Here is a 144179-nt window from a genome sequence, read left to right as displayed (position 1 = left end):
CTCCAATCGCCCCCGATGGAGAATTCTTTGACAGTCGTGAGATGACGACTGCGACTCCTTGTTGCACCGTCCTCAGCCGATGAGTCACCAGGCGGCATATTCAAAATGGCGTCGCATCGCAACGTGTTCAAGATGGCGGCCTCTCGCCGCGGAGAGCGCAAGATGGCGGCTTCCCGCCGTTCTTCTCCTGTCACGCCCAAGATGGCGTCTTCTTGCCGCGTGGCCAATGGCGCCGACAGCGGAGGCAAGGCAGCGACCTGCGGACCTCCATCGGCTCTCCCCAACGCCGTCCTCGGCGTGACGAGCTCGTACAATAGCGCAAGCACGATTTTCAGTGTCTCCAGCTGCGCCGCCATCTGCGTCCATCGCCAATCCGCGTCCTCTGGTGCAGACGGGTCCACCGACGCGGCGACATCTTGGACTCCCGGACCCGCACTTGTTCCCGCACGGATCTCCTCCTCCATCGCAGGCAGGTCGACCGCCCGAGGAAGGTCGTCGTCGTCGGATGACGTAGCAGATGATGGCGCAGGAATATTCTTTCTTCTGAGCTGTTTTGACATGCCGTTTCACTTCTGACACCAGTGTAATAAAGGACTCGATCCTGGGTCTGTCTCCGTTGTCCTTTATTCGGGTTCTTACACTTTTCCCACACGGCCCTCGCTCAGAGCTCTCCCCTTGGCAGCTCCATAGCTGCCCTTGCTCCCGTAGCCTCCACACTTCTGCAGCTCCGCTGCAGATCCCCTGTGCAGTCCTCCGGCTGCCCTCACTGCAGCTCCACCGCTGCCCTCACTGCAGCTCCACCGCTGCCCGTCGTTCCTCCGTGCTTGGTCACCGCTGGCCGACGGTGCCAAGTCTTACTCTCCGTGTGTGTGGCGATCTCGCCACTCCTCGACCTCCGCCCTGCGTGGCCTCACTCTAACTCTATCTCCCACACTCTCCCGTCTCTTCCGGTATCTCTCCCTTAAGACCTCACCCCTCTCTTACACGTGACCTAACTCCTCCCCCCCATGACGTCATATCCGCGAAGCCGTTTACGCCCGCATTACAAATGGATAAAGTCTCGAACAGGGGGGATGTCCCACGATTTCAATATTAAAAAATCAGGCCGTGCATTTATATTTATATAAAAAGTTTTCGATGGTAAATATCAATACAATTTACATTTTCAGGGTCTCATGGGGGGTGCAGGGCGACCCTCCACATCACCAGCCCCCTTTCCCCACCCCCAACCACTGCACACGGAGTACATGAAGGGCACATATTTAGTGCCATTAAAATTGATCTACAGTGCTATGTGGAAGGTGTTCCGGATGAAGATTTGCTTCTGGGATATGCCTGTGAAAATTACACTTTTTTTGTACACGTTCATGTGGCCAGGAGATGGCAAGTGCTGATTGTCACCCTTTCACGTGAGTGGGTTGTCACCGGGTACTCTGGTCGCAATACACGTATCAATCAATCAATCAATCGTTGACGTACTCGCCAAACCATCCTCTTGAAGGGTCCTCGTGGAAACGAGTCTTGCCACTGCGGCACGCCACTCCAGTGTGTTCAATAGTTGTATGCATTACTGTACTAAACTAAAAATGTGCATAAACTTCCTCATAAATTGCATTGTCTCAAAAGGTGTTATACATGTGTATTGTCTGAGCATAAGTAACACAACACAGTGACAAAACACATGTTGTCACTGTGTAATGAAACACAAACGAAACTGAAATGTCAAGTTTAAATTCAAATAGGCTTACTCTGATATGAAGGTAAATATAGAATAAAATGTGTTTTTGTAGAAGATCTCATGACTGTTCTTTTTTCCTTTCCATTTTTTATAATCTGTTGTCATCATGCCATGAGGTGATTCCCACAGAGAAGTGCAACTCCCCAAGTTAGAGAATGGTTCATGGAAGGGTATATCACAGAAGTAAAGTACAGTTCAGTACTTCTACAATCCCTTCAAATGATGTCTAATTCATATATCAGGGGGCAACAATTTACCATCCACCCTGCTGTGGAACAATGTTTGTCACAATTCTCAGGGCTGAAATTTTACTCGGTGTGAATAATGACGATGTCATTTTCTTTTAATTTTTTAAACCACGCCGAGACCATCAACTCACGACACTTGAGACTCCAGTTTAACCACGGGTGGCTGCCTGGATTCGAGCTGAAGGTATCAGCCGTACCAGCACCATGCCCTGACATCTATTAAACTAACAAAACATGTTTCATTGTATTTTTCCAGGAAAGGCCCGCTCAGTAATATTGCTGTTTTTCGCAAGTGACCTGGCCAGAAATTATAACTCAATGAAGTGGCTTATGTGGAAATGCATATCTGCTAAATATTCTAAACACTTATTCATAACTAGCGGTGAGTACCCGGCGTTGCCCGGGCGAAAAAGGCAGACACACATGTAGTTACACACACAAATCGACTGACACACACACGTAGAGTTACACACACATATCGACTCACACATACATACATAGACTGAACAACAACAACCGCCATTCGCCAATAAGTGGCGGTAACATCACCACAACGCTTGTACCAGGCTATGTGCACCTTGAGGCCACGTAAAGTGTCGAACGCCCGCTGGCAGGATTGTAGAGGAAACTCGGAGAAAAAATCACGCGACCACGGGGAGAACATGCAACCTAAAAAAACACGTGCGTTAGGTTCGGGATTGAACCCACGACCTCCCGTATACCTGGCGAGGTAGTTAACATCTCGCGACCGTGAGCCAGCCAGCCACCTCTTTCATGGCAATTTTTAAGCATATATAGTAGATTATTGCGTAATATAGGGCTGATTGTTATTTCATCTTCTTGGTTCTTTCGGTAAAGTCACGTAGAAGGGAAATAATGAAATAATAAAAATGAAACATAATAAAATAAGTCTTCCCGACAGACCTGTTTCTTCACCTGAGGACGGCTGCTTGCGTTGTGGCCGAAACATCGTGAGAATTATTTTATTATGTTTACATTTTATTATTTTATTATTTCCCTTCTACGTGACTTTACCGAAAGAAACAAGAAGATGAATCCCTGCAGTCACGAAAGCTTTAAATCGAAATGTTATTTAATTGTTAAATAGTTGGTTCAGGTGTTCCTTCCCGTATGCTAAAATGTACGCTTGTTAAATAGGTTAAAGGTAAAGGAGCAGAACTGCAATTTCAAATGCCACTGCTCGTGGAAGGATCTCCAACAGAAGTAGTTCGAAAGAGTTCCTCTAAACGGCTTTTTGATTTCCTTTCCCACGCTGGCCAGACATAGCGAAGAAGGTGTTAGTTCCCACACTTTACCCCACTACATAAACCTGCCAATCTACTCACTGTGGTGCACCCATTTAGACTTCTAGGTGGACAGAGCCAGGGGGATTTGAGAAAGTGTCCCTTGTTTCAACTGCTGTGCCAGGGGATTGAACCGATGACCTTTGGATGGAAAAAACAGTGTGCTAACCATTACAGCATGACAGCAATTGGTGAACATTGATCTTTAAAGCAGGTTACCTTGCACAATTCGACGGTACACAGCTGGTCCTTTTGACAGAAAATTCCAAAGACCAAAATTGAAAATACTGTAACTGATAAATTAGAGGAATAGAAATTGCTGTAATCGTGTTACAATTTTTTTTTTAAAAAGCTTATCATATTCCTCCAGTATAAATAAATATTCAGATATCCTGATTCTGTTACATGACACACCTGGTACATGACATTTCTTTGGTAAACATTTTCCAAAAACTTAAAAATGCAAAAATATAACACTTTGCAATTCTCATTAAATTCCATCCCTGTGGGGTTAATGCTTTTATATTTAAATGTATTTTCAAAGGGCAGTTGGCTATATGATATGGTATTGATAACATGGAGGAAAATTCTGTTTGCTACATTTTTAATGAGACACCTTAGTGAAAAGAGGGAAATGTGCAAGGTTAAAGAATATCAAGTAGGACTGAATACAAATTATCTTTTATTTTAAACTGCAAACCATAATTACGACAAAATGTAAGCCTATTATCCTTAGCTGGCTATTATTGCTAATGAGGTGAGGAGGAGATGTTGTTGTTATCGGTGTTGTCTATCAACAGCTCCAATAGACATTAGCCAATGGTTCTATTTTAAATTAGCTTGCTTGAATCATTATTTTCTAAATGTGAATGTTTTGGGCTGAAATAAAAACCAATTAAGCAGAATTGTTACAAGGGTCAGATCACTCTGGGCCATGCTTTCTCACTTTCCAGGTCAGACGTTGGTTAAATTCGTATTGAGGGAAAAAAACGAATGGCTTTAAACAAAGGAAATTCTCACTGTGGGTTCTCAAAATGACATCGAGTTAAAGGGGCACTTAAATGCAGTGCCAAATGAAAATTATTCAGAGATTATATTGACATGCTAAGAGTGTGTGGAATTTTAAAAAGCTTATTAGATAATAATAAAAAATGGGACAAATGAGATAAGGGTTCAAGAGTCATAGAAGCAACATATTAAATTGAAGGCCACCTTAGTCACAGAGGTGTTATATTCATTCAACAATTATTTTCGCCATAAACCTCCATCTATCAGTATATATGATATATAAATATATTGATTTTGTTTTCATATTAAAATGAATGACTACTGGCTAAAATCAATTCATGTATTTGAGCAAAGTAGTTTTTAACATGGCATATATGAAATAGTTTAAATTATTTTTGCAGGTTTACAGAAGACATTTTAACAAAGTCCTGAAGAATGTAATGGTGCACTGACTAATTCTCATTGGAAAGCATGGGTTAGTTGAGGAGGGGGGACGGGGTGAAATATCCACACATTGCCCCAACAAACTACAGTTACAGTATTCTTGCGATATTCACGAGGGATGCGTTCCGGAGATGCTGGTGAATAGCAAATTTCGCGGAAAATGAATTACCTTAAATCTTTGAATACATTGAATTACATTAATACAGACATACGCTAATAAATGCACGAGCATTAGCATAACACAACAATATATATTATTTTAAATAATAATCATAAAAAAATAATAGTTTGTAAATTAATTTACCTTAAATTATGATGCGTGCATCATCACTTTATCTCATCATTTTCTCGCATCACATTCTCTTTCATCACGTGTTTTCTCTCTCTCGATGCAGTCATGAAGAGTTCCAGATGAGATTCGCAAAAAGCACAAATCGCAGATAACCAAAATAGCAGATAGCTAGTATGTAAATAACGAGTAAATATGCTTTTCTGCGCTATACCCGTTGATCAAAGCCAGATTAAACCCATAGGGCTCGTTCCGTCCTGCAGTGAGCAAATGCTCAAGAAATGCTTGTCTCTGGCCAGTTTGAGCGTTAGTTTTCTCTGAATATTCACGTTTTTTGTAGAAGAGAGTGTATCTTTTTGACAGCTAAGCCACTGACAATTACAGCCTGGAGATACTGCCAGCACATGGAGCGAAATATCGGACAACACGTCACACAACATGTGGTGCAGTTGAGCACGAAAACACATCGAAGAAATGTATCCTTGGCACTGCAGACAACCGAGCACTGTCGTTTTTACTGGTGACAGAAAAGATACAATTTTAGAATTAAAACTCTTTTCCAAGATGTTGCCGGCTTGGTTTAAGAAATGTAGTCAATATCCATGGATTTTGAGGCTCATGTTGTAGTTGTACCGTATTGCTGCCACGTACAGTGAACCAACATATTATCGTGCGTCTACACCGAGGGTAGGAAGCCCTTTCCTCACTGAGCACCGAATAGGACTTAAAAAATAATTTGGGCACGACACATGAATACACACACCTCAACCACTTCGGTGACTGCAATAGGCCTTTGCAACGGCGGATTGAATATATCCCCCCTAGTTCACGATTATCGCGGCTAATATGCTTGCAAATAGGGATACATATAATTTGTCGTCTATTTAGAAGTGGTAGTCCTCATGTGTCCTCAGGCCATATGGAATACGGTCACGGAACGTATCCAACCCATGGGCCCTATCCCTGCTCTATACACTACTTTATTCAGGCATATGTTATCAACAGGCATGTAATAAATTAATTATCACTAGTTTTGATTACGATTAAACCGTTGATATATTTGTTCCAATTTGAACTGCCCGTGCCTTCTGCAGAGTTTGTCTTGCTTACTGTATCTAAAATGTGCTGTGTCTGTATCATTGATTCCGTCTTGTTTGTTCTGTCTGGTTTGTCGTCTTGGTCATTTGTTATGCATCACTAATCGCATTAGCATAAACGTGCATGCATAATAATGTGTCAGTTTAATTGATGAATGTATTGTTACATGTCTTTGTTCATGGACATGTGGGTACATGAAAGAATACACGGTGGTGAAAGTATTTGCATGCAAAAGTACGCAAGCACTGTACTGCAATTGAACCTAAAATATCCAAATGTTTTTACACGTCGATGACAATATCCGATGTAAAAATGTGAATGGAAAATAACAGGAGAGGTAAAACATTTATTTTTTACTGGAATGACATTTAACACACAGGGCATGACATTTCAAGTGTTGAATTTGTAAATGATTACAACGTGTAATTGGATAATACTAATGGCCTGTAATTTAGATAATTGTATTATTATAGGATGCAGACGTAACATACCACGTATGTGAATAATGAGTTCAAGATTTTCTTCCGCTGACATTTGTACAATTTAATAATCTGCTAAGCATTTTGAGTGTTAAATGAAGTATATATATAAATATAGAGTGTAATTTTGTTTTAAATAGTTTACAGTCGTGATTAATAATTTAAGTATTAATGGCTGCATCTCCAGAGAAATCTGCGCCAATCTGTTGGAACACACACACACACGTGTCAAATTAACGGTTTAAACCACCATTGGAAAACTTTGTGAAATGTAAGTAATAACTCAAGTTCAGGGATGTGTGGGACATTTTTTTCGTGCAAAAGCAATATGGATGTTTTGGCAGAATATGTAATTGATAACAAATCTAATGGCATTAAGTATGATAAATTCAATACATATATTTAAATACGTAAAAATAACTAACATTTCTACGGTGCCACCATTTATATTCTCGGGTTGAATTACTTTACAGTGAGCGTAATATTGTCTCAATAAAACAACTATACATTATTTATAAGCTGCTGCGCATGGCGAGATACTGTCTTGTACGTTTTACTGTACTTGAGTCCAGTATGGCAATGTTCCAATGCCTGTAAAACGATATATATTCATAATGTCGGGACAAAAGCATAACATTTCAAACATTCACCTGGGCCTCAAATGTAACAATGTTATATTCATAAATATAGTATTATCATGAATTAGAATGCTTGCATTCGGCTTAACAGTAGAGGATAGCTGCTGTTGTTTAATCATTAATAAGTCCACTGTGGAACAATGCAACATTGCAATTTCACCTTGGTAATTGTGGAATATGATCTTGCAACAACGAGGCAGAAGGAGCTTGCCCAACCAACTCTAGATGCTGCCCTTGCTCTGTTCATGTGCACAGCAGTCACTTGCGTCAGCATTCTCGCGTGTTAGCTTTATCCGCTGCCAGCTCAGCAATTAGGCATCTCTGCCCTAATCACTCACAGCGCATCTTCTTACTTTGTGATTCCGCTCACAGCCAGGCTTCCAGGTCTAAGAGAATCAGGAGGGAATGCCCGGGGAATCGATCATCGAATTGTTTAATTCGATTCAATTGCACAGTATAAACACTATAAATTATTCATTCTGAAGGTTGAACCCTGTTATATAAGACAATGCAGGTAATTTATGTCAAGAAGGTTGTGTCATTGCTATATTATTATAAAAGGGAATACAGTAATACAAACACTATAATAATGGACTATATGTAACTGTGCATGCCCTTTTTAAAGTGCGAATTTCCATACACTTTAAGGCAATACAATTGCATTTTATTAACCTTTATAGGGGGTTGTTTATTTTTTAATAAGCAATTTCGCTTAGGTCTGTTTTTATTTTTTTATGAAGCAACTAAATTCTAAATCAGTCATATATATTACAAGAATGCTGAGATGCAGCTTATATGTATTCCACTTTTAATATTTGTTCATAGAGGCCTGTAGTGATTTTCTACCATATTAAAATATCTCAATTAACTTTGTAATTATGCTTACTTTCCACAAGACTGTAAGCTTTTCGGCGAGGCTTTGCAATTTAAATACAGCTGTTATTTAATTATTTAAAATATAATTATTCTAGTGGCCTAAAATAAGTCCTGTAGAAATGAATATGGTGTAATATCATTCTGTGCAAATATTAGCAGCACTGTACCATAATACCGTATAAAGATGGAGAATATTATTTGTGCTGTCAATAGGAATTATGAGTTAAGCAGCTTTGTCAGGGGAAAAAATTATCTGTACCAAATCTATAAAAAAAAATGTTCCACAGCTTTCTATGAGATTTTAGTAAATGGGTGAATTCAAAATCTGGTGTTGGAAGTATAAATGAGCTTTTTTATATATATTGGTTACTGTAATGTATATTATTTTGGTTTCATGGTATAAAACCCTGTACATTCACACAACTATATTCAGCTGCAAAATATTTTTTTTGCATACGTATTAATATATTTAAGAATACCTTTGGTATTAACCATTGCAGATATTGGACCATGCAAACATTTCATGTAGAAATGTGACAGTTGAAAGTTTGAATGATAATGTTTCTACACTAAAACATTTACGAAGAGGGAATCAAACCATTAAGGTTGATAAAGAAAGCAACTAAATACACATCAAAAGAGGAAATTGGTTTGCCAAAAAATTGTAGAAACAAAGGCATGAATATAAATGGAGAAAAGATGAACTCGTGCATCTTAGATTTGCTGACAACATCGTCATCATTATATCGGCCAATGGGAACAAGCTGCACGAAATGTTTGAAAATCTCTGTTTAAGGATTGCTACAAAGTTGGACTCAAGGTAAATCTAAACGAAACAAAAGTCAGGCACAACAAGTTAGCGAAACAAAACACTGCAAATTTATTGTTGGACGAACACAACTTGAAAAGACAACAGAATATATATGTACCCAGCACAATTGTTTAGGTTGGGTCAGGATCATATTGATGAAGCAAAGAGGTAATCAAGAGCAGTATTATATTGTTTTTCCATTCCATTGGTCAGTGCTCATGTTTCTGATCCCAATGTCTTTCTTCGTCAGGTACAATGTGTACAATGTGCCTGACGAGGAAAGTTTAAATCATTGCATATTATCCGTGGAAACATAGTGATCAGAAATATCAACACTAACAAATGAAATAGAACATAAGCTGAAAAGTACGTGAAGCATGGAGAGATCCATAATCGTAATGACACTGCGAGACATACAGAGGAACACACGGGCCAGGGAACCAATTCAAATTAGAGACATCACGTTGACTGTTCAGAAAAATAAATGGGTTTGAGCGCAGGGCCATTTTGTAAGAAGGAGCCATGGCCGATGGATGAGGCTAGTAATGGAGTGACAGCCAATGTGAAGAAAGAACCTGATAGAATGACCACCGTTGAGATGGAACGATGAGATCGGGTCATAGGCAGAAATGAGAGGGATTGTGGTATTGCGTGCCTATGGCTCTTTGTGAGGCCTTCATCCAGAAGTGGATAGATAATGGCTGATGATTATATTTTGCAATGTAAATACTGTGGTGACACAGTGATTTCCACAATGTGCTATGAACCCGGTGACCTCAGTTTTATTCTTGACCACAGCAAGCATCAGTGACGAGTAATATCTGGACTGGTCCTGGCCCTGGCCTTCACCAACCCGCACTGACCAGCATGGTGAAGTATGGTCAATAACTCCCCATGACGTACACTGCATTGGGAAGCTTTCATCCAGCAGTGGATGGATAAAGAGCTGTAATGTTTTAAAATAAGTTTTAGAAAATCGCACACTATACACATATACATGTTTTTAATCAATAAAAGTAGTAGCCCTTTTATTGACTAACGTGCACCCGGAGATAATATACCTCAGAGAAGCTAGATCACAGAAAACAAGCTATGTGCATCGCATTGACTGTAACATGCACCATCATGTCCTCCAACGCATTTATACACGAGTAATTAAATTATAATCGCCATTGAAGAAAAACAAAATCCTCGGTTGCGAATAGCGAACGCAAATTAGACTCGGCTCAAAAATATTTGAGCTGTGCTTGCTTCCTATTAGATATTAAATTTATGACAGCTTCCCAGAGCCATCTGCTGAGTATGGCAAAAAAGGATTCTCCTTGTGACCCCTACACAGCCAAGGGAGGGGTGACTGGGCTATGTCAAATCCAAGCTTAGCAAGCATGTCTGCAGGCGAGCGGATAATGACATCTCAGGGTTCCATGGGTAAGTAAAAAAAAGCCACCAGAAAAAAATGTGTTGGTCAGCGGCGGTCGTCGAAGCTGTGGGGTGTGGACGAGAAGAGGTAGAGGGTGTGGAGGTGAGTGCCTCTATACACACGGGATGCCCTTGTCAGGATTGACAAGATGGGGCCGAATCGTTGTCAGGACTCATCCCGGCCCATGTGGGGACCCCCCCTATCAGTACAGTATGTCTACAAGCCTCCACCCCCCCCCTACCCCGAGTGTAACGGATGGCTGGCGCTTTTTTGTTGTTGCGGAGACACATTCCTTTAATGGATTTCGCTTTGACAATACTATTGACAAGTTGTGGATTGATGAATCTGGTGAAGCATTGGTTCCAGGCACTAATGTCAAGTGTTGACTTTGCCAAGATTTGCTGGAACATGCTGTTGAATTAGGTGGTAGAACACTGCATCAAACACACACGCACACACATTAGACGCAAGTCGTTTTTTTCTGCCACACAGTTGGTGATATCTTGATAGCTGCGCATTCTTGTTCGTTCCCATTTCAGAACGATTTGTTCGTATTTTTTTTACGTCGTGCAGTGTTACGATACAGCGATGGTAACAAGAAGCATGGAAATTATTTACTTTGAGTGAAATTACTATTTTTGTGCTGGTTAACTTCCTAACCTCCGTGTACATTATTTTGTCTTGTGTTATGTCAGTCACGAGTGATAGAAAAACATTTTTTCGTAGAAATTTGCGATTTGTATTAGTAAATAAAATAAATGTATTTTAATATGTATTCATAGTATATTGTTTTCATATAGCTGGGAAGGTTAAATTTACGTTACAAACATTAGCATGACGAGTTCTCGTACAAATATCAGTCAATTTTTTTTCACTGTTTTTAAACATAAAACCAACAATTCAATACTTTGTTCTGCTAGACCGACACCTTGTGGCACTGTGTACATGAATTCTCAATGCATATATCTCACGTGGAAGCAATGCCGACATTATTGACATCCATTTAAAAGCGTTTCCATTAATTTTCTCATCATAGATTTCTTGCCGTAACTGTATCGGTGTATAATCAGTCTATCACGAGACCTTATAGACTCTTGTGATAACATCTCTAAAACATCTAGCATCGTACATCAGATTAAATATTGTACAGTGTTGCCTATAATTCAACACTTTGCATTCTTCTGAGATTGGACATGTCCCTGTCCCCCCTTGTGCAAATGGGAGACTGAAAAACGCATGTTTAAGAGTGTCTACACGACTTGAATTGCTTTGTAAATTTCACTAACGTGCTGCCACTGTCATAATTAACCTTATTAACGACCGTCTGGAACGTTCTTCCTTCCGATATTAAGAAGTCACTGGAGCTATGCACGTTTAAATCTAAATTGAAAACTCATTTCTTTGGAACTGCTTTTTGTGTTTAGTTTCTTGCCCTTGCCCCGCACCTCCAGTCAGCACGATTGGCTACGTACCGTCCGAGAAAAGTTGAACATACATACACACCTATCTCCGGATAAAGAGAAGGGAAACATCTTCTTGGTTCTTTCGGTAAAGTCAAGTAGAAGGGAAGTAATAAAATAATAAAAATAAAACATAATAAAATTATTCTCACGACGTTTCGGCCACAACGCAAGCAGCCGTCCTCAGGTGAAAACCAGGTCAGTCGAGGCGACAGAGTCTGAATGACTCTGTCGCCTCGACGGACTCTGTCGCCTCGACGGACCTGGTTTTCACCTGAGGACGGCTGCTTGCGTTGTGGCCGAAACGTCGTGAGTATAATTTTATTATGTTTTCTTTTTATTATTTTATTACTTCCCTTCTACGTGACTTTACCGAAAGAACCAAGAAGATGAATCCCTGCAGTCACGAAAGCTTTAAATCAGAAGGGAAACATTTCTTCCATTTGGATAGGTGGGACCACAACTGTTTCTGGACATGAATATGTCATTGAAAGTACTTTTACCTGATATTGTAATAAAAAGTTATTCTAAGCAGTTTTATAGCAATGACATCATAAAGTAAAATTGTTACATTTTTGAATATTTAATTATTTGGATTTATTTTGTAAACTTAGGTCTTAAATGAAGACTATGCAGTTTGGGCCATTCATATATATTTTACTCTGTATATATTCATATTTAATGGAATGTTTATATGTAATTTCCCTTTGAGGAATTAGAAATTTAAGATGCTGCATTCATTATATGTTACGGGAAAAATACATAATTAATTAACAAATATCCTATGCCATAATATTATTACAGTATAATTAAATCACAAATACCCCAGTACTGCCTACATAATGCTAACAACATCTTTCACCGACCACTATACTGTGATATATGGTTCATAAACTTGGTCGTTAACAAGAAAAAAAACCCATAACAAATACTGAATGCATGATTGAAATTACACTGAGGGACATGACAAGGAATGCATGGACTTGAGAACATACCTGTGGTTAATTACAACATTCAAACTGTGAAGAAAAGTGAGCGGGCTTAGGCATAACACGTCTCCACGAGGCACGATGGTCAAGAATAATAACGGAGTGCAGCCAAGGAATGGAACGTGGCCGAGAGGATGACTGCAGCGGAGATGGAGCAATGGAATCAACTCGTATGTAGGTGTTACGTGGATTACTACATTGCAGGATCATGAGAGGTGATGGAAGCTTGGGGAAGCTTTAATACAGATTATGGATGCTGCTGCTAATGATGATATTTGACCCAGCTGAATTGTCCAAATATTTGTTTCAATATTCGCCTCATGTTATGACTACGACTCAAGCTCACCATGTGGGAGTTCATGTCCAGGGCAGAAACCTTGGGCTGCATGTCTCCTATGCACTGTTTTACAAAGGTGACCTACTAAGTCGAGTCATTAAACAGAATCTGGAGTTCAAGGCAGGCCAGACAGTTGCTAGATTAATGGAAGAACAGCTTTTTACGTCACGAAAACCCAACAGGACCACCGGTTAAGAAGTTATATAATTGTAATTCCAGCTTATAACAAAATGTAAAACATGTAATTTTTTCCTTGTCAAATATTTTAGACCTTTGTTGTGCATGTGATCTGTCCTCTATTCACATTCCGTTGGGTTTGTGACACCCTGAATGGTAGCACTGATAAACACACTATCATTGCAGCATTTGAACCGTGCACTGTGTTCCTACTAAACATAATATCACGAAGGGGCTTTACAGCTCATTTGTGGAATGTTTGAGCCGAGGGGATTGGCAAGGGAGTAATGAAAATTGCAGGGGTATGACATGCTATAATTTGGCAGGTTAAAAGGTATGCACGCTTCTGAAGGAGGTTTCCACTAGCCAGCTCTTAGGATAACATGAGAAATCAAAGCACATACACAATTGTGAGGGCATTTCCTAAGCAAAAGGCAGGAGGCCAAAGGGCAGACAGTGACCCTATCCACATGGTAACCCTGTCAAAATCACATTCTTGATATAGCAAGGTCAGTCTTCTAGAATGATATACACCAAGCTTGCATCGTTATTATATGCTCCTTAACAAAGTACATGCCACCGTTCACGTGCCAGTTCCATGCATACATGAGAGATTCCCTCAATACACACTTCACTGGTACGTATGTGTGTCGAACTTATTTCACGCCGTACATAGACAACCATGCTAATCAGAGGTGCTGGGGAAGGGCAAAAAAACACACAAAAAGCAGTTCTTCAGAAATTCGTTTTCAATCTCGATTTTAAAGTGCATAGCTGCAGTAGCTTCCTAATATCCGAAGGAAGAGCGTTCCAGACGGCCGCAGAAGCACATGTGAAGGCGTGCGATGCAATGACCGTCTTTGTTCGATGTACTCTGTCCCCTATGGACCATACTCCGACCACTGTAGATCTCTCACTGGAGGCCAAGGGGATTTAATAGCCCCAATGACCCAGCTGAGTCAACATGCATCCATTCATATGTAAAGCATTTGGCCTGCAACACGAGTTGTAAATATATTTGGATGTTGTTTAGATCTCAACATACGATGTTCATTAATACCCGGTAGTTATGTAGAAGCTGTCTGGAACTACTTTGCAGAGCGTGGTATTTTATTTTGGGCTGAGTTGGCATTATTTGCGTGCATAAACAGTTTGAAATGCCGCACTGCATATGCATTCTTATTTTAAGGATAAACATTTTTTTTTTCAAACTTGGAAAAAATTGTTCAGCGACACAGGCATTAAAGTCGAATCGAAGGTCACGCATTGAGCACTCTGCTTCCAAGGCCATATTTTACTAGGGCTACTGTAAAGTCTATCATTACCAAGAGACAGCATCGGTTTGGCCACTGCACTATCCGGAAGTATATTCCTGAAGTTGTTCTCTATTATTGAGATGCATTAGCCATTATGTCCTAAAATGCACAATGTCAAGATTGATAACCTTGGATTAACAAAAAAACACATCCATTAAAATGTTCTGCTGGTACATAGGGCGTATTATGGTGGTGTCTTACCGAAGAGTGGGTGCATCATACAGGCAACGTTGAGGTAAATTGCCATGGGAAAGAAGAGTTGCCAGACGCCCTTAAGCAATTCACTCAGACTTGAACCTTTACGGGGTTTTACATCACATGTTTCAGTCATATGCTAATTTGCACAGCGCATTAAATTTGCATATGACAACATTCAGCTTTATATTTTCAACGAGAGGGTGTATAATTTAAGACACGACTCGAAGAATAATCAGCACTTTTAATTATTACAAAAACACGAACAAAATTATTTGTAGAATCTACCAGGAACGGATAACAGTGGATAAAAAGCATCATTACGTATCATCGAATCACCAGTTTCAGACCATAAATATAAGCTTTTTAATAATGAAGTTGTTAAGCTGCAGACTGTTAAAAAAAAACAGACTCCAGTCATTGCAAAAGGTTACACCTAACAATACCTGCATGCACAAACATAGTTATATTACAATCCAATGTGAACTTACAAAATCGAGAGGTGCAGCCCTACAAATACTTGTTCATATCACTGCTGGCAAAAGGGTTCCACTCGATGGATAATTATACAGCTCCTCGAGTGGGCATTGGGCCTACTCTTCCACGCTGGTCAAACATCTTGTAAGAGGCAGGAGTAACCCACCTCGTCAGGCGTGAACTGATGATCTCCTGCGTGTGGTGTATCCGTATTTACTGCTGGTTGGATAGAGGTAGGAGGATTTAAGAAACGTGTCCTTTGCTTCAAGGTGGCATTGGTGAATGTATGTATAGTGCCTAAATCTCAATACAAACCCCCGTGGTGGTAATTTGTGTAATTAGAGACGAAGATTCCGATCATCTTGACTTTGCTCCAAATGTTTGATATCATTTGAGAACAAAAACGTGTTATTTTTTTAAATAACCAATATGAATTATTATACAGTTCCATTAATGATACAATTAGTTTGCGTTATAAAATATTCAACAAGAAAAGTAAATAATCGTGATGTAATCACTATAGTGATGCAATTCTGTAAAATGCATGTGCCACTGTTTTCAGACCGTGACTCCCTCAATTTCAGCCAAACAGACCTAATTATGAATGTGTGCAATTTTGTGAGATCATTGCCCCCAGCCTTACAACATATGGATACACACAATTCATTTATAAATTATACTTTCAATTACATGAACAATATACAGGGTGGCCCACATATGGTTATTGAATTCATTTTAACACTGGCATAGAAAAATGTAAATTATTTCTTTCTCTCGTTAACATTCTTTCGTATCATTAATATAAAAATATTATTTTTGTGGGGTCACTCGACCAAATACGCTTAATGAATTGAGACAAAACATAATTGATACGTAATTAAATATTACTATAGTGATCTTTCAAATAAGTCCTAAATTAATTTCAAAAGATAGTTCATATATATGCATTAATGTTAATGAGAGTCAGTTTGAAAATTTGTTAAAATTAATTAAATCACCCTATCCGGATTTGTTATAATAAATATAATAACCTAATGTGTCCTGATTTTTGGGCCATCCTGTATAGCTGATTTAAAATGCCCATTGCTGTTGATGAGGAAGAACATATCACGAAGAAATGTGCATTTCAACATCTTTCGTTACAATTTTGTATCATCGTGTCTCATTATTTTAAACTTGCTGAACAGCGCAGGAAGGTGCACACCACGGCGTGAGGACGCAGTGTGAAGCCACATTGTATTAAAATATAACTCACCACCTCTATAGGAGGTAAAAACCAATCCAATATTTTAAACCCACTTCCGTACTTTGCAACTCAGCCTGCAAAGCAGAAAATACAAAGGGAGAGCAGGCTTTTCCCAATTAGTTTAAGCAACACGAAATGAGGAATCAAATAGGTGAACCGAAAAATGATATCCTGAAGTTGCACCCAAAGCTGACATTATAACCTCAATGCCACTAGGTCATTTGCTTCCTAAGCCATTGCTCAAATAATGGGCAGTAGGCACGGACAAATTATGCAGACTTCTACTTAACTGCAGTAACATGATTATATGTTGGAGACAAGCTGCTGATGCAGGGGTCACATGGGAGAGCTTTGGCATTTGATTATTTTTAAAATCTATATGACAGCAGGGGACTGGTATTTTCGTCCTTGTTTCTTTTTTCATATTAATATGTTACACTGTATACAGTGTGCATACAATACACACAATACTGTACTCTGTGGATAAAAAATGGAAAAAAGTCATAATTCAGTTATATATTTTTACATTCTTGCTATATTAATGATATATTTGCAGTGAGTTAAAGTAAGACAACTACGATATACGAATGTGTGATTATTTCATTTAATTGTGGATTTTTCGCAAATTCGTTTCATAACACAAGTACTATTATATGAGTAGAGGAGACATTATAGGTGAACAAGTATAAGCTGTTGCCGAATAGAAATTGCACCACACACGTGAAATATCAATTGCAATGGCTTATGAATGCAGCGTTTTGTATGGAATTGTATATTAAACAGATTTATGTCGTATATCCAAACATGAAATTCTCCATACGACCGTTCAATAACATAACTATATCCTCATGATTAAGCACAGCAATCCGGACCAAGCAGTACTTTCAAAATTGTGTTTCAGAAATTACTATCCTTTGCATTTTGTTATTAGGCATAAATAAACACGTGTCTTGTTCAAAATACTTTTAAACACACACACACACACGTATTAATGTTTTAAACAACAGTCTGCTGCATTGATAGCATGCCAACACATGTTTGAACCGGCTAAATTAGAAATAAATCACAGACATCGGTTTTCACTTTACTTTCCTCTGGCAAATCAGTCTCCATTAAACATACATTTAATGAAAATGTCGTGCATTAGTTTCATGTTTGTTATCTCTGGTATACGTATATACATACGACTAAGGAAAGGAAGAAAATGAAAATGGGAGAGGTATTTTCCCAGCAGTGGAAAGTTACAGACTGAAAACAACAACATAAAATGTAATTGCAATGTGTACGTAACATGTCAACGAAACATGATGTTGTGTTATGAAGTGCATCAAAACTAAGAGAAAATAAATATTAAGATATATGTCCCACATATGGCATTGGTAGAATTAAGACACACTGTTGCGGTTTCAAATGCCCCTGTGGGATTATCAATTGCGGAAGCCACAGATTGGGTTTATTGATCAGGCGGACGGCTCCAAAAGCACTTGACAGAAAATGACCGCTGTCGTGATCTTTGGAAATGTTTTGTCAAAAACCATCTACACGCATGAGCATATATATAGTCGCATTATGCACAGTAATTGGTGACTATGTAAGAATCGCACTCTGTATAAGCCTACTCACTTGCATAAGATTTCAACAACCGTTTCTGAACATGGCAAAGAAGATGTAAATTTCACGTGAAGTTTTAATGTGGGTGTATATAAAATGTGTGCACTAAAATGAACCCATTTGCGTCATTAGCCGGTAATGAAAAAAAATCATCGTAGGCACGACCGACCCGTTTGGGTCGGTGACAAAGTCCTTTGGTGGACCTTGCACACAGCACTGATGAGCACATTCGTTACGGCAATTGGGCGCAGTGCAGTAATAAACAGTAGTGATGACTTAAAACATTAACTGTTATCGATTAACTGCCGATTGCAGGGTTCCGTTAATCAATAGCAATGACGAAACGCTACCCCATTAAACCCCATAAACACTTGATCAAAAAACAGAGTAAATAAAATAAAATAAAACACAGGGGAGAGTAAAACTGCGTGTCATCGCCAGAATTGTGACCCTTCCATAATGATTTCAGTGCCAGTAAGCAGAGCTTAAGCGTTCATGACAGGTGACAGCCACATCTAAATTAAACGTTGCATTAAATTAAGATAAATTTTCGAAGGCTAACATAGCTCTGTACGTGATGGTACATAAATGAACGGCAAAAAAATAATTATGTAGGCATATCGTTCAACCAAGAGTCACATTACGTCCTGCATAACAACCACTTACTCGTATTTGGTCCGACAGATACAAGTCTACATTAAATATTGTCTATGATGGCGGGTTATATCCAATTTATATACACGTGAATTTTCTTTCAGCAGGAAACTAAGGAACACACGCCAATACACATGTTGCTTAAACAAGGAAGAACAGTCATGCGTATGCATACATTCTGTAACATTTTCCAATATGGCTTGTCCTGGGAGATGCCTGCTATTACTTGTGGATTAGATAAGTGGACATTAACAAGAAAATTGAAACTTTGCAAGGAAAGGAACATTTTTCACGGAAGCATCATGGAGAGATGCACACTTGGAATTGTAGTAAATTGAGAGGCAGAAAGAAGAGCACGTGTATCCGTGAACATCCACAGGTTAAAAGCATCATTTAACTGTTACGAACAGTGATGAGGCTTGGGGAGGACGGTATGATGGCCGGTGGTTAAGACTAATGAAGGAGTGACAGCCAAGGAATGGAATACGTCCGTGAGTACCCCAACGGATGACATGGAGCGATTAATTTAACTCGAGCGCAGACGCTCAGTGGATTAGTATCATCGCAGGAACGCGAGAGATGGCGGCGACGTAGGGATGCTCATCAAGCAGTGGATTTATGGTTGATGATGAATGACGTTCGTGTTGGAGCTGAATAACGAGATGGCATCACGCGGCACGTCACGTCACTGAACGGACTCTGTGTGCTGTGCTCGCATATGGCGTCATCGGAACAGGAAAACAGCTAAGCTTTTACAATTTATCGCTGAGTGTTTGGTAAACGTTTGACTAAGGTGCTAGGTTGTCCGTTAAGTGCCGAATAGCAGCCCAACTTTACAACACAATTTAATTAAAATCCCGCATGTTAATCTATGCATTTTAACGAATTATAATGTTCATTTATAGACGGACAGACGGACACACAGACGGACAGAGTTAATGCCTTAACGCTTTCAACCTTGGCTGTAAAGCGTCAAACATCATCGCAGAGGCGACCATGTCCGTGAGTTTACTGACTTTCCCTCCCATTGCCGTCCCATTCGAACACCCCTCCCCCTACGCCCAGCACAGCGGCTGAAATGCTGGACAGCGCCCACCGCTCCGAATGGAAACTCCTCTCAGTTGACAGCAGCCCTGCGCTCCAGACTCGTCCACCAAGCCACGGCTGAGCCGATAGACAAGCGCAGTGAACGGAGATGTTGCGAATGCAGTTGAGTGCAAAAGATTATCGCCTAACCGTAAGAGTGCCTTGCTTTGTCTAGCGCCCTCCGGGAGCGCTAACCTGAGAGCGAATATACAAAAGGTCCGTGATCCATTAGACGCGGTCCCGAGGCGCGTGTTTCTGTTGCTCTTTTGCTCGAACGCTTCGCACTTTCATTAACACCGCGAGCGGAGAGCCCACGGCTTCGGCGAGTAACGCGGAGGACGCTGCTACCCTCCGGGCTATTCTTCATCTACATGCATTGAAGAAGCACAAGAAAAGTTGTTGCGGGTAAGATGCACGCATACAGCGCACGGCATGGGTGTGTGCAATAACAGGTAGTTCGATCTAACACGACTAGCATGTGGCTCTATTTCGTTCGTAAAACACAAGTTTCCCTCTTTATGGCGGTAGCGACAAGAGAGGCACACGGAAAAACACTCACGGCGCAGAGCAACCGGGCTCAGAGAGATATAAGCAACGCGGAGCTCCGCGCGCTCATTGTATACAGTACAGTACACAAATGCAGTCCACGGCATTCACTGCGGGCCGGCATCCGTGTGTCACGATGTCGCGATCAGCCGAACGCGTTGCACTCACGCTGCGATGCAACTGAAGGCATTCGTGAAGCATTCATTTTCAACTCTTATCATTCGGACACGAATCAAATCCCCACTTAACTCGCTCAGTTGTGCGTAATCTAACAGAAGCAACGCTGCCTCATTGTATCCCCCCCTCCTCCTCCTCGCCCCTTATTGCAACGAAACGCGCACCGGCCACGTGTGTGTTTGAACAGCGCTCACGGCCGAACCGCATCGCTGACACCACAACGCGAGGTAGCGCAGTTGCCAACTTTTCACCCCTTTCGTCTGCAGTGGTGGAGTGGCTGCGACCCTACTACTACTACAACCTCCTCCTCCTCCTCAATGCGACGCAATCAAAGCTCCCGCCCCATCCGCACCTATTATAACTTGAGCGCTTGCTGCTGGGGAGCCCCTCTGGAGGACCGAGAGCCGCGCCGGTGGGAGCAGTCTGGCCAGCAGCTGGCGAGGGTTAATACACTCAAACGTGGCGGCGTCTACATCTCCTTTTTGCCATTTTAATCTACATTAAACTGCCTGCGTGGTCGGTGCTCTAAATTTAGGTTGATGGCGTCCGTCCACAATGTTGTGACGACACACACATCAATAAAATAATAATCCTCTGGACGATATATATCCTGCCCATCAGTCCCATCCATTCATTCTGATGAGATTGTCCCTCAAGCAGGCTTTGCGGCAAATAGGATTGCGCCGGTTTAATCTCCATTGGAGATCGCGCCGAACGAAGTGTCCCGTTTTTTTTTAAGTTGTGTGGCTCCACGAGTCCCCCTAGACTCGTGTTGAGGGGTGGTGGGGTGGGGTGGGGGGAGGAAAATGGGGGGTGCTCGCTAACAAGAGGTGATGCGTGTTCATCAAGGGCAACACCTTTTTTTGTGGCAGTGTTGCGTTTTATTTTTGATTGTCAGATCACGTTGAAGTGACTCGGTTCGCCTTTAACCATGGGGGAATGGACCATACTGGAGAGGCTGTTGGAGGCTGCTGTCCAGCAGCATTCTACCATGATCGGCAGGTAAGTTAATGTTATGTAACGCGTCTGCTTACGCATTGTAACGACGGGCACACGCACTGCTCATGTATTCATTATTGAATACAGCAGACAAAAAGTAAAGTTCATTATCCTACGGTTTATCCCGGCTTAATGCGCTGCTTTGTATCATTTCTAAGTTGTGTGTATTTGGCCTGCAGAATACCGTGCAGTTAACAAGCAAGAGTGTATAATCCCAACACTGCGTGTTGTTTCCAACAGGATTCTGCTCACGGTCGTGGTCATCTTCAGAATTCTGATCGTTGCAATAGTCGGGGAGACCGTGTACGAGGACGAACAGAGCATGTTCGTGTGCAATACCCTTCAGCCTGGCTGCGTCCAGGCGTGCTACGACAAGGCATTTCCCATCTCCCACATCAGATACTGGGTGTTCCAGATCATCATGGTGTGCACGCCGAGCCTCTGCTTCATCACGTACTCCGTGCACCAGTCGGCGAAACAACGCGAGCGGCGCTGCTCCGTTCTGCAGCTCCTCCTGGACAAGGAAATCGTGGATTCGCCCACGAGGGACGACTCCTCGAAGAAGAAGAGCGCGATGGTGAACGGCATTTTGCTACAAAACAACGAGAATTCGTCAAAGGAGCCCGACGGAATGGAGCTGAAAGAACTTCAGCCACCTCTGTACAGGACTGGGAAGTCCAAAGCCAAGCGCCAGGAAGGGATATCTCGATTTTACATCATTCAGGTCGTGTTCAGGAACGCCTTGGAGATAGGCTTTCTCGTGGGCCAATACTTTCTCTACGGGTTCACCGTGACGCCTACGTTCGAGTGCGACAGATACCCCTGCGTCAAAGAAGTCGAGTGCTACGTGTCCAGGCCAACGGAAAAGACCGTCTTCCTTGTGTTCATGTTTGCCGTCAGTGGACTATGCGTTGCCCTGAACCTGGCCGAACTCAATCACCTCGGCTGGAGAAAGATCAAGCTTGCAGTCCGAGGCGTTCAGGCAAGACGGAAGTCTATCATTGAGATCAGGTCTCATGGAAGTTCTGTGCCAAACTTTGGTCGTACCCACTCAAGCGAGTCAGCCTACGTGTGAAAAAATATAAACTCTGCAAAAAAAAATCGAATCACGTTTTGTTACCGAACAATTACAATTGAAATGTTTTGTTAACTGAATTATGAACAATTACATGCATTGCATTTTTTTCTGTTCTTGCTAGATGATTATCATGCTTCTTTTAAAAGCTTGAGCTTCAAAATTGGTTGCTTACTATGATACAAAGTGACCACATCCTGTATGCATCTGAATGGCATTAACTGTGTACCATATTGAATCGTTAAGCTGGTAAGGAATGGAATATTTTTGTTTCGGAAATGGATTAATTGCTTGTGTCCATATGTGCATTTAGTGACGTGGCTGAGTTGTATAAGAAAAGCCGACACCGTCTATAGCGCTAACTGCCAAATCCATATGCGTGTTCAGCACAGAAGCACACATTGTTAAAATGTACGGCTTGTTAAATGTTGCTAACACAATAATTATATAAGGAGAGCAAACTCAATACTTTAAGTAACGTATAATGCAGCACATTTAAGCAAGTATCATCACACTAGAAATCGGAGATAAAATTTAATGCAATAAATATTTTAGGACGTAACAAAACCAGCTACGTCACTGTAAACGATGGTTTACTTTCGTTTTTGCAAGATGTGTGTGTGTACAATGTGAGCATTTCCAAATTGAGTTCTCTTTTTACTTGACTTACAGCTAGACATGCAAAAATTCCTTTGTGATGCCCCATTTGTATAACTTAATAAAACAGTTTTTAAAAGCATGCTTAAAGCAGTAGTGCTATTTTACATTGAGCAGAAAAAACATATATATATAACCACGAGCTATCGCCGTGAGACGGTTTCTTGAACCTTGCATATACTGGAAATATCCAGCAGGAAAATCTATGGGGTCAAAGTGACCTTCGAAGATTTATGTCCGTCGTTCAGTGCCACCACGGAACATAAAATACTCGGGAGTTAAACCGATTAATACGATAGCAGCCTTCCTGACCCAAGGAAAGTGTCGTGGAGATGCTTGTGGACTTCTGCTGACCTCAGTTGGTCCTCAGCCAGTGGCACAAGGGCACGCCAGGGGGATGATTGAGGGAGGTGTGTGGTTCCATAATCTGACACGGTGCGTGCGAGCATCAGCACAGAGAATGCTCCCGTTAAAAAAACTAAGGTCTCATCCTTCAACGCGACGTTTATCCCCCGTCTTAAAAGAGCAGAAAACAACGTTTGAAATTGTTCTCTCTGCATGGAAAGTTGAAATTGTTTCTCTATTTGCATAATTGTTTTTCTTTGTCACAATCAGTTCATGTCTAGATATGCTCCTTTGTTTGAGCCAATGGGTGCACCAATGTACAGCTGTCGTGAAGCAAACATCGCATTTCAGCGCGAGGAGGCCCAGTGCAGCAGCAGTAGCAATGCTGGCCGTGTGGTTTTACACTAATTTCTTGTTAAAACAAAACATCTGCTCAATTCACCAAGTTACAGGCACTAGTTAATTAGTCTAATTATCACCATAGGCATGGATGGTTGTAAAGGGTCTTAATATTCATATAGAGTTGTGTGACGATGTCATTAATGAGATGGTGCTATTACGTTTGATTAATTCCATTCGCAGCATGTCCAATTAGTTCGGGTAGTGTATTAATGTGTGCGACGCCACGCAGGTGATGGTTATGCCCACGTAAAGGTTTATTCTCACCACCAAACCAGGTTTCATTTTTGCCTTAACGAGGGACAATGTCTTTTATTTTTAAGTCAACTGTAATGGATACAAATTGTGCATGCTCTGTTTGGTGCACGCATTACAATGCACAGTAATTCGGTGAGCTTTTGCAACATCAGTTACAAGGAGGAATGCATCTAAGAAAAATGCGTATTACAGTCATGACTTAATGGTGTCTTGATTACAGCAAATATCTGTGCAGGGCATCACAGTCAGGTGCTACGTTCTTCTCTACCGGTTTAAATTGTATTTTTTTTTTACCAGACCGGTTAGAACTACCATACGTGTACATTTAAGTACCAGAATCAAATGAATGCTATAATGGCTCGTTCACTTATTGCGATTCAACTGCAAGGTGATTTTTTACAGTCTTAATGACGTTACAAATGTAAAAAAAAGTGTTCACACTAAAGCAAGAATAAAGTTAGTATTCAGGACAAAGTTAGGGTTCTCTTCTCTGAATACACCACCTCGCTTTGACGGGTTACGCACGCGCGCCCGCACACACACACGTCAATGTGTGTGCGTGTGTGTTTGACACAAATTTCAAAATAAGAGAGCAATGTTTTCAATACAGAAAGTATTTTCAATACCATCGAAATATAACAATAAATTAAAGTGTATATAAATGCAAACTAGCAGATTCGGTAATTGAAAGAGCCACGCATTTGTGATATTTATGTAAACTATTGTATACATGGTCGTTGAAACAAACACAATTTGTATTTTGTTTATGTACATATGCATCTATGTATATCATTGAATATCACAAGAGTCGTGGTCAAAGGGTATAAAACATTGTATAGTACACCAATCCACTGTTAAAGACAGAACATGAATGTTCACGCGACATTTAAACAAGCCATACCGCAGAATTTGTGTAATGATGGTAGGGTGGGGGCAGTAAGGCAACACATCACATTATGAATGGAAAATAAAGTGATACATGCGAGTTTGTGTACGTTTACAATTCAATTATCATGACCTTTTGACCACCTTCTTGTGCATATCATTTTATTCAGCACGTACATACACACGCACTCTTACACACAAGCACATGTCAATCACTTTAAATGCTTACCCCGAGCTCTCATACTCTGATGGTGCATTGTCTTTGAGTTGTGCGCCTTTTGGCGTCATCTGGTCCAACCCATGTGAGACTAGGCTCTAAGGAAAGCTGTCTCGGGTGTGGACCAATCAATTTCAAGGACAGTGCACATTATCAGAGTTATGTTTTTTGTTTGCATTATGACTGCAGGTATTGTGGTCTATGTAAACATGGCCCCTTGTAAAAAAGGTGTCAGTTTTGTTGCCAGATAGAAGGGTAAAAAAACAATTATCATGTCAATCACTTGTAAAGGTCTAATAAAAAGCAGACGCTTCCATTAGAAATGCTTCTTACTGCCCTGTGCTTTACCCTGCATGACACATCATGCAGAGCAAAAAAACGCCGATGAGTTTCACAGTCGTCGGCACACCACCAATCCCAGCCAACCGCTTCAAATGCTAGAGAAAGTTCCCCTCCCCTATCATTTGCACTATCGGCTTATCCTTCCATCTTCTCAAATTCTGCGGTAAAAATGCCCTCTGCAGTAAAATAATAGGCGTTGCCAGAGCGTTTTTGGCCTGGTGTGCGTAATCTGAAATCGCATCCTTGCAAAGTCCGTGCCCCTTGTGGGAGCCCTCTCTCCATGCAGGTGGCGCCTGTGTGGATGTCTCTGGCTGTTGGGAACGTATGATGAATTATCCGGGTCAGCGAGCATGTCACTGTTGCGTAAATAGTGCGAGGCTACATATCGACCCATCTAAAACGCCAGGCTTGACTAATGCCACCACAAGAGTCATTTTAGATCATAATTCACCCTTATTTATGCAGTGGCGGGGGAGAGGGTGGGGGAGGAAAGAAGTGTAACATTGACCCTGTGCTAAACGGTCTCTGATTCAGTGCGGTGCTTTGATGCGCAACTGTGTGTTTGCTGCAGCGGCCGCGGGGCAATGCTAATGCATTTGCCGGCGATGATTCAAATGCAGAGCAACTCATTGTGATTTAGATTTTTTTTTATCTCTTAAGCAGGGAAAACAGCCTGTGCATTAATTGGGCCATTAGTGCCGTTCAATCAATCAAGGCGGGATTTAGAATGAGTTGCGCGCTCTGGGCGAATGATGCACACGCTGATTCCGTTTGGACCTTCCCTGGCACGAGGCCGCTGAGGAGAAGCAGCCTTCGTGGTGCATAATTCACAACTCGGGGCGGACACGTTCAACTCACACATGAATGCACCTGGCGGACCGTGCCTGTCAAAAGGTATAAGCGTATCTTTATTTCCCACGCGAGGGTAAGAGCCTCACTGCGCCGCCCCGATGTTTGGTCGTGTGCAACAAGCCAAATCACTGATCTGCTTTTACTGCCACCTTGCCCGAAGCAATTTGGTTAAGCTTTGCATTAGCACCTGGCTGTGGAGATCTACACGGAATTAATCACGCGCTTAGCGACGCTTGTCTACACATGTATAAAGGGCGCCGTGAGCTGTCAGCATTGTCAATAGGCGTCGTCGACAGAGTGTATGAACTTTCAGGGAATATTTTTGAATGGGAAGTCTACGGTTCATTCATAAATGTATCTAAGCTATTTCATGCTCCCAGAATATCCTTAGGCTACAGTATACACACCAAACGTTTAAAGATTTAGAGAACTGAATGGAAAGGTTTCGGAGCTTTGACTGTAACATTCCTCAAAAGTAGTCCGTTTAAATAATTCGCGAGGACATCCACTGAGGAGGTGGAGCGATTAAATCAGCTGGTGTGCAGGTGCTGGGTGGATTGTTCGATCAACGGATCACGGAAGATGGTGGTGGCATGAGGAGGCCTTTATCTAACAATGGATTGACCATGGCTGATGATGATGATGATGACCAATTTGTTGACAAGCAAAATTCCACACTTATTCTCACGAGACAACACATTTGGAACAACTGAAAATATGTTAACAATGCAAACGAATATGTTCAACGAATCGTTTGTATAAATAGCATTTGAATTTGGGTATTTCGAGTCTGACAGGTTACAACGTTTGGTTAACAATAGAACTTGCAGGGGTGCTCCCACGAGAGACGGTTCTTCTGATCCAGACCTGGCACCGAGTGGCAGGACTGACGCCGTAATAACCCGCACCCAACTCTCGCGTGTGCAGAACATTTCAATCAGCAGCTCGTCAACAGAAATCGACTTAGAATTTGCTGCAAAGGCTGCACACGCAGCAAGAAGAGCCCCCCCCGTTGCAACTGTGAATCCTTTCCTTCATTTTTTTAATGCAATTAACATACAAGTGCAAAGACGTTCGAATTTGAGCACGTTGAACCGATAGCAGAGATGCTATGCTTTAGGTTGTTGGTGTTCTTTCGGTAAAGTCACGTAGAAGGGAAACAATAAAATAATATTTATATATTTTTATTATTTAAATGTTTCCCTTCTACGTGACTTTACCGAAAGAACCAAGAATATGAATCCCTGCAGTCACGAAAGCTTGAAATCAAAATTTAGTTGTTGATGTTGTTTGCTATCAGTTCCCAATCCGACTAAGCTACGACGTTGTTGACAAAAAGTATATATATATACCAAAGCATAAATACATCTTGTGCAATACAGCAACAGCAGGAATGTTGTGGGTGTAAACATGTCTGACCCGATTCTCAAGGACTAACCAGATGAGGCTCACACCTCTCTCCCGATTGGGCCGCATGTCACTGATCTGCCGATTAAAAACATTTCAACACTGTCAGAAAGTATCTGTCATGTTCAGGATAGACAACTTCGTTTCGACCAGCTCCTGATGGATGGAAGTCCACATCAAGATTATCATACACAGCACTGCTGCCCTTTCAGGGAGCACAATACATCACATTAGATCATTTATTGGCAACTTTTTTTAAAGATATAATAACGCGTACGGTACTATACTCACATTGGGAAGAAAGTAGAGTATACACGACCCCAGATATACATTGCGTAAGCAATCAAGTTTACCTGAACAGAACAATCGCATCATATTTATATATATATGTAATCGATGTTCACTGTTTAAAAAAATGCAATCGCAGGAGGTATAAATGTTGCAATTTCACTCTTAACCTCTGTTATCTAATGTGACAGGCACACAAGCAATATATCACACAAGCTGCAAGCAATCTTCACTGTGTGCATCAGGGTCACTGGACCTTTACGTCAGTTACTACAATTAATCAGACGACTCTTGAAGGAAGAGTGAACCAAGAGCAGTTGGAGAGAGAACATATTTTCAATCATCGCCACCGTGATGTAGGATTATGTGCGTGTTTTTTTTTTAGCGTTGCAATATCTTAAAGTACATATGTATTTATACCAAGCGCGCAAAATATGTGTATTCTTCAACGTGTTATTATTAATATGATTATTATATCTAATAAACACATCGGGTACGTTGATCGTTATCTCTGAAAGGATGCAATAATGAGATGTCATTCCTTTAAACTGAAGGCAGGACTGTGTGCTGAAATTTTCGTCTCATCTTCAAAGTCACTTCCTGATTCAACTTTCACACCTGCCCAGATGTCATGGCGAGGTAATCTCAAAAGGCAAATTGAGTTTGTTAACCTAAAAAAATGCGATCTACTGATTCATAATCGGATAGAGATAGTTTTGCGAATGTACAGCTTTTAGGATAACGGCCAATTTGATCAAAAACTAGTCTGGACCAGCATTATCAAATATATTTTTGAGGTTAGGTTATACGAAATTGTTCAATTACAAGCACAGGTTTAAAATATTACACAATATTTTATTCTGTGCCAAAAAAACATTGATTTGTTCATATGTATTTGTATTAACATTCTTACTAATTATCATTGCATTTATAAACATAAACTGGGTAAGTATTTTTCAATATTCGAGATATAGCTGATGATATGTGTGGCCCTGTGTCAGCATTGTCTGTGCTATTTAACAGCATTGAAAGAAGTGACTATTAATGGCTTTTACAAGAAGTATATCCGTTTATTATACATGAATATCAAGAATATCATCAAGATACAGATATCCCTCAATTTACGAAGGGGATGCGTTCATCAAACAACACAACGAAATTTCGTAACTTGGAACGACCTTTCGACATTAACGTAATACCAAAACCAGTCATTGCAACTCTGCTCCTAACCTAAAAATATCAACCTATGTCGGTTTTCACAACACAAAACATCATAATTAAAAACATCAACAATAAATCGATTGAATAATTCTTATTTTTAAACAAAATAATTCACCTTTTTGGTGAACTCACCAAACAGATCTGCTGCACGTGGGAATAGCTGCAGAGGTGACGTGGAGGTGCTACGGTTGCCCTGCAGCCTCCTGGGTGCCCCTTGCTTGATCTCACTGCGCGTGCCGTGTGTGGAATTTCGTGAATGCGGAAATTATATTTCGGAAATCAAAAAGTGTCCATAATTTGTCAATTGCGTTCATGCAACATTAGGGGCCGTCCATAAATGACGTCACGCGATTTCGGACGATTTTTGACCCCCCCCCGCACCTCGTCACACGGCGTCACAAAAAGTCGGCCCCTTACTTAAATCGAACGTCCGTAAAATCGAGGGATACCTGCATCGGCATTAATAAGAATGCTAATGGCATCGGTTCCTAAAGGACTGTGAAACATATTTCCATGCAGCTAATGAAGCTTTTTGTGTGTTTCAGTTTCTCTTCACGAGTTTACCAAGCAACACTCTTGTCCAACATATGCATCTCCTTGTTGTTCATGCCAGGAGTAGAATGTTGGCAGACGAATTCAATCCACGTGCACACGCACACAAATTTGCTTGCGAGTTGTTGGGTGTGAGTTGCAATGTCGATTACTAAATGGCAAAACATTTGCTGCGCGAAAGTCTTGGTCCACCAGCTGAATAAACATTGCGAATCGATCCTTTCCATGAAGGGCCATGGGCGAACCCATTGTGTAATTTCTCAGTTCAAAGTGACCTGAGTGCTGGTGGTGGTGGTGGAGTCCAACGTCAATAACTGCGGCAAAAATATAGTGTAGTTGCTTTAACAATGCATTTATATATTTGTTGACTTTAAAACCCGAAAATGCTATATGATGAATGTAAAATAAAACCTAAATAAACGTTATGAAATTCATCGACAATTTCTTATAAAAAAAAATTTGCTTCACGATAACATCATTGCTACATTTGGTTGTTAGGACGGTCATCATTTTCTGCTTTTTTCACGTGTTTATCAGGAATGGTTCAGTGCGCATTTATTGCACGTGTTGTTTTACAAAACGCAGCTCGAGATTTGTCCCATCGAGTGGTAAAACGTTTCTTTCGATTCTCACATGCATGCACGCATGCAACCACAAACACGCGGGTAATGCTCTATTGCACGTAACACTTTTCGTCATGAAAGATGTACCAAGCAGATTACGTTATGCATCGCTGAATATGCATGTGCGGCAATACGTTCCTGAAAGACGCGACGAATATCGAAATGACAAGAATCAAAGGGGGTTACAAGGCGGTAGGTAGAGGCGAAGGCTGAGAGGCGATGGTTACGAGAAAGAACAGACAATGCTGTCAGCGACGTAAGTGTGGGTTGAGGCGACCCAACTCAGGCAGTGGTGTGAATACAGTGACGACGTATTTGTGAAATAACGTCAAAGGGGGAGACGTAAATCGGGGTATTACTGTATTAAAAAAAAAATCCTCACGTTGGATTTCACACCAGTGATGCACAAACAGCTTAGTTTAAGGAAGGCAACAGAAGATGAACTCTTGCTCACAGTGTGACATGAAGCAGAAATTAAATACGATGGCTGCCTGCGTCTGGATTTACAGATTAGGCACTCACTAATAAGACTGAGGATTGCTTGCGGCACAGCCACGCGGCACAGAGCAGAGAGGACGGCCAAAATCCGCGGAGCCGCAGTCAAAGATTCCACGGAACATAATTTTCATACAAGCAATCCATATTTCATTTCCGCTTTCTATTTTAAAATCGGAGGTCAAAAATACAGAGCTTAATACCAGTGATTTGTCGTAGTTCATATAAACCTCTTATGAGTTTCTGTCCCGGTCAAAAGCCTACATATTTTCTTCTGCTTAATTTTCCATGGGCCTTCACTTGAGACGTACAATCTAATATTACTCCGCTGGCAGTTTAATGGATTTAACCACAGGCCCCCCCCCTCCCTGTGATAATAGTTGATGAAAAAAATAAGTACAGTATAGCAGCTCGTGCTTGTTAGTGTACCTTAAGCACCAGAGCTGGACTCGACGGCTTTAAGTGCAAAGGTACAATTCTGATGTGTGTGTGTGTGTTGCATTCATTGGCGGACAGGATAAGACCATCATCATCGGCCATGATCGATCCACTGCTGGATGAAGGCCTCCCCAAGCCGTTGTCAACTCTTTATCTCCATTGGAACCTCATTTGCCAGTAAAAAATATGATAATTGGTTTTTTACCCTTCTATCTGGCAACAAAACTGACACCTTTTTTACAAGGAATCATGTTTGCATAAACCACAATACCTGCAGCCATAATGCAAAAAAAACATAACTCTGATAATATATGCACTGTCCTTGAAGTTGATTGGTCCACACCCGAGACAGCTTTCCTTAGAGCCTAGTCTCATATGGATTGGACCAGATGACGCCGAAAGGCGTGCAATGCAATGATATTATGTCGCACCCACCCCCCTCACCTGCTCTGATGAGTATAATGTGCCTGATACCATCGATGCAACTGGTAATCCATAATATAGGTTATTTTGGGTTAGATCGCATAAATATAAATGTGTCGTTGAACCTGCCAACACGCGACACAGCCAATTAATAAGGTTTGTCATGTAAACAGAACATGCCAATGCTTTATTAGTACGGCACACCGGTGTGTTGGAGAGCAAATCCACAAAATGTACAATCTGAGTACGACGTTTCGCCAGTGATTACAACTAGCTTCAGCAGACGACCGCCAGATTTGTGGCTGTGTTGGGTGGTGGCGGGTTATGACGACACATTTATATATTTACGCGATCTAACCCCGAAAAAACGTCATTATGGATAAATGCACATCCCTATAAATTACTTAATGAAGAGTTTAAAACATTCCCTACATTGTGGTTTGAAAAAAAAGCTAAAGTAGTCAATACACATTTCAATGAACGTGCCGTCTTTGTGCAATATTGAGCCTACCTCGAGCCTAAATTTCGATTTAAAGCTTTCGTGACTGCAGGGATTCATCTTCTTGGTTCTTTCGGTAAAGTCACGTAGAAGGGAAGTAATAAAATAATAAAAACAAAACATAATAAAATAATTCTCACGACGTTTCGGCCACAACGCAAGCAGCCGTCCTCAGGTGACGGCTGCTTGCGTTGTGGCCGAAACGTCGTGATAATTATTTTATTATGTTTTGTTTTTATTATTTTATTACTTCCCTTCTACGTGACTTTACCTCGAGCCTCTTAAATCCTGCTGTTCCCTTCCACGTGTGCACCATCTCCAGCAGCCAAGAGCTTCTGTCAAAACACTCGATCCCTGATTCTAGATTTGAAGCTTTCGTGACTGCAAGGATTCATACTCTTAGTTCTTTCGGTAAAGTCAGGTAGGTAAAAAAATGAAATTAAAATTAATAAAAATTAAATAATAAAATCACGACGTTTCGGAGGCAACACAAGTCTCTGGCAGCAAATCTGCTAAAATCGGAGGTCACTCCTTTCTCTACTGCTACCCTTGTCGTCTGGAAATACCCTGTCACTGGCCAGCGGTCGAGGCTAACAATGGAGTGGCAGCCAAAGGAGGGTAACAAACCCGAGAGGGTCTCCACTGCAGGAGTGGAAGGATACATTCGTCTAGCTTACAACTGCTTGATAAACCGTAGCATCGCTAACATTCACGAGGGATGACCACAGCTTGGGGAGGCCTTCATTTAGCAGTGGATAGATAATGGCTTATGATGATCATAGCTGTACGCACTTTCACATTTCTTCCCCCTTTAAATCGAGGCTCAATCCACTTCTCCTCTGCCTATCACTGTCCCCATTAATTATGCTCATTGGCACCCTGCCACGCAATTATCTCTCGTCTATCTCTACCCGATCGCCTTCCACCCAGTAGCCCCCTAATCCTCTATCCCTCACTCCCTCCACGACCCAATATTTGAACAGCATCTTGCGATACGGTCACGTAAAGATGCTTAATAAATCACAATGTGAATACACCGAATACTAGCTTTCCTGTAGAGCTGATGTGACGTCACATCAATGTGACGTCACATTCCTATGATTTTTTACGAAACAAATATTCAACATTCAACTGTACAGAGTGAATTCGATGCTGCCATGCTGTAATGGTCAGCAAACTGGACGTGCAATCCAGTCACCGGTACAATGTCCCTGCACAGCGGTTGAAACAATAGGCTAGTTGATTAAATCCTCCCACCTCCGTCCACCCAGTATTATAAATGGGATCCACCGCAGTTAGTCAACCGGCAAGTCACATGTGATGGGGCAATGTGTGGATAGTCCCATCGCTTTCAAAACGTGCGGGCAGTATGGAACGGTCCACCAATAACCTCCAGATGAGCTCTATAGAGCTCCCTCTAGTAGAGGCCAGTCGTTGCGTGAGCAAGGCACTTCAGAGCTGAGCCTTGGCCGTTTGACCTTTTTTACTGTATAAATACAACGTAAAACATATCCATAATGTTTCTTGGAGAAATCTATAATCATTCCGCATTAAATATTTAGTTTAATATTGCATTGCTTGATTTAGTCCAAATGCATTCAGACTACAATTTATATCAGGTGAAATAAATGAGGGGGGGGGGGGGCGGGGAAACTTTGCAATGTGTACATCGATTTGAGAGGCACACAAACATATTTTCTGCATGAAATGCGAGCTTGCATGCAGAGTAATTACTCTTGTTAAATATTTTATATTTTGTTTATAAATTATTACTTTAGAGTAATTGGTTTTTATAGGATAATGATACGATGAATAATAATGTACATCAGGATGCTTTAGTATACAGTAAATAACCAGTTATTGGTCTTAAACGTGAATGACAAATTTTGCATGCAGCACACATATCGCAGCATCTAAAAGAGCAAATCATTTCATGGAAAAGTACGTTGAGAATTAATACGATGCTAATTTGATTAGGCTCTTTAACACGTGATCACCTATTAATTGAGCATAATTGCCAAAATGATCATCTACAGACGCTTTGTCAATATGACGCTGGATAAAAGCTGTCGTGTCGGTGACGAGGCTTATTTTGGCAATACTTCACCACGAAGGTCAGGGCGGGTTGGTGAAGGGGTTGCCCAGGACCGATTCAGCTATAACTCGCCACTGATTTCGATTTAAAGCTTTCGTGACTGCAGGGATTCATCTTCTTGGTTCTTTCGGTAAAGTCACGTAATAAAATAATTCTCACGACGTTTCGGCCACAACGCAAGCAGCCGTCTTTAGGTGGAGAACAGGTTTCAGACTCTGCCTTCTCGCCACTGATGTTCATAGTAGTGCAGTCCCTGAACCATTGGGCCATTACTGCCGTGCTGTTATTAAATCCAGAATAGAGGCTTTAAATGCAGTAGATCACAACGACAATACCTATAGACGACGGAGAGGTTACAGCAACAACTCGGCATGGATTGCAAACATCGCAGACTCGGTAAACAACGCTACACACAAAACGAATGATTGCCTCTAGGTCTGTATATCCATTATATTGCGTGTCCCAAACATAGCACAATTGTAGCAGCACCATAAGTTATTTATTACATTTGAAAGTGAGCTGCTATCGGGGTGGGTGGGTGGGTGGGTGGGGGGGGTCCGAAAAAAGGTGTGGGCACAGGTGGAAGTGCACCTTGCCAAACTCTCAACTACATAGCACTAATCGCATTCCTGCATTTCCCACAAATATGCTAAATTCCTCTTGATATGCAGATTATTTTGTCAATGCGCATTTCCCCCCCCCCCCTTCCAACCCAGCTTAAATAGACGCTCCAAGCGTGGTGGTGTTTTTCTTTTCTTTTAGACGCTGTCGCCTCGACAGACCTGTCTTCACCTGAGGACGGCTATTTGTGTTGTGGCCGAAACGTCGTGAGAATTATTTTTATTATGTTTATTTTTATTATTTTATTACTTCCCTTCTACGTGACTTTACCGAAAGAACCAAGAAGATCTCGACTACCAATTCTCCGTTGACTCATGGGGGAAGATTTCACGCACAATAATTAAATGGAGCGGATTATAGAGCCAAAGTCATGCCGGTGGCACAATCAACAGCCAAGGTACAGCAGGGTGGCCCTGGGTTTACTCTGTAGGACGCAGATAAATCAATAAGTTTAATCTTATCAAGGCCGACTTGGCATGTGACGCACAATGCAACTCTGTGAGACGCTTTAACTTGTATACAGGGTTAGTTTCCTGCTGTGTCCCTCACATTGTGGGAAATGGAGTACAATGGGATCATTGCATTACTGATCATCGGATTAGAATAATGCGATGCGATTTATTAGGAACACAGTTCCACGTAGGCGTATATATGAGGATTCCAAGAAACATAACCCAGTTAAGGACTGAAATGTATTTTTACCGTCATTTAAAGTAAATATTTTTTACGAGGAGCAATAAAAAACTAGGTTTTCCCGTAATGTGAAGATTTGGATAAAATTGTGTTTTAACGTCATTGAATCTTCCACAGTTATTTCCCCTGTTATTATTTACAGAATGCCTTTACAATGAACTTGTGTTATGTTAGTAAGATATTGAAACTCTCAGTCCTGAATCATTGAGGTCTTCTATTCTCGCATGTGGCAATATTTTCAGGCGCTAAATTCCAATGTCGAAGTATTTTAGCCAGGGAAGGGATTCAGTGCAGAATTCGCTTAATTTTGCTACTCTGTTGAATGAGCGCAGACTACAGTGGTTCACTGGATAGTCCATCGTTTGGATTGCATGGCGACAATCACACTCCTGTGTCTTGTTTTCAATTTCCGATGGCGCAGAAGAAAGTTCTAGGTTTTTCAGTGAAATCGCCATATGTGATTTATGAGGATATGAACATTCAAAATAATAAAGTATGCCAACTGGATGTATCAAAATAGATCTATAAAAGTACACACTAAATGTTACGGCATTTCAATATGTGCTCGGAGAGTTAAGGATGTACAAGTCTACAAAGCAGACGAAGCATTGCTGACAGCTAATATCAAGCGGCGAACGATATCAGAAAGGCTCCCGTCGTCTCTCCCCTTCACCTACCCACACTCACCAGCGTGGTGAAGTATGGTAGGGGAAAGAAAGAAACACCTCATTAACCAACATAACATTGAGGGGGCTGCATCCATTGATCCGTTGAAAAGCGATGGATCATTATTTTTTGTATATACAGTAGTTATAATATGGTTTTTGCAATATCTGAAACCATAAGCAAGTACCAATAACATGTGTTCACATAAGAGGAGTGAACCATCTTCTTGGTTCTTTCGGTAAAGTCACGTAGAAGGGAAGTAATAAAATAATAAAAATAAAACACAATAAAATAATTCTCACGGCGAGGAGTGAACCAACACATTTAAAACCCCACACACAAGAGATCAATAATGGTTATGACTCTCACGAAATAATTAAAAGCACATTGATTGTTGCAAAAAAACTTGGCCCGTTTGGTTCTTCCCCTCTCATGCTTTCCTTGCTCCAAACTCTATTACATAAGCACACTCTGTAATAGATGTTTCAGTCTCAAGACGAACATCTGCTCTGTTGTGTAATAACCTATCATGAATTGAACATGGCATACAAAACTCTTCTCGAAAAGTTACCTTTGGAGTTAATTTGGAACCTGTCATAACGCATGTCGTAGCATGTTTAAAAAGTCCATTTGAAATGCCAAACCTTTAATATTTAATACGTACTGTGAACAGTACTGACGTTCAGTGCAGAGGTCTGTTATTTCTTGTTTATTTGTCTTTCATATGCAAGATCCCGTCCTTGAAGCAAAGCCAGTCAGTGACATAGCAGGGGAAGCTTATATTTTTTTCAGGGGGAAATATTAACTTTGTTAAGCTGTACGGGTAATGATAGTATTGATAAAATATATGTGTACAATGTTGGGTATAAGTTAAAAGAAACAGTTGATAAGAACAGTAGGTATTATTTATTACATGTGTGAACATTTTTGCCTATTTTAGTGGTTTCTTATTGTTTATAGCCCTGAGCGAGCAGTGGAAACTCTCCATTAATATGAGGGGCTGGGGCGGGTAGGGAGGGGCAGTCTATTCAGCACAACCGCTGTTGCTTTCATGACAAAGTGGTACTGATTTATCGACCTCATTAGGATGATGGGCTCAAGTCAACCCACAAGAAGGATTTGAATTTGCAACTTTACAATTGTGAATTGCTCGCTTGACTGCTGAGGCACCTGGCCAAATAAAATATGCATAGCTATTATGTACTAAATACAGTACCGGACGAGTTTACATTGCATATAGATTTGGTTGGGTGGCTCAGGCGGATTATTCTTAGGGTCAGCAGCCTGGAGACAGTAATGGTGAGATCATGGGTTGAATCCTGGCCACCTACCTGAGATTAAATTTCACACAACTGACAAGGTTTTGCAATGGATTTGTACAACATTTACAAATTGTCAAACACGTTTAACACCATGTATTTGCAGGCCCAATTAATTTAACAGTGATTCATTGCCCAAGATTTGTGTGGGCATGCGTACTTTAAAGCTATTAGGTATATTCAAAACTAATTCGCTGAATGTTTATATTTAATTAACAGTGACATTTATCCTCAATGGTGGGATCTGTACAGTTGACAACTATTTATCACTATCTTCTTAACCATGTTAAATATTTTAGCGACAAGAGCAAAAAACACTTTAACAATTATTTGTATTTTACCTTTCCTCAAATTACCTCTTATAATATGTCTGGCCAGCATGGAAGAGGAGTCGACGACTCCCTCTAGTTGAAGGCCCTTCTACTTGCGGTGGTGAGAGCGAGAAATTCCAGGGCTGCACCTTTACCTTGTTACCTTTCACTTCAAAACACCAGCTATACTACTGCTGTCGAATTTCAACTTCATTTCGGAGATATTTTGCAGTCATCTCAGGCAGGCCTTGTAACTTATGCGGCATTTTTAAATTATGCATGATATTGACTAAACTTTGTTAAAAGTTTCCAAGCATTTCCAAGCAATGAATTTGTATATAACCTACGTACAAAACCTGCAAGAAAGATTGTAGTAGATGGCAAGAAAGAAAGTCTCAGATTAAAATTTGGTTGACACTTTGTTTTTGTAATGTATTTTCCTCACGACTGTACTTTATTGCAGATGCCAGTCACATTGACTAAATTCCACATTTTTCTCTGGGTTTTTTATGTTTAAATACAAATGTAGACATATATTGTTACAAAAAGAGCGTGGAAGAAGAAACTGTGACTCAAGGATGTGAACAATTGTATAATGGTCATGATATTATAATAACAGTACATAATAATAAATATTATGTTGGTGCCCGATTATATGTCGTGCCAAATATTATCCTGCAATACGAAACTAGCCCTTGGAGTGGCAAAGTTTATGTAAACAATGCATCGTTTACGTTAATTTTCATTTGGCTTCAGTGGCTGCAACCAGATACACGAACGAGCAGGATGAAGCTTTCCAAATGAAATTGGCCCCATCGAGGGACAGCTGGCAATGCCATGTAGAAGCCCGAGGCAGTCTCTGCAAGCTAAGAATTGGGTTAGTGCAGTATTTACTGCTAGGGGCTCTGCAGAGGCCAGCACTTGTCTCTCCGCTCTCTCTCTCTCGCCATCTGTGCCACTGCAGCAACTACTACTCCCATTGGCAGCGGGGACACGCAGCTAATGGAACGTTGCGAATTTTCATTGAGGTTTTTGTTGTTGTTATTGTTGTTAACATCATATGTGTTGATACCTGCGACGAAATTGAATCGCTCCGCCCTTCGATTATTTTTTATTTGTTCGTCGCAATCGCTTTGAGTGTTCGTAACTGAGTAGGAAATGAAACCCAGGAGGAATAACGAACAGGTCAGCGTCAAAACATAGCTTGTTAATTTTTAATGTTGATTTGAAGCTTTCGTGACTGCAGGAATCCATACTCTTCGGTTCTTTGGGTAAAGTTACGTAGGTAGAAAAATAAAATAAAACAAAAAATTATACATCACGACGTTTCGATCGCAACACAAGCGGTCGTCCTCAGGCGGATTAACTGTTGTTTATTTTTCTTATCATCATCATGCTTGCCGAGCACAGGGCCCGAAGTTCCAGACGCCAAGTGGCCAGCAACAGACAGCACGACTGAAGGTGTAGTCGACAAGGGAAATATTTGCTATTGTTTTTTGTGTGAAATAGAATTAAACATTCTGACATGTACTTCATGTACGCGGTGCTTTTAATTCAATATAACGGTTGCTTTGTGCAATTTCATCAAATATCCAACGGATATTATACAACCATGTTGACTAAACTGACAAGCCGATCCGAGCATCGCATTAAATGCAAAAGGCAAATCACCTACCTATCAAATTGATACATGAGCGAGATAGGAAGGAAGGCTTTTGCCCAAAACATTGGCGATTGTATATGTTATCTTTCTTCTAAGGCAGCGTATTTTGATGGGTGTGTTGAGCTTTTTCTTTTACCAGAACGAGTTCACGATCTAACAGACAACCCTGGATGTTACTGGGGTTAACCCTGGGTCACTGAAATAACTTCACTAGCAACAGAGCTTGTTTTTAAGATGCAATTAAGTTTGGCGAAGGACAAACGCAGATGACTACTAAGGCTGTTGTGTAAATGGATTAGGATAAAGTGACCAACTCTTCGGTGCATTTGTCAACATGTTACGCTGTTTAAGGAGGCGACTACATTTTTGGGGAAACGATGTCTCACTTTAGAGATGAGAACACCGAGGTGCGTGGTGAAAAGAGGCGTTTGAGAGGGGCTACTTTTTGAAGAATTAAAAGGTGAGGTTTTACAGTAGAACCCCTCTTAACGACCACCCCTGTTAACGACTAATCGCTTCACGATGGGCCTCCATAGAGCCCAATGTCTTCGCTTACCGACCATTCCCCTGTTAACGACGGGCTGTTGTAGGTACAGTAAATATTAATTCATGTATTGCTTAACTATGCTTCTTTTAATATTATGTATTTATGTTGTTAGTATCTTTATGTATTAAGATTAATATTTTAAATATGATAAAGTACGTTTTTTGGGCTAAAAAGGGTAACTTTCGATGATATCGGAACGAATTAAGCCTTTAACATGTATCTCCTATTTAACACGTAGGCTTTCGCGACCTGTATTATTAATAATAAAGGGGTTTGGGTTAGATCGCGTTATTTATAAATGTGTCGCAACCCTCCACCACCCGACACGCAACGTGATGGGGTTCAACAACGATGACGTCGTCCTGCACGATTGAAGACAGGAAGCAGGTGGATGGCTTCACTATTCCGGCAAATCGCTCGAAGATGCTGGATGCAATTCCCAGCGAAACGTCGTACTACTCAAAAATTGTAAATGTTGTGGATCTGCTCTTCAACACACCGGTGGGCTAAAGTAGTGAACTATTTGTCTTTTGTCAACGTGACACATTTTTTTTTTTACGATAGACCGTGTCGGGTGGTGGAGGGTTACGACACATTCATAAATAACGCGATCGAACCCAAAAACCTTGTTTATAAATGTATCTCCTATACTCGCTTCACGACCGAATTCGTGGAACCGATTTGCCGTCGTTAAGAGAGAGAGGGGGGGGGGGGTTCGGGTTCTACTGTATATCACTGACTACGGGGAGAGAAACGTGGGTGGAGAAATCTCCTCGCTGTTTGGCGACGGGCCCCGATGACCTCTGACCGGCGAGAAAGCCGTCTCTGGTGTGGGGCACGCGGACTAAGGGACAGCTGTTGAGGCGTGCTGTCGAGTGAGCTGCACGAGAGATCCCTAGAGCAGCGATTCTTACCCTCCACTGCAGCATCGCACCCCCTTGGGTTCTCGATCGTAACAAAAAAAATGTAGAATGTAAATCAGGGGCCGTCCATAAATGACGTCACGCGATCTTGGACGATTTTTGACCCACCCCCTCCCCCCGTCGTCGTCACACGGCGTCAGAAAAAGTCAGACCCCCCCCCGCTCAAATATGACGTCACAAAGTTCTGCCCCCCCCCCAAATAAATCATGCTTCAAATCGCTTTAAACTATTGTCATTGTAGTGCGTATTTAATGTGGCGCTGCACTCTGATGTTGTAGGAGAAAACATTTATTAAAAAGTATATTTAATTAAGTAGAACGTGTTGTCTATATTTATTTAAAGTTGCGCATTTTGATGTGACGTCACATTTCTCAACCCCCCCCACCTCGTCACACATCGTCACAAATGTCTGACCCCCACCCCCCTAGGTGCGTGACGTCATTTATGGACGGCCCCTAACTACATACGTTTTGATGGAACAACGTAAGTTGTACTTACGTGCCCGTGCATCATTTGTGCTTTGATGATTTACCGTCTTAAATAAATCTGGCCGTGTCTCTCACTCCCATGAAGGACATCTCGCACCCCCAGGGTTAAGAACCACTGGCCGAAGGCAATACGGTTGGACACACATGGGCAGAGACCGCGATAAAGTCAAGCGTTTTTCTTAACAACCGTGAAATTTCGATTTAAAGCTTTCGTGACTGCAGGGATTCATCTTCTTGGTTCTTTCGGTAAAGTCACGTAGAAGGGAAATAATAAAATAAAACATAATAAAATCATTCTCACGACGTTTCGGCCACAACGCAAGCAGCCGTCCTCAGGTGAAGAACAAGTCTGTCGGGAAGACAGCGTCTGAATGAAACACCCCAGGCTTGGAGCGTATATTTAAGCTGGGTTAGAGGGGGAAGAGCGCCTTGACAAAACAATTTGCATATCAAGAGGAATTTAGCATATTTATGGGAAATGCAGATATGGGATTAGTACTAATTGTGAAATGCGTAGCAGGTGGGCGGGGGGGTTTCAAAGTCATATTATGCCCGTGCATTATGCAGGATTAGCAGCATCAAAGGGAGGGGATAGGGGTAGCATTAATAAACCGTGACATGTTTCAACGTTGTTTAGAAAGTGCAGGTGAGGTTCCTCAGTTGTTGCAAACGCCACTGATTTGTGTGATTTGTTTTTGCGCTCATAAAACTATACTTGAACGCATTAGGGAAATGTGTTATCATTGGCTACACCAGGAATCATTATTTTCTATGCTTCTATCAATGAGCAGCTTTAACAAACAAAAAAACTTGTACTGCGTCTACCAGGATGGTTAACTTAGTTACATGCAATAAATGAAATGGCGGAGCGCAGTAAGAACGAAGTCTAAAAGTTATTTTACATTCACGTTCGGAACACTTACGAATGTTATGCTTGGTCAGCAGAGTCTGACAACAGGGCATCGTAGGTCCTGATATTGATCAATGTTGAAAATGTGTCTATTGTGGCAGAAAACATGACGTGCGATGCGCAGGCTTTTGCAATGGGCAGCGCAGCGACTAACTCGAGGAAAGTACGTTGCTGTGCTGTTATACAACACACTTCTGCAGTAACATCACGTTTGTTAATAGTCGTCAGAAACGTGGCAAGACTCTAAATAATATATGTGTGTGTGCCGCATTAATTCATTATTAACTTTCACTGTACATCCAGAGGTTAAACTGCCTTAGCAAAGCTCGCTCAGTCATTTGTCCAACACTCTTTACGAGTTTAATTTCACCTCCTTAAAGAGTGCCTCGGTTTTTTGTTTGTACAACGAATGCTTCAATGACGCTATGGAGATTAGCAAGAAAGTCTGTGGGTTTTTTTTGTCAACTAAGCATGAGAATGGACGTGGCAGTTAAAGAGCCCAAACCTGAGCAATGTCGTGCGGGGGGAGGCTTCTTTTAGCAGATCCGGGACAAAAATAGTCTCAGGCACATTAATTATTCAAGGAAGCCAGCAGACCCCTTCCTGCGTATTGCAGGGCTTGGCACCAATAATAAATAATGTACACACAGTACTCTTAGACTAATTTTTTGAATGCTGCACGGTGTGCATGACGGAACTTTTAAAGAATGCAAACTAAAAAATATACTGCTCGTGGAAGGAGGTTCTTGCGTAAGAATTTTGACCGACGCGTTTCTTAGTATATTGCGGTGCAAAAATGTATCCAAGATTACACGCTGTGTTTTCAATTACATGCTAAATTTATACCGCCATCATTTACCCGTATAATTACCAAGACGAAATGTATTTAAACACATTCAATATTAGTTACGAATTCGAAATAAGCATGCGTGGTTTGTAAATAACAGTTCTGTTTACCCACTGTGAGAATAAAGTGTGCTTTTTTATTTTAAATAACAACGTTAATTGCTGCAACGATTACCTCTTACTTCACCTTGTCTTACACAGAGCAGCGTTATCAAAGGGCATTGTTGTGAATTCAGCAAAGGTTCTTTGGAGGAAAGTGTATCACATGTACGTGACCATACGTCTTTAAATTGATAATGGGTACTCTACACAATTGTTGACCATATGTTCCGTTATTCTTTAAAAAAAAATAAACAAGGGCACGTATAATTAGAAATCACAGTACATTGCCAAATGAGAGGGAATGTAATAATAACTCACGGCCCTTTGTCAATCCGCTGCTGGATGAGGGGTGATGTTGGACCTACTTCATCAAGGTGGTTAGTGACGGATGGTAAATGAATGGCTCAGAACTGGTTAGGATATCACTAGACACTGCTGTTAATCAAGCTCAGGGTGTCGGGTTCACAATGTAGTGTGCAAGCCCCACTTCGCCACCACTCGACTGCATCACTAAAAGGAAACACTGCCTGAATCTGCTGAATGGATCTCAATACCTCGTGTGCATCGCTATTATTAATTCATTGGGGGTGGAGAATCGGTGGAGTGGTTAGTGCACTGCGCAATGAGTCTAGCGGCTATTAAAATGAAAACCGATCCTAAATATCCTCCCCCCGTCCCCCTTTACCAATCCACATAGACCGGTGTGAAGAAGCCTCATCCAGCAGTGGATTGCCAAAGGACCTGTTACGTTCGTAATATCATGCAATGGTGTGAATTAATCACATTTTAACATGCGCTGTTTCTAAACGCTAGGTGACTTGCCATACGGCGCCTTGTGAAATCAGTGTCAGGGTCCTTGCCCAAGCACACAGCCCACTCAGCAGGGTTGCATATCGCCATGCCATGACTGCATCAACAAGCAACAGCTGCTATTCCACCAGGGGCATGGTTTCAGCTTTGCGTTTCCATGAAAGCGACGGCATGGAGCAGCACAGCACCTTTTGTTGTTCGACACGCGCGCTCTTTCAGCTTTAGCTGAGAGACTGCTGTCATCATCAGTAGTCTTTAACTAATCCTGATTTGAAGCTTTCGTCACTACCCTGCCGTTGCGACAGGCTAAAGCCAGTACCAATTCAGGAAGTTGTGGGGGAAACAGTTACGCGGACAGCCAGTGCCCGGGACGATATGTCGAGCAAGTCCACTAATCGACGAACATTTATATTCTAGATTTGAAGCTTTCGTGACTGCAAGGATTCATACTCTTAGTTTTTTCGGTAAAGTCACGTAGGTAAAAAAATGAAATTAAAATTAATAAAAATAAAATAATAATATTATTTATTTGTGAAATTAAAATTAGTAAAAAGAAAAGAAAAATTGTGTTTCATTATTTATTTTAATTTCATTTTTTTACCTACGTGACTTTACCGAAAAAACTAAGAGTAGGAACATTTATATTCCTTTTTTTCCTTCGTGGTCGATTACTCAGGCGCCTTTTTAAAGGTGACGTGCCCCGCAACGTCCTGCCTCTCGCAGGCAGGAAACCACCTACGATCCACGTTCGTCACGACGCCTCTGGTAAAGCAGGTGCCGTCAATAGGAGCCGCCGCTGTGCCTCCCATCCCGGGGCACCCGTTGGAACGGAGAGGAGGCTTCGTGTTTTTTTTTCCAGCTCGAATTCAGCGTCTGGGAGACATTCAAAGAAAACAAAGTCCACGGTGATTTCCTGCTCAAATGAGCACTGAGACGGTGGCTCATCTCCCATTTACAGTCAGCGATAGAAATTCCATATTCTTATGACGGGGGTGAGTCTGTCCAAATGACAACCAGCGAATAAACAAAACAAGCTCATCATTTTAATAACACAATTTAAAAAAGCACGTTTAAATGTGTAATTAACCTATTAGCTTAGTTACGTTTATACGGCTGCGATTTTTCTCCAGCATGTGATATTTGTAGTCACGTGATGCATGCAAAATTTATTTTTACATTGCGGGTATCCGATGGACTGACACCACCACTATACGAGTGTCTGCACCAATCTTTTCCACGCTATGTGATGGACACTCCGTTGTCAATCATCTCTATCTTCGATCACCAGCTCACGGTGACCGTGATTGTTCCGCACACTCGAACAGCGAGATTTAGACGTCGCGAGCTTCGCGGTCAGCGGTCCAACATCCTGGAACTCACTGCCGCTGTGCGATGTTCGAGACTCTTGACAGACATGTAACCAGTTCAATAGAATATGCAATAACAGAACTGTTTCGTAGAGCTTTCAATGTTTGAATATTGCACACTCGTATTTTTATTATCTCACGAATGCTTTTACACGCGACTTTCACACAGTTAGAGTATCGGATACAAAATAAAAATAGATACATAAATATATATGTTAACGTTCTGTCAATGGACGTCAGCCAATGCCCGATCCACAAATAAGAAGAAGAATCACAGTGACACACTCCACTGCACCTGACGCAGTTGTCTGACTTGACCCCCTGAATATGGAATTGGAGTTGTTGCTCTGTATTTGCATCAGCCACACGAAAGAAGAAGTGAAGGTCAGCCCACGTAGCCATAGAGCCATGTGACAGCCTCCTCCTCCTTCTGCACGTGCAGGGCCACCAGTTCGCCCGGCACGCCCTGGCGGACTTCGCAGCCGGAGACAACGTGCGCCACTGACTTCTGCTCCCCGAATTCACACAGCGGGTTGTCACGTAGTACGCCCCATTGATGTTTAGAAGCGGCACACATCCCCTGATCACACCCAAAGCGGTTTAACTGAACCCCACTGGTGCCTTTGGAGGTCTGAAGCCAGGCATCTGGACAGACGGATCACTGATGAGGTCCTTGTTAAGCAATATCCACGCACGCATCTCCATTCCTTGCTGCAAGCAGTGCGGGCATCCCGCATACTCGAGTCTTTGGTCTGTGGCAATGTCCACGCTGAGTGTCGGGACTGCAGACGCACGCGTGAAGGCTTGAAGATATCGACGTGAAGGGGCAATTCCCGTGCCGCATGTACCTTGTCCAGCATCTTGGCGACACTTTTTGTTGGCGGGGTGTTGTTGAAAAGATCTGGCAGCCACGCTGGTTAGGTTGTCCTGATTGCACAGGTGTCCTGGTTGATATTTTTCTGAGTGTCCACCAATTTAGTGTGAGCTGATCGAGTCCATACGGACGCACAGTATTCTGCGACAGAGTAGCAGCATAGAGAGAGGTACGTAGTGAGCGGGCACCAGCGCCTCAAGTTCAGCCAGCCAGCCGGGACAGCAGACAGTTCCAGGAGCACAACTTCCCCGCTGTCTTCTCGAGGTATGGACGGGACGATTTCAGACTACTGTCCAACGTCACTCCAAGAGCACCGGATTTGGGTCATGTTTTATCAACTGGTCATGAGTATTTTTGCAACCCCAGCCACTATACAAGTGGAAAGGTCATGCGGGGGCACGCTGAGGTCAGGTGGGGAACACGGGACCACCCCGAAGGGGATGGAAGGGTCACGCGCGGACACGGTACCACCCATGGCCAATCAGTAAAAAAAATGTTACGTTGACAAAAGACAAATAGTTCACTATTTTAGCCCACCGTTGTGTTGAAGAGTGAATCCACAACCTTTACAATTTGAGTACGACGTTTCGCTGGAAATTACATCCAGCATCTTCCGGCGCTTTGCCAGAATAGTGAAGCAATCCACCAGCTTCCGGTCTTGAATAGTGCAGGACGACGTCATCATTATTGAACCCCATCAGGATCCGTTAAACTGACGGTACCACCCCCAAGCAAAACACTTAAAGAAGACCGTGGTAATGGAGGTGCGAAGAGAGGGATGGAGGATTGGAGGAAACCCAAAGGGGAAATATTTGTCGAGAAGCGAGGAGGAGAAGGAATTGAGAAGGACTTGTGGAAGATTCTAGAAAGTCAGCAGTGAGAGGGTAGATAACGGGGGTAGAGGAAACGGCTGGCTGAAGGGACAGCTACCTACCTTATCAGGACGACTCGTGTGGAATCTGTTTCACCTGTATTCGTCACATTATGTGTATTTTGAACTTCTGTCGCACCGTAAGTAGCCAACCATGCTAATTGGACATTGGTTTATGAAACCCTTCAAATTTCCTCTGCAAAATTGAGCTCTGATTTATGTAAAACGGCATCGTGCTGATTGTGTATGTATTTTTCAAAGCACACCAATTGTTTTGTTTCACGATGCAATTCAAGTAATCGGTAACTTTAATTTACCCACGAAAATGTGTGAGGTATGAATACATTGATTAATAAATTACGTATTATTAACTTGGACACTAAATAGAGATGAATATATGGAAATAATTCAACTATGAAAAATGTAATAACGACTTGGGAATATTTCGCTGTCCTTACACATGTAATCCACATGTTCAACATGCACCGCTTGATTCTAAATTGCATACATGGGCTTGCACGTACACCATCATACAGCATCAGCAGCCATGGTCAATCCACTACTGGACAAAGGGCTCTCCAAGCTGTTTCCATCGCACATGAACCTCCAAATCCACCTATCACTTACAACGAGATTCATTGCTTGTCCTCAACATTTTAGAAAATTAGCTTTGTGACCTTAGTTCTATTCGTGGTCATTAGATATAATTATAAACAGAAAGAATCCAGCTCTTCTCAAACCACTGCTGGATGAATGCATCCCCACGCAATCTCGGTCATGAGTGTTGTTTGACCATACTTCACCATGCTGGTTAATGAGGGTTGGTGAAGCGCGTAGGGCGCCTGGGACCAGTTTAGTTATAACTGGTTATAACTCTATTCTTGGTTCTTTCGGTAAAGTCAGTAGAAGGTAAACAATAAAATAATGAAAATATAAACATTTTTATTATTTTATTGTTTCCTTTCTACGCGCCTTTACCGAAAAAACCAAGAATATGAATCCCTGCAGTCACGAAAGCTTTAAATCAATATTTAGTTATAACTAGTGATTTTATTATCACTCAATTCTGATGTGAGCAGCTGTATTTGGGAATCGAACTCAGGTCACCAAGTTCAGAGCACAATGAGTTCACCACTCCACAACTACTCCCCACACACTGGGAGTCGAGTATTTGGGAAAACTAAATATGAAACTTAAATTAATCGGGGTTTATGGAGTTGAATGTCAGCACTGTGTACTGTGGCATGAATTTAACGTGATCCTCATTAATGACCGTATGGTTGCTAAATCACATGAACTCAAAGGATATTTTGTTCCCAGAACCTCCTGTATTTGGCAAATAAATGTGAGGGCAATTTCAGACAATTGAGGTCGAGTATTTAGCATAATGCTGGTGTTTTTTTAAATATATAAACCGTTACTTTGCGTGAGTAATACGTATTTAATATCGAAAGGATGATTGCATTCTAATTATTGATGTTGTAAAGTGCTTTAACATCCAGTAATCACTTAGGAACATTGACAAGGCACCATAACCTTAGGGGCAGTTCAATTCATGAACATGCTTAATTACACGGTTGTGTTGTTTTAAAATTACTTGATGCGATTCCAATTTAAGAAACCTCGTACCAATGTATTCGAGCTGGTTGACCACGCTTAACCAAGCTGGTAAGTGCAGGTTGGTGAAAGACCAAGACCCCAGGGCCGGTTGAGATATTACTCGCTACTGATGTTAGCCGTGAGTAGGATTTAAACTCAGGTTTGCCGGGTTCAAAGCGTCGTGTGCCAGCCATTGCAGTCCTTTCACTCCGCCACCCACGCAACACCACCATTACCCCCCTCCTCCCCACCCCCCCCTGAAGGATGGAGTTTAAATTGCTGCATAAAAAAATCTGTCGTAAAAATGTCCTTCCACGCACACTTGAAATAAAATTATTTTGAAAACATCAGCTTATTTGAGTGCAGCTTTGATTTCTTACCAAAGAATACAATTCCTCATAACGCCCAATATTTTTTCCTTCCCATCTAATACACTGTATAAATTCACCGTACTATATTGACATTTCATACTTTAAAAAAAGTTTATGATATACCCACAGCATTGGTGAAGAGCAATAAATGGTCAAGAATAATAACAGTGGCAACCAAGACACGGAATGCATCTGAAAACACGTCCAATGGGGAGATGGAGTCAAGAAATTAGTTAATGTGCAGGTGCGAGTCGCAATACAGTAGTACATTGCTGGATTGCGATAGGTGGCGTTAGCAAGGGAATGTCTCTGTAAGTATGATGATGACTCAAAACAGCTAATATCAGTAATGCTGAAAATACAGTATTGTATACTACCGAAGCTTAAAATCGAATTTCCCAAACTATAGCTACAAAAAAAGACCCCAGAGAGCAGTGAAATTCAACTTCAACCCAAACTATCAACCCAGTGTCAGCAGCGCTGCACTGGCGCGATGCCATTCGGCAAGAGAGAGACGCAAAGCTGCATTTTCACATGCAAGCAGAAAAAAAACCCATTCACACAGCAAAGTGAACTATAAAGTGCTTATCTCTACTGTTCTCGGTATCCGGAGACATCGGCATGTCCATTCGATGCTGCAAGGGTCCCTTAATAAATAATTTGCAACATCGCTACGTGTCAATACTGTAGCAGGTAAACTGGAGCAGACAATTTCTTGACAAAGTATTGCAACGATGTTGCAAATGTTGAGATGAATTCAGCCAGTGATTAATGACGGCTCGGTTCCTGGCAACGTGCTCGTGAATTATTTTGATGAATTAAGATGTGCCGATGCTTGCCGCGGAGTGTTTTAAATAGTGCTCGCTCACCGGCGGTATGGAATGATGGGTGCAGCAAACAAGGCCACGCTGGAAACGTGTGAATCGCATGGCAGTTTCACATTGTTCAGTTGAAACCAGAAAAATACATGGCATGGCATTTTCAGATGGATTGTTTTTGGCTATTTTAAGTTATATATGTTATATTCTTTGCTATCTTGTGCCTACACAGCTCCAAACAAAGCCACTCCTGGCTAAGAATGCCAGTAATTATCCGTTACATGCAATGCTGGAAATGTCAGTCTATCATGAGATACGCATGCAATGTATAATGATTATTGAATTCAACATGTTAGTGTTTTTCTTACAGATAATTATATACCTATTTGGCTCAAAGTCGTTCTACACGATAGACATGTAAATATGATTATTGTAATATGCATATTGATATTAAAACATTCATAAAACTGTTTTCATTTTTTAATGGCATATCAAACAAAATATTGCGTCCGCAAAAAGCAAATGTAGGAGATTTGGCTGATTGCCTTTCCCTAGGATAAAGGCTCAAGTTTGCAAGTGGTGGGAAAAACACGATCCGCAATGAGTCTAGTGAAGAGATAATAACCCCACCTCACAATATACCTTATATAGGGATTATCACAACGAAAATGCCTCCCTTTGTCAATCCTACGTATAGTGTCTTGTGCTTGTCATCAAATAAAGTAAAACTTATTTACAGCACCTCCAGCCAAATCTGCTGCCGAATGAATGCCCTCCCCACACGGAGTTGGTCTGGGCGATTGTTAACCATACTTCACCATGCTGGTCAGTCTGGGTTTCTGAAGGTGTTGGAAACCCATAACCGGTTCAGATGTCACTCTCTGCTGATGTTAGCCATGGCCAGGAATTGAACTCGCCTGGTTCATATAGTGCAGTGTGCCTACCGCTGCACCATCGTCCCACACCCTTCTATCGAATAAACATGCAGCTAAAATAGGGCAGTTGAACCGATAAAGTAAATTTGTGTGTAGTACACCTGTGAATTAATTGGCCACCATGTAATCAGATAACCAGGCTGAGATAATCAATTGATTATTTTAATCATGATACATGCATCAAATTACGTGCGTGAGAATTGATTATTTAGGCAAATTCAATGCCAATGTTAATGTTCCTAAGTGATTACTGGATTCATCTTATTGGTTCTTTCGGTAAAGTCACGTAGAAGGGAAATAGTAAAAATGAAACGTAATGTTTATTATATTATTTTATTATATTATTTTATTACGTGTTATTTTTATTCTTTTATTTTTCAGAACCAAGAAGATGAATCCCTGCAGTCACGAAAGCTTTAAATCGAAAGTGGATTACTGGATGTTAAAGCACTTTACAACATCAATAATAAGAATGCAATCATCCTTTCGATATTAAATACGTATTACTCACGCAAAGTAACGGTTTATATTTAAAAAAAACACCAGCATTATTATAAATACTCGACCTCAATTGTCTGAAATTTCCCTCACATTTATTTGCCAAATACAGGAGGTTCTGGGAACAAAATATCCTTTGAGTTCATTTGATTTAGCAACCATACGGTCATTAATGAGGAAAAATATGACGAATCCATAATAGTCGGCAAAATGACATAAAAACAAAATCGCTTCTTTAATCAAATTGTGGCCCTAAATCCTGACATTTAAATGAATCGCTTGCGGGCCGGGGTTAATTGTTACATGCTGTATCAACTCCATGTACTTGAGAAACTGATTTAATCTTGGGTATGTGGCCAGGATTCAACCCATTATCTCACCATTACTGTCTCAGCGCTGCTGACCCAAGAATTAGCACTCTTAGCCATCCAACCTCATCTATGCAACTTAAATACCTACAGTACTGTACTGTATTTTGAAATCCAATAGCTGTATAAAATGTTATGGTCAGGTCGTGGTTTGCAATCGAAAGGTTTCTCGTACAAATCCTAGATGGGGTTTGACTAAGGCCACCTTTCCTCCAGGGTCAATAAAATTAGTACCACTTTGTGCGGAATTTAACAGTGGTTGTCCTATGAATAGACCCCCCCCACCTGCCAACCATAGAAATGTGGAATTTCTACAACTGACTCAGAGCTGTAAATGAAAAATGCGCACCACCTCAATGCTTGTTGAGCAAGAAATCACTTTGATATGGCCTCTAGCTACGTGCAAGTAACATTCATGACAGTTTTAAGATGTCACCATGCGGTAATGAGTCGCATGAGCAGCAGGAGCCATCATCTGGCTGAAATTAATGTAACTATCGTAAAATAAATTAATGTAACTGTCGTAAAAAAATTAATGTAACTGTCGTAAAAATATCAGTCACGCATAGACATCCACAGGGCACCTCTGTGCTGCTTCATTATGGATGAAGGTGAATATTTTAACCATGACATTGGATATTTCAATTGTCAGCCTCTACCCCTTTACTCCCTGAGCACGCGGGAGAACATGTGCAAATTGTGATTTACTGTTAAAGAAAAGCAACACGGTACTGCACAGTAACAAAAAAAACTAACGTACACCGATTACATTTAATTGAATTGCTTCACAGCTTAATTTCAATGATAATCGTTCTGAACGCACAGTAAATACTTTACGGGAATCTGGTGGATGGATCATGGGTGTCCTGACTGGTCATTTCACAGGAAATGCCATATCATGGGCCATGCGTTCCGTTCATTGCAGCACGAGTTATTCATCACAATCATCGTCGTTTAGCATGTGTAACCTGCTTAACACGTCACTGCATCTTAATGTGCATGTACAACTGTGTAACACGTGTAAACGAAGTTCACACACATTTCTAAACACAACAACCGATTCACTGAATATTTAAACAAAAGGTACGTAATATATATAACAAAAGAAACACTCAGTATCTATCTGTTTCTTCATGCCCTGCATGCGGGTCTGTTATTGAATTTATCCGAGCTCAGCGACGCAGTGCTGCAGTCGGGCAGACTGCTCTGTAAGTTCGGCGTCATCATAGTGAATGCTCGCTTTGCAACTCTGATGTTGCCAGGATGTACCTGGCGAACTTGGGTATCAGAGGTACGCCGTCATCATTAGCCACGATAGATTCACTGCTGCGTAGTACTGCACCTAAGAGCGTACACAGAGATGTTTGTACGGCTGCAACAAGGTGGACAAATATGATGGACTCTTAACGTGGAATAACTTCTGGGGCTTAAGCGGTGGTGCTGCGGTGGCGATGTGTTAACTACCTCGTCCGGTTCAAATCCAACCATGACACGTGTATATTTGGAGTTTGCATATTCTCCACGTGGTCGCGTGGATTTTTCTTCAGGGTCATCCACATTTAGAAACCTGCATTTCGAGTGCTTGGTTGCTATAAATGTCCACGTGATAAGCCACTTCGTTGAGCTATCATTAGTGGCCAAGTCGCTTCTGAAAAAAAGCTGTACAGCTCAGTGGGCCTTACCTGGTAAAATAAAAGTAGTTTTTAGTGCATAGTTTCAATGTGATACTTGGATGTACTTTACATTCTCGGAGCCAAGGAATTACATGTCCACACCATTTACATGCAAATATTAGTCGAACAGTTGCATTTTGCGATAAAGTAATTAAAGGTGTCTGAGCTATTTTTTTAAAGACCAAAACTGTTGGAATTGCAGTAGTCCAGCCAATGAAAGATCGGAGAGTGCTATCAGTTCTCTCATTGGGCTGACGTGAGCGAGTGTAACGCCTCTCGCTAATGAACACAAATGTCAATCAGCTTACTAAAGAAATGTGTTAATCTAAGCCTTTAAAAGTAAAGCCAGCGTCAAGTGAGGCTCCAAGATTATTGGGCACACTGATGACCTATCATGTGTCCTAACACATATAAGTAGAAATATCTCATGTATTTAAATAAATACCCCCAGACCACAAACTGGCCCCAAAGATGGATAATATGGATAGTGTAGAAGCAGGGACCAAGCCATGTGGTAAACCAACAAAGGGGCCGTTCCTAAATGACGTCACGCGATTTTGGACGATTTTTGACCCCGCCCCCCCCTTCGTCACACGGTATCACAAAAAGTCAGACCCCCCCCCCCCCCTCAAAAATGATGTCACAAAGCCACCCCCCCCCCCCAAAAAAAAACATGCTTCAAATCGCTTTAAACTATTGTCATTGTAGTGCATATTTAATGTGGCGCTGCACTCTGATGTTGTAGGAGAAAACATTTATAAAAAACATCTATTTAATTAAGTAGAACGTGTTGTCTATATTTATTTAAAGTTGCGCATTTTGATGTGACGTCACATTTCTCAACCCCCCCCGCCCCTCGTCACACATCGTCACAAATGTCTGACCCCCCCCCCACCTCCTCAGGTGCGTGACGTCATTTATGGACGGCCCCAAAGCAGATCTATTTTTTGGTTTCAGATTCGATTCAAATACACGGAATCAGTTCTGTCAGCAGGATTACATCGTCACCAGAATAATAAAAGGTAAAATGTGCAGCCCTGCAATTGCTAACTAATGCCACTCCAAGCTCAGTGACCTCCAGGAACGGGCTCAAGACAGCCCCCTCTGGCGGGCATGTGGCCTACTCTTCCATAGTGGCGAGACATTGGAAAAGGAATAGTGAACCTGCAACACCAGCTTGTGGATTCAGAGTCGGCAATAGTACGCAAAATCCTTGTGTCAAACGCTGCCAAACAAATCAAGGGAGACTGCAGCAGTCTTCGTCTTCTCATTCATACCCATGGGGATGCCGCCCGTGACCTTGAGCACCAAAGCGGTTGTTGCAACGTTGCACGCTATTGCTTTGAACATTTTAAACACGAACGGGGGGGTGGGGGGAGTGGGGAGAGTTAGCAAAACATGCCCATGTGGCCGCAACACTTCAGCCACTGCAAATAAGTAAATGTACAACGTATCCACCGGGGTTTAAATCTTTCATGATAGCTTGCCATCAAAGAGGCACTTTGTACGTGTGTCTTTCAGAGTGCATTGCCCAGATAGAAAGCCTACAAGGGAAAAAAATGCATTATCAAGTAACCATTACTATGCAGCAGGGTTTATTTTTGTGACACTGCTCATTCAATTTTGTTTACCATGATGCAAGCACAGGACATCTTAGAAGCCCTTCAGCTACATTTGAGTAGCCCCAGCACAACATTGGTGAATTAATTTACATTCAATCATCCCGTTTTTGTACAGCGCTTTACATTGTTTTGTCGACAGCGTTACGTTGTACAAGCGAACCTTTAGACCGTAGTGCAATTCATAATGAAAAACTGCACCGTCGCAATCACTCTCCTGGGGATATAGCGGCGACAGAATAAGCAAAGCAGCAAACTTCTAATTGTAGTGACGTATTTCTATCACAATCATATTACCATCCGCGTATTGTGCACGCTGCACAATTCAGTGCTTAGAACATTGCGTTGTATTGATAAAGATGTACACTTTTATACAAGTAGTTTCTGAGACGACGTATTTTATCATCATTGGCTCCACAGCAAGCATTGACACTCAGTGTCAGGTGAAGGGCGTACGTGGAAGCGTAACATAGCCTGCAGGTAAGTGTGGTGGAGCGGTAGTTCGCCAAGCACACAAAAAACCCAGTGAGCTGAGTTTAATTCCCGGCCATGGCTATGATCAGTGGCAACGAGTGACACCTAAACGATGACAAAAGAATAGACTTTACCCTTCCTGGCAATAGAACATGCGCAAAGATGTTCCAGCACCAAATAGACACCTATTGCAAGGCATTAAGTCTACATTAACCACACATACTTTGTGGCAAAACATGCAAACGAACGTGCTCTGATAATATATGCATTGTCTTTAAAATTGATTGGTCTACACCAGAGACAGCCTTCTTTTATGGCCTCGTCTCACGAGGGTTAGACCAGAGAACGCCAAAAGGGGGACAGTACAAAGGCAATGCAAGTATCAGATTATAATTATTTATAGCTCGGGTTGAGCAGCATCCCCCAACCGCCCCCCCCCACATCTCCACCAACCACCCCCATTTGCTTCGCCAACCAAATATATGGCAGTGAAATATGGAAGTGAAATATCGTGGTGAAATATGGTGAAACACCCATGATCTACACAGCTTGGGGGGGGAGGGGGTTCATTCAGCAGTGTATTGACAAAGAGCTGTACGTTTTCTTGGTTCTTTCGGTAAAGTCACGTAGAAGAGAAGTAATAAAATAATAAAAATAAAACATAATTATTATATTATATAAAAAATTAGTATATTATTTTATTATTTTATTTTATAATATTTTATTATATTCGTTTATTATTGTATTATTTTATTTTATTATGTTTTATTTTTATTATTTTATTACTTCCCTTCTACGTGACTTTACCGAAAGAACCAAGAAGATGAATCCCTGCAGTCACGAAAGCTTTACATCGAAATTGAGCTGTACGTTATTACTGGAATGTGTTATTATTTGTAATTAGTAATCTCCACCAATGTTGCTTCTTAGCAAAGTTCAACAACTTTTGCATTGAATTGAGAGTACACAATAGGATCGATTCTATTGTTGTACACGCCTCTAGTTGGCTATGACAGATGGCTAATGCAGCAGAGCAACCAAGTGTGTAGGTACCCCGATATATGTATTCCCTACTGGTGCATGCAACCTTCACCACATCGATTCTGTTTAGCACTGTATCAGGTTCACCCCATTGCAAATAGAAAATCCCTAATTGCATTTTTCTTTGCAAAGCACTTCACTTTGGGTGTCATTGGTACACCATAGAGAGATCTTTTTGAGAGCAATTACGCTTGATTGCTATTAGGATATCGATTTGAGTATGCATTGTGCAAATTATTCAGATTAATTGGTGACACAGATTTATTGAACACGGGCAGGGTGCTGACTCGGGCAGGAGATTCCCTTTAGTTTCCACAAGGGATGTCACTTTGCATAATGAACACGGGTTCACTTACTATTTATGCATTCATATATTTATGTATTTGCATTAATGTCTAGAGCCTGGTGTCATGGTTCACGCAATGGGAGTTTAAATCCCGAGATTACTGGTTCGATTCGATCTCCCGGTGATGTTTCTTAAAGCTGTCCGCCCAGCAGTGTGCACTGCATAGTTTTAGTCGATTGTCAATGTGGCAATGTGGTGGAGAAAAGTGTGGGTGCTCCCACTTCTCCAAAGATTTCTGGCCAGCGTGGGCGAGTAAGAGGTCCTATTGGGCTCCCTTGTTAGTGGATGCTTTCCACCAGCGAAGGTACAGGGCAGGCATTGTTGCGCTGCACCTTTCATTCCTGTGCAGAACTCGGCACAATTCTTTACACAGCACGTGGGTCAAATGTTTCAATACCACAATGGAAACCTGTATTGTAGTCGAAATGTGAAGCCTCTTGTAGAACGATTACTACAATAGGCTGTGTAATATGACAAAGGTACCGAATAACTGTGTGCGAAAGGGATATGTATTGATAAACAGGATGCATCAATTGCAAAAAACAGCTGCAACACGAAATGCGGTTAATGTTGCCCACGGTTTGTGAGCCAAGAAGGCCGCTCGTGCACAGCAGTAACATTGAATGCCAAAGACTATTCGTCTTGGTATTATGATAAATCCTGATCCCAACTTGTTTAAAGAGGTGCTTAAAATAACATTGCTGAGGTAGCAACTGTGTACAGCTGAAATTGCATCTCTCACCACATTCCCATTGTAGTCTGCCAAAATCCACAATGCAGACATACAGAATGTAGCGTGCGTACTTAGCAGTGTTGATGCTACATTGTATGATGCATTGCACAATTACAAATCATAGCATGCGATTCAAATGTTGGTGGTAGCTTATTTTGTGTGAATATTAAAGGGTAATGGAGCACATTAAGAAACCGAGTGGTTAGGTCATTCTCTGCATGGGGATGCTGCAGTGATTGGCACACTGGACTTGCAATACAGAGGTCGTTGGTTTGATTACATTTCCCAGCCTGGCACTTGAAACAATGGTGCCAGCAGTACATAACTAAACTCTCTCTCCCCTTGTCCCTCTCGCAGCTTGTATATCTCTCATCACTCCCCCCCTATCTCTGCCCCACCCCCTCTCTCTCCTCCTGTCTCTCGCACAGCCCCCCCCCGCTCACTCACTCTGGAGCCCTTATAAGCAGCTACATTTGGAGGTCTGCCCTCTTTTCTTTTCTTTTCACCTGAAGAAGACCGTTTGTGTTGCGAACGTCGTGGGTTCTTTGCTTTTAGTTTTGATTTTTTTTTCTATCTACGTGACTTTACCGAAAGAACCAAGAATATAAACTCTTTTTTTTATTTGATCAGGATAGGCCCACTGTGGCCGAAACGTCGTGAGAATTATTTCATTATGTTTTATTTTTATTATTTTATTATTTTATTATTCAGAAGCAACCTGGCAGCAAATGATAGCTCAACAAAGTGGCTCATCGTGTGGACATTTATAGCAGCCAAATACTCTAAATGCATGTTGATTCTAGATGTGGAGAGAAAAACCGTAAGTCTCAGAAAAAAATCCATAATTCTGGCTGTCTCCTGATGAAGCTGGTTGTAATTACTGGTGAAACGTCGTACTCGGATTGTAAATGCTGTGGCTTGGCTCTCCAACACACCAGTGTACTGTACTAGTGACGAATTGGCATGTCATGTTTACGTGACAACCCTTACGAGGAGGAGCGCATGGGTACACCACCGATAATCGAGTGATAGGCCGTGTTTGGTGAGGTAAAATGTTGGTACTCACACCTCTTCTGAGACAAGATTATACTAAATATGGAGAGGCTCTCCAGAGCTCCTACTAGTGGAGCCCCTTCCTCCAGCATTGGTGCGAGCAGTACATTTATTGCAAGGCTATACTCTTACCTGTTGTACACTGTAAACGTTATACTGGTAGGAACCACCTGGTTCCACCAGCCCACAGGGGATTATTGTGTCCGTCCGTCCGTCGTGCATCAAAAAATGGGAGGGGTCGGGCTGGGTGGAGAGGGGAGGGTGGGGAGGGACTGGGTGGGGAGGGGCTGGGTGGGGACGGTGGGGAGGGGCTGGGTGGGGAGGGTGGGGTGGGGCTGGGTGGAGGGTGGGAGGGGTAGGGCTGGGTGGGGAGGAAAGGGGCTGGTCACCCCGTGGTGCCCTTATAAAACTCAACGTTCAACCTACTCACGCCGGCTTGTGCCCGCCCTCACCGTGGGCCATATTTGCAGAAAACACCACGCCGCCGTTGACCCTGGCCATTGACCGAGTAACCCAACGTTCCTACCAGCTCCCTCCGCAGGAATGTGTTGTATTTTCCACAGATGTCAATGATGTCTTTTAAATGGTTTACATTTTCATTCGTAAGCTATCCAGGCATGTTCGACTTATGCATTGCACACAGTAACACTATTGGTTTGAAAATCTAATGTGTGGGAAAATGGTTTATTAAAATAAATGCTATTTCCATTAATTGTAATATTAATTGCATAAATAATGAGCAAGATAACTAATGTCATTTTGATCTCAGTGAACCTTCCTTGAAAACCTGTATTTAAACTACACATTGATTGGGTGTCCAGAATTCCAGCAAGAAATTACATTCCACAATAACATTAACTATACATTCCCTCATCTGTCTGAATAAGAAATGATAGGAAGCCAGTTGACATTTGGAAAATATACATGCATCACTTATAATATATCTTCATAAATTAGCATTAACAGCTTATGTAATCAATATTGTCATCATTATCATCATTCTTTTAACGACTAAAATACTTAAAACTGTCAAGTATTCATACACTGCTATATATCAAACCGTGCATTAATGTACACATGCATTAGAGGACATATGCAGGTTACTCTTTGGTTTTTTCAGTAAAGTCACGTAGGTAAAAACTAAAATAAATTAAAATGAAAACAAATAAATAAAATCACGACGTTTCAGAGGCAACACAATCTTCCGTCTTCAGGTGAAACCGTCACAGCAAAATTACTGTATTTTTTACTTACGCGACTTTACCGAAAAAAACAAAGAGTATGGATCCTTGCAGTCACGAAAACTTCAAATCTAGAATATGCAGGTTAATGACGTAATTCTGTTTAAAAAAAAGTGTGTGGACTTGGGCAGGAGAGGTCGCTACTAGAGACGATAGTGGCCGATGGTGAAGAATAATAATGGAGTGGCAGTTAAGGAACGGAACGCGTCTGAGACCATGTCCACCAAGGAGATGGAGCGGAAAAACCAATTCATGTTTAGTGCTTGGGTGGATTATCACATCGCAGAATCATGAGAGATGGTGATGGGTTTGGGAGATCTTCATCCCGAAGTGGTAATGATGATGTATCAACGTTAGATCACAATTGCTTCTGCATAACTGCGTCTGTAACCAGGGCCATTGCTGTGAGTTCACACAATCGGATTTTCAGCCGCCCTCTCAGCCTTTGCACCTAATGATCCATTTAGTGCATGTCCATTGGGACGTTTAAATATTGGCAACTGATAAAGCCACATTAACGCACATTTTACCATTACAAACATATGCATCCAATTCCTTATATATTTAATCATTATGTATACGTACAATGATAATAATTTAGATTGCATCTGTATCAGCATAAGTTTTAATTTATTTAGATGATTACAAGAAATACAAAGAGAAACGAAGAACATTTGTGGACTATAACATTACATATTAGCAATTTACTTGCAGAAACATCTGCAAACGTGTTTACGCAAGAGATAATTATTTTCAGGTTTAGTTTACACCTATTTTTTGCTGCCGTTTTGTAAAATGTTATGAATGCTCGCCGCAAGTTTTTCTACTCGGATATTTATCTGTTTTGAGATCGCTAAATCATAAATTACTAGCAATGAAACCAGCTCGAGTGTACATGCTCGGTGGGTGAAGATTAAATATCAGGATTCATATCAGCCTTTTTCTAACAGTGGATTCACCACGGCTTTTAATGATGATGCAGGGAAGTAATGTTTATATTCTTGGTTCTTTCGGTAAAGTCACGTAGAAGGGAAATAATTAAATAATCAAAATTAAACAATAACATTATCACGACGTTTCGATTGCAACACAAGCAATCATCATCAGGTGTGAAAAACACAGCAAGAATTTTTTTGAAAAAAAGAACCAAGAATATGAATCCCTGCAGTCAGGAAAGCTTTAAATCGAAAAGTACTGTTTGTCAAGTTTTGTGGTGATTCTTAGTGGACAAATCAGCAAAAGAGTGTGTACAAATGCTGTTGATAATTATTATAAATCATCTAGTCCTCATATCATATTCTCTTTGTGTAGATGTTTTGCTTAAGCTTTATTCCTCAGGGTTCATAGCTTACATTTCATATCCTCATGTGGAAGCAGTTTTTTTAGTTGCCTTTGGGGCCGTCCATAAATGACGTCACGTGATTTTGGACGATTTTTGACCCCCCCCCCCCATCGTCACACGGCGTCACAAAAAGTCAGACCCCCCCTCAAATATGACGTCACAAAGCTCTGCCCCCCGCCCCAAAAAAAACATGCTTCACATCGTTTTATACTATTGTCATTGTAGTGCGTATTTAATGTGGCGATGCACTCTGGTGTTGTAGGATAAAACATTTATTAAAAAGTATATTTAATTAAGTAGAACGTGTTGTCTATATTTATTTAAAGTTGCGCATTTTGATCTGACGTCACATTTCTCAACCCCCCTCCCACTCATCACACATCGTCACAAATGTCTGACCCCCCCCCCCCCTAGGTGCGTGACGTCATTTATGGACGGCCCCTTTATAACTCGGGTCTCACTTTATGAAGGAAACTCGTCGTCCCCATGGCTTCTCATCTCAATTGAAACTTAAGCATACCAGCTAAAGGACTGGCTATAGCAACCGGTGCACGAACAGCTACTTAAGCCTTCACATATGTAGCTATTAAAACTTGATTTGAGGCTTTCGTGACTGCAGGAATTACTCTTTGGTTCTTTCGGTAAAGTCACGTAGAAAGAAGATAAATAAAATCATAGCATACGACGTTTCGATTGCAACACAAGCAGTCGTCATCAGGTAGAACCAAATTTAAGAGAGAGACAAAACACAGACAAGGAGACACGCAGACAGAAACACAATATGTAGCTATTGTCTTCCAATATAAATGCTAAGAGGCAAGTATCACCATAATCACACGTGGGCTAGGATAACGTAATTCAAGAGTAAAGTACTCTGTTGTCGATAACACTGCACTAAAGAGAAATAGATATATAATAGATTACATTTCTGGCAATAGCCCTCTTCTTACAAGAGTGACGCTAATGCAGAGATGCAATGAAAAAAGACCATAACCTGAAATGTAATCTATTATAAAGGGCATGTTGAAATTTTTTTTATTGTTATTTCTGCTCGTGCCCCAATGCTAACGCAGAATCAGATATGTGCGTCTCATTGATGGAGAGAATTAAGGATGGTATAAAATATATCTTCTTCTTACAACGTGGTGCTCTTGTGTGACACATAAATCGGGTCTATGCACGATGTGCCCTCTAGTGGACCCGCGAGGAGGAATGGTGGGCATTCAATAAGCGTCCACTTTTTGGCAAAAATTGTCTCACGTGGTGTTGAGTGCTTGCTGTATAATTGATTAAACTTATAAAATATTGAAATGTACTCCTTTGGCAGTTACTCAGCTGCAAATGTTTTACAAGATTCATTTGAATGAAACATTAATTGGGCATGTATAAAACTGCTTTTAATCTTTAAGATTGCTGTGTGCTTTTTGTGAAAAAAAGCTTACATTAAACAGCACACAACCTGAAAAACTGTTTGCTCACGGATGAATCGTAGTTATTGTTCGATCTCCCGGCTTGAAACAATGGGCACGTTTCTATAATCCTCCTTCACCTCTGTCCTTCCAGCAGTATGAGCGGGTACATCACAATCGATCGCAGCTCGCTCTTCCAAAATCTCTAGCCAACGTGGACGATGAGGCCAAACTACCCTCCGGATGGGGATTTCTCGATCTCCTTTTACTGGAGGTCATTCCACCACCAGCAGTGGAATGACCAAGCAATTTCAGGACTACACATGTACGTAATCTACAGACACAAATATGGTACACCGCACGTACACCATATTCAGACAAAGTTAATACACTTGCTAATACATAACCAAATGTAAAGCCTGCTCTTCCAAGTCACGTGGTTTACTGTTCAGTATAATCTACACACGAAAGAGTTGCATTTCTACCAGAAGTGATGACTGGCCGTGGTCGGAGGGTACGCGCCATGACTCATGCACACAGCGGGTTTTCGTTTGCATGTGACACGGCATGCCTCCAACAAGGTCAGAGCCCGGCTAGTCCAGGAATCAAGTTTCTCACTTTGCGGTGACTCAGCTATTTGCAGGCCCCGCTGGGACCTCGTAACCTCCTCGTCTCTTGAGCTCTGAACAATTTTGTGTCCAGATGTCCGCGGAGTGCTTTCTCGAAACGGGACAGGTGCAAACGGCGATGTCAATACAACGATCAAAGGAGATTTGCATGCTTTTGCGGATGCGATTGAACACTGCAACTCCACGCAGTTTTACCGAGGCAAACTAAACAGGAGGGAACATACCTTAAAGAACAATCACAGTGGGAGATTAAGCGATGAGATTAGCTCACGTGCAGGAGCCGGATGGATTGCTGCATGAGGATACTGAGAGATGGCGACCACCTCGTGAGACCCTTTGCCTAGCAGTGGATAGACCACGGTCGACGATGAGACTTAAAGGGGCAACTGAAGGTACGGTGCTTAACATTTAATATATGATCGCGAAAGCAGTACACACGCGCGTGTGATGTAAATCTGGAAGGTAAACAAGTATTGCACTATGTAATATTTCTGTTGAACGCAGCTAATCCACCCAAGCGTATCACTCAAGGTCAGTCAATAGAACAGCTTTAAAACAACCACGAAAAATAACCCGACAAGGAATTGGCATTCGCTCTTAATACACACTACGCTGCTTTATACGCATTGTATTTACAGCTGAATGGATGTTCACGAATGCATGGAAATAGCATGCAGGGCACGATAGACAACATCAGTCTTGGGGAGTGACCGGGTTGAGCCTTTACTTGGGGGGAGGCAGCAGCGGTGCTAAGAGCTCTGCCTCGCATTTTCTAGCTTAAGTAAGAAAGTGCAACTCGATTTTATATCGCGCCATTCACGCAAGGCATCACAGCGCTTTACAGTGCAATCCCAGTAATAAAAAAAAACCTTGATATAAAAACGAAGAGGAAAACAACCCGACCACGAGCCTTAAAAAGCTCGACTGACGGAGCGTCCCCAACGGACTTGGGTGCAAGACAATGCCACAAACGGGACGCCTGGCTACTATCACCCATATTCTTAGTTTTTTCGGTAAAGTCATGTAGGAAAAATGTAAAATAAAAATTAATAAAAAAAATCACGACGTTTCGGAAGCAACACAAGCTTCCGTCTTCAGGTGGAACCGTCACAGCACGATAGCTGTGACGGTTCCACCTGAAGACGGTTCCACCTGAAGACGGAAGCTTGTGTTGCCTCCGAAACGTCGTGATTTTTTTATTTTACTTTTATTAATTTTAATTTTTTATCCTTACGTTACTTTACCGAAAAAACCTAAGAATATGAATCCTTGCAGTCACGAAAGCTTCAAATCTAGAATTACTATCACCCATTGAACGCAGATCTGTCCTTGGTATACTCAGGTGCACGAAGTTGGTGGATCGAGCACGGAGAGTTTGAATAATTTGCATTCGGGACGCACTGCCAATTGCTTTAAGTTCCTGTGCAGAACTGTCGCTTGAAACCGACGCCAGCCTCCTCCCAAGCGAACAGGTCTGGCTACAGGCAAGCGTTGGTGCATTCCGATAAACGTTGACATGCATATCAGTCGTCAATTAAACGAGTTGCACTCCTCACCAGCAAATAAAAACAAACTATAGAGGGCTTTGTGAATTGTGAACATTGCCATGACTATAGATATGTACACTGGTATGGAACCAAATGCCCCATCATCAATCTTCCATGATCAATCAACTGCTGGATGAACGCCTTGCCAAGCTGTCACCATCTCACACCATCCTGCAATGCTGCGAAAATCTACTTAGTACCCGCACATGAGTTAATTTCATCGCTCCATCTCCTCGTGAGACGTGTTCTAGGACGCATTCCATGCTTATCCGGTTTCCCTTTTGGTATGGCATACGTTGAAAATCTCCGTTGTTTCATCCAAACAAAACAACCGCAACTAATGTCACAACTTTACTTATGAAAACCTGATGTCCGTAACTCACTTAAATTCGCGTGTTTCATACACATCTGTGTTAGTGTGTCGACCAATGGCGTTGAATAATAACTGGAAATTACGAATGGCAGGGCTACTCTGCTCTGGCCTAAATCGAAACAACTGGATCTACATTTAGCCTTGTGCAAAGGCTAAAAAACCGCCCACGGGAATAATGACTGTATGCATCACCTGCCTGATATGGGTGCCCCTTTCTTCCCCAGTTGTACAAGGCTCACACAATTAGATGCCACATCGAGCCAGTGCAGTGCCCAATCGGAGAAGCCATTTGTGCATAGAGATATATTCAGATTCGCCACGATGAAAAGTAAAATGTTTCTATCTTCATATCTTGGCCGTTTTAATAAAAATGAACATCAAGGCGTTGGTATTTATTTAGTGCTTATATGCCAAATGCATCTCTAAAGTGCCTTACAACCACAACATTACAAAACCACTCGGCCAAAGCAGAGAAAAAAGATAGGGGTGATGGAGCAGGAGAGAAAACAAAAAGACATGAAAGAACAACGAGTGAAGGACATCACAGACTCAGTAAAAACTAAAATGACACCACCCATACACGCACACCCAGACAGCGGAGTCACCGAGAATCCCCGAATCAGCAGAGTCCGAGGGAAACTCCGTCAAACAGCTAGAACAAAGAGTCCATCTTCCCGGCTCCGTGGTCCACAAAAACCCGGGACATATCGGAAGAAGAAGTTCTCAATAGAGAGGATATCTCCATTTAAACATCTGGACATTTGTGAAAAAGAGCTTCACAGCTCATCGGATTTCCCCAGAATAAATACGTATTCTGGTTTTGAAACAAACGCGTTGCCTTGAGTGGCGTATTCATTGCGCAACTGTCGGCCTTGCTCGCAAGGCGAGTGCAAATACCCGTATTCAGCTTCTGATATTGATTATACACGTGGCATTTGCATTGGTAATTACTGCCGGGCTCTCGTCTCCATTCTCAAATGTTTCTGAACTCGCGGAATGCACGCAGCTTTGTGTGTTGTACCATGTGAACAAGCGCTGCAAAAGCATATTTTTCTATGACCTCTACGTAAATACCCTTGCATTCAAATAAAACCGAGGTCAAAAACACAGAGGAAGGGTGCATACATAGGTCAGCAATAATGGAATTGCCCACGTAACATTATTACTTGCAAGCAATGTAATTGTTGTAATAGGTTTATTTTCGCCATCGATCTTCATAGCACAAATGATAAATGTGAAACAAAACATTGCATTTACAGAGTAATTGCAAAACTACATAGGTTAAAAAAGACGAAAAAGCATGACATTATAAACCATTAGGCCATTCACGTAGAATTGAAAAAAAACTAATTCCGGTCGAGTAGAAAATGTATCAATTTGCTTGTGTGGAAATCACAATCTGATCTGTTATATCTTGACTTAAAGCTTTCATGACTCCAGGAATTCATACTCTTTGGGTCTTTCGGTAAAATCACGTAGATAGAAAAATAATAAAAAATCACGACGTTTCGATCGCAACACAAGCAATTGTCTTCAGGTGAAAAAATACAGTGAGAGAGCTGCTGAAATAGAATGTTATATCGGCCTGAGATGGGTGCAACCCAAGGGTAAGTGGGCGGGGCTAGAGATGGTATTTGCATGTAAATGTAAGATCGGAGGGCACCCTGAGGCTGTGGGGGTGGCCATTGTATTGAGAGAGACGAGGCTCAAAAGAAGCTGTCTCTGGTGTGGACCAATCAGTTTCAGAGTATGTGTTTTGTTTGCATTCTGACCACAAGCATTGTGGTTAATGCAGACATGATTCATTGTAAAAGGTTTCAGTTTGGTGTTTTAACATCTTAACACCTGTTTTGGTGGCAGAAAAAAGGGGGAAAACCTATTATCAGAGATTAGTATTGTGAGAACGGAGGGTGCCCTGAGGCTGTAAAAGTAGCCACCGCCACATCGAGGGAAAGGAGAATCGGTGACTGTGCTAGTAAGACATACAGCCTGTCAATGCAAAGACCTCCAACCTGGCAATGCAACTCAGAGAGTCGGAAATAACTGCTAACATCGGCAGGTAGGATGGAAACATCAGAGCCAGTTATGACTTCAACGTCATTCCAATAATTGCTCAGTTTGTACCCATCTTCTCGGTTGAAATTGTGTTTGTGTTTATATATCTGGATGGCTTCATGAACGAATCTTTGTTGGAAAAATCTATTCCGTGTGTGCCCACAGTATTAAAACAATGATCAGCCACGGCCGAGATATTGATCCTCCCGTGTTTCAGATCTGCCTTATGTTCACGAACACGGTCCGAGACATGTCACTTAGTTTCCCCAATGTAACTACTGCCGCAGACACAGCTTAGTTTGTAGACACCGGGGTATTGCATGTCAGGGATCACATCCTTCACAGATGGGATCAGATCACACATTTCATGTACTGTGTTGAATCGAACCTGGATCTTGTGCTTGCTCATGATTTTGGAAATCTTTTTGGTGACCCCTGCTATGTATGGCAAGGTGATGGTTTTGATTGTTTTTGGCATGGGAATACAAAGAGCACATTTTTTAAGACTATAATCCACTCAGCTGTGTGCCTGTAATACAGCCCGGTAAAGGCGAGGGTTGGTGGATCAAACACAAATGTTGTGAAACTCTTAGCTCGTGGCTGTCGAGGAGCCATACCCTAGCTCGCCAGGAGACGGCAGTACACTACAGCAAATGTGGTGGACTTGACTTGTTTTCGGTCTGCATGGGATGTGCATGTCTCAAATCTCTCGCAAGCATGGGTTTCCTCTGGGTGCTCCGGTTTGCTCCCATATGTAAACATTCATTAATTGGCTGAAAACATCTTTTTATATAGAGAGAGAGAGAGAACTAGAGTTTGGGAAATGTTTTGCGGTGCATCACTGCCTTCTGTGCTTGTTCACACATTTGAAAATGTGTGAGCACTGTGCACATTACATTTTGAAATTATTGTATATTAACAGTATTTATTTACTTAAATAGCATTTCATTTTACTTCAACTGGACCGGATATAAACTACTTGTTCGTAACATTAACTACATTAAATACATTCATAACGCAAATATGGATCCCAAAATATATTTTAGTAATTTTTATAAATTTTTATTGACTATTGTATTTCCTTAGTATGTGAGTGCTCAAACGACTCAGTTTTTTTTAACAAAAGTATTGAACACCGTAATTGTAGTATCACTCATTTATCTATAAACATTTGACAAATAGTTTAGCTCTGTTCTACTGCATATCGAATAATAGGGCACTGCATTGTATTGTACAGTACTGCATATTAAACTAAGTACTTTTTCTCACTGCCAAAAAAAGATCACAGTGCAGTATTTATTTTCCATCCATCTAGAACAACATCTTCCAAGCCATCAAGTGTGTGCAATGAGACGTAAACAATAATCAAACCTAAACTTTACTTTAAAATAAGCTCATGTGCACTCACGGTGGATGTTGCATCCCAGGTTCATGAGAGATGGCGACGGTTTTTTTGGATCACGGATAATGAATGACGATGAAACGTAAATAAAAACGCAAAAACAACCTTAAACACATTTTTTGGTGTCCTTTTATTCATGGACATTTTAATAAACATTGACCACTCAGCACAACTTTCAGTATGTAATGTAAATAGTACATTACAAAAGATTCACTAAACAATTGTTTCCCAACAAAATGCAATTGCAGGTAATCATTAAAAAGCTTGATAAGCCATCAGTTTTAAGTGAGGGTCCGCTGGCATTGCTTTAACATTTAAAAAAAACACTGCCACCTGCATTCTAATCGTGCCGTGTCTTGGGCAACGAGAGGAGACGGCACACCACACCGCCACGAGCATTACACTCAACACATTGGTCAATAACACTGCGGCCTGAAGAATAACATATATTAAAGGCAACGTTTCAGACAATGACCCTTCTTCATTGCACATAGAGAGGCGAGACAGCGGATAACAGTTGGAAACTGCACTTTACATGATAGCGCCTGATCTATATTTAAGTTTTTTTGCTGAGGACCAGTTTTTTTTTAATTAAGATTAATAGTTACCTATGAGTGGTTATCGAATAGCAAGCCCTATATTAATACATTTATTACTACGTAAATAATTTGTATTAAAATAAGCATTAGAAAATGTTTCTGGCGCATTGCATTATGGGTATCCATGTTGCGATGTCAACATGATAAAAATTAGCATAATCAACGGAGTGATGCATTACTTGGTTCAATCAATAACATTTCAGGGCCCAAAATGTGAAGTTCAACGAGACTTCATTAACACAGCTGCTTTCAGTCCAGTGCCAAGGCATTAACATTATGCACACGAGATTAGAGTGCAAGTGCTGCCCCCCAATGGTCAACATTGCTGGAGCCCTTGTGATGTTCTACCACTCTTGATGTCCATTGTAATACGAACACCCACTTGAATGTGATTAAAATAAACGACCAACAATTAATGTCCATAGGTATATTGCACAAAAACCTGAGCAAATGCACAAACAGCACAATGAGCTTTTGGTACAATAATCACCCAAACCTTGTTTGATTCTTGATTTTACACATGAATATATAAAAATGTGTTCACCCCTCTCCTATGCGGTTCAGCTTCCTGGGATTGCTTCCATTATGTTGATACTTCCACCGTCCTCCACCCAACTCTCCAATTCGTTGAGCATTAATCAATGCAATAGTGCACCATATGCAGTCCCACAAAAGATAGTGTATTTTCCAACTGATATCACAACCACAAACCTTACAATGCTTAATTTCCATCCAGAACAGTCCAGAACACTGTTCTAGGAAACATTTTTGTCGCGACACATCCAAATCCCTTTATTTTTGGTCCTAACCCCATTCATAGTAGCATAGGACTATAGGGTACAATAACAGACGATTATTATACTCTAGTAGTAGTGCCTTAAACCCATAATCCAAACCAGCCAAGCAGCGTTTTGGAATGTATCGACTGAGGAAATTAAGCCGTGCCCTTCCAGTTCAAATAGCAACGGGGTTAGAGAGAGAGTACACAAGAGGAGGCATAAGAAAAAGGCATTAAATGCAAGCAGAAGTTATCAACACATACATGGAAGTGTCGTTCACATATCACAGATGCAGTTGTGAGTCCAGTGTCATTTGACGCGGTGAATGAGAAGTGAAACAATACACGTGTGCAGTTCTTTTCAAATGTTTTTTCATATTGAAACAACAGTCCAGAAAGAGTATAATTACGTGTTACATCAGTTTTGAAAAAAAAAATTTATCCCAAAAATATGCTCGACCAATATTGTAAATATGTAGCAGTGCACACAACGAAACACACATATATGTTTAAAAGTCTTAAGAAGAGACATCTTTTGATGTAACACTTTTTTATGACTATACTACACATTGTTGGTTATCTTCTTTGCACCACTTGAAACAAAAATATTCCACTTACCACAAAAACGGAGCCACCACTCCGGTGGTCAGATTCTCTGAAACTGCCTTTGTTTATCCTACTTGTAATACTGCCAAACCACAATGGCATGGCATGCATTGCTGCATCTGTGGGCCGGCATATTAACTCGTGAAAAACATTGCCGCGTTTCTTTGTGCCATCAAATAACAATAAGAGCTTTTTTTTTAAAGCAAAAATTGTCCCCTTCCAGACATGTGAGGTTGTAAACTACTCTTGTCTTTCTTAACCATGCACACTAGCCCTTGTACCAAACTTGCATTTGCCACATTTTACAAACACGATGACGACCGCCACCAACTACTGTGAAATTATAATTGATATAACCTACATTACACTCCCTATATAAAATGACTCATGAACGTGAACACATTAAGTAGGCACTGTGTTTAATGATATTACATTAAAAGCAAATAAAATATGGCAACCCATATATGGTATACCAATATTAAAAAAAAAATCACTTTGAAATAGGATATGTTTCCTTTGGTGTGATCTAGGGCTGTGCCATTCTATCGATATAATACTGTAGTGTATATTTATTTACTTACAAGTCATACAACAGCAACAATAATATACTGCAGCAAATGTGTACGCGGAATATATATATTTGCAAGCCCACCACATGAAGCAAACACGTTCCAAGGGCAAAAGAGCGGGCGCAACATTGTTTACCTAAAGGTGCAACCCTGCAATTACTTGCTCACGACACTGCTGGCAGAAGAGCCTCCACGTGAGCTCTTGATAGCCCTTCTCGAGGGTGTTTCGGCCTACTTTTCCACGCCAATTAGATGTATGTGTGGCGAACTCCTCTCGCACCGTAGGTAGCCAACCGTGCTAATCGGAGGTGTGGAGATGTCATGGGGAGTACTCTCAACTTATCCCAGCACCCACCACGACCTGTCTGTCAATCGACTAACTATGGTTTAGCCGTACATACTAGTTGGGTGGACAGAGGCAAGTGGCGGAGGATGTTGAAGAAACTCGCACCATTGTTTGAACTGGGGCGCCAGAAGATCGAACTGGTAACCAAAATATTGCAAAGGGAATAAATCAGTATAGGACCGTGTTTGGGTCTTCTCTACAGTTTTACTTGACAACAAAGATCTCGTTTGCATCCTACGTAGCCAACCGTGCGAACCGGAGCATCCCTCACACGATTGCCAGCCACACGTTAATCACCTCAATTACAATTACAAATGCCGCTGCCCTGGAAATGCCCTGGAGCTGTGCTATAATTAACAGTGAATACCGATGTCAGGGACATGATGTCGCATTGCTACTGGTGCCTGCGCTATACCCTTCAACAGCCCAACTCAATCGCCCATCTCAACCCCCTTCATCTTCGCTGCATTGCCCCCGAGCAGCATTTCACTAACGATGCAGAATAACGGAGGTGAACCACAGCCAGACAACACATCTCACTAATGAAGATGTTTCAGTAATTTTAGGAAGTTTATGGACTATTTACTATGACATTAAGCTGTACACATTCCAATACATATTCCAGACATTATCCAAAATAAAGTGTAATACTGCTCTATTTTTAATACTAATTTTAAAAAGTTTAAAATACTCCAAAGAACCAAGTATAAAATACCGCAATGACTCTTTGCCTCTATGTCACGTAACAACTTTGCTGCGGTTTGTTTTATATTGTGACGACTAGGGGGTGCACAGTTAGAGCCCAATTGGACCTGATCACGACGTTCAGATTGGGGTAACAATTTGACCCCAATCCAATTCAACCAACAATCACCAATCCTGGTAAATTGAGATCACTTTAATTAATGCGTAAGAATATATAACGCAATCCCTTTAGACTTAAATAACAACACACAACAGTGTTAAGCTACTTTTGTTGTTGTTGTTGTTGTTACTGAAATACTAAAGAGTGAACTATTTTCCCAGGCAAGCCTTTCTAAGTATCAAAGCCAATTTTCAGGAGGGGTCCTGCCTTGGGGACATTTGAACAATTCCATTCATGACTGTGTGCGCTTGTGGGAGGAAACCAATACCCATCAGAGTAGAACTGACAGGTCCACACAGATGGGTTCGTGAACGCACAAGAACATTGATTCATCCTGGCTAGCCAACAGCCTCGCGGATTGGGCAGTCTCACTGCACAAATCTCCACGCGATCTGCCAATTTTTCCAAAAGCACTGGCTTACAGATCAGCACGCTAGCTTCATATACTGCAGTGAAACGGTAAACAGATTAGGTTTGTGAAACACATCTCGACTCTGGCAGGCAATCGATTCTATTCCTACAGACATTGTTAATCCTTCGTAATCGGATCCTAAATATAGGCACCCGATAAGCCCCTTAGGATGTAATCCAATGATGATCGGGTCATGTTCCCATTCAACCTTAATTGGGCAAGTCCCCAAAACGTTTCTCGATTTTCCTGCAACAATTGGGTTGATGCGATTCCGAACCAAAGGTACACTCCTAGTAGACAATATACAATGTTGCTGATGGGCAGTAAAGCCATATCTAACGCCTACAACAATTGCAAAGGTCTTCATTAAATACAAATTCAACATATAAAGAACGGAACTGTATATTTTAAATGAAAAATATTGTTTCACCAGATAACAAATGTTTTTTCAATCCAGTGTTCATATCCCAATATTCTTCTGTTAACAAAAAGCAAAATAAATATATCCTATTTTCAATAGGGAATGTTTAGATTCTACACCATTTTCAGATGCAGGTGAATGATCAAACACAATAATACTGGAATGAAGGTAAACTATCTGCCGCACATTTTTAGACATCATACATAACTGTGGCATCCACAAAAATGGACATACGTACTCAGAGAAAACAATAGGTTTGCGTGTTTTTTAAATATCAATATGTATTTGGCTTAAACTACGAGCACAACTCATGCTGGAAATTCATCTCGCGATGTCCAGTTCATACGTGAACAACATTTGTTCAAGGTTGGGCAAAAGCTGAGATGCTACTTTGTTACACCTTCTGCAAGCACGAAAGGAATAACATTGCTATTGCTCATAATCCTAAACCACTAAAGCATTTAAAATAAACTTGCGATTTCTATCTTCCAGTTCTATTTACCAGAGGTGGGACAAAGTCATTGTTATGCAAGTCCAAGTCGAGTCGCAAGTCATCAAATTCATGACTCGAGTCTGACTCGAGTCCAAGTCACATGACTCGAGTCCACATCTCATAGGTGGGACAAAGTCATTGTTATGCAAGTCCAAGTCGAGTCGCAAGTCATCAAATTCATGACTCGAGTCTGACTCGAGTCCAAGTCACATGACTCGAGTCCACATCTCATAGGTGGGACAAAGTCATTGTTATGCAAGTCCAAGTCGAGTCGCAAGTCATCAAATTCATGACTCGAGTCTGACTCGAGTCCAAGTCACATGACTCGAGTCCACATCTCATAGGTGGGACAAAGTCATTGTTATGCAAGTCCAAGTCGAGTCGCAAGTCATCAAATTCATGACTCGAGTCTGACTCGAGTCCAAGTCACATGACTCGAGTCCACATCTCATAGGTGGGACAAAGTCATTGTTATGCAAGTCCAAGTCGAGTCGCAAGTCATCAAATTCATGACTCGAGTCTGACTCGAGTCCAAGTCACATGACTCGAGTCCACATCTCATAGGTGGGACAAAGTCATTGTTATGCAAGTCCAAGTCGAGTCGCAAGTCATCAAATTCATGACTCGAGTCTGACTCGAGTCCAAGTCACATGACTCGAGTCCACATCTCATAGGTGGGACAAAGTCATTGTTATGCAAGTCCAAGTCGAGTCGCAAGTCATCAAATTCATGACTCGAGTCTGACTCGAGTCCAAGTCACATGACTCGAGTCCACATCTCATAGGTGGGACAAAGTCATTGTTATGCAAGTCCAAGTCGAGTCGCAAGTCATCAAATTCATGACTCGAGTCTGACTCGAGTCCAAGTCACATGACTCGAGTCCACATCTCATAGGTGGGACAAAGTCATTGTTATGCAAGTCCAAGTCGAGTCGCAAGTCATCAAATTCATGACTCGAGTCTGACTCGAGTCCAAGTCACATGACTCGAGTCCACATCTCATAGGTGGGACAAAGTCATTGTTATGCAAGTCCAAGTCGAGTCGCAAGTCATCAAATTCATGACTCGAGTCTGACTCGAGTCCAAGTCACATGACTCGAGTCCACATCTCATAGGTGGGACAAAGTCATTGTTATGCAAGTCCAAGTCGAGTCGCAAGTCATCAAATTCATGACTCGAGTCTGACTCGAGTCCAAGTCACATGACTCGAGTCCACATCTCATAGGTGGGACAAAGTCATTGTTATGCAAGTCCAAGTCGAGTCGCAAGTCATCAAATTCATGACTCGAGTCTGACTCGAGTCCAAGTCACATGACTCGAGTCCACATCTCATAGGTGGGACAAAGTCATTGTTATGCAAGTCTAAGTCGAGTCGCAAGTCATCAAATTCATGACTCGAGTCTGACTCGAGTCCAAGTCACATGACTCGAGTCCACACCTCTGGTATTTACTCTGCACTCAAACCACACATTCATTTTCAAATGAACAACGCATTGCCTTTACTTACCCTTGACATTTGTGGATTGTTCTGTGCAGAAAAGGTGAGATAACACAACGCGAAACAAAGCAATACATAGTTTACCAGATAAAGAGTGCAGACATGTCTCACAATGGCACGTCACTTTTCAAAAAACACACGGGCAGCACGGACAGATGTGGAGGGGGTGCGCTGGTGGTTCCCTTGTGAGGACAGGAGGGTAGGGTCTCCATCAGCACTTGTACTTTGTCACGAGCTGTAAGTGCAAAGAAAACAATAATCCACAAGCAGCAACTTTTGCCAAGCACCCCCAACTGTTCCATAATTTCTTACACCCCAATGTCCATGCCGCCCATCAAACCTGCATACGTGCGTTTGGCGATCAGGCCAAATACTGTGTTAATAAATAACTACGACCAATTCAAGAGATTTTCAATCCACCAATGGATGGAGGCCACCACACTCCATTTGTGGCATGCTGTTTTATGGAACCATACTGCACTACTCTGGTCAGTGCGGGTTATCGAAGGGTGTGGAGGAGAGGCCCGGTTCCGATATCACTCACTAATGTTAGCCATGGCCGGGAGTTGAACTCGAGTGTTCAGTAAACGCAGCGCGCTAACCACTGCACCCACCTCAGCACCAAACCAATGTGTAACGCACCACAAAACATCAGTTTGTTGGAAATTAAAGGTGGACCGACATATCAGTTTAACAACATTGACTTTTAAGCTCATAATATATTCATAAAATTGCATAAGAACTGATGTTCGACTATTCATATTATTTGCGCGGAGTGGATTCAAGTCACACGTGCAGCCAAAAAGAGGCATTGCAATTCAGTGTGATAAAAACAATCGATCCTTGAATCGAACCGTGGCAATAATCACGATCATCCATCGAATTCCTCCTGTAGAAATGGGCGTGTGAATCTTTAAACCCAATGGAATTACATGTGTGCTATGCTCCTAAACATCCAGCAGAGGGAATTGATGCCTTAACATTGCAACGAGCGATGTGAATATGAGACTTGCAGCGTTGCACAAATCAACACAGACGTCTTAGAATGGATGGGAGTCAAGGCCGTAATTATAATATATATCGGGGGACACACATCCCCCCCAATATTCAAATATGCTCAAAATGTCCCCGCAATATATTGCTATAAACAATATTTATTTAAAAAAATATTGCTATGGTATGTAAATAAAAACAACTATTTGCTAAACCTATGCCACAATATCTGGATTTGTCTTCATATAACAATGCATAGATTTCTGTTTATATGATTGTGGTTATGGTTGTACTATATTAATCCCTAATCTCAGCCATTACAATGAAACAAGAAGTAAAAAAGAAAAAACAGAGCAATGTAATACAATACACTAATAGACATTATTGAAAAAAATTCAAAAAAGTCCATGACATGTATTAGTGAATTTTTCAAAATTTTAGGCAGGAAATTCGTCTTCAAATTTAGATTTTTTTTTTCTTGGGGGGTGGAGACCCCTAGACCCCATGGAAGATTTGGTCCCCCCCAATGTTGACTCCATGGCGACACCCTTGATGGGAGTACCCACACTTTATCCCACCGCGACCTGACATTAGACTGTGCTGCAACCATTTTTGTTGTTGGCTGGACTGAAGCTTGCACATTGTTTCAAATGCCGTGCTAGAAGATCGATTTAACACAGAGGCTTCCACGACCGATATTATCGATAATAGAGGTTGCTGTGTTAGATCGCGTAAATATAAATGTGTCGTCAAACCCGCCACCACCCGACACAACCAATTAGTAAGGTTTGTCACGTAAACAAAACATGCCAATTCGTACGTGCATGGTGTGCATGCATAATGCACGTTCATTACACTATGAATAACTCAACCGGTAATGCATATTCATTCTAATTTATATTAATAAATTAACCCCCCCCCCGGAGTTCGCACCTGATTGGCTCGCAAGTGATGACGTCACATGTATCCCTCTATTTAAGACGGAAACACGAGGATTTCTCCACAACTTTGGTTGTCGCCTGATGAAGCTGGTTGTGATTGCTGGTGAAACGTCGTACTCGAATTGTAAATGTTGTGGGTTTACTCTCCAACACACAGGCGGTGTGCTGAACTGGTAACTAATTGGCATGTTTTGTTTACGTGACAAACCCTTACTAATTGGCTGTGTCGGGTGGTGACTGGTTAACGACGACTTTTATATTTACACGATGTAACCCAAAAACCTCTATTATGGACCAGGAGATCGAATTGCTGACCTCTGGATGCAAAGTTCAGGGTGCTAAGAATTACACCACGGCAGGATTAAATGACCTTTTTACAATACTCGGCCTAAAACAATGCATTGATCCATCGATCAATATTGATATATTTGTTTTACTCGCGCAATGCACCCATTAAACAAATTATTTTAAATTCTGAAAAAATGGCTCATGATACATTTAAGATAATGAAGTTGACATCGCTATATGAATGAGAGCAGAACAAAAAGAATAACTTAACATGAGACGATGACAAGAAGTTGAAAAATAATTTATTAATGAATCTAATCCTAACCTTAATTGATGAGATATCAAATCGCTGGGGGTGGGTGGGCGAATTATCCATTGCCTACTACTGTACATAAAACAGCATTGCTCGCTCAAGTATGGCATCAAATCGGTGGGCAATGCACCCGTCACTGGTTTAATATCAGCTCGTGACTTTTTCAGCCCAGCTGTCAGAACATTAACTTTTGCAGTACTCAGAGGAAATGGGCAGAACCAATACAGTTCATAATTCAACAGCAAAGAATGGAGCGTGCTCTCCTAAAATAGCCTCTTTGAGTAGCACCTAATTGAGGGCCCTGAGATTTCAGGAAAAATACATTCATACCAGGGATTGAAGACATTCAGCCGTTCCAGCGTTCATTTTCCAACGGAGGAGTTTTAAAACCACTGCATCTCTTTCCACCGAGCCCACAAATGACTATGATAATAACGGCAATTACCTCCTGATGAGGGAACCTGCCACGATAATAATTTGCCCTTTTCCCAAGAACGCTGTAATTAATGATACGTTCCAATTATACTACAGCTAAAACATTAATGAGGGTTCTTTGCAAGTATTTAAAAAAAAGAACTTGAGGCGTTGTTATTTTTTCACAATTTGACAAAGATGAATAGATTTACTTAAATGCCCCGGCATTTATATTGGGATTTTTTTATATAATAAATGGCACAAAATATTGAAATTGAAATTACCACATACAATTCTGTATGTTCTAATAAGATCATGTCAAATACGTAAACATTAAAAAATAAAGTTGCATAACTGTTGTAACTATTTTATAAGTAATAAAATTGCTTATATAAAGTTATAATCGAACATCACTTAATCTTCTGAATTCAGTATAATGAATACAACTGGAGTCAACTCACATTTTAAAATAAGTCATTTGAAAAGTCTGTTAAAGTTCCTATTACTTTATTATTTTCGCTATTATTTTTACGATTGACACTTACAATGATAATTTATATTTCTGGCTTATTAGTGATGTGAGAGATGTCTGGACCCATCCGGGGCTTCCCACTTAAGCCAACCGACACTGACTAACACAGTGAGGTATGGTAAAACAATCCCCTTGACCTACACAGCGTGGGCAGCCCTTCACCCTGCATTAGATTGAGAAAGGGCTGTTATATTATTTCGTGGTAAGTGACAACACAGGCATCAACAGCTTGCTGATTTAATTCCCAACGCATATAACAACTTGCATTAGAGAGAGAGAGATCATTATGGGTTGCCGTACACTCTTCAAAACGTGGGCTCCTGTCAAATATGCACATGGCAATGACAGGTCATCACCGCAGCACATACTGTACTTTAACGGAAACGATGCAATATATCCACAGAATGGTGCAACAAAAAAAATTAACCCGTAAAAACAAAGTTTTTCACTATAAATTCTTTATATGCGTGGCATCGGTTTTATTTTATTATTCATTTCTGTTTTTCTTGAGTAAGAGTTTCATTTTTTATCACATTGGTATTTTAAATAAAATATAAGGAAAGTCGTATATAAGGATTATAAGGTTTTCAGTTTTTGTATGATTGTTTATATTGTACATTTTTGTTGTTTTCTTGAATCATTTTCTGTGTTTAGGAAAAATATATGATTGTGTTAGTGAAATTTTTTTTTCCCTAAAAAGTGGAAAATTTAGGAAAAAAATTTTCACGAAAATAAATTGTCACGCACAACGAGTCTGTGTGCAAAATGTAAGCTCGATTGGATCACGGGAAGTGGGTTAAAAAACGATCGAAAGATTTGCATGGTTGTAAGCGCGCAAGCAAGCAAGCAAGTGAACTTAATATAAAGGATTTAAAAAGACTCGTGCGCGTGTATACGACGAACGTGCATCATTCAACCTTTTGTGCAGTCTCGGCGAACTGGTTGGCGCTATTGGCCATATCGGCGGTTTTGTCCTCTGCTCGACCGAGCCGCTCTCCGCGCTCATTGAGGGCCTGGCTGGCTTTCTGGACGGCGCTCGTCACGCTGTCCGCCGCCGTGCACAAGATGCTGTTCCCTGTGCGCGCGCACACACACAACACGCGCAACACACACACACGCGTGGCGCACACAGGCGGACACCCCCCGGTCACAGCCGCAGCAGAATAGCCAGCGCCACTCCGTCCCACGGTCCCAGTGCGATTCACACATCGCGTTGTCGAACAGCCGAGCATTGCATCTTCGGAGACGACTGGCCAGGTTTTAATCTAGGCCAATATACACTCGAGACTAGAGGGACCTTTTTGAGCTTCCTCTCGTGGACACATTTCTACCAGCGGTGGTGTGACCAAGAAAATGCAGGACTGCGCCTTTATCGATTTTAAACTAGATTCTTTACACTCAGGAAACGTACGAACAACGCTGTGATTACCGATAATGAACGAAAATTAAATAAAAACTCTTACATGTCGGCTTTAGTGGAGTGAGCACATTTATACAGATGCGGTAGAACAAATTAGAATTGAAACTACTTACAAGGCATGAGATAAAAACCCAATAGTTTATTAAATAGGATAACGACCTTGAAGAGTGACAATTCATAAACTCTCTGCAGGGGGTGCATTGTCCCGTGTCTAATATTAACAGGCAGTGCTATGTACTAATTTTAAGATGAAACTGAGAGGACCTTATTCTTTGGGTCTTTCGGTAAAGTCACGTAGATAGATTTCGATTTAAAGCTTTCGTGACTGCAGGGATTCATCTTCTTGGTTCTTTCGGTAAAGTCACGTAGAAGGGAAGTAATAAAATAATAAAAATAAAACATAATAAAACAATTGTTTGCAATTCAACAAACATTTTAAACATTAATTGCATTGTCCAACACTTCGGAAGGTGTTTTTTTTTTAATCAGACTCATTTCCAACTATGGCAATCCATCACACGTAGAAATTTTGCGAAAAAAAATCTATAAACCAGCAAGTCCAATGAATTCAACATGCTTTTTTTGCATCTGTTCAGCACAACGTATCATTAACGAACAGTATGGGTTATTCCTGTTGCGATGTGTAATACATCAAACAAAGCATCACGGGTTGGGTGCCGTCATGTTGGCCAGTAGATGTCACCAGGATCCGTGCTATTCCCATCTTCTGAACAAACATCAAGAAGCCTGGCACTAAGTGCTTCTTCAATTGGCAGTCACCTTTTAGGGTACACGAAATGAAAATCCACAGAAGCTACACCACACACAATTTTGAAATTGAAAAAAAATGGTAAAAAAAATGGTGCATGTCTGCGCGTGTACATGTGCCCCACATTAATATTCCAGGCAGCTGGTTACGCTACATCAATAAACAAAATAAAGTGAATGTGTTTTCTCGAATTACCATTTCAATAGCAATATCCCTTACAGTGTTCTGCGTAAACCTTTTCTTTCTTTTGCTTACAAGTCATGTTCGAAAATGTTTTGGCTGTTGGTGGGAGGTTCACAAATCTCACACATTTACCATTTACACCAGTCTCATTGTTACGCTATCTAGCTTCGGGGGGGGGGGGGGCACACAAGTAAATAATAATAGCGCACGATTTACCGCATAAACAAAGGCATTACCTCATTACATCCATAACAGGAGTGAGAGGCTTCCAAATATGTTCCGTGCGTTAATGCGTGCACATGCTGTTCCAGTGATTTATGATTATATGCTAACATAATACTGCAATATCAATTTCAGCCAATTATTTTACTCAATGAGTCTCAAGACATTTCCACTTGGGTCCTACATAGGGATGTTTGGCAAATACCACGAATGAGTATTTTGGGAATAAATGTGGAAGGAATTTGGAGTATCCGGAGAAGACATACGTTGGGGTAGTGATAGGAGAGTGGTGGGGCCGGTTAACACTACACGCTGCCATCTTCTGGCAACCTTACCACCGCATGCCTACAACACCTGGCCAGGCCTCATGCTCGCTCACCCACCCAAGTCACAAACCAGACTCAGCCCTCCTAAAGCCATGCGATGACATCGGGAGCATGTAGGGCGATTGCGCCGTTAGGCTTCGGTCACATAAGAGGCAGGAATTATCGATAAGTGAATTGACCCCTTGAGTTGACATTTCACGCGCGCAAGGACATTAGTTGTATGGCTAGAGGTAGAAAAAAAACACAACACTGCATACATACTTCTTTTAAAATGGAAATGCATCAAATTCAATCTGGGCATGACGCTGGTGGCATTAGTAACTGAGGATGCCGCTGTTTTAGCTGTTTTACTTATTAGCGTGAGATGCCACTGAAATAAACCTTATCGTATCTTATTTAGATGTATATAACGACTTTCACAAGTGCTTCATCGTTTACGTATGGTGAATATATACAGGTGTGGACTGCATTCTAAATAGTTGCATGTGGTTATTGCATCTGCCAGCTGATCTAATCAATTGTGAGGTCAGCATTTGTAAAGCAGGACTTGAATGGTAAATTGCTGCCAGGGTAATGTAAGCAAACCAGATTCATCACCAAAGCCATCCATTTTGCACTGTACCCACAATATGTTGTGCAGTGACACGATGTTCACGGCCTGTATCTCTAGATGATTCTATCTGCGTTCTTCACCTGTTCTTCCACTTCATTTATCAGGGTCCATGTTCCCGAATCGTATGTCATCGCAAGTCATAGCCACCAATTAAAAACGTTAATGTTTCGGCACATTGGTATGTTGTTTTACATTTAGAAATTATATTTTCCAGAAGCACTCCAACCTGCTCCAGATGGCCTCTTCATGTTGTCATTTTCACTCCAGTCTGCACTCAATGTACATATTGCGTTTCCCAGTTGTGCCCCTACAACACGTTTGTCCAGCAAGTAATCACGTTGTACTTTCCTTTGAGTTTTCTAAATAGACTACGAGCGAACTGAACAGCAAATAAATACAATCTTAATTTTGAAGCTTGCGTGACTGCAGGAATCCATACTATTTGGTTCTTTCGGTAAAGTCACGCAAATAGAAAAATTAATCGATCACGACGTTTCGATCGCAACACAAGCAATCGCCATGAGGTGAGACAAACACAGCAGGAGAACTGCTGAGGCCTCAGCGACGGTTGCGTGTGTTGCGATCGAAACGTCGTGATCGATTAATTTTCTATCTGCGTGACTTTACCGAAATAACCAAAGAGTACGTGCTACCAAGTGGAACCATATTTTTTGCGAATCATATCTACAAAGGGGCCGTCCATAAATGACGTCACGCGATTTTGGACGATTTTTTACCCCCCCCCCCCCATCGTCACACGGCGTCACAAAAAGTCAGACCCCCCCCCCCTCAAATATGACGTCACAAAGCTCTGCCCCCCCCCCCCCCAAAAAATAAAACATGCTTCAAATCGCTTTAAACTATTGTCATTGTAGTGCGTATTTAATGTGCCGCTGCACTCTGATTTTGTAGAAAACATTTATGAAAAAGTCTATTTAATTAAGTAAAACGCGTTGTCTATATTTATTTAAAGTTGCGCATTTTGATGTGACGTCACATTTCTCAAACCCCCCCGCCCCGCCCTCGTCACACATCGTCACAAATGTTTGACCCCCCCCCCCCATAGGTGCGTGACGTCATTTATGGACGGCCCCAAACAGCATCATCGTCACCAGGCATTTTTCTGATGACGCGTGAACATTAAAACAATAATGCAGCTAACTTGTGTGCGCGTGCAGTGCAGCACTCTTACACTGATTCGTCATTGATTTAAATAATAATAATAAAGTGTCCTGAATTTGACATGTGACATTTAACGCTGCGGCACAAGTTCGCAAGTTAACAATGAAGAACACTGACATTGTGTGCGGTTTTGGCTACGAGAGCAATGCCAGCTGGAACAAGGGACACACACACACACACAGGTGGACAAAGAGCTCATTACGAGTCATTTCACGCCCGCGACAGTCACTCTCTGTACTCAAGCGATATCGATTCTTTTACACCTAAAATCTAAACGAATCCAGACATTTTCAACAATGGATTGATGTTTGTTTTTATGTTAACCTCCACATGTCCATACCTGTGCTATATGTTGAAAGAAATTGGTTTTGAGGAAGAACTAATTTCTGTCCACCGACAAAGTGCCGTGTCCGTCGGCCTGTCATGTAGCTCACTGTGGGTGAGCAAGTTGCTGCACTGTTGATGTGTGTCACGTTGCCAAAGCTGTGAATCATAATAAAAGGGTCAGGGGGTGAAGATGCAGCCTCGCAATGTCTTGCTCACGACACAGCTGGGTGGAGGCCCCTGCACGAGAGGAGAGCTCTACAGAGCACCTCTCTGGAGGTGAACTTGGCCTACTCTTCCATGCTGGCCAGGCGCCTTGGGGAGAGGTTGAACCGCCGATCAACTAAATGCGGTATACCCATTTATACCGCTTGGAGGACAGAGGTGGAGAGATTTAAGAAACGTGGATCATCATATCATCGACCTGACTGTGACATCGGTCCAGTGACCTCTGATTTACAAAGTCCAAAATGCCAACAATCACCCAGTGATTCTAGATTAAAAGTTTTCGTGACTGCAAGGGTCCATACTCTTTGTTTTTTTCGGTAAAGTCACGTAGGTAAAAAATCAAATAAAAATAAATTAAATCACGACCTTTCGGAGGCAACACACAATTACTGTATCACTGATACAGTAATTTGATTATTACTGTATCACAGATACAGTATTTTGTCTGCGACGGTGCCACCTGAAGACGGAAGCTTGTGTTGCCTCCGAAACGTCGTGATTTATTTTATTTTTATTTTATTTTTTACCTACGTGACTTTACCGAGAAAAACAAAGAGTAATCACCCAGTGGCAGCATCCTGTAAATTGGAATGAGGAACTTTGATGCAAAATGTTGGAAATGTACTCAACCGCACCTGTGCGCAAATCTCTATGGACATTTCATACACTATTTAATATTTTAAAATGTTTTTAAACAGCTTATTGAAATATGCGGTATAGATCGGTTTCCAATGCACTATAATCCATAATGTATTTATGCTGGAGTCAACCGCCTTTAATGTCCCCTGTGTGTACCTGATATCGTTGTGTTAAAAAATACTTTTGGGAAAAAAAAGAATCTTGAACGTTCCATTCAGTGTGCTGTTTATCTTCATAAAACGTGTCCTTGACCTACAGCATCCGCAGTGGAATGTCCTTAGATAAATTTATGCGGAGAAAAAACCTCATTAGATTTTAATCACGGCAGAATTCCCGACAGAGCATCGCTATTTATCTACATAACAAATTTCTATTCATAATTTTATTTATTAAAACTTAAATTTACCACGTTAATAATATATCACATTAATCCACCAATAAGAACATCATCCACGGTGCTCACGTGAAATATAACATCTGCATGGGCGCCACCATCGTACCATGGTGAACACATTGGACTTGCAAAGCAGAGGTCGCCAGTTCGATCTTCAGGCACGGCTGTTGACTCGATGAGCAATGTTTTTTTTATCTCCCCACCTGTTCACCCAGCAGCATGAATGGGAACACCAGAGTTAATCGATTTGGAAATTCGTGTGTTGTGGAGTAAAGTGCTCACAAATATTCAAAGACTTCTGGCCAGTATGAAAAAAGTCGATCAAATGTCCTCCAGAGCTTTCACTAGTGGAAGCCCTTCTATCGGTAGTGGCGTGCCAGAGAAATTGCAGGGCTGCACCTTTACCTTTTTTTGTTTAGCTTTTTGTGTTCATATTGCAGCGTCTGTCGAACGCAAACTACACTCATCCCTGATCTTTGCAAGCGAAGAACCAGCCGACGACAACACTCAACATATACGACTCAAACGCGAAGCTTCAAGCAAGGCCAAGAACGAGCTAATACATTATAAAATAAAATCACGTATTGTAAAGTTATTTTACAAAAAATAAATATATTTATCGCGGGACATTTAATTATTCAACATCAACTTCAAACAGTGAAGATCTATTTCACGGAGCTCTTCAAATCTATGACCTTTTTGTCCTCCAATCAATCCTGACTGACAGCTGTCAAAACTGACACCGTTCGTGTGCCTCACGTGACACGCTTGCCGCGCGCCAACCCTTCCCCCCCCACACCCACGAGCCGTAGGGGAGGGGTTACCCACTTCCTATTGTAATGCATTTTTTGGGGGGTATTTAATCCGTAGAGACATTACGCAAACTGCAAAGAGGTATACATGTTTTCTTGCCAACGACAACTAGAATCCTCAACAAAGAACCTCGCCGCAGTCTGAAATCCCGATCTCCTTTCAGGGATCGCGCTGCAGAGGTCGCAACCGGGTACCCGATACCCGTACCCTACCCGATACCCGGCTACCCATACCCGGCCGGGTACGGGTACCCGTTTGCCACCCTGGTGCGGCCGGGTACGGGTACGGGTAAGGAATCAAAACCCGTTTGCGACCTTTGTCGCGCTGTCACCATCCTAGAATCGCATCCAGATCTGGTAGAACGCTGGTCAACGGTGTGGAACAATGCAGATGTCCAGAAAGAAAAAAACCCCCCACGTAATTCCAGACCCCCAAACATTGCACCTCCTGGCTCTGACATGCCTCAACCAAATTGGTGTAACTATCGTACGCATTAAACATCAACAGGCCCAATGTACTCTCCTTCATGTATGCAACATTAAACACACAAGCCACAGTAGTGCGATTGTGGCCGGGCAACTCAAACTATGGACCAAATAGTAAAACACTGTAGTCTGCACCCCTTAAATGGAGGAGGAATAGCAACACTACACGGACTGTCTCCTAAGGCCCTCTCGTGGCAAGAAGACCTCAACATTGGCATTTTGATTTAAAGCTTTCGTGACTGCAGGGATTCATCTTCTTGGTTCTTTCGGTAAAGTCACGTAGAAGGAAAATAATAAATTAATAAAAATAAAACATAATAAAATAATTCTCACGACGTTTCGGCCACAACGCAAGCAGCCGTCCTCAGGTGAAGAACAGGTCTGTCGAGGACGGCTGCTTGCGTTGTGGCCGAAACGTCGTGAGAATTATTTAATTATGTTTTATTTTTATTATTTTATTGTTTTCCTTCTACGTGACTTTACCGAAATAACCAAGAAGATTGGCATTTTGCTTCTGAAGATGCCGCTGCCATGCGCAAGAATATAATCTAATTTTAATGCAGCATTGCGAGTCTGTATCTCCTCCCTAAGGTTTCACCTTAGCAGTATGGAGCGATTCTCTAGAAAAATACCTCAACTCCTTTATTCATGTAGAGAGGGTCCCACAGGGATTGTGTTTCGTTTTGCTATGATGGAGAGAAAAAAAATCACTTCCTGAAGATACAGTTTTGGAAAATTCTATTTTCTCATAATTTATCAGCCTACCATATAACAAAAATAATCCGTTTTTTTGAAAGCTACGTAAATTGTACTACACGTTTAGACACCATAAATATTGTGAAAAACTATAATAGTAATCAATTCCAACAAAATGAAAAACCCAAGGGTCATTTGTAGACTTGGTGGCGTTTAAACGGTGACTAGGCACCAAATAGAGTCGACACAACATTGGGGGCCTGAGCAAATACAATAGAACAAATCTCATTGTATAAATGTGACCGAGTCAGTGGAAGATCTAATCTTGGGTTAACTCAGGACACTAGCTAGTAGGGGCATTGGGAATAACATTGAACAGTTTATTTGCAGAAGGAAGTTGAGGAATGTGGGTCCTTACACCCAGTGAATTATTAACCTGATTAGACGAGTTCTATGAGAGTGTGAAGCACAAATAATAATTAAAACAACTCAACAAGTCCATCGCAAACACTGCTATAGAAAGAAAACATATAATACGTGATATCATAGGATAGAGATGAAAAAGAGCTGTGGAATGGTTGCAAGTGGAGACTTATGTTCTTTCGTCACAGAAGCAAAACAAATAGAAAATAAAGTAAAGCAATGAGGAAAACAGGAATCGGAACAAAAACTATCATGTGAGAAATCAAAGCTATTGCACAAACATAATTTAACGTTGATTAATACATTTCCTAGAGCGTAAATCGGCTGAGTAATTGAGTAAATGAAACTATTTTTTGTTACGAGATAATGCCCACTGAGCTACATAGCTCTTTTTCAGAAGTGACCTGGCCACATATGATAGCTCAGCAAAGTGGAATGTCATGTGCAAATGCAGCCAAATAGTCTAAATGCATGTTTCTAAATGTGGAGAAAAAACCGGAGGACCCGGAGAAAAATCCACGACCTCCTGTATATCAGGCGAGGTAGTTAACATCTCGCCACAGTGGCGCCCACCATAGAGTTATCATAGAACCATTTCAAAATGAAGTTAAAGAAACATTTAACAGATATAGAGTCACTATTATACTAAGGTGAGCAGTTGATGGCATGACAACCGAAAAAATAACGTGTCTAAGCAGATGACGGCCGTGGAGAGATGGAGTCATGAGATCAATCAATCAAATCTTTGTTTCTATAGCACTATTTCGTGCAAAAGATGCAATTCAAAGTGCTGTACAGATAGAAGAAAACATTGTCAAAAGACTCAATCGCAAGAACAATAAAAGCTATTTTCATACAAAACAAAATTTCATTATAATACATTTCTATCGAAGGCATGAAAAAAATAAAATACTATAAAATAATATTAAATAAAAGAAAGTTTAAAACGGTAAGTTTTTAGATTAAACTTAAAATTACTTAATGATTGCGAAGCCCTCAGATCAATTCGTGTGTAGGATTGAGATGGACAGCTCTTAACTGTGAGGAATGGTTTGATCGTGGGATGCAAGGCTGTCATCCAGCAGTGGATAGACCACGGCTGATGAAGATGTTGATGGATGATGATGTTTAGCAGTAAAATCATAAATGGTCTTTAAAATAATTATATTAAAACCTCACCGAGTTTTGTAGTGGAGAATGATTGGATTATACATAAATTAACTTCCAATCTGTATCTTCACATAAAAATGTATATTCACCAGCAGCGTTTAAATAAACTTGCAGACACTGAACTGATTTCATACCGAGGCTGATTAGTCAGGAATGCAAACCACACACTGGTGGAATCAGTCTGGGGGGCCAAAACGCTGATAGACTCAAACATATTATTTGTATGTGGAGATAATGAATCAAACGGGAATTATTTAATGACTTAACAACATTCTATACACTCCACCTGATTGCCAGGGAAATATTTTCAACACTAATATGCCTATGAGCAAATCATCCGAAATGCCTTCAACTTGCAATGGAAGCAAGTTGGAGGCATTTCTGATTATTTGCTCATAGGCATATTAGTGTTTACATGGACGACCACGATTCAGATAATATTGGCGTACTTTTATCCTGGTGCTTTCTTAATTAATTCCCTGGGAAAAGGCAGACACTGTCCATTGAGGGAAATCATTAGCTGATGCTAAAACAAAACAAAAAATTCGGTTTCAGCTACTAATCGGCCTAAAGAAAACAACTGCTAAGTGGTAGTCAGCATAGGAATGCGCAGCAACATCCTTCACAGGACTGTACTTCTATGCTCCCACGTTTGTGATACCTACCTTTACCAACCCACACTGGCCAGAGGTGAAGTATGATCAAATAACCGCCACTAACCTACATGGCATTGGGAGGCCCTCATCCAGCAGTGGATAAAAAAAATGGCTGTAGTGTATATTAACTTAATTATTTAACAATGTGAAATGCATTTTGGAGACTACAAAATTATGCTCAATGAAAACGTTCATTTCAGTTTTGTTCAAAAGTGTGATTTTGATGTAAGGCATTCAAAAGCATGCACTGCATAATTTGCCATTTTGGGATTTTCAAGCATATTTTTGCAGAGTGCAAAAGATTGCCTAGTACTCGGAGCAGAGGTTATACTAATCCAAACCAGCCCTCACACACAGATGAGGGTACCTGGAAATTACACTGTAGTATTAACCCAGTGCTTTATTAATTAATACCCAGGGAAAGGGAGACACTGCCCCTTAAGGGAAATCATTAGCGGACATCTTCTTAGGTTTTTTTCGGTAAAGTCACGTAGAAAGTAGAATAAAATAAAAACAAAAATCACGACGTTTCGGAGGCAAACGTCGTGATTTTTGTTTTTATTTTATTTTACTTTCTACGTGACTTTACCGAAAAAACCTAAGAAGATGATTCCTTGCAGTCACGAAAGCTTCAAATCTAGAATCATTAGCGGACACTAAAATTCAGGGAATGTAGATGACAGTGAGAATGAAAAAATGTGTCAGAACTTTGGCTACTCATTGGCCTGAAGAAAATAACCACTTTCTTTCCATGTCTCTATTACTTAACTTCTAGGACAGTGAGGATGCTACAATCAATTTGTTCATTTTTGCTTGGAAAACAAAGCGAATGTACAATTATAACAACCTGAATATAATTTGAGCAGAAATGAAAAAGACTTCAAGTACACAGCTAAGGCGCTATGTAATCAGTATTCCAGTGTATCAATACGATAATGTACTAAATAATTATAATAATTTGTACAGATGGATGTGACTTCTGGAGAGAAAACGTATACATCATTATGCACCAACAATTAGGAGAGGTTATGCATTGTTAACAAATAACCAGTGATCTTTATCCTGATTGTCAATTCATGATGACACAGGGAAACGCAAGTGTGAATTACACGTTTTCAGGTATTATAGTGAGAATGGCTGTGGTGCATATGGTCAATGATATTGGGCAATTACAAGCGACTGTTGAAATAATAAGAACAATAATCAATAATTATATTTTGTGTAATTAGCTATGTTCTTTTTACTACAGTATAGTGCATCCCACCAGCCTCTGATCACTTCCCGTGGTGAATGTACTGAGGGTACAAATACATTGCTGACAATGAGGTCACCACTCTAACCAGTGATATAACTGGAATTGTAATGGACAATGCAGTCAAAGTGGGGGCAAGGTAAAAAAAAACGGAGCAAACAGAAAGCGAGTTTAGAACATATTACGATGAAACCAGCACGTGTGTAGGTGTTGGACGAACTGTTGCATTGCCAAACTGTGAGAGATGCGCATGGCTTGGGGAGGCCTTCATCCAGCAGTGGACAGATGGCTGACCAGATGGCTGACCAGATGGCTGACCAGATGGCTGACAACAACGATGGCGATACGTATATACATATACGTGATGGTTATCTGGGCGTGCGGGTGGCAGATCGCCTTTTAATCTCACCGACGAGGATCCGGGAAGGGCAGTTGAGGAAATCTGGTTGCAGTCTCTGAGCCAAATGCCGCTGGCATGTGTGGTGTAAGGACTGCAGGAAGGAGCCCTTTTCAGCTGCAGTGCCGGCCACCCACTGGTCGTGTGCGTTGTCAAAGAGAAGGTCAAACTCTGGGCAGTCCTGCGAAACAATGTTGCATATTTATATAAAACACGAACCAAACATCAAGTCGGCAAATACAGGAAGGCGTGGGAAAAAGAGGCTTGCATGGCAGTCAACGATAAAGGTTTTTTTTTTACATCAAAGATGAAATATAGTTTCCCAAATACTTTATTTGCATTGGGCTTCTCTCCCCCCCCCCCGCCACTGTGATTTTGTAACCCTTGATCTTTCATTGTTAAAGCAAATGTTAAAGAAAATGCATTAGAAAATGTAGGATAATTGAATTCCATTACTGTGCACAATACTTTGAAATTAAAGCTGGTCCATTACACTGCGTGGTAGTCTGTATTAATGTACCCTAAAAGGCTGTACATATACATTGCAAGCACAAATGTTTTTGTTACAAAACCCAAGCTAGACAGTATTGTATCTGCAATCCTGTGCAATTGTGGCATTTAGAACATTTTAATACGAATGATATAGGAACTCTTTTGGTGGAAGAGGTGGTGTGGTAGCTCACAACCTGCGCTCTGAACCTGATGATCTGAGTTGGATTCCTGACTGCAGCTAACATAAGTAGCTAGGAAAATCAGAGCTGGTCCCGGGGCACTGTTTTAGCAACGCGCACTGCCCAGCATGGAGAAGTCTGATCAATCAACTGCCGTGACCGACATGACCTGGAGGGCCCTTCCCCCAGGAGTAGATTTATACAAGACTGTAAATATTATCCATTTGTTTTTACAACTCTTTATGTAAAACTTTTTTAAAGATGCTTTTGGTGAGATGTAAAATGCTTATGTTGACACAACATGTTTAAAGAGTCAGGACAAATATAAGATGATTATTTACCATATTGGACATCCACATTTATTGCACCATAGTTGAATGCAGATTTGATGCCTTGTAATAGGTGTCTATTTGAGGTTTGAACATCTTAACACCTTTCTTTATACCAGAAAGGCTAAAGCCTTTTTTTTTTATAAATCAATATCTTGATACTGGCAAAACGGTCCCATAGATATATCCAAACGTATTTGCTTATTTATTTTCTCATTAAATTAGCATGGTTCAAATGTACATATCCACATATGCTAACTATAGATAACAAAGTTACTATAGTTTCTTCCAGAGGTGAGTGAATCTGTGACTTGGCTTATTGTTTGATATATTTTTTTCATAAATGGAATTTCAATTGTGCTATTGGTACCTTGCCAAGAGACAAAGCATCCGTGCAAAATCTCTCGCGGAACAGTGCAGCCCATCATGTTAAAGAGTGGCTCACATAAGTGGATACTACAGATCTACTTTTTAGATCCCAATCAAGTGACCTATTCCACAAGGTAAGTGGCAGGGCTTATCCACCCGCTCTGCCACTGAGAGGAATGATTTTCGCATGACAAGAAAACCAATCATTTCCATTGTAAGTTCATGACTAAGTGAATGAAATCTAAGAGCACTCTCTACCTCTGTGGCACATTACCAGAGAGAATATTTATTGATAGTGAATGTATCCTCAGATTGTTACAGCATTCAAGCTGCCTTAGGCCAACACTAAGTCATGATCGCTTGAGCATCAAGGGACTGTTAAATAAAGCATAATCAATGGGTTACTCATTCATTTTTGACAGGCATTATTAATAACCATTGCTTGAGGGATGCCTTGGAAAATGCCAGAGTAGATTGAGAAAACATAAGTACCTCTCATGGTCTTTTATACACCGAAAGGCCACTTTGGACTGTTGTAAAAAACATAAACCATTGGTAAGTAATGAAATGTATATTACTGTAGATGTATGTGGTATTCTATCGACGTATGAGTTGCAAGGTGATGAAATGTTTTGAAGTCTAATAAAATTACACACTTCAAGCACATGATCTTAGTTTGACATTGAAATGAGAAATATTAATAATGTATAGAAATGTTTTTTTTAAAATACCAATATGTATTCATCTATAGCATTATCTGACTTTATGAAAATAAGCAGATCAGGTAGACTTATGGCTACACTTAATAGAGAGGTGGTTGTATGTAAGAAGTATGTGTTTGTCTTTTTTAACCAGGGTGTCTACAAACAGGATTTGAATCCAGGATGTCAGTGGTGTGGTTTGTATGTATGTTGAACTTCGTTTGCACCGTACGTAGCCAACCGTGCTAAACGGAGATGCGGGGGAAAGACAACGAACTAAACACAAAAAGCAGTTCCAAAGAAAAGTTTTCAATCTAAATAAAAAAAAAGAAGTGCTGTTGACTGAATGCTGTGACCTCTGAGCCACCTATCAATCGAGAGGCACCTCGCTTTCCTTGGCTGGCTATCAAACAGCGCCACTTGATACAGCTCACTAAAAGGCATCCACGACTTAAATAAACATCCTCTCTTTGCCTTCTTTTTCTCTTTACCCCCCCCGCTCCCCCCAATATAATTTTGGATCAAGCTACCAACACCATTCTAGATTTGAAGTTTTCGTGACTGCAAGGTTCTTTCGGTAAAGTCACGTGGGCAAAAAATAATAAAAGTAAAAAAATACAAATAAAATAAAAAAGTTAAATAAACGTCGTGATTTAATTTACTGTATTTTTTTTTACTTTAATTATTTTTTACCTACGTGACTTTCCCGAAAGTAACAAAGAGTACCAGTACCATATTATAAGACGAAACTCTGACAGCTAGCAATGTACCACCCCGTGTCAAAAAGCTGCTCCCAGAAAATGATGTCACGGAACTACTTCCGAAGTGACGTCACCCAACTCGTGGCACACCTTTGACATACTCTCCTTTCAAAGAGTGTCTGTTGCATGTCAATCAAAAGAATTTGAATTCCAAAAGTTAGAATATGTAAATTTAAGTGTGTGTGTGTGTGTGCACATTGGGATCTACATGTGAAACGTGCCTTACAAAACTTGAAATATTATTACTACGACTACGTGTCCTCATTGGTGGCCAGGGCTGAAACCTTCAACTCACGACAATCTAAATGCTCAATACACTAGTGTCTTGAGATTCGGCTACATTGAGGTGCTCAGTACCCCAGTATCTGCATTGAGATGCTGCATTGAGATGGTCAATACACCAGCGGCTGAAGATTTGGTTGCATTAAGATGCCTAATCCTGTAATAAACTATAAAGTAAACTATTTTTATTTTACCAGGTAAGGCCCACTGAGCTATATAGCTTTTTTTCAGAAGCAACCTGCCCACAAATGATAGCTCAACGAAGTGGCTCATCACATGAACATTTATAGCAGCATAAAAGCTCTAAACGCATGAGAATAGGTTTTCCCCTTTTTTCTGGCAACAAAACAGGTGTTAAGATGTTAAAACACCAAACTGAAACCTTTTACAATGAATCATGACTGCATTAACCACAGTACTTGTGGTCAGAATGCAAACAAAAACATGCTCTGATAATATATGCATTGTCTTTGGTGTTTTAACATATGGAGAATAATCCAAGTGACCACGGGCAGAACATGCAAATTCAAAATATACAGGTGTCACGGTCGGGGTCAAACCCACACACTCCTGTATACCAGGCGAGATAGTTAACATCTCGCCGCCATTGCGCCCAATACACCAGTGTCTTGAAATGCGGCTGCATTGAGATGCGTGTGAACAAAGCATGTTAAACATTTGTATTTTTATTTATTTCACTTTACTAGGTTAAGGCCCACTGGGCTGTATAGCTCTTTTTTTCAGAAGCAACCCAGCCACATATGATAGCTCAACGAAGTGGCTTATCACGTGGAAATGTGCAGCAGCTGAATACTCTAAACGCAAGTTTCTATTCTTAGGTTTTTCGGTAAAGTCACGTAGGTAAAAAATCTAAATTAATAAAAGTAAAATAAAATAAAAATCACGACGTTTCGGAGGCAACACAAGCTTCCGTCTTCAGGTGGAACCGTCACAGCCCGACAGCTGTATCAAGTAATAGCTGTATCAAGTAATACAGCTGTCGGGCTGTGACGGTTCCACCTGAAGACGGAAGCTTGTGTTGCCTCCTAAACGTCGTGATTTTTATTTTATTTTATTTTACTTTTATTAATTTTGATTTTTTACTTACGTGACTTTACCGAAAAACCTAAGAATATGAATCCTTGCAGTCACGAAAGCTTCAAATCTACAAGCAAGTTTCTAAACCTTACCCGGACGCCGTCCACGCCGTTGACCTGTCGCAGCTGATCGAGCGTCCACTGGGAGCGGCGCACGAAGGAGGAGACGCCCTCGAAGCGCTTCACCTTCGTGATGTAGCCCTGCAACGGCTTCTTGTTGGTGACTGTGGGAATCAAGCATGGCCACTCTAAGTGTTGATGTACATCTGTAATAAAAAACACTGGTGCCATCCGATCAATATTCACCACCGAGGCAAGGATATCCCCCCTCCCTCCCTCCCCAAAGCTGTGCCCTTGAAGCGTAATCAGTAATTTCTATGTCAATTAAATCACTGAATTGTTGTGTATTTTTGTATCCTTCTTCTCAGGAGCAATAGCCCACTCTTAAAGTGTATTTGTAATGCAAATGTACATTTAGATGTGTCAACGTAGATCAAGTTTGGAATTCAAGACTTTGTGCAAGCCACTGCCAGCTCTGCTAGGAAGACGTTACAACCAACATATATTTGTTGGTGAACAACAGGAGTAGCATTCCGAGTTGAGAAATCGAATTAACTCCACTCGCCATGGGAACAATTGTGCGTGACACGCGCGAATTAAAGTGAATATATTTGGCGTAATCCGTATCTGTGTGAAAGTGCTACCTTCATGGCCAACACCAGATACAATTATCTGAACTGGTATTGGACCTCCTCTAGGTCGACTCGGCCTCAATAGAGCACCTGGTGCAGTGTGTAAGCATCGCCACAAGGGAGACAAAGGCGGTCGGGCGTGGTGCTGCCTGGCCACCCACCCCTCGTGTGCCATGCCAGCCTTGATAGGTGCTCGCTAACAGCACTTGCCCCAAAAGTCCGTTAAGACTACACGGGGATCTTTGTCTTACGGTATCAACGTGTTTCCCATTGTGACGACGATATTGCACGATGAAGCTGCTTCAGCTCAATTTTTTTTTATCTTTCACCAAAAAAAGAATAATGCACGTGCAGATAATGAACCGAATGTGTCCATCTGTGCCTGAAGGATGCTATAAAAGGATTCTCATCTGGGCCGACTTGTCAAAATAGATTAGGTCATTTACTGGGGCACGTGTCGACCAAAATCCAATTTCTTCTCCTGTTTTTTATAGACGTAGACACATGATGGAGAAAAAGAAATGGTATTTGTTAATGGCTGATTCTTCTGTGCGATAAATGCTCTACATTAGCTCAACTTTTAATATAGGTGTCGTAATGAAGGTGGCAGATCTTATGACAAATAATGGGTGTAAATTAAGTGCAACAAAAAAAAGATTTTTGCTATAAGAAGAAAATGTGTTTTTATCATGAAAACGCTTACATGCATCACAAAAGTGAATTGTGACATGAGAACAAAACACGGTTGAAAGTGTAGCAGTTTAACGTCACATCTAATAATAATATTTAAATTTTATATCGCGTCATTCATGGTAATAGCATCCCATAACGCTGTATATTAATTATATATAAGGCCCACAATCCCATATAGAGCCACTACCAAGCCAATGAAAACCCGACTACAAAGCAAAATCAAAACGAATTGACAAAATAAGAAACGGCACCAAAACAAAAACCACTCGCAACAAAAAATGTATTACCACAATTCGACCATCACATATGCACCCTAACCAATTAACCACCCACACCCAGCACAGCACCGTATATGTTCCACGGTGTAACTGTCATTTTCTGCAGGTGATCACAAACCCGACCTCTTTACATGCAGCATTCTACTGTACTCGTAACCTTACAGACATTCGCTTACCTCTAACAGGAGTTCCCCATGTTTATGTCAAGTTTATCTCTATTTTTTTTTATCCGGTAACCTTTTTGATGGGTGGTGTAATTTCTCAAGATGTTTTTTTTTTTAATTCACCCTTTTGACATACTGTACCTCCCTATACCCAATTCCCTGAAGAATTGGATAAGCTAAGTTGTGCTCTATATTTAAATAAAGCACAGCCAACCTCTTCGGGTGGATTTCTTGGTAAATCTGGCTGAATACAACCAAACCTTGAAAAAAGGTGATACAGTATTCAATGGCATGGCAGGACCTATATTTGCTTACATCTGCCAATATTTACCATTTTTGTCCTCTCTCCAAACATCAGAATGCCACTATGAGTGACTTGTATGGGAGGAGTGCATGGGACGGAACTGTGAAATGCAATTATGTCTCGACGGTTCTGCTCACAAACCAATAAGAGGTCCCAAGAGAACAATACTTACCAGGGGCAATGAAATTGTAGGGGTGCAACACTAAAACCACCCAATGAAAAACACTAGCTCTGTAAATCCAAACGCAAAGTGCCTGGAATAAAAATTCCGTCAAATAATAAAAATATAAATTAGGTTAGGCTTAATCCAGCGGAGATGCAGCAGTACTTAGTGAAACTGCACGATGAAACCAGTGACCCAAGTTCAATTCCCAGCTGTAACTAACAAAAACACAAAGCAACAGATCGCCATATAGCCTGAACAGACTGTTGGGGCAAGTGCTGTTAGAAATGACCTATGAAGGCTGACACAGTATATGAGGGGGTGGGTAGCCAGCACCTTTGTCTCTCGAGTGGCGATTTTTTTTAAATCACTGCACCAGATACTCGTTTAAGGCTGAGTCGACCTAGGAGAGGCCCATGACCAGTTTAGGTGATCGCCACCGGTGTGGGCAGAAATCAAACCCGGGTCGCCGGGTTCATCGCGCAGCGCAAAAACCACGACACCGCCGCTCTCAACGACCTACTCTAAACGCGTGTTTCTAAATGTGGAGGGGGAAAAACTGGAGGACCCGGAGAAAAATCCATGCGACCACAGGGAGAACATGCAAACTCCACATATACAAACAGGCGTCAGGGCCAGGATCGAACCCGCAACCTTCTGCATACCAGACGAGGTTGTTAACATCTCGCCACCGTGGTGGCCCATTTGGTGACGAGCTCTTGTTGTGCATTGCAGGCCGTCTTGCTCTGCCGACCCACCGAGGAAGGCCTCTGCACTGCGCAATATCTCGCAGCAGGCGACCTGCAAGCGCTGGAATGACATTTAGTTTTGGTGGACAGACGTGAGAAATAAGTAGGAGACGTCTGAAACTAGCACTGGTCCCTCCTCTGCACGGACCTGCATTGACCAGGCTGGTGAAGTATGATCAAACAAACAGGACGTGGCGAGGCCTTCATCTAGCAGTGGATTGAATAACGGCTGTACAGTATTATGTTTCACACCTTCGATTACTAAGGTTGGCTACGTACGGTGCGAAAGAAGTTCAACATACATACACACACACATATAACAGACACATGAGATCGCTCACGTATCGTACAGCATTTGTACGAGTCTGTTTATTCATGTCGAAAATTTATCACGTTTACAATGTGAGCATTTTGAATTGCATGACAGCATGATTTGTTTCTGTCAACTGGACTGCTTTGGCACAAAAAAACACCAATGTAGTAGTCTTATTTACTTTGAATTACAATATTTCATATTATCCAGGCTAAAGCATTGCCTCTGGATACAGTAATTTCCAAATTAACACAATTCCGAATTCAAAGCCACTATTGTGAGGTCTAACTGGCCCGTGTAACCCAACTGCGAATCATAATCCAAACCATTCCTGCTCCCTTGTCACCCGAGGAGCAGATTCACTGCCTGCTCTGTGTCTGCTCAGCAATTTCCCTGGAGGAGAGAGAGAGTGTGTGGTGACTGCTCATCTCCCAGAAATTCTGGATTCAAGCAAACGCAAAATATCATTAAAATTTGCCTTAATCGTGTATGTATGTATCATGTTGAACTTTCGTGCGTAGACAACCATACTAATCGGCGGTGCGGGGGAAGGACAACAAACTAAACACAAAAAGGAGTTCTTAAGAAATGAGTTTTCAAACGAGATTTAAAAGTGCATGGCTCCAGTGGCTTCCTGATATCGGAATGGAAGGTTGCTGATTTGTCAATTACTCGAAGCACACTTTGCAATGCAATTTGAAATCATACTTTCTATTCTATTCATTTATTTTTAGTGATTTGCTTACCTTTCCTATATTTTGAACTCCCATCGTTTTTTTGTATTGTGTGTTGTTGTAACTTTCTGACCTGCCCCCTACTGGACATCTGTGAAAAAAGAGCTTCATAGCTCATCAGATTTCTCCCGGAAAAAGAGATTCGGATTCCGACTGTCATGGGAACATCTATTCCAAATACGTCTCTTTAAAGCTTACGCAAAGCCTCAAAACAGCAAGTACCGTACATCTTATCCCACTCCGTGTTACTATTCTGTGACTATAAACACCACCAGAGCAGCGGTATTTATATAGATGTACTCCCACCACCTTCATTACCACAATCATCGAATTAATGCCAAGACAACCACTTCTTAAATTGCAAGCCATTTTGCTCCGATCAACGGTATGACTAGCTATCATTCAATCCCCTGTTTATAGTATGTGCTGAACTAACAGTTTCAAACATTCTGATGGGAATTCCCCCCCACCCCAACGTTTCATATGCTAACACCTATCGATTGTATTCTTTTAAATAGAGCTTGCATCATGTGCTGATACATTGTAAATGGTAGAGGGGATGTTGGATATATGCCCCCCTTTTTAATTTTAAAAATTATTTTTTTTTTTAAGAATTATTCTGCCAACATAGATAATATCGTTTTTTAATATACACGGGGCAACGTGAGAACGGACACGCCCTCACACTCCCACAGAGGCCCCCACACACTAACACAGATGTGCGCACACCTCATTTCAAAGGAAAGAGGGCATGAAAGAAGGGTAATCAAGATCATAAAAAAACTCCCCGAATTTCACACAAGAGGAACAAGGGAGGGGGGAATGGTAGCCGGGGGGGTTCTGGAAGAAACATCCGTTCGTAAAGGAAAAAAAACCCTTTTATAAGTACAAAACCAGGCCACGAAATATATAATTATATTCTTAACAAAGGAACAACATTAACAAAAAAACACAAACGGGTTTTGAACCATGTTAGACAAACTAGTACAACTTAGCCATGAAGTAAGCAAACAGTATCCATCCTCACTACAATTGAAAATCAGACTACAGTCTGCACCAGAATCGCGACCCATCATTGTTAATTAAATACTGACATTATTTACCTTTATAGAATTTCTACACGGCCGGGCCGAAGCATCGAAGAACAATTATGGCATATATTTCGCTCCAAAACAAAATTCTTAGCCGGGATAGCAGATTAAATAATCACAAGAAGTCAAATAATAAGTACGGAATTAAAGTGAATATCCTAGGAGCTAACGGTGAATAAGGCTCTCAAAATTAACCAAACACAACAACCCCCTGAAAACAACAGCAGCAACACGACCGTCTTTGTCTTTCCGAGAGGATCTCCACACGCAGGCACCAAGCCAGGAAATGACACCAATAAAACTCCCGGGCAATGGCTCAAAGGAAATTAACACGCTCTCAGAAATAAATAAATAAGCGCATGCGCCGGGCGCTTCCACCGTGGAAACAACCGTCTTTGTCTTCCCACAACACGGACAGCAAAAATTGCACACGCAAGGAATAACATCTCCATGAGAGATCGGGTCACGATGAAACATCGGGAACACGGTTTCGGCTTAACTGGGACATAATGGAATAAGTCGCATTTCAACTTCCAAACCAAAACAACTTAAGCTGTGTGAGACAAAAGATATGATCCCCGAGCGAGGGCGGAAATAATTAAGCTCGCTTAACGCGTAGGTTGTCGCGACAAATATTATTCAGTAACAAAAACATGGATTCGAATATCTCTTTTATATATATAACTCGACGCGAATCATCGGTCTGGCTAATGTATAACTTCGTTGGCGCCGTCACGAGCCCCCCCCCCTTCCAGAACGACAACAGCTGTGTCTTCAGAGCTAATAAACACGGACAAACACGCAAGCGAAACACACGGACGAACACACACACACAGGAAGGTTTTATGACAGACTTTGAACAACTCGGGAAACGGAGGGCATTTTCTCAACATAAGCCGGGGAAAAATCCATTCAACTCACTTCGTCAGGGGCCTGGCCCTCCACCACACATCGCCAGGGCTTCAACTCCACCACAGATCGTCAAGAAGCTTTCGTCATCCAGCATGACGAGAATCGCGAGGTAGCGACGTGCTGCTACAAGCCGAGGTCTGCACCACCTAAGAAGAATTACTACACTGAGCCGCCGAGCTGCGAGTGAAACGGACGGAGATTCCAGCTATCACTCTCGAGCCAACAACTTCAACCCAACGTCAATATCAGCAACGAGCGAAAGCATCGTTCATCGCCAGAGCGACAACCAACGAGAACCGACTCGTCATCCAGCAGTGGAGAGAAAGAGCGCGCCACCGCGCCGTCAGCTACGAGAGCGCGCCACCGCGCCGTCAGCTACGAGAGCGCGCCACCGCGCCGTCAGCTACGAGAGCGCGCCACCGCGCCGTCAGCTACGAGAGCGCGCCACCGCGCCGTCAGCTACGAGAGCGCGCCACCGCGCCGTCAGCTACGAGAGCGCGCCACCGCGCCGTCAGCTACGAGAGCGCGCCACCGCGCCGTCAGCTACGAGAGCGCGCCACCGCGCCGTCAGCTACGAGAGCGCGCCACCGCGCCGTCAGCTACGAGAGCGCGCCACCGCGCCGTCAGCTACGAGAGCGCGCCACCGCGCCGTCAGCTACGAGAGCGCGCCACCGCGCCGTCAGCTACGAGAGCGCGCCACCGCGCCGTCAGCTACGAGAGCGCGCCACCGCGCCGTCAGCTACGAGAGCGCGCCACCGCGCCGTCAGCTACCGAGAGCGCGCCACCGCGCCGTCAGCTACCGAGGGCCGCCAAGCGCCGCCAAGCGCCGCCGCTCACCTCATCGCGGAGAAAGTGTCAGCTGCAACTCGCACAGACGGCAGAGAGGTTGTATCACTCCCCACATACAGACTCGAGGAAACACAGAGAAAATCTTGTCAAACCAGTTTCCTTTGTCATAGAGCCTCGCCGAAGAATTAATTAAAACAGAGCCAGATTAGCTCTCCCGCAACACGCCCTCACCCACCATTGACTCCAACATTCCGTTAAAAGAATATTATACTTACCGATGAATCTATTGACATATACTTTCGCCTCGGGGATACAATAAGTGCTTTTATTAACGCAAAACGAAATGTGTCATGCTTGTTTTCAAACTCGGCCAGTCGCCGATGGTGATCGATACAAAAACGAACTAATGAGATGCCTGGTGGAGAGGTAGAGGTTACGATTGCATAATAATTTTTGGTCATTCAGTTCGTTAAATGCACAATATCGAAAATGCATAAGAGTTTGAGTTATTCAATTTAGTAAATGCATAAGTGTTCATTCATTCATTTTAGTCAATGCTTAATCTCGTAATTGCATAAGAATTGTAGTTATCCATATTAGTCGAATGCACAATATCGAAAATGCATAAGAGTTTGGAGTTATTCAATTTAGTAAATGCATAAGTGTTTATTCATTCATTTTAGTCAATGCTTAATCTCGTAATTGCATAAGAATTTTAGTTATCCATATTAATCGAATGCTTGATATCGCAAATGCATAAGTGTTTGGTTATTCATGAATTATTGACGCATGTTTGACCTGCATGATAGAATGTCACATGCTTGTTAGAATAAAATTGCTTAACACCAACTGTTCGAGTGCTTCTTTCCAAGTCCATGCAAAACCATCATATTTTTGATAACTGTATCCTGTGATGAGATATGAAAATGGAGACCTAAATATCATAACACACGCTAGGATAATCGGTAAACGTTTAATCATTGATCATCGTGTTATCCTGATTGACATAACTCTGGATAAACGAAGCTGAGCCTAATTACCACAACTGCTCACATTAACATCATCGCAAGCATCCGCATAACTTACTACGATTATCTCAGCGATTATCATAATTTATGCATATAATTACTCACACTATCATAATATATGCATATAATCACATGCATTATCATAATTTATGCATGTTAATACACACATTAACATAATTAATGTGATTTGCGCATTTTTCGGAAAATTATTAATTTTTATTATTTTCATCAAAATTTCATAATTCCGACACATACAACATAATGGGGTGGCGTCGTCCGGGATCTCTCACAGACAGTGTTTTGCATGGATGATGGAATGAATCACTTCGTGTTAACCAGAATATCGTGACCAAACATTGCATTGTGATTGTAAACGGGCGTAAAACAAAAAAAAAACGCCCTCTAAGGTTAAAACCCAGAATAGCAGGTTGAAACAGAGACAGTGGAATTAAGATAATATCGTATCAAACCGATTGCATCCTGTGATAAATGGTGTTAGAGGTACGCACTCTGAATCGGAAAATAACAATAGCTCGAGTCAAACTGACTACACTCTGTGAGATAATTGTTTTATAGGCACTCTGAAAGGAAAGGTCAAAGTAACTCCTGCCACTTGAGATGATAGGATTAAGAATAATTTTTGAATGGGTTACGGGGTACGGGGAACTCGTATTAAAACGTACCGACCAATCTGTTACAAAGCAGTACAGTCAGAGAGACATATGGGAAGGGAGCTGTATCGATAACACGAACACACCTCGGGGGAAACTAATTGACTGGATTAAATGTAACGAAGGCGAACACGATGCAAAAACTGCAGAGAAGGCAGGACAGGACTCATGTCTTCTCACACAGGCATACAGACAGGGATGGTGGAATAAAGAAAAAATTGGAAAGGAAACGGGAGAGAAATCGTCTCTAATAAACGAGGAAAAATGTCCTCACACCATCGTAAGGGAGGAGAAATCAGGGCTCGCGACACCAGCGAAACTCACAGACGTGGATCCACAGAATAAATATGGAAGTAACATTAAATCACACTCGTGGGTACGGGGACAGAGTCCAGGGACTGATCGCAAAAAAATTATGGATATCAAACAAAAAGTCCTTGACAAAGGGAAACCCTCACAATTCGAGAGAAGGGAGGGAGAGATACATATGCAAACAAAAACATGTGAGACTGACAACTTCACAGATAGAGGGAGGCAAAATGTTAAAGTAAAGTCGACTGGACATGCTCCACTAAGGGCAGAGGCAAAAACTGAAGGGAAATGGCAACACGAGCGACACGGCACTGGGCGCGCACACAGAAAATGCACACCGCTTAATCACGCCCCACACAGAACAGATAAAAGTGACAGATTGCCTGATGATAACTTGTTTGATGATGACGCTGTCGGCAATCAACTTTCGGAATACCTATTCACCAGTAAAACCCTTAAATTGATGGACAAGGCTCTAGTCAGAATTCCCGATTTTGACCCCCACAATAAGTCCATGGATATACATACACATATCGCGACAGTGGAAGAGGAGGCAATGATTAGAGGGCTGATGAGACGGGATGAAAAAGCGAGTTTGTTGAAACGGACCTTACATAAAGATTCTATCACATGGGTAAAGTCACTACCACACAAGGTTAGAAATGATTTTAAACAACTGAGCCTGGCAGTGATTCGGAAGTTTGGAGAATATTCGACACTCACTGAAGGGTTTTATGCTGTAAAATCGATGACCCAGGGCATGGACCAAGATCCACGTGACTACCTCGTACAATTTAAAAGAGCGTATTACGCAGGCGATGTGAATCAATACCACGAAGGAGATAAAATGTTCAAAATCATGTTTTTTGAATCCTTGAGCCCAGAGATTACAGAAAGGGTGAGAATGGTTTTGAATCCAGAAACCGCATCCTTACGCCGCATAGAGAGCAAGGCGTACATGGCATGGTTGTACAGAGCTAAGAATCAGAATTCGGATCCAGAACACAGGGAGAGGGATAAGGAACCCAGCCTCTCAGAGAGGAATAAAAATCACCGAACAGTCCCACAATGCCTAGAAGAGCAAACACACACGCACCTGTGGCAAAATAACCCAGAGAGAGGTTGGCACGAGAATGAGAGCGGCACAAAGCCGAACATTCAGAGGAATCGCAGGAGGGGGAGGTTCAGAACAGAACCATACCAACACCCCATGCCACGACACACACAAGGTCAAAATTACCCACAGAGATGGCGAAGTAACAATCCAAAAAAAATTTGGCACCCAAATGGGAAAAACACTGGGCCAAAAATGTACGAGAATCGTAGGAGGGAGAGGTTCAGAACAGAACCATATCAACACCCCATCCCACGACACACGCAAGGCTCAAATTATGCACAGAGATGGCGAGATAACCACCTAGCGGGAAGGTGTTACACAGACCGCGGAAGTATGGATGCGAACATTCAGGAGAATCGCAAGAGGGGAGGTCAAACACAATCGATCCAATTCCGACCAATTCCTCCACCGGCTATACCAGGAGGGAATAGAGGAATAACACAGAATGCGGTACAAATACATGATGAACCACCCGCCGAGGTTTTGTTAAACCCCGAGCTCAATGGGAAATACAAGCAGGCTGCAGGTGACAGGGCGGGCAAAAACACGGGCGGTGCTCTTGTGAAAGGCGCGCGGATCGGGTGCGGGGTTGCATTGAGGCGTGATCGGACAGTAGATAACAGACAGCAGAGACAAAGAGAGCACACAGAGACACGCCCTGAGGAGCGCAGGCGTGAGCCTTTGAATGGAAAATATCCAAGGGAAACCAAAATGTATGTGGATCGGAGTGCTAAAATGGAGACGAATGTTCATGACATATCGGGAATGGTGTTAAAATCTAACACACTCGTAAAAACAAAGAGGGCAACATTACGAGGGACAGAATTAAATCGACACACAAACTCGGCAAATGTGCATGTAATCGCAGAGAGAGCGAATGCCACGAACCAAGTGTCAAAGTGGGTTGTGTGCGCGAATTCTGATTATGTACAGCACAATTTTTCACCACACACTCCCACGACGCGAGAGAGTGAGAGAGAAAATTACAAAAACGAACCCGAAAACCGTGATCGAATTATCAAAGTGATAAGTGGTAAACCAGGCAACATGAGGAAGGTAACGCATAAATGCGTTCGAAACCGCTACCTAGCGTTTCCCAGGATTTAACAAAAACAAAGATGAAATTCGTCGGAATTATGATGTATGAGAACCATGTAACTGATGATATCGATGTTTTAACGTGTTGTTAATTTCCTTGCTTAATTCAAATGTAACCATGGTAAGCAAAAACAAAAATGAATATTCGTCGGAATTATGATGTACGAGAACCAATGTAACGCAATATCGATGTTAACGGTTGTTATTTCCTTTCCTAATTCAGATGTAACCAGATTAAGATTGTAATACGTGCACGCGCGTTGTAAGAAATAACCGCCGAGAGTAAGGGCGGCTGATGGGATGCATGACATAAAAAGGGGGCATTACTTTGTTTGAAAATTCGCCAGTGGCCAAATCGACCCCTGATAATTTTCAAAAGGGCGGACTGTTGGATATATGCCCCCCTTTTTAATTTTAAAAATTATTTTTTTTTTTAAGAATTATTCTGCCAACATAGATAATATCGTTTTTTAATATACACGGGGCAACGTGAGAACGGACACGCCCTCACACTCCCACAGAGGCCCCCACACACTAACACAGATGTGCGCACACCTCATTTCAAAGGAAAGAGGGCATGAAAGAAGGGTAATCAAGATCATAAAAAAACTCCCCGAATTTCACACAAGAGGAACAAGGGAGGGGGGAATGGTAGCCGGGGGGGTTCTGGAAGAAACATCCGTTCGTAAAGGAAAAAAAACCCTTTTATAAGTACAAAACCAGGCCACGAAATATATAATTATATTCTTAACAAAGGAACAACATTAACAAAAAAACACAAACGGGTTTTGAACCATGTTAGACAAACTAGTACAACTTAGCCATGAAGTAAGCAAACAGTATCCATCCTCACTACAATTGAAAATCAGACTACAGTCTGCACCAGAATCGCGACCCATCATTGTTAATTAAATACTGACATTATTTACCTTTATAGAATTTCTACACGGCCGGGCCGAAGCATCGAAGAACAATTATGGCATATATTTCGCTCCAAAACAAAATTCTTAGCCGGGATAGCAGATTAAATAATCACAAGAAGTCAAATAATAAGTACGGAATTAAAGTGAATATCCTAGGAGCTAACGGTGAATAAGGCTCTCAAAATTAACCAAACACAACAACCCCCTGAAAACAACAGCAGCAACACGACCGTCTTTGTCTTTCCGAGAGGATCTCCACACGCAGGCACCAAGCCGGGAAATGACACCAATAAAACTCCCGGGCAATGGCTCAAAGGAAATTAACACGCTCTCAGAAATAAATAAATAAGCGCATGCGCCGGGCGCTTCCACCGTGGAAACAACCGTCTTTGTCTTCCCACAACACGGACAGCAAAAATTGCACACGCAAGGAATAACATCTCCATGAGAGATCGGGTCACGATGAAACATCGGGAACACGGTTTCGGCTTAACTGGGACATAATGGAATAAGTCGCATTTCAACTTCCAAACCAAAACAACTTAAGCTGTGTGAGACAAAAGATATGATCCCCGAGCGAGGGCGGAAATAATTAAGCTCGCTTAACGCGTAGGTTGTCGCGACAAATATTATTCAGTAACAAAAACATGGATTCGAATATCTCTTTTATATATATAACTCGACGCGAATCATCGGTCTGGCTAATGTATAACTTCGTTGGCGCCGTCACGAGCCCCCCCCCCTTCCAGAACGACAACAGCTGTGTCTTCAGAGCTAATAAACACGGACAAACACGCAAGCGAAACACACGGACGAACACACACACACAGGAAGGTTTTATGACAGACTTTGAACAACTCGGGAAACGGAGGGCATTTTCTCAACATAAGCCGGGGAAAAATCCATTCAACTCACTTCGTCAGGGGCCTGGCCCTCCACCACACATCGCCAGGGCTTCAACTCCACCACAGATCGTCAAGAAGCTTTCGTCATCCAGCATGACGAGAATCGCGAGGTAGCGACGTGCTGCTACAAGCCGAGGTCTGCACCACCTAAGAAGAATTACTACACTGAGCCGCCGAGCTGCGAGTGAAACGGACGGAGATTCCAGCTATCACTCTCGAGCCAACAACTTCAACCCAACGTCAATATCAGCAACGAGCGAAAGCATCGTTCATCGCCAGAGCGACAACCAACGAGAACCGACTCGTCATCCAGCAGTGGAGAGAAAGAGCGCGCCACCGCGCCGTCAGCTACGAGAGCGCGCCACCGCGCCGTCAGCTACGAGAGCGCGCCACCGCGCCGTCAGCTACGAGAGCGCGCCACCGCGCCGTCAGCTACGAGAGCGCGCCACCGCGCCGTCAGCTACGAGAGCGCGCCACCGCGCCGTCAGCTACGAGAGCGCGCCACCGCGCCGTCAGCTACGAGAGCGCGCCACCGCGCCGTCAGCTACGAGAGCGCGCCACCGCGCCGTCAGCTACGAGAGCGCGCCACCGCGCCGTCAGCTACGAGAGCGCGCCACCGCGCCGTCAGCTACGAGAGCGCGCCACCGCGCCGTCAGCTACGAGAGCGCGCCACCGCGCCGTCAGCTACGAGAGCGCGCCACCGCGCCGTCAGCTACCGAGAGCGCGCCACCGCGCCGTCAGCTACCGAGGGCCGCCAAGCGCCGCCAAGCGCCGCCGCTCACCTCATCGCGGAGAAAGTGTCAGCTGCAACTCGCACAGACGGCAGAGAGGTTGTATCACTCCCCACATACAGACTCGAGGAAACACAGAGAAAATCTTGTCAAACCAGTTTCCTTTGTCATAGAGCCTCGCCGAAGAATTAATTAAAACAGAGCCAGATTAGCTCTCCCGCAACACGCCCTCACCCACCATTGACTCCAACATTCCGTTAAAAGAATATTATACTTACCGATGAATCTATTGACATATACTTTCGCCTCGGGGATACAATAAGTGCTTTTATTAACGCAAAACGAAATGTGTCATGCTTGTTTTCAAACTCGGCCAGTCGCCGATGGTGATCGATACAAAAACGAACTAATGAGATGCCTGGTGGAGAGGTAGAGGTTACGATTGCATAATAATTTTTGGTCATTCAGTTCGTTAAATGCACAATATCGAAAATGCATAAGAGTTTGAGTTATTCAATTTAGTAAATGCATAAGTGTTCATTCATTCATTTTAGTCAATGCTTAATCTCGTAATTGCATAAGAATTGTAGTTATCCATATTAGTCGAATGCACAATATCGAAAATGCATAAGAGTTTGGAGTTATTCAATTTAGTAAATGCATAAGTGTTTATTCATTCATTTTAGTCAATGCTTAATCTCGTAATTGCATAAGAATTTTAGTTATCCATATTAATCGAATGCTTGATATCGCAAATGCATAAGTGTTTGGTTATTCATGAATTATTGACGCATGTTTGACCTGCATGATAGAATGTCACATGCTTGTTAGAATAAAATTGCTTAACACCAACTGTTCGAGTGCTTCTTTCCAAGTCCATGCAAAACCATCATATTTTTGATAACTGTATCCTGTGATGAGATATGAAAATGGAGACCTAAATATCATAACACACGCTAGGATAATCGGTAAACGTTTAATCATTGATCATCGTGTTATCCTGATTGACATAACTCTGGATAAACGAAGCTGAGCCTAATTACCACAACTGCTCACATTAACATCATCGCAAGCATCCGCATAACTTACTACGATTATCTCAGCGATTATCATAATTTATGCATATAATTACTCACACTATCATAATATATGCATATAATCACATGCATTATCATAATTTATGCATGTTAATACACACATTAACATAATTAATGTGATTTGCGCATTTTTCGGAAAATTATTAATTTTTATTATTTTCATCAAAATTTCATAACTCCGACACATACAACAGGGATCATTAACACCGTAATTATAAGCCAAATAACTTTTGACACATCGCTCATTAAAATTGGTGGAGAGATGTGGGAAGAGTTATAGAAATGTAGAGACAGATTAGTTGCTTATAGAATGGATGGTCCAAAATGAGATTCCTTACACACGAATTGCAGTAAATTTTGATTGTGTTAGCAATGTAGGCTAACCAAAAATACGTGTTTAAAATGTTACATTGGCGAGCGAACTTATGAGAAACGGATTTTGAAAAATGCATAAACAAATATAAATTTGTGTCTGAATATTTTTGACATTCCATTGACGGCCTGAGTGTGGCCTGACTGATATTTTCTCTTCGTGTTAATGCTCCCATGACAAAGTCAATAATGGTGGTCACAGTTGATTTATTTTCAAAAATAGCAGCAGCTGCCACCGGCTATTTCCCTAATGGCAACAAGTGATCACGACCTGTTCTTTCTGCCTCACATCTTTGTCCATCCCTGAATGTCAGCTATCGCCAGCACCAGGGACGTGCGGTCAGGGGAGGCAGGGGAGGCAGAGCCTCACCTGTCATACTCTAGTGAAAATAGCTGTTAATAAAAGTAAAAAAGAAGAAGAATCAAATAAAATAAATATTAAGATTTTTCAACGGATCTGTGTTATAAATGTCATTTCTATTCGATTCCAATCATTTTAATAGTGAAAATCGCCAAATTTGAGAAGCTCCGCTGCAAATACACGAAGAGACGAGAGGTGAGGCAGCGACGAGCTCAGCCTCCCCTCTGATTGCGCAACCCCTCAGTAACTGGATGGAGGGCGGCAATAAGCACGTGCCTGTTACTATCTCAGTATGTCACCAATGTAATGTTTGTAGACCCCTTCATTTCATGTCCTCGCCTTCCATTCTTCAGGTAACTTATTTTACGTATGTGTATAAAGATATTTAGGCTCGCTGGTCTCGTCATGAAACTGCAATGAAAAACACCAGGGGAGGCAGCTATCACATCTGCCTCACTGAGGGGAACGTGTCTAATACGCCCCCCTCAGTAAGGACACGCCCCCTCAATGAGGACACGCCCCCCTCAGTGAAGACACGCACCCTCAGTGAGGCCACGCCCCTCAGTGAGACCACGCCCCTCAGTGAGGCCACGCCCCCCCTCAGTGAGGCCACTCCCCCGCAGTGAGGCCACGCCCCCTCAGTGAGGCCACACCCCCTCAGTGAGGCCACGCCCCCTCAGTGAGGCCACGCCCCTCAGTGAGGCCACGCCCCCCTCAGTGAGGCCACGCTCTTCTCAGTGTTGTGAATCTGGCTCTGACACGAGCCAGTGCCTCCCCAGCCATTGACCTCACCGCACGTCACTGGCCAGCACTCAACTGCAAACGACACCAGTGTCCCTTTCTTCATCAGATGCACAGCCACGGGCAGCAAAGCAACTTTGAGTACCTTGCGGTTGAACATCAAGGACACTCTGAAGAGTGCCGTGTCAACATGTTTCGAGTTCTGCTGTCCATCAAGACTATTAAATGGCAGCACCTCATCAGCTCATAAATAACCTAGACATCAATGCACATTTGTTGTTGCAGTTCCAAAACACTTACCCATGCAGCACACCATATGAAAAAATAAGTGCGTTCAAATTTAATCAGATTTCCAATTAAATCAAGCGCGGCATGTAAGACTTTCTTTTAAACGGCATACTTAAACACTCGGATCAACAAATATACACAGCGATGTTTTTTTCTTTCAGTAAGATGATTCAACGCCCTGTTCCCAAGCATGGCTACATCTGGTGTGCAAGTTGCAACATTGTTTTAAAGATCACAGCTTGATTTACAAAATACAGAACAAGCTCCTCCTGTGTGGTAGCAGATTGTCCAGTGTTTCGCCCCACATGCCGAGGAGCAAAATGTCAACATCGCACCGCACAAACCGAACACACGATCGGAGAGAGCTACACCCACAGCACAACTGCTACGGAAGAAGTTCATCCGATCAGTGTCTATGCCACTGGGATGGCTATGCAGCCGAAGGAAAGGCGTTCGTGTGAGGCCTAGACCATGCAAGCTGGTATGGACATCACCTCCAGCAGGTGGAAATTGTGATGAAGTGTCCAATATTCACGCTACACAGGCCACTGCTGCCCCCATACATCGAAGGCACTCGTGAGCCCTTTCCCAAAGGGTTGCAACTGGTTCGGGGCCATTTGTTAACATTACAGATAGCACTCTACCCATATATCGTCTGTTTCATCCCAGAAAGCACGGCCCAGACATCAATCACACGTTCAAGGGATCGTGTTTTTCTAGCATAAATAAATAAACTAACATGATTTAGAATACAAAACACTATTTGTGTCTTGCTTCTGTCTTTTGGTGTTACACCTTTTGTGATTGGAAGTTCACAATGCATGTGTGCAAAAACAAACCATCGAATGGGTTAGTGAACAGCACTAGCAGTCTGTAGTATCATCATCATCAGCAGCCTTGGTCAATCCACTGTTGGATGAAGGCCTCTCCAAGACAAATCCATCTCTCATCGATCTTGCAAAGTAATAATCCACTTAAACAGCTACACACGAGCTTAGCTGCCTGTAAAATAATGCTCATTCAGAAAAAAATACTTGTTTTGATATTAGTTTTAGTGTAATAAAAAAATTGCAGTAAATAATCGACTGTAACCAGTCACACATACGAGTTAAAAGCGGCAGGGAGTGTGTACATTATTTTGTTATCGTTAAATACAGCTGTGATTTGAATTTTTTTTACAATATTATTGCTCACTTAAAGTACAGCTTCACAAGCAGCCCGAATGACTTTCGGTTTTAATAATAAAAAAAATGGGAGAGAGGTTACACGTGTAATCATTGCTGTATTAGAAAGGGGCAGGTCAAGTGCCAATAGCGCGTATTTTTCTTGACAAAACTCCTCTTCATCCGAGAGAAAAAAAAGCAATCTGTGACATGGTACTATGTTAACAATGACAGACGATCAACAAAGCAAGCTAATGCACCTGAGGCCAGCTGTCGCGACTCAGTTCATCGCGCCGGTTAATACAAATCTCCACACGTTAATTATTGTAAATAATGACCTCTGAAAATCCACGGCACAGGACAATTAAGGTACAGCTGTTAATACAAAAGCCAAACAGCTACAAGCACCCCAATGTGCACAGACAGAGAGCAACGCGATAGTATACACCGAATGTGCCAATGAAAGCTCACCCATTACAAAAGTATGAAGATATTCCACTATTTTTCGATTTAAAGCTTTCGTGACTGCAGGGATTCATCTTCTTGGTTCTTTCGGTAAAGTCACGTAGAATGGAAATAATAAAATAATAAAAAGAAAACATAATAAAATAATTATCACGACGTTTCGGCCACAACGCAAGCAGCCGTCCTCAGGTGAAGAACAGGTCTGTCGAGAAGACTCTGTCTTCACCTGAGGACGGCTGCTTGCGTTGTGGCCGAAACGTCGTGATAATTATTTTATTATGTTTTCTTTTTATTATTTTATTATTTCCACTCTACGTGACTTTCCCGAAAGAACCAAGAAGATATTCCACTAGATTTAGGTGTGCGCCAATGCAATATACATTCTTTTCTTTTTAGAAAGCGAATTATAATGTAGCTGTTGTTGTAAGTAAGTTGGCATTAGATAATTAAACCAAGGAATGTAAGTTGTCTGATTTAATTAATTAAGGTCATCAGATGATTGGCTCACAAGTGATGACATCACATGTATCCCTCTAAGACCGAAACATGATGATTTTTCCACAATTATGGCTGTCGCCTGTTGATGCTGGTTGTAATTACTGGCGAAACGTCATACTCGAATTGTAAATGTTGTGGGTTTACTCTCCCACACACCGGTGTGCTGAACTAGCAACGAATTGGCATGTTTTGTTTGCGTGACAAACCTTACTAATTGGCCGTGTCGGGTGGTGGGTAATTTAACGAGACATTTATATTTACGCGCTCTGACCCAAAAACCTCTATTATGGATAATATTGGTCGCGACAGCCTACGTGTTGAATTGTCTGATTTAATCCATATTGTTATCGTTCTGAAATCCTGTGCCGTGGTTAGTGCATTGCTCTGCTACCACTGCTAACCCGGTGACATAAGTTTAACCCTTGACCAAGACTGACATCGTTGGTGAGTGATATCGAAAACAGTCCTAGGCCCTCCCTCTGCGAACCCACACTGATCAGCGTGGTGAAGTATGGTAAAATAATCGCTTACAATCGATATGGCATGGGGATTCCTTCATCCACAGGGAATTGGCAAAGGGCTGTAATTTTTTTTTTATCATCAACTTTAGACATTGCTCAATTGAATGAAAAGTAGACCCAAGTGATGATTCTGCATTACTTTATCTAGACCAGGGGTCGGCAACCAAAACAACAAGAAGAGCCATTTCTTTCCAATTCGGTACAAAATTCAGTATTTCAAGAGCCGCAATGCATCTATGTACATACGTACATATCGTCAAGAAGCAGCCCGTAAAGAGCCGCATGCGGCTCCGGAGCCGTAGGTTGCCGACCCCTGATCTAGACAAACATCAGAGTTAGCCGCTCATAAATAATAAATCAGGAAACTGGTATTAACTGGATTACATCTCTCTTATAAATAATGTATTAATAGGGATGCACAATATCTTTCAGCCGACACTTCGCACTTATTATTTCTTTACAAAGATTTAAAACTTTATTTTATGTCATCCTATGGAATGTTAAATTTCCAAGAAGAGGAGCAAGCACTGCCTTGGTGGTTGTAATAATGTTGCTTTTCACGTAATAGTTAACTGTTTCTCTATGTCATAATGGAGCATTTTAATTCATGACCATAATTAAAATATACCAAAAACAGGTACAGAACATAGTTTTTCTTTTATTTTAAAAAGTGGGGTTCATTAACTTAAATTTAAACTTCAAAGTTATTGTAATTAAGATTGACTTAATTTGCAGTCACATAGTGGCCTTCTTATAAGGTTCATTTAAATGAGTTAATTAATAAGAAAAATCCATAGATAATTGTTGTCGATAGATTCTGGTTGCAATACCAGATAATACAGCGTTGGAGAAGTGGCATAGTGGGGAGCACATTGCGCTATAAATCCAGCCACTTCAATTCAATCCATGTCCACAGCTAACATCTGAGATCTGAATCAGTCCTGGGCCCCAATTCACCTACCGGCATTGACCAGTCTGGTGAATTGTGATCAAACAACCCCCCATAAATGCAACGGCATGGGAAGGCCTTCAATCACCATCTGATTGATAAAGAGCCGTACATACTGATTATCATGAATAGTATACATTCATATGGGAAACTATGGTATGTGATGCAGTGATATGGTTACACGCCTTTGGATCCTACATTAGCAAGTTGAAATGCCACATGACCCAGTGATTATATTATTAATGCATTAAAATCTCTCTTTCTGACAATTATCTGCATTGTTGTTAAAGGGCTTTGTGGCATTGCTCTCTGGCTCTGCTTGCGAGACCAGACCTCGCGTCATTGCCAATTTTAGAAAATTACAAGCGACTACACCATTTCAATGTATTACTTCCTGAGCACCTGATAGGATAAACACTCGTGTGGGGTGAGCTGAGAGGAATCCCTGAGCTGTATCTGCTGCAGCAGCACAATATTAGGCGTATGATGATATCCAAATAATGTATGCTCATTTACATCCCTCTGTCAATCTACTACTGGATGAAGGCCTCCCCACACCACGTCGATCATGGGAGCTGTTTGACCATACTTCACCATGATGGTGTGTGTGTGTGTGTGAGTTGGAGAAGGTGAGGGGAGTCCAGCAGCCCTTGGCAATGGTTTGGGATTAATTTCAGGTGCAGGGTTTATTGTATCATCACTCCCCCCTCGCGTTGGCATATGCATACTTCTTTATTATGGTTGCGTGTGAATATATACACTCCTTAAATTAAGGTGTGGAAATGTACCCCGCCCATGACCCCTACTGCCACAGCGATTGATGCTGTTAATGTAGCATCCTCTAGTGGCCACAGGGGTCACATGAACCCATTACATACAAAATATGCGAATCAAAACACATTGATTTGTGTACATGTGATTTGCTGAATGTAGCATTAGCTCAGAGATCGACATGAATCGATGACTCGGTGCATCGTTCAACCTGCATATCGTGAATCCTCAAGCTGCAGGACACGTACGTTACATGTTTATTCGAGAGACTGGCGCATGCAACTTGGTCATGTTGATTAAGGTGACCTTCATTCACAACACAGCGAGATGTGCTGCAGGAAACCAGGTACAGAAACACCAGCGAGCCAGCTATACCACGAAGAAGGAGAATGATACGGGAGATCCCGTAAAGTCATCATTTATTAATTGTGCCCCTCAGGCTACAGCCTAAAAAGTGCATTTATAAAAATGTGCGTTGCATCAAGGTGAGGAGGATTAATGACATGTAATTCTCAGAGTCAAATTTCAAATAAACACAAATGTGCATATTCTAAACACCGATTTAACTGATTTACATCTCATAAAAATGGACGCGTAATGCAATAATTTATTTCCACACTCAGGGCTTAATTCAGATATACTGTACATTACAAGTGCTAAATAAATGCTCGACATATATTGTCAAGATCAGTTATTCTACTCAGTTACTGGCTTCTATCTATATATTAAATGCGTTTTCTACCTCAAGAGGAAATTGTACTAAACTGAAAAAATATGTCAATTACATTTTGGCCTTTTTCTGCTTAGCAGAGCATAACAGAAAATTAACGGAAAGATACATCCACTCCATTATAACTTCCTTAATATGTACGTGTTTAAATTTCATGCAATTGGAAAGATCAAATTGATTCAGAGGCTTCCAGAATCTCTGTAATTCCCTTTGGTGTAGATTTGTCCTATAGATTAATTCACTTAATTCCTTGTTGAATAAATCCCAAATCTTGCTTTTGTACTCTATTGTTTACAAGACCTTGATATGTTTGAGATATTTACGATATTCTTTTTGGAGCAATTCGTTTGATATTTGTTCTCTTGGAATTCGTCCACCCCACCAACATCTTTACCTAAATGTACGGTATTCCACACGCTGTTTACGATAAACGTGTATTTTATTGTTTTATGAGCAATGTTCCATTTACTGTGGTTGTGATGCTTCGACATCCTTCACAGACAAATCATTTTGAAGGAAAATGGCAGTGGTTTGAAAAGCAATAAAATAAAGAACAATCATTCTAAGATTCTGAGAAATAGTTAAAAATGCAACACATCAGCGGTTATGAGTGTGTGAGTTATTTACAATGGGCAAGCGACATTATCTAGATTGTATCACACTCATAGAGATCTCCTTTCATACTATTCTCACAATCCTGTACTTGGAGCACTACAAGTAATCTGCCTTTTATATAATTAATATATTAAGATAACATATATCATGATGTTTTTTTATATATTCTCTAGGGTTTAATAAATATTATGGTGAAATAATTGCATGAAAAGTTAGAGACATTTTAAATGAACCGTGTCAGTCATTTGTATTTGTTAATTCTCACCTCTTCGGTGTCGCTGTACATAATTATTTTTATTAAATGTCTTCCGAACTTCTTACACCGCTTTAATTAAAATATATGCTTATTTGTTACATAGAAAATCCCGTTTAGCCAGTTACCCAGCTAGTTTTGGTGACAACGGCCCACAGCCACTAACAACAACCGTTACTGTTGGGGTGGAAAGGAGCCCAGCCAGCAGCCTGTCAGCAAACTGGAGGCATAGATGATACTGGTAGGAACCTCCTGGTTACACCAGCCCACAGGGGATTATTCTGCCCGTCCGTCGTGCATCCAAAAATGGGAGGGGTGGGGCTGGGTGGAGAGGGGAGGGTGGGGAGGGGCTGGGTGGGGAGGGTGGGGCTGGGTGGGGAGGGGAGGGTGGGGCTGGGTGGGGAGGGTGGGGAGGAGCTAGGTGGGGAGGGTGGGGATGGTGGGGATGGGTGGGGGGTGGGAGAGGTGGGGCTGGGTGGGGAGGGGCTGGTCACCCCGTGGTGCCCTTATAAAACTCAACGTTTAGCCTACTCACGCCGGCTTGTGCCCGCCCTCACAGTCGGCCATATTTGCGGAATACACCACGCCGCCGTTGACCCTGGCCATTGACCGAGCAACACCAACATTCCTACCAGCTCCCTCCGCAGGAATGTGTTTTTTTAATAGTAGTACAATATAACAGCATCATCTATATAATCTAACTGAGTCAGGCTAAAGACGACTGGATGTAAAAATAACCATAACTTAAACATAGGCTAGAGCTTTTCAGATGGTATAAAAGAAAATGTAATATTTGTATTGTGCCCTTGGAATTACTTGACAAACGCAACATGTAACAACACCACGTCGTCCAAGAAATATTCAGAGAAAATAGCATTCAGAAGAATGAGTTAGGAGAGAATAAAAAAACAATCTCCATCGGATCGTGAAATACTGCAAACATGAAGTCCATAGGTCAATAAGCACCGTGGTTCAATAAGCCTGCTCAATGCACAACCTCTTCAGCTCTGCAGATGCCAAAAACGAGCTTAACACTACGGTACTAAATAAAACCAAGGTTACCTCATGAATGTGGCAAATTATATCAGGGCAGCGAATTAAAATCTACAATTGTATTGATAAAGATGTACATTTTAATACGGAACAAGTAGTTTCAGGGACCACGTATTGCTATCACTGGTTGCCCGGGCAATATTAACATCTACACTCTGTCAGGTAACAAGCACATGAAATGTAAAATAGCCTCCTACTTTGAACCTGGTGATCTGAATACCATTCCCGGCCATAGCAAGTCATATACATATTGGTCACAAGTGTCACAAGTGTCACAAGTGTCACCAGTCACTGGACGAACCAGCATTGACCACGATGGTGAAGTATCGTCAAACAATACCCATGATTGACACGGCATGGGAAGGCCTTCTTCCAGCAGTGTATTGACAAAGAGCTGTACAGTTTTATTCTTGAATTATATGTACTGCTTTTGCCAGAATTTTTATTATTGTAACACCTTATAACTGTGAAGGATAAGGTAGCAAAATATAAAACTACTGATTTATTCCTCCAAAAAGTTATTTTGATAACCAATGCCTGAGGTTAGCGATGCCTTGAGTAAGAATATATAATTTGTATTTTCATAGATGCTAGGTTTATTAAGAACAGAAATGAGAGTTTACATAAGGGATTTGACTGTATGCCCAAATATCAATCATTCATAATACACACGTTTATCATTTGATAAACAAGTAATCCTCATCTTTACTGGTTTAAGGAAGTTTTACTGAAAAAATTAGTATACATTTCGCCAGTAATTACAACTAGCTTCATCAGGCGATAGCCAGATTTGCGGAGAAGTCCACCTATTTCGTTTCTTATATAGAAGCGTAGATGTGGTGACCAGCAACTGCAGCAGCAGTAACTGCAGCAGCAGAAACTGCAGCAGCAGCAGCAGCAGCAACTGCAGCAGCAGCAGCAACTGCAGCAGCAGCAGCAACTGCAGCAGCAGCAACTGCAGCAGCAACTGCAGCAGCAGCAGCAACTGCAGCTGCAGCAGCAACTGCAGCAGCAGCAACTGCAGCAGCAGCAGCAGCAACTGCAGCAGCAGCCACTGCAGCTCCCTTTGATGCTGTTAATCCTGCATAATGCACATGCATATGTAGTACTAATCACATTCCTGCATTTCCCATAAATATGCTAAATTCCTCTTGATATGCAAATTCCTTTGTCAAGGCGCCCAGCTTATATATATGCTCAAAGCTCGTGTGCTGTTTCATTCAGACTCTGTCGCCTCGACGGACCTGGTTTTCACCTGAGGACGGCTGCTTGCGTTGTGGCCGAAACGTGGTGAGAATAATTTTATTATGTTTTATTTTTATTATTTTATTACTTCCCTTCTACGTGACTTTACCGAAAGAACCAAGAAGAAAAAAATGTGACCACACTTCTGCACTCTGGTGCAAAGTCGGGGGGGGAGGGGATTAATGAGTCAATGTACATTATGCATGCGCATTATGCGTTCACTCATGCATATTGTACGTTGACTCATTAATCAGATTGTAAATGTTGTGAACTTCCCAGAGACAACTTTGATAGAATAGCAAAACACCCCTGTAAAGAGACGGAATTTAAGTTAAACTTGAGGTTTATTAGTTTACCCTGGAGTGATTCAATGAACTGTTGTCATTTGGGGCATTGCTTAGATTATTTTTTGTTTGTAAATGGTGGTGAATGTATTGGCCACAAGTGGGTGGAGTGCCCATGTGAACAAGTTACAGTGCAACATTTAGGAATCAAAAATATAATATTCGTACACGTATCGTTCAATTAAGAGTACATTTCATTAACTTGTGCATTGTTACACCCTCATGTATAATACATACAACTATTGTGGGTATGTGGGAATGTGAATTTAGATGTAGTCATTCGTAAATAACAGCTTTTAAGTGGATTTATTTTGTTATGTTTAATTCACATAGACGCGTAAGCCGGTTTGTGCTGCAGGGAATTTAATATTTAGCTTTTATTCAAATTTAATTCATGTTTGCAACATTTTCAATTCCCCTCCTGCAATGCAGCGTGTTTGTACTGATTGCTTTATTTAATTGTCTGTACTCTGTTTTGTTTGTTTTTGCTTTTAGAATTGTTTTCAAATGACACTGTCCCAGTCTCTTGAGTTCTCACCTATTTAAACAAAATAAACTTGCAATGCATTTATTTATTAATCACACAGGCTACAGCATTCCCTCGTTATACACGAACTTGCTCTCCACGATTTTGGCTATCCACGAATCGCATCTGAAACTACACGACTGCATCACCAAAAAAAGAAAGATAAGCGATGAGATAAAGTGATGAGGGAGAATGTAATGCGAGAATGTGATGACATAATGTGATGAGAGAGAAAGTGTTGAGACACAGTGATGAGAGATGAGATGGTGAGAGATGAGGTGATGAGAGATAAAGTAATGAGAGAGAATGTGAGTCGAGAAAGTGATGAGATAAAGCGATGAGATAGAAAGTGATGCGATGAAGAGAGGAGAGAGATCGAGAGAAATAACGTTTCGAAGATTTAGAAGCATGCGCAGACGTTGCGTGTACAACATTCGCGGGCGAATAGCATTATCCGCGAAATTTGCTGGAAAATATCCCTCGCAAATAACGGGGGTGGGAGAGAATTCTGTAATGCCTTAGAGAGCCTTAGCTCTGCACACTTGCGTGCGTGCACTCCGTCACGATCGCCAACTTTTACAAGCAGCAGCCGCCACCACAGAGACCTGACGCTGGTGCAGAGAACAGAAGCAGGAAATGGAACATAACGGGACATTTGAATGGGGCCCTTGGAAATAATAATAATAATATCAAGTCACCTCCTTGAGGCACCCACACACCTCACTGTTGTCGCAACAAATGGAATCACAACGAATCTCATGGCGCAGCGACGGATCTGGCACTGGGAAGAGAATGGAACACATGTGGAGCCATGGGGAATATGAAGACGTAGCGGGCGCACAAAAACAAAGTGTGAGAATCTGAATGGAAAAATATCTCGGCTGCTTTATCGCCCGGATTTAGCTTCCACCAGAAGGCACTGATGTACGGTGTTTTTTCTGCAATATTTTGCTGTCTTTTCTTGGATTTTCTGTTTGCACTTAGTCACATATTCACTTTAAGATGTTTTTTGTTCATGTTTTTTTGTTGTTGCGGTTGCACCCGATTCAAGAGCCGAATGGCTCACAGGGCTATACCTAATAAATGAACTTGAACTTGATACGTGTTATTGGGAAAACCTTTACATAATTTTTGCATAGGCACCGTGATTTGCACTCCTTTGTCAATCTACTACGATGTGTAGGTCTCCCCAGAATGTATTTATACTTGAGGAGTTCCAATATGTCCTCAGCCGTGACGGTTGTGGGAGTCGTTGGCCATACTTCACCACGCTGGTCAGTGTGAGTTCATACGGACTGTGTGTGAACCAATGTGCTTCCCAAGGGCAGTGAACTCATTATTATAAGCATCTTCATTCATTGGATACCCCCCCCCCCCCGAAAACTTCTCAGCATTACACGTTAAGTAGACAACATAACAGGGGTGTAACGATACATCGATACATAAAATCGAATGTGTGTTTTTAGGTTAGCATGCAAACGATGAACCATTCAGGAAACCACTGCAGTGTCCGCTCCGGTGAAGGAAGAATGGCAAAACTACACGAACTCTCTGCTGAAGCCTTCTCATCGTGGCCAGCAGTCATCGACGTTGGCATCTAGCTCCCGAACATATTGCTGCCATATGCAAGAGTGCAATAGAATAATTACGGAATTATGTGAAAATAACATGCAAATGTGCCTCAAGGAGAGTATTTTTTTTTATCAGTGCGTGCTGCATGGTTTGATATATGGCAAGAAACCTGGTCAATAACAAAAAAATAATATGATCTATGCAAGCCCACTTACATTTCTTAACAGTTTGAATAATGTCGAAAAAAACCTGCGGATGTTCTACAATCCACGTGTTTCTCTTTATCTCTCAATGCAATTCCAACCATGTGTCTCTCGATGCTTCTTTGTGCACTTCCCAGTTTTGGTTCCACTTTCCTATATAAAGCATAAACAATTATATTAACATTGCCAATCCCTTGGCCGACAAAGCTATATATTGAATCTAGATTTATAAAACTGACAAAAATACCTAATGTCTATAATAAGCTCAGATTAAACTCTTAAAGGCTGTGTTAATTGATCTCCTTAACACATATTTACTCCAAAACTTAAGTTTTCACAACTGATTTTCCTCCAGATGGAGAGAACAAATCCTCAAAACGCAGCCCAAATCCCGGAATCCACACTGGGATACATTTTCTTCCTATGAAATACTTACACACGTGTAAGTTTGCCTTGCTTGAACAGCATACTTCATTATTGTCAAACTCAAGCATCAATCAATGCAACTGCGCCACAGACAGCAATTTAGGTGACATTCTCAATCAAAACTAAACAATTTTATTTTACCAGGTAATGCCCACTGAGCCTCAACAAGTTGTCCGTCAAATTCTGGATGACGTACAGTGGGAGGAGGAGGGAAAAGGAGGAGTTAGTCATCCAAATTAAAACATTACATGTAAATCTAACAAAATCCATTGGGACTGCTCTCTTGCTGCTGCATGCTTTTTTTAACAGGAGCACAAGCACAGCATGTATCAGGCAACAAAATCAACTTCCCTCCAGCTCAGAGGCTTTCTGCCATTTAACTTTCCCTTTGAGGTCGACAGCTTATTTCGAAATGTCACGCACGGTCTAATATTTGTCACGGGTTCCTTGCACTCTTTTTTTTAAGACTACTGAAGACTAACAAGAATATATATTTTTAAAAGCAATTGCCGGGTACAATGTGTTCCTAAATGGATAAGTCCTATACCGCCTACTAACATCGAGGTGATAATGGACAGTAGGTGCTTTAGAGGTGGGTGACAAGTGTGTAGGTAGTGTGGAGAGTTTGCTCAGCTCCTTGGTGTTGGAGGAGGTATTCCTTACCCCGTTGCACACATGCACAAAGTGGTTTTGGGGGATTGTTCCTTCCATCACCAAATCAAACCAAATGTGCCTCGATCACATCACCAGATCTCAGAAGCTAAGCAGCAAAGTTGAGCCTTGTTGGCACTTGGGTTGAAGACCACCAGAGGTTGTCAGGTTGTAAGAATGGGGCTGGGAGGTGGCCAGGAAATGGAAGCTATGAGCGTTCATTATCCTTTGTACGCTTAGGTTTTCTGCAGATAATTCGGTTTCCTCCCACATGAAGCCAAACACTCATGAATTGAATTAGTCAAACATCCCAATGCAGGACCATTTTTAAAATTGAGTGAGGACTCAAGGAGGCTTTTCTGGGTAAATAATTAACGGTAAATATTTGGCATTATCGTCATTGTTTCCTCTCTTTTAGCCTCTTGACCAGGGGCGGTTCCTTCATTAGGGCGATTGGGCGACGCACCACCAATGTCATTCAACCACAGAGTCACGCTAGCCGTCACTGTGCCTCTGGATATAGTCCAATCAGCGTCATGCTACGTTCTGTGGAGTACCGCCTCTTTTTGGGCGATTTCCCTCCGGCTGAGAATCGCCCCGAGTGGTCCCATAGACTTACATTCAAAGATGTTTTTTTTCGAACGGGGGGCGCTGCAATGCATTCTCTATGGCTTCCGGGAGGGCTCGCACTAACGTGCTTACGTCATCATACGTAAGCACGTTTCATCCAACAAAATTATTTGTCGCCACCTAGTGGAATCTTTAATAAAAGAAACATGAGTGGATTGTATTAATAGTGAGTATAGAAACAAACAAGATGTATTGTAAGAGTCACTTTATTTTTCATTAATATTAAAGAAGTGAAGTTGCCTTTACATGCTTAAGCTGTTAATTTATCCTTTGCATGGGTGGACCTTATCCTTATCAATCATCCAGACATTTGCCCCCCCTGAGAGATTTTGCAGGAGCCGCCACTGCTCTTGACTGTGGTTAGATTTGTGGTTAGATTTATATATATTCCTTTCTGAGTGAGTTTTATACCCAGTGATGTGATCCAATGATTCAATACAAACTCCTTTGCAATATTAGGCTTGCAACAATTCACCCACTCTTCTCTCCGCCACCAAAACATGCACAATTACATGAATTCTCCTGAATCAGGATTTCAGGGTCATGGTTCAATCCAAACTGTTTTTGTCTCTCTTGCTCTGTCTCATATAAATTCAGTTTCGCTCAGTCTGCTCAAAATGTAAATGTGTGATTTAATAATTATAATGTCTACATATAATTTGCAGACATTATAATTCTAGCCATTGAACAATTATGGTCACTACACCACGCAATTTCAGATCCGCTTCTGCGGCCATCTGAAACGCTCTTCCTTTCGATATTTGGAAGGCACTGGTGCTATGCACTTTTAAATATAAATTTAAAAAAAACTCATTTCTTTAGAACTGCTTTTAATTTATTTAGTTTGTTGTCCTTCCCCCGCACCTAAAGTAAAGTGCAAAAGAAGTTCAACATAAAAAGATCCCCCATATAGCCTTAACAGACTGTAGGGGCAAGTGCTATTAGCGAGCACCTATGAAGGCCGCAACGGTACACGAGGGGGTGGGTGGCCAGCACCACGCCCGACCGCCTTTGTCTCCCTTGTGGTGATGTTTACACACCGCACCAGGTACTCATTTGAGGCTGAGTCGACCTAGAGGATGCCCAGGAGCGGTTCAGATAATCGTCACTGGTGATGGCCGTGAGCGGGAATCGAACTCGGGTCGCCGGGTTCATAGCGCAGCGCACTAACCGCTACACTATCGCTCCCCAACATACACACATTTGCACGTGCGTCGTACCCGAAAGGCAGATGTAGGTGGTGTAGTCTCCCTGGCCGCCAGTGGCTAGAAAGGGGATCCGCTTGCGTGTCCGGCGCCTGACTTGCACGGCCCCCAGCATCCTCTCGTCGTTGGGGGCGAACACCTCCTTGTTGAGGACCGATTTGGCACTCATGGTGCAGTGGGGAACCACTGCAAACAGACGTAGCAAGGAGCACAATCATGGCAATGAGTGCGCAGTAGAACGAATAAGCATGTGTCCAAAGATAAAAGAAAAATATAAAACATGATGACGTCACGATTATTTTTACACCCCTCACAAATGAAAAAACAAGTTAAGTTATTTAAGGAATATAACATGATTATTTTCACAATCCATTTTTTTTTATCACCCTGACTACTGGATATAATACAAAAAAATCATATCTAAGTGCATTCATATGGAACAATTGTTTTATTTAGTTAATTGCTTTTGTAAAATGTTGTTTTACGATTGCTGTATGCAAATAATTTAAGTACCGAATTTATAGGATGCGGGAGAGCTCCTTTCATCCGCCGCCCTAGATATCCACAACTCCTATTATTCGTAAAATTCGTAGGGTCCCTGAAAAGTAAAATTATTCCAGATCATATTCTCCCTATTATCCACAATTATTCACTGGATAATTGGGAGTAAGCTCGCGGATAACTTTGTGAATAGGATCGGCTTTGTTCTTCATGCACATCTCTTTCTCCACTTCTACTCTCAACATGCAACATTGAGCACTTTTGGGAATATTTTGACAAGTGAGCCACTGAGAATGAAATGCATGTGCAGTATAGTACTGTCCTCAATGCTTTCAATTTTTCTCATTTGAATGGCTCATCGCACATTGAATACATAAATGTACGTGAAAACTAGTTGTATTTCAGAAATTCTCAACACATAATGTATTTCACCAACCCAATTTAAGAGGTATAATTTGTATACTTTGTAAAAAGGAACGTTTTTATATGGTCGAACAGTTGATGTCATTTACTCATTTTAATTTAAAAAACGAGAAAAAAACACATGTTCAAGACACACATTTCCACTGTGTTCCTTTTACCCTTGAGGCAACATCTTTTTACTGTCAACAAACGATGCTAATTAAAATTCAGCACAGACAAATGCAGCACTTGACTCAAACAGGGCACAGTTTTGAAATAAAACCATAAAATATTATTAGTGCTATATACACAAAAACAAAGATGTCCCGTGTAGCCTACACAAGCTGCTGCGGAAAGTTCTATCAATGAGTACCTATGAAGGCCGACACATGGCATGAGGGGGTGGTGTGGCCATCACCACTCCCGGCCTCCTTTGTCTCCCCAGTGCCAATATTTACACACCACGCCAGGAAATAACTTAAGGCTGAGCCAACCTAGGGGAGGCCCAGAACAAGTTCAGATAATGGCTACTGACTTTGGGTGTAAACAGGAATTGAACTGAGGCCACTGGGTTCAGAGCACAGCGGTGCTAATCACCACGCTCCCATGATACGTAGTATACATTAAAACAACCCAATCTTTATTATACACTCAGAAATGCTGCTGGCAAACTGAAAATGTCAATGCATTTGTTTGTTGTTTCCACCACCTGCTGCAAAATGAACTTTTTTTGTGTGTGTTTATCTCCTGGACTATCTTGTTTCCAAATGTCAAGCTGTCAGAAAAAATTACAGTAGTAAATTGTTGAAGCTTCCAGCAACAACTCAATCAGCACGCACACAATCTCACACAAACAGGATGTGGGGTGTTTGTCTATGTCCCTTTAAAACTGAAGTATGGTCAGAAAATGCTCCGCAACCCGCACAGTGTCGGGAAGGCCCTCAGCTTGCAGTGCGTTGACAGAGAGGATGGGCCACGTAAATTCACCAAAGAATTTGGACACATGGAAACCATGCAAATGCTGTACAGCAAGGGAAACATGCAGGGACAGCATTGTCAGTTATGTGCAGACAAACCTCAAACAATATGTACACTGTATTTCGAAGATGCTTTTGGCAATGACCCTTCTTCAGAGCAGAGGTCAGTCACTGCCTGAAACGTCAATCAACTATATGTTTCTATTATAAGGCAGGGCTCATGGCAAATGTGGTGCTATTTTTTTGTACATATATTTCGGCAGCGAGTGTAAACATCGACTTGTAGACTTAGGAATTATTCATTTTGTGCATGTTTCCGCGTGGACATGCAGCCAAAGGCTTTTGCTCACAGGCTCAAATACAAATATGCAGCCAACCCATTTGCAGACGTGAGCAGTTCACAAACTACACATCACATTTACGTCTCACAAATAAACAAAATACTTGAACAATAAATTCCATTGGCTTGGCAGGGATAGAACACCTCAGCTATAAGCTACAAGGGAAGAAATTGGAATACGAGGCCACGTGGTCCCCATTTTTTTGCTGAACTCAGAATTAATCGCGGCCGGAGAATGGGAGTGGGACCATCCCTGACATTGAACCACCGAAGCAAAAATCTGATAATCGTTGCTCCCAGCGGGGGAAGAAGGGGAAAAAAAATGACTGATTCGGACATCGTGTTTATGTTATTTATTTTTAAATTAAGTTTTTTGTTTCGGTTATATCCCCACACCCCACCTCGACTGTTGTCGGGCACTGCACCCGGGTCACTTCAATTGGCCTCCATTTAGGAGCGAATTACTCAGAGGTTGGAACGAGGATGTTGTGCACCCACAGAATGTGATATACTCTCTGTGATTCTTCTTCTTTGCGTTCAATAATATGTATACATTCCAAACATTTTAAATCCACCCACGGATGGCTGTCCTCCGACGTGATGTTGGTCATTGGGATTTTGTTTTATATATATGTATACCATACTTCACCACGCTGGTCAGGAGAGGTTGGTGAAGGCCAGGACAGGCAGTGCAAGTTGGAGTTTGCATGTCTCTCTCCCCGTGGTCGTGTGGATTTTTTCTTTGGGTATTCGTGTTTTTCCCTCCAAATTTAGAAACATCCGTTTGGAGCATTTAGTTGATATAAATTTCCACTTGATACGCCACTTCGTTGAGCTATCAATTGTGGCAAAGTTGCTTCTGAAAAATAGCTATATGTTCTTTGGGTCTTTCGGTAAAGTCACTTAGGTTCAAATTAATAAAAAATAAAATAAACAAAAAGTACGACGTTTTAATCACAACAAAAGCGATCGTCATCCTCCTGATGTCTCCCTAGTGACGATCGTTTAATCTAAACAGTTTTTTGTTGATTTTATTATTATTAATTTGAACCTATCTACGCGACTTTACCAAAACACCCAAAGAATACGAATTCATGCTGTCACGAAAGCTTTAAGTCAAGATTTAAGAGCTATATAGCTCAGTGGCCCTTACCTAGTAAAATAAAACATACAGTAGTTTAGTTTAAATTCGTTTTGATATCACTTGCTACTGATGTTAGCCATGGCCGGCAATCAAACTTGGGTCGCTCAGCACATTGCGCAGTCCGCTAGCCACCGCACAACTGCTGTACCCACATTCAACTAAACAGCCTCGGAAATCCAGAGGGGAGCGACTGTCATCATGCCCTTGCCAACCTGCTCACACTGGAGCAATGGCTACAGACAGTGCAACTGCCTTGTGTGGGCTTGATGAATAACACTTGATCTTAATTAGCTCACGAGAATATCACTGAGTTCCTGCTTTAAGTGATGAAAAAGGAATAGACGAGGCGTTCCGTTTCTGGCAATAAAACAGGTGTTAAGATGTTTGAAGTGTTTGGCCCATTTCCTGAAGTGTGCTTTAGATGTAGAAGTAAAGCAGAGTGCTGAGAGAAAACCGATCAAAACCAGATGGATAAATCTCAAACTCGATGCGGATAAGTCAACAACCTACTTTCTGTACTGTACTCACTACCCTGCACAAAGACAAAGATCCCCCGCCTAGCCTTAACAGACTGTTGGGGCAAGTGCTGTTAGCGAGGCCGGCACGGCACACAAGGGGGTGGATGGCGAACACCACGCCCGGCCGCCTTTGTCTCCCTAGTGGCAATGTTTACACACTGCACCAGGTACTCATTGAGGCTGAGTCGACCTAGGGGAGGCCCAGGAGCCACTGTGTTGGCCGTGAGCAGGAATCGAACTCGGGTCGCCGGGTTCGTAGCGCAGTGTGCTAACCGCTACACTACCGCTCCCCGCTCTCCTGCACATGGATGTCTCACACATACACTGGCTCAACATCTGCATGTTCCACCAACCCAACCTCCATGTCACTGGATTACAGGTGGTACAACCACACGAGTCTCAGCAAACAATGGCGTTTCACTACTTCTTTAGTACTCTGCCAAACGGCAAGTCCTTGGCTCCAACCCCCGCCATCCTGCCTGATTTTGAGCATTCTTATTCACTCCACTTAATGGGCCCCTTCCTTCAAGCCATCAAGCAGAAATTATCTTTCTTTGTCTGCCTCTTGGCTTCTTTCCCCAGCATCCTTCCTTCTATGACTTCCTTCATCAAGCTTCCACCTCTGAGAATATGCCCACTTCACATTGTTTGCCATGTCCGGCTAATCTAACGATACTTCACTCTTCCTGAATCTGTTTGAGTATTTCCAGAATACATTTGATTATATATTCTAACATGTGTTCTCCTTTTGACTATCGCCGCAAGACTTTCCAGTGTTCCTATGTCTTCCTTTCTTCGAAGCAAAGTTTCAATTTCACTGTATTTAAATGGAAACTGCAGGTGTTTGTATGTTGACGAAAGAACAGGTTGACTATTAATTGACCACGTGAGTACATCCTAGAAAATGCCTTTTTGCACATTTAGATGTATGTACCCTTTCAAATCCAATTTGCGCTTAAGTTGGCCGGGTGATGCGGAGGTCAGAGGTCTGAGTTGGCACGATACGAAGACCTTGAGATTAAATCTGGGCAACCGTCGCTGATTACCGGTAAACTATCTTCTTAAGTACAGTGAGTTGATGGTCTCAACCTGGTCACCAATGTTTGGATAAAACATCATCACAATACATTTGTTTCCAAACTCAATGTGGCTTACTTCCAGCTCGAAAAGAAATATATCGAGTTGACTGGCATGCAACAAACATTGATCTCTGTAGCAGGACGGATGGGTTCAGTGCTGTCGCCCTCGTGTGGACGACATCTCAAAAGTAGTTCTGTGGTTTCTGCTTCCACAGACCATTCTCTGTCCTCTAACAACAGGGGGGGGGGTGGTGGGGGTGTGGCACTGCCCAACAAGCGTTATATAATACGACACCAATATCACAATTTGGGACAAAAATGGAAAAACCGAAAACAAACACCATTTGCGGAAGTGACGGGGGAGTCACTGCCAATCTTTCTCGCCGATGTAACCCCTCGGTCAATTAATCATTTCCAATATTTATTGTTTAACTCTTACACAAACATGTGTATTTGAGTCGAGGTTCTTCCTCCTTGCCTCTGCCTTATAGTCGTGGAAGTGATGTCCTGCTCGAATGCTCATTGAGGCGGTGCTCATCTCCAGTTAACAGGCCTGAGCCAGTGGTGGAAATTCCACATTCACATGGCAGGTACATGTATATCCAGACGATGGCCAACTGCTAACGTCCCCACAAAATGGTTCATAATCTATCAACCCCGAATGGGGTTATGGCCTAAGTCAACTCCCAACCAGGATTTCAACTCACAACCTTTCCATTACGAGACACTCGCTCTACATCCGGCTAGTTCTGCTGCATCCAGTATTGGATAGGTAAAAATCTAATTTGCAATAATTTCCTTGTGGAATACTTGCCGCTACATGGCGTCTGACGTGTCTGCATAAGGGCAGAAAATACATCAAATAAATGCGTTTATATTGAATCTGATAATTGCTTTGTTAATGCAAAGAAAGTAGTGCAATATACCTCGTGCGCTGCAATACTCTGGCAATTATTTATGCTAAGACCTTACTCGATCCTGACAGTGCTGATGAATTCACGTTTCACTTGGGTGTGCTGAAACCAAAAATAGGTTTCAATCACTTTGGTTCTAAATTATGGATCGTAATTTACAGCGCAAAACATACCTCAAGGGCTGCACAAACGTGCAAGCCATTAAAGATTATTGTGCTATAAATCAAGCAATTTCACCGAATGTATTCATGTATTATGCACAGCCCAAAAAACGTGTTGGTAAACAGTACGACCTTCCACGTTTGTAATTGGATTCTCCGAAAAAATATTTCAATAATGTTACTTTATTCCCAACAGAGTCCTATTTTCTTCGCACATGCAATGCCACAAGCACCACTCTACAGGTTTAAAAGGAATGCCAGCCAACATCAGACGTTGCCACATGCCACCTCAGCAAATGAACATAGCTCAACGTCGAGTAAGGCCCGACACATCACCCCGAACTGCAATTCCTCTATGCCTCACTTTCTCAATGGGATTGGAGTAGTGGCAAAGTGAATAGCGCACTGCACTACCAACTGGGTGACTTTAATCATGAATTCATAGATTTGGTATTCGCGCCATTCTTAAACAAAACGCAAAGGCTATCTCGATTGCATTGTGAGTCAATCGAAATTTGTGGTTAATTTTCAAATGTGGACTTGTATCAGTTGCAGTCACTGTATCAACCGGTCTGAGGACCCCACTTCGCAAACCCATACTGACCAATTCTAGATTTGAAGCTTTCGTGACTGCAAGGAATCATATTCTTAGGTTTTTTCGGTAAAGTCACGTAGGTAAAACATCAAAATTAATGAAAATAAAATAAAATAAAAACAAAAATCACGACGTTTCGGAGGCAACACAAGTCTCCGTCATCAGGTGGGACACTTGATGCAGCTAATTCGGCTGTGACGGTCCCACCTGATGACGGAGACTTGTGTTGCCCCCGAAACGTCGTGATTTTTGTTTTTATTTTATTTTATTTTCATTAATTTTGATGTTTTACCTACGTGACTTTACCGAAAAAACCTAAGAATAAGAATACCATACTGACCAGTGTGGTGAAGTACGGTCAAACAACCCCCAAGACTGATAGAGGTTGGGGAGACCTTCATTCAGCAATTGATTGATAAAAGACTGTATTTCATTTATTGAGTCACCGTTAATCATCAAACCACAACTCATTAAGTCCAATACTTATATATATATAAACCAAAGACCCTAAAATTGAGTGTTTTACAAAAGGAAATAAATTGCAAACAACATAAACTTATCCGTGCACTTGTGTGGGGCTCAGAGGAGGAGGGTCGGGAACTGGACGTCTCGGCTGATTTGACAGGGTAGAGATATTCTGCTTGCCTAGCACAAGTGAATATTTTAAAAGTAATTCTGCAGTGAATATTACATAACCGGCGAGCAAGTGTAGTTCATATGAGATGAAGTGCGGTATTGTATATCCAAACATCCATCTGCCTTTGCTTTCTCTCACACTACCCCGGGTCTCCAAACACCAATTCCATCAAGACCACCACCAATGTTATCACAGTATTTGCAACAATCTGTTTCAGCTGAAAACACGATGCTTTGGTCTGCATGTGGATGGGAGCTGGTTTATACAACTTCAAGTGATTAATGTTACATCGTAAATGTCCTCTGCTGTCCTAAGAGTCGCACATGGGTTTGCCACCTGTCCAGGTTTCACGCAGACAGGCCTGGAATTGACAGCTGTGTTCCGTTGGCAAGAATGTGTTCGTACTGAGATATGGAACCGGGATAATGTTGAACTCTATTACCGTAGAATATATTGCACCATTTTCATAGATTTACGCTGACTGAGAAACATGTCTGGGATCGGTTGGTGGAAAAGTTATCAACTCTCACCACATCTTACAAAGCACACTGAGTATGCTTTGTAGACTACTTTGTAGACTGCAGTGTGTTCAGAGTATAATTCATCGTTTTGATTTAAAGCTTTCGTAACTGCAGGGATTCATATTCTTTGTATTTATTATTTCCCTTCTACGTGACTTTACCGAATGAACCAAGAGTATAATTCATAGTGTTTGCTGCTGGGGCTGTATATGTGCTGCTGGTTGTAGTGTGCTGTGGTTAGTGGGCCTCATGTGCCAAATTAAGGAGCATCAAACATCATATTAGTTAAAACACTGGGCAGGTTTATTAAACATCCCTGCTAATGTACACTCAGCGGCATTATTAGAACACCACAGTTAGTCAATTGGCACGCTGCGTGCGATGGGGTAAGTTGAATTTGATTTTGTTTAACCAGGTGATAGCTCAAGAAGACAGGATAGTCTAATTTGCAAGAATGACATTGGGCATTAGTCTTCCAGGAGGGGGCGTTTGTTTCTATGCAAAATCTCTAATTGATTAATTTTACAGAAAAATCTCGACGTGGCAAATTTGGACACCGAATACTCTTGTGAATGACGTCATCGGATCTGTATCGTCCACTGTGAAGCAGACGGCGCGTATTATGATGGTTATCACACACCACAGTTATCTAGGTAAGGCCCTCTGAGCTATACATCTCTTTTTTAGAAGCGACCTGGCCACAAATGATAGCTCAACGAACTGGTTTGTCGTTTGGAAATTCAGAGCAGCCACACACTCCAAACGCGTGTTTATGAATAAGAAGGGAAAAACCGGAGGACTCGGAGAAAAATCCACGCGACCACATAGAGGACACAGCAAACTCCAAATATACAGCAGGCGTCAGGGTTGGGATCGAACTCACGACCGCCGGTATATCAGCCGAGTGAGTTAACTTCTTGCCACTGTGGTGGTCGAATCCAACCGTGAACCTCTGTAATAAGTGGTGAGCACGCTTCACAAGTCCATGTCATCGGGTAAAACGTGGGTGCTCCCAACATCTTCCAAGACATTCTGACCAGTGCGGAAGAGTAGGCCAAATTACACCCACATACGGCTCTCAATTGCTTGCAGTACTGTATTGTGAGCAAGCAATTGTAGGACTGCTAAATAATTTCAGTTAATCCTTTTTTTACATCAGTTAGGTCAAACTATTTTAATGTCCAATTGTATTTTGGTGTTTCCGTGCAGTGTTCATATGTACAACATGGCTGTTGTACATAAAATAAGTGAGCTGCAACTGGTATATAAAACCAAGTTTGGGAAAAGCATCAACTAAACTGTGAAAGGTTACCCTGTCTTACCTTACAGATATTAAATATTAAACCGTTTTATTGTTGTGTATTTTATGGATGCACTGCAATAGCGTTACTCCAGTTCATGCACTGCATATTTAGGTGTGTTTTGGTTGTAAGTGTCTTGATTTGGTGACGAGCACTTGTGTCTATTAAATATTACGTGACCTGCCAAGAATATAACAAGCCAAGAAGCAAATAACGAATGTGAAGAGTATCTAAATAAACCATAAACATAAGAGCGGAGGCACACGGCAAAGTTTCAACGAGAAAATTAGCATAGAAATTGCTTCCGTAAAAGTACAACCTGGAATGATTGGACGTTTCATTAAAAATGGGGCAGGAAGATATAAAACATAAAAGTCAATCAACGGAAGAAAATTAAAAGGAGTGGAAGAACAAGTTTGTGGTGTTTAAACCGCTGACTATGACAACCCATATTAAATTGGGTTATATCAGTTTAGGTTTGTCAACAATTTAAATCTAACGTTTTCACTGCTTCACGAGAATGCATCCAGTAGTCTTGGTGGGTGTCATATGAAGACTCCATGAAATACCTTTCCACTCGGAGCAAAACTATAAATCCATCAGCTTTCCATTATTCAGCTTTTTTTATCGTCATTTTCCTAGACCTTAACGTTTCGTCTGAATACAGATTCCAAGTAAAAACATACAATTACAGATAGATCATGTCATCATCATTAGACGTGATCTATTGGATGAAGGCCTCCCCAAGCTGTTGCCATTTCTCTTTTTTTTATTCAACTTTCCAATTAATTCTAGATTTGAATACGTGCACGTGAGCTGATTTATTTGCTCCATCTCTGCGGCTGTACGTATCCTCGGGTGTCTTCTCTGCTTTAGCTGCCACTCTTACGTACCCCACCCAAACCACTTGATTTTTGAATGGCCATTAAGATGTCTCACGCGTGTATGCTCTCTAATCCACGTGCAACTCTTTGTCTCTCTCAATGTAATTGCATGTACTTCTTTGCGAATTTTTTTTTATCTTGTTATGCTCATTTTCTTAATTAGTCAATGGCTTTGTTTCTTATTCATATGCGGAAGTAGGTAATATAAACTAATACAAAAGAAACCGGTCTTAATTTGGCACACCGGTATGTGGCATTTTTTATTCAGGTTCTAGTTTTGCAAAAGCACTCCAGCCTGCACTTGTCTGCCTCTTCAGTTCATCATTATCATCTCATTACACCTTCAAAAGCCGACCTTGGTACACATGCTCTGATGTGTGTTGTAGCCGAGCCACAAGGCAGATATCTAAAAAAAAATTGCGAACTTGTTTTATGCGGAATTTTGTTGCTAGTTGTCTAAATAAACATTAAACAAAAAAAATTTGACAAATGTTTTGAATGTCTGTTTTGTTTCTCCCTTTAGTTATTTTTTATTTTCACTTCATATTTTTTTTACAAAAAAGTGTCTCAGTAAAACAGCCCATATAACAGTTCAAATGTTTCATATCAGTCGCTTCCAGGCCAACAGAGATGATTTGTGGTGTCCTATCCCAAAGGGGAATCCCTCTGATGTTTCCTAATACATGACCATCAAAACCCTGAGTGGCCTTTCTGAAAGGCTGCAAGTACTTAAAAGTAAGGTTTGTCTGCACCATTCCTATTAATGCACTGAAGAAGTTTCGTAGAGGAGCAGGAAATAAAGCATCCAGAACTCTGCCTGTTGAAGATAACCATGGAGGTCTTTGTAGGCATTGCCAGAAAGTACCCTCCAAAATATCAAAGGCAAAAACACCAACTGGCAAATTGTCTCTTATTTCCTTCGGATACGCATCGGCAAAATTATTTTTAATAAATCCACTCTTCTCCTTGCTAATGTATGCCTTAAGGGTACAAATTTTGAAATGGATTTCCCACCACACAAGTGAGGCATGTGAAAAATAGCAGTTCTGTTTTTCGGATCCAGTGGCAAATAACTTTTTTTTAAATAAGCATTATCGGCAGTTAACTAAGAGGGCACTCAGGTTACGTTCTCAGTGGTCTCGCTATGAAATATTCTCTTTTGATCCCAGTGACAATGTCTGACGGTTGACAAAATCATTGAAACCCTGCATGAGGGCATTGGAACTAAACATAGCTCAGCATTATACAATTAGTCAACAAGGATGACATCTATATAAGAATAGGCTTTGCCTTTTCTGTCAATAAAACAGGTGTTAAGATGTTCAAACACCAATATATCAATTGTGCGTTAACCACACATACTTGTGGGAAAACATGCAAACAAACATGATCTGATAATGTGTGCATTGGCTTTGAAACTGATTGGCCTACACCAGCCAGCACAAAGGCAATGCAGGTATCAATGTATTAACAGCTCGGGTTGAGCTGTTCAAAGCCCCTATTCATATTTTTTCATCACCTTGATACTCGCAAAAAGGTCCCCTAGAAATAAGTATTCCGTCAAATGAAAGTTATAAAGAAAGGTCATAAATTCACTATCATCCATGACCAATTGACTGCTGGACGAAGGCCTCCCCATTTCGTCGGGATTTCTCACGATTCTGCGATGCATACATGTCAAGTTTCAAGGATTAGCCGCGACACGGTTTTTCACAATGTCGACGGTGTCTCACAGCCATGCAATGAGTTCATCTTCTTGGTTCTTTCGGTAAAGTCACGAAAGCTTTAAATCGAAATTTAAATGCAATGAGTTCTCACGTTTTTTGTTGCTCAGAAAATGACTCACTCAGCCCTATTGATTGCAGTGTATCACCGGTAGCTGCTGCCAATGGTTCAGGACTTATGTAAGGGTCAGCTCCAAAAGTTTTGTCTTTGCTCACGATATTTCTGTGAGAAAGAAAGCAGGAAACTAATAACTACCCAAGGTTTGTATTATTGTCATTGACTATGGGTGTGTTAACTAAGCGAGACAGTGCATTAGCCTATTGCTGCTATGCAAACAGACCCGTACCGCTCTGTTCTTCAAAGTGGACTTGCCTGCTGCTTGACATTCCAACGTTTCTGTGCTGAGGTTTCTTGGGTTCCCTTTCTCTCAGTTTCTTGTGTTGCTACCTCTTTTCTTGGATTTCTTCCCAAAGTATTTCAATGGGGGTCCCATTATATTGAACTCTCTGGAGTTGGGATGTATGGCGATGCAGCAATCCACCCAGCAGCTGCGCAACCGATTTCATCGCTCCATCTCCTCGGGTGGTGATTCTCTCGGATGCATTCTATTCCTTGGCTCCCACTCTTCACTATCCTTGCCCATTGGTCATCGTCACCTTCTCACAACGTGTCCTGTCCAATCCCAATTTATGTTTCACAAGTTTGAATGCTGTGTTTTTTATCTAAAAAAATGTACGTTTAACCTGCATATGTTCTCTAATCCATGTGTTCCTCTTTTCGTCTCTCAATACAATTACAAGCACGCATGTCTCTCTCCGTGCATTCTTTACGGATTGTTAGGGGGTTTTTTTTTATTGTAAACGACCCTTTTAAACACATTCTTGCGGAGGGAGCTGGTAGGAACGTTGGGTTGCTCGGTCAATGGCCAGGGTCAACGGCGGCGTGGTGTATTCCGCAAATATGCCCGACTGTGAGGGCGGGCACAAGCCGGCGTGAGTAGGTTAAACGTTGAGTTTTATAAGGGCACCACGGGGTGACCAGCCCCCCACCCAGCCCCTCTCCACCCTCCACACCCAACCCCTCCCTCCCCACCCAGCCCCTCCCCACCCAGCCCCTCCCCACCCAGCCCTTCCCTGCACGACGGAAACATTAATCCCTTGTGGGCTGGTGTAACCAGGTGATTCCTACCAGTATCAATCTTGTGCCGTAGTAGGTAGTACACAATGGTTAACGACTTTCTTTTTTTAGACAAATTGGTATTACAAATAATCATTAAATTATTGTGCGCATTGTTGCTCAATCGTGATAATGAATATTACTACGCTACAATACGTAGTAAAATGCCGTAGCACCGAATGTTATGTTAAATGTTACGAGGCAAAGTTAATTAAATACACGTACTACACCTATATCGATTCCACAATTATTTTGTTGTGTATTATGGGCTATCCAGAAAACCCGGCTTGCTTATTTTCCCTAGTTTGCACACGTTGGGGGACACGGGGATTTGTGGAATGATATACTGCACTGCATTACACAATTTTGGGCCTCTGCAGAAATGAAGCGATGACATCAGTTCACGTGCAGCAGTGTGATGAATTGCGTGGCATCGCAGGACCGTGAAGAGATGGCAACAGCATGGGGGAGACCTTCATCCAGCAAGACAAAGTGATCATCGGCTCAAATGAGCATCGAGGCAGTGCTAACATCTCCTCTTTACAGCCCTGAGCCAATTGGTGGCAATTGCACATTTGTACGGTGGGGATGAGTCTCTACAGAGGACAACCAACTGTTAACCCCACGAAGTGCTTCTCATTATAAAAACCCCGGATCGATGATGGGCTAAGTTTACCTCCGAAACCAGGATTTGCACTCACAACCTTTTCATTTGCAAGACGCTCGCTCAACCGCTAGCCGGCTCGACTGCATCCTGCAGTGGCCAGCCAATTATTTCAACACACTATTGAAAATCCTGGTATACTCGAGTAAGTTAATTCAATATGATGATTAAAATGTACTAAACAGAAATGCGGGACCATTAAAAAACAAAAAACTAAACAGCACAAACCACCGACCGTCACTTCACGTCTCCACCAGGTGAGTGAATGGGTGCCTTCTACCCTTCTGCAAGGTTACGTGGCACTTTACTCCGCGACCCATGGATGGCGCGATTAACGCAATGAGCGCCCAATTGTTGGCAGGCACGGGGTCATTCATACGCGACACTTGGTGACACTCGATCGGCATCTCCTCCTTAAATTGACTCGAAACGCCGAAAGCCCCCGCGGGGGATAGCCGCCTCACTTATCGCAAACCTGATGCCTCGAGTTCATGCTCAACGTTATCAAGGCGTGTGTTGTGCTCATCACGAGCATGACCTTGCGACGTTGGTCAACACGGCGACTAACGGCGGCTTCAAAGTACAACGCCGGTCGTGACCATTCTCGACACGCGACTTCATTGTTTTCCTTCATTGGCACAGCCACTTAAGTGCCGACACACAGACGCGGAGCGACGCCACGCTACTTTGCTCCCTTTTCAACACGATCGCTCCGAGCAGTTCGACTTTTTCAGTACAAACTAATGATTATCTATATACACACACGCGCGCGCGCAGTACACAAATATACATTAAAACTGCAAAAACGTGCAGACCGCGCGTATATTTCTCAAACGGAACAATTAGCGATGCGTAAGCGCGATTCATCACGCGTTTATACCTTCTCCTCTCGCTGGGGAGTCGTAGGGAAGACCCACAGTGCCGTCGAGTAGTGGTGCAGTGGCTGCCACGGATGCAATGAAGAGGATGCGAGGTACACACACACGCGCGCGCGCGCGCTCTTTCTCTCTCGCACTCACTCACTCGCGCAATGTAAATTAATTACTCGCACGTTTTACCTTGTGACGCTGGCCGTCCCACCACGGTGGTGAGTGTCGCGCAGGGCTGCCTCTCAGCCAGAGACGAACAATCAATCGGCCGGTTGCTGCACGCACAACGAAATAAAGAAAGATTCCCCCCCCCGGGTTTGCCTTGAACCGGACAAGTGGCGTTAACGAGCACCTATGAAGACCGGCAGGACGCAACGCGATCAGAACCACTCCCGGGCCGCCTTTGTCCCTTCCCCCCCCACCCCCCCTATAGCGACTATATTTACACACCGCACTAGGTACTCATTTAAGACCGAGTCAACCTAGGGGAGGCCCAGATTATTGTCGTCGGTGGGCGTGAGCGGGTAATCGAACTCGGGTTCCTCCTGCCGGGCTCTTGGCGCAACGTGTTCCCTTTTCGACCGCGACCAACAAAGAAAAAACGAACTGTGACACACTCATTGTCACACTCACTCGCACGGAATGCAATGATGAATGGCGTGTTTACCTTCCCACGCTGCGAAACAACGCCACACACTCTCTCTTGGGGGAGTCCCCGGCACAATGCGTCCGTGAGCCGCAGTGTTGCACTTCAGCCAAAGAACGATGGAATCGAGTGGGGAGGGGGGCACGCTCACGCAGACTCTCGCACTCAATCACTCTCAACATGCTCGAGATGTCGTGAATCACGAGGGGGGTCCCCCTTCCACAGCTTCGGCAGCGCAGACTCAGCCGCGGATGAGATGAATCGGATGGTTATGTTTTTTGTTTGTTTGATATTTGTATTATTTTATTATTTCCCTTCTACGTGACTTTACCGAAAGAACCAAGAATATGAACCCCCTGCAGTCACGAAAGCTTTAAGTAAAATTTTAATATAATCGGATGGTTGTTAAAATACAGACACAGACTCTCTCTCACACACTCTCTCTTTACTCTCCCTGCACTCTCTCTTTACTCTCCCCCACTCTCTCTCACACCACACACTCTCTCACACCACACACTCTCTCTTTACTCTCCCCCACTCTCTCTCTCACACCACACTCTCTCTCACACCACACACTCTCTCTTTACTCTCCCTCACTCTCTCTCACACCACACACTCTGTCTTTACTCTCCCTCACTCTCTCTCTCACACCACTCACTCACTCACACCACACACTCTCTCTTTCCTCTCCCTGCTCTCTCTCTCCATCTCACACCACACACTCTCTCTTTACTCTCCCCCACTCTCTCTCACACCACACACTCTCTCACACCACACACTCTCTCTTTACTCTCCCTCACTCTCTCTCTCACACCACTCACTCACTCACACCACACACTCTCTCTTTACTCTCCCTGCTCTCTCTCTCTCTCACACCACACACACTCTCACACCACACTCTCTCACACCACACACTCTCTCTTTACTCTCCCCCACTCTCTCTCACACCACACACTCTCTCTTTACTCTCCCCCACTCTCTCTCACACCACACACTCTCTCTTTACTCTCCCCCACTCTCTCTCACACCACACACTCTCTCTTTACTCTCCCTCCACTCTATCTCACACCACACTCTCTCTCTTTACTCTCCCCCACACTCTCTCTCACCACACACTCTCTCTTTACTCTCCCTCCACTCTATCTCACACCACACTCTCTCTCTTTACTCTCCCTGCACTCTCTCACACCACACACTCTCTCTTTACTCTCCCTCACTCTCTCTCTCACACCACACACTCTCTCTTTCCTCTCCCTGCTCTCTCACACACACCACACACCTCTCTCCCCGGCAGCGCGCTCACGATGTTGCGTCTTGTCGAGAGCGCGACACCAGCCAAGAAGAATTTAAACAACCGCGCGTCCCACGGCGCTTAACGCACAGAGGGAAAAAAAACACTCAAACAACGCGCAATGCACGCTGATGATGATGGACACGGACTCACGCACACGCAACCTCGTGCGGGATAGCGAAACTACACGAACTCACCACGAAGCCATCCGTCCGTTCGTCGTGGCCAGCAGACCTCGACATATCGCATTTAGCTCGTGCACCGCATTGCTGCCGTACGCAAGGATGGAGTCGAACAGTGCAACATCGCCGTTTTGTCAATGCACGCCAAGCAGGTCGTGAGGATTATTTGACCGTTGTTGGTCAGTACGGGTTAAATTAATGTTGGGGGGGGGGGGCGGGGGGTGCATGGACTTGGGGGCATAGAAGTACGCAACAACAATGGGCTGCCCTCTGCTGCCCACAACGTGGTCGTCCATCGGAGCACTACAAGCACTGTAATACCACAGGGTCACAACCTGCTGAGCTCGACGAGATAGAACGAGATCGGACGCATTCCCGGGTGATTTGGTCAAAGAGGCTCTTTTGTAAGAACACACTGGCGGAAACAATTTGCAACAATAGCGGAGGCGGATGAGAGTGCATCCCCCCCCCTGATGCAGATGTGGAATTTGCTATAAAACAGGTCCGGTGGCCACTTAATAAATTGGATTAGTTGCAGGATGGTTGGGAGTGTGCAAGCAGATGTAAACAACAGGACTCAAACAGACAAGGGCTGCCCTGTGTCTGCTATTGTTTAGATCAACGTTATGTCACGGCACTGTATGTATTTCATGTGCGTCCAACTGGGACCCATATCTAACAAAGAGGGTTCTTGCCTATAGTATATGGCAGTTCCCCATCAGCGGTTTCAGCGTGCCTGGCTGCTGATGAAACATTTCATGTTGAAACCAGTCCAGAGTAACCAATGCTGTTGAAAAATATGCTGACTCCTAGAACACCGTGTGTCCGATGGTTGATGTAAAACAAAAATCGAAACGGATATTGTAAAGGTAAATATTGCATGCCTAAATTTCGATTTAAAGCTTTTGTGACTGCAGGGATTCATCTTCTTGGTTCTTTCGGTAAAGTCACGTAGAAGGGAAATAATAAAAGAATAAAAATAAAACATGATAAAATAATTCTCAGGACGTTTCGGCTGTTTGCGTTGTGGCCGAAACGTCGTGAGAATTATTTTATTATGTTTTATTTTTATTTTATTATTCCCTTCTACGTGACTTTACCGAAAGAACCAAGAAGATTGCATGCCTATTTCGTTTGCGCTAAGATTGACTACTGGCCCTTGCGCCGATTTATCTCCAAATTTCTTTCACCGTGATTTTCAATTACAGAGTAGCACGTGAAGTATAAATTAAAATGTTCATGGTGTCAGAGGTGCCTCCGTGTACACACTAAGTAAATTTCAGTGCATTTGTGGCTGGCAGACTCTGAGTCAGATTCAATTAGCTTCGCTTTCCATATTTAAATCGCACAGTTGCTACGGTTCGCCTAGTTATGATTCACAGGGAACATCCAGTGACCGTTTGATTCATTTCATTCATTTGGGTTGTATATTCCATTGCATTTGGATTTTCTCAAGACTTTAAGGGTGTCTTTGTTGATTCCTCTCGGAAATAAATTTTAAGCTGATGCGTAAATACTTTTCGGTTCTTTCGGTAAAGTCACGTAGGTGAAAAAATAAGAATAAAAAGAAAACATAGAAATAACTAAATTAAATCACGACGTTTCA

General features: G+C 41.9%; 2 protein-coding genes across 7 annotated transcripts; one reads left to right on the top strand and one right to left on the bottom strand.

Annotated features, from left to right (window-relative positions):
• The first annotated feature begins 19801 nt into the window (after nucleotides 1-19801).
• GJD2 (gap junction protein delta 2) lies at nucleotides 19802-24653 on the top strand. Of its 2 annotated transcripts, XM_078857953.1 has the most exons (3): nucleotides 19802-20306; nucleotides 21523-21626; nucleotides 21864-24653. In XM_078857953.1, exons 2-3 carry the CDS (start codon nucleotides 21556-21558, stop codon nucleotides 22696-22698), a joined length of 906 nt encoding a protein of 301 aa, XP_078714079.1. In that variant the 5' UTR covers nucleotides 19802-20306; nucleotides 21523-21555; the 3' UTR covers nucleotides 22699-24653. The 2 variants fall into 2 exon arrangements, with proteins under 2 accessions (XP_078714079.1, XP_078714078.1); XM_078857952.1 differs by lacking the exon at nucleotides 19802-20306 and having other exon boundaries at nucleotides 21437-21626.
• A 50913-nt stretch (nucleotides 24654-75566) lies between these two features.
• LOC144933263 (syntaxin-binding protein 6-like) lies at nucleotides 75567-142660 on the bottom strand. Of its 5 annotated transcripts, none has more exons than XM_078857947.1 (7): nucleotides 142589-142660; nucleotides 140644-140729; nucleotides 126062-126232; nucleotides 95794-95924; nucleotides 91503-91671; nucleotides 80216-80373; nucleotides 75569-76052 (listed from the first exon to the last, which is right to left on the bottom strand). In XM_078857947.1, exons 1-7 carry the CDS (start codon nucleotides 142597-142599, stop codon nucleotides 76029-76031), a joined length of 750 nt encoding a protein of 249 aa, XP_078714073.1. In that variant the 5' UTR covers nucleotides 142600-142660; the 3' UTR covers nucleotides 75569-76028. The 5 variants fall into 5 exon arrangements, with proteins under 5 accessions (XP_078714074.1, XP_078714073.1, XP_078714072.1 ...); XM_078857946.1 differs by lacking the exon at nucleotides 142589-142660 and adding an exon at nucleotides 141122-141522; XM_078857951.1 differs by lacking the exons at nucleotides 140644-140729; nucleotides 142589-142660 and adding an exon at nucleotides 141122-141150.
• Between the last annotated feature and the right edge of the window lie 1519 nt (nucleotides 142661-144179).

This window comes from Lampetra fluviatilis, chromosome 7 (assembly GCF_964198595.1).
Source record: "Lampetra fluviatilis chromosome 7, kcLamFluv1.1, whole genome shotgun sequence".
NCBI classification, from domain to species: Eukaryota; Metazoa; Chordata; class Hyperoartia; order Petromyzontiformes; family Petromyzontidae; genus Lampetra; species Lampetra fluviatilis.
The sequence above is the reverse complement of the archived record's forward strand: the minus strand, read 5'-3'. Positions and strand labels throughout refer to the sequence as shown.

What these genes read in the sequence shown, in the direction of transcription:
- GJD2 (XM_078857953.1), top strand. Translation starts at nt 21,556, where the DNA reads ATGGGGGAATGGACCATACTGGAGAGGCTGTTGGAGGCTGCTGTCCAG. An exon ending in CATTCTACCATGATCGGCAG is followed by an intron (nt 21,627 to 21,863) that starts GTAAGTTAATGT and finishes TGTTTCCAACAG; the next exon opens with GATTCTGCTCACGGTCGTGG.
- LOC144933263 (XM_078857946.1), bottom strand. Translation starts at nt 141,282, where the DNA reads ATGTTGAGAGTGATTGAGTGCGAGAGTCTGCGTGAGCGTGCCCCCCTC. An exon ending in ACGGCGTGGACGGCGTCCGG is followed by an intron (nt 91,672 to 95,793) that starts GTAAGGTTTAGA and finishes ATTGTTTCGCAG; the next exon opens with GACTGCCCAGAGTTTGACCT. An exon ending in TCGCCGAGACTGCACAAAAG is followed by an intron (nt 76,053 to 80,215) that starts GTTGAATGATGC and finishes TTGCACTTACAG; the next exon opens with CTCGTGACAAAGTACAAGTG.